General features: G+C 40.8%; 1 protein-coding gene across 4 annotated transcripts; it reads right to left on the bottom strand.

Annotated features, from left to right (window-relative positions):
- Nucleotides 1-14,967: 14,967 nt before the first annotated feature.
- Nucleotides 14,968-111,629, bottom strand: KANK1 (KN motif and ankyrin repeat domains 1). Of its 4 annotated transcripts, XM_068176776.1 has the most exons (12): nucleotides 111,530-111,629; nucleotides 65,485-65,601; nucleotides 39,875-42,526; nucleotides 29,267-29,485; nucleotides 28,372-28,480; nucleotides 27,148-27,357; nucleotides 25,235-25,322; nucleotides 22,307-22,526; nucleotides 19,661-19,803; nucleotides 18,900-19,100; nucleotides 16,580-16,678; nucleotides 14,968-15,958 (listed from the first exon to the last, which is right to left on the bottom strand). In XM_068176776.1, exons 2-12 carry the CDS (start codon nucleotides 65,519-65,521, stop codon nucleotides 15,896-15,898), a joined length of 4,041 nt encoding a protein of 1,346 aa, XP_068032877.1. In that variant the 5' UTR covers nucleotides 65,522-65,601; nucleotides 111,530-111,629; the 3' UTR covers nucleotides 14,968-15,895. The 4 variants fall into 4 exon arrangements, with proteins under 4 accessions (XP_068032877.1, XP_068032876.1, XP_068032878.1 ...); XM_068176775.1 differs by lacking the exons at nucleotides 65,485-65,601; nucleotides 111,530-111,629 and adding an exon at nucleotides 43,492-43,648; XM_068176777.1 differs by lacking the exons at nucleotides 27,148-27,357; nucleotides 65,485-65,601; nucleotides 111,530-111,629 and adding an exon at nucleotides 43,492-43,648.
- Between the last annotated feature and the right edge of the window lie 6,920 nt (nucleotides 111,630-118,549).

Genomic DNA, 118,549 nt, shown 5'->3' with positions numbered 1-118,549 from the left:
GAACTGCTTTAGTTTTGCTAGCTCAAGTCAAACTTTGAGTATGGTTTAGAGTGTAATGTTTTTCTCTAATTTTTTTAATGGGTGTAGGGTGAAGTTGACAGCACACTGCTGGATTTGTCATCTGTAGAGTAATGAAGCAATAGGACATGGTCATAAACTGCCATTAGTCCTAAGACGAATCACAATAACCTCACTGCAAGTCTTTAGAAAATTTTGTCATTCATTTAATGTATGTCTGGGCATCTCTGGTTCAAGTCTGTCTAGTGATGATGTCAGTGACTTAAGATTACTGCAGTTTGCCATCACCTTTGCAAATAAGTGTAATTAATATTTCTGATGACAAAAATAAGATTCAAGAACCTGCATTTTTGCTTTTCTTTTTTTTTCTTTTGTCTTAATAGATATCAGAGAGTTGTCCTTTAGCTTTATCTTTTTCTTTAAAGTCCCTAATGTCATCTGTTAGTGATGTTCCATCCTTTTCATGCCTTTGGCTTATCCTTTGAACCTGGCAAAAATATTTTATTTGCTAACAAGATTATCATTTTGAGGAACAGATGTGAGTAAGACCTGATCCTACCAGCACATTTGGTATGACTCAGCAAGCCAGGGGCGAATTGACAAATTAAAAAGTGTTTAATTCTAACACTGTTGCCTGAAAAGTAAGACCTTCAGTTTCTCAGATGTCAGTGGAGTTGAGTGCATTTAATTTTAGAAATCTGCTAGACCTGATTCTGTTTAATTTTTGTTTTGTGGTTTTTTTTTTTTTTTTTTTTTTAATTTCCTGTCAGTGGGTCAAATCAGAGAGTTTTTGAGCTATTTTTGACTCTGACAGATCATTTTATAGACTATTCCCCAGGGCTGGTTGTGGATTCCCCAAATAGCCTCAGCTACAGGAGTGCTGAGGGATAGAAGAGAAAGCATGCACACTGCCAATCTGCATTGTCTGAAAACATGGACATATCCATAAACACACTCTGGACATTTTGAACAAAATATCAAAGACAGCCAGAGGTAGTCAAGCAAAGGAGGGAAACCATGCCAGCATATTCCCTGAGGCACTGATAGGAGCTGGGAAGCTCCTCCGTGTTGAACTTTAGTGCTTCCCTGCAGCTTTGGGTGTCTGAGCTGCCCTAGAGCCATCAGCTTAGCAGAGTAAACAGGTGTAGAGCTACCCTCCTCTCTACTCCTCCAGCTATGTCAGTCTGCACATGCATTTACTTGCGTGAGTCATCAGGTGGATTTCAGCTTGTTTACTTGTGTGAATAGTCTCCCATGCAAACATATTTGCTGGAGTGATGGACATCATCATAACTAAAACACTTGAAAAGATACTTCAAGAAAAATCCAGTAGGTGGCATAAATAAGCCGTGCTTTTTTTTCCTTTCTTTCATTTGTACATGTGTGCCGTTCTCTTTCATTCATTCTTTATTTTAATCCTCCTTTAACTTACAGAGAAGCTGAAGTTTTGTCACTTGGTTCTTAAAGCACAATCCCCCAGACTAAGTTTTGTATTCGAAGCAGAGGATTTTTTTGATGCTTTCTGGCAGCATTTTTGTGTAGCGTTTCTGTATAGGTTTTTGTGTTGTTTTTTCCTCCCACTTCTATATTTATGTTTCTAACTCTTTCTATTTTCAGGTTATGCTACCTGTAGGTCTCAAACTGCCAGTGCCACAACAAAAGGAAAGGTTTTCTTATTGAACATATATCTGAACCCAAACCTTGCCTTGAAATGCTCAGTATTTAGAAGATTTTAAAGTTGGCCTTCCAGCTGCTCTCTCAGATACTTCTCTGATGATATATGGAGTATTGACACAGGAACATTACTCCAGATCAGTGAAATCTGATGGCTTTTGCTAAAAGTAATTTCAATCAAGCTGAATCTTGTTGGGGAATAGCTGCAGGCGCAGGGCCATGGGTTGATGGAACAATTGTTCCAGCAATCCCCTGTTTAAGACCCCAGAACCAAGCACTGTGCCTGGCCTGGGAACAGCACACATCACATGTACAGATAGCAAAAGACAGCATATCCTTGAGATATGAGTTGTGCAAGAACAGGATGTGAAACAAGATGTACCTAGCGAAATGAGATGTACCGAGCTGGAAGATGAAGAACTTGGCTACAGCTGCAACCGCAAGTAGAAGAAACATGTAACAATGACCCTTTATGAAATAACCAATGAGAGCTTGTTGCTGACTTTGCTTGTAGAAAACTATATAAACTGACAGGATCTTTGAATAAACCAAAGCTTGCTTATCAATCATATTGATTATCAATCATATCATTGTGTGCTTGTCTTGCCTTACTGCCCGCGGCAGAATCTTTCATATCTTTCATTCAGACTTAAGATTTTATGTGCTTCAGTCTTCCTTGCTCCAAAAATATTTCTCTGGCATGGGCATTTAGGGATCTGGAGTTTCAGTGTGCTGCTTTGCTCTCTTTTCCTCAAAGTCCTTTTTCCTGCAGGTTTTTTTTTTGCCTGGTTGTTTGGTTTTTTGTTTTGTTTTGGTTTGGTTTTGTTGTTGTTGTGGGTTTTTTTTGTTTGGTTTGGGTTTTTTGTTTTGGGTTTTTTTGGGGTTTTTTTTTTTTCATTTTTTTGTTTTTTTCTCCCTCTGGTGCCCAGGGCTCCACTCTCAATGAGTGAGCAAGTAATGCAATTTATAGTACTGCTGGCATTTGGCTATTTGCTGCCTTTTCTCAGTGAGAGTAAAGAGAGTACTTAGGGTGGCGGTCCACAGTGAAAAAGCCAACAGTGAAAAAGCTGCTGTGCCCAAATCTGCTTACAAAGACCACTGATTGTTAGCAAGGCAGGACAAATTGTGTACACTCTTCAGCACCCTCACTTCACATTCATTTCTCTTAGAACAAATCTGTAATCACTGGGAAGATAAGGTGTCAGGGGGCCCTTCTACAAAGAGTGCAAGAAGGAATGTTGGCAAGGGGCAGGGAACAGCATCACGTGTATCCCTAGGTGGAGAACAGGCCTGCCATAGCAAGTGACATGCCTTAATGGCCTCTGAAGCAGCGTGTTTATTCATATTCTCCTTATTGGTATTCTCCCAGTAAGCATAGGGAAAGAGAACCTTTTCTCATCAATAACTTCAGATGAGCCACAACTGAGAAGAGCCACCAGGACTGGGTGCCTAAGCAGAAACATATGTTTGTAAGGTACAGACTAATCAGAATCTAGAGTTTGATGGTCCAAATGTTAAGGCTATGGTAAAAATTACTTACATAAAAATAAAGAAAACCCTGCCTGTTACAACAAATGGCTGTTCCCCTTCATAGCTAGGAGCCCAGCCAATGAGATTGGCCCACACTGCTCAATAAAAATAGGATTTGCTGGAAGCAAAATTAATGTTGTTACATTATGCCAAATATAATACAAAACCAAAGCAGTTTTCAAGTTCAGTGAAGCAAATAGAATGGAGATATTTAAAAAATATATATGTTTGTCTTGTTGCCCCTCTGACTAGTTTTACTAATAATATGCATAAAGAAGGGGAAAAAAATTACTGTTTTTTACACTAACACCTACATTCTTCCTTTCCTCATTTGTTCATGCAAATTGGAATAATTTCTTTGCAGATGTAAAGGCTGAAGAAAAAACACTGTCAGCTCCTTGGAAATTTCAATCATTGTTAATAATTGACTTAGATAGCTATTTGAAAGCATTATTAGGTGCAACGTATAAAATAGAAGTTAAAAAGTGAGTGTGAAGAAAACCACTGAATACTTCTCAGTATTCATTGTTCATTTTAGGCACACTTGAAAATTAATGGGATCCAGTGACTTAGAACATTGAACACTGTTGCATGACTCATTAAGCTGACATTTCTAACATTCCTAATTCACAGAGCAAGAATGATAGAGTCGCATAAGCCATCTATACATTTGAGCTCCTTCATCAGGGTAGGACTACTGAAGAGAATGCCCTTACTTCTGAATATCATCATCAATTCAGCTCTAAGACATCTGTAATGGAGCTGAGTTTGATAGACTGCCAGAATATGAAAAACTAAGCTCCATCGTCTTAAAAATAGGCAACGCAATTAATTGCTATTTTTAAATTTATGGCCTTCAATGTTTTAATGGATACAGTTAAATTTTCTCTTCACTGAGCAAACTAATTGGTATGTAAAGGAAGAAATAGATCATTGCAAATTATAAAGAACTTGCTTTATTATCTTCTCTAAATGGTCCAAGTTTTTATTATTTTACATTCTTGATCTTCAGAAACCTAAAACTGTTGAAACTGTAATTCTGAAGGATGGTTACAGCTGAGGTAAGGGAACAGGTAGGTTTTGTTATGTCAATTTACTATCTATCCGGTTTTTTATTTGTTGCTTCTAATTCTGATGCTCAGTAGAAGCAAAGTTATTGTTACAATATCTCCTTTTGATTTATTTTCATCCTTTTTCCTTAAGCCTAAATAAATATATTTTTCACATCATATACTGCTCTCAGGGGAGCATTCTGTGAAACTTCCCATTAAAATCAGTGAGTGTAGCACACATGCTTGAGAGCAAAGTATTGTGCTGCTTTTCCCCCATTTCTTGCTGTTTCCTGTAGGAAGCCTTTCAGATCTACAGAGTGGGGCAGGAGTGTAAGAATTGCCTCCAGAAACAGCTGGGCTCTTCCAAATATTTTAATCAAAGTCAAATGACTGTTATTTAATCAGCCATGCTGTGAAATGATTTGATGTGAGCTGCTGATCTTTTGTGTCTCCTAGCATGGGAAAGAGGCTTTCTTCTTTGCTGTCAGCCACCTCTCTTCCCCTAGAGCCTCTCCCATTCCAGTCTCCATGCCCCAGAGCCCCAAGAGTAATTGGGCAGTTCAGAGGTGGTCCCCAAATGCTACAGACAGTGCATTAGGTCTTTCCCCCTTCAAGGGTTTGCTAGAAATCCAGTTCAGAGAAAGGACCTGGGAGATCCGGATCCCAGGAAACATATGCCTATCAAGTAAAGCTTTACTTAGTGCTATCAAGATACAGATAATCAGAACACTTAGTTGGCTTCCTTAGGAAACAGTTTTCTTCTATCACTTGTGTTGGTCATCAGTGTCGGGGTTGATGATCTCTGTACATCATATATGCACATTTGGTAATTAAGAGTAATTGAGTTCCTCATACTATTGATGAGAAGCTGGTAAGAAAGATGGCACACTGTTACAAATTATTTCAACTGTCAAGCTTACAAGTTTTTTTTTTATTATTAAAATAATTTTATTATTTTAATTTAATTTGTCTTGGCACTGAGATACCTTGAAAGGTGAAGGAAACATTGCATAAAAACTAATTAGACACCTTAATTTTTTGTCATTCATATGCAAACCATTCGAAGATGCCAGAATAAAGGTGTTCTGATCCCAGCTCAGTCATTCCAGCCAAGTGCATGAAAATATTCACATGGTCTGAGTAAAATATTGTTAAATATCCCCAGAGTTTGAAATTGTAACAGATAGCACATGATGCGGCTGAGAACAAAGAGTATCTTCTCTGCATGATTGTTTAAGTCATTATTTTCTCTTACCTGTTTTCAAGAAACCAAGGTATGGAGATTGCCTTTTCACTGGAAGGCAGTTTCTGTGAATTCACAATAATGACATCTAAGAATTTTGTTCATTAGTCACCGTAAGTGAGGTACACCTCTAGTATTGCCTGAGTCTCTATTATAAACATAATAGGCCATAATTCCTCTCTACAGGACTCACTGTGTTCTACTGTCTGAATGATACATACCTTAAATACCTGCCTGGATACTCACTTTGCTTTATGGCCCATCAGCTTGCTGATATTTTTTACCTCTGGGTGAAGAACACAGGCCAATTTTGAGTAGCTGTTTATTCTTATGTACTGCAGTGAGATGCCTCCTATCTTTTTTCAAAACAAATTTGATGAATAGAGTGAAAATTACACATACAGACACACATATACTTTTTTTTTTTTTAAGGAATACTCGGTTACAATAATGATATTGTTAAAGTAGGAGCTGTTATCAAGGGTGGCAATGTTATTAACAAAGAGTATCTTGTACTTATCTTTTATTCCTACTCAAAAAGATACCTAAAAGAATTGTTATTATCAATATTAACTTCTAGGGGGCACCGATAATCTTCCTAAAATGGTCAAAATAACTGATGTCCCAAACCAAGTCATGTGAGATTGCACTGTTAATCATACTTTAGAAGTGGACTAGTGATGGTGGTAAAGAGCAACAGCAGAACACTGAAATTCAGGAGTGGACTTAAAATACTGGTTAATACAAGCCTTTTCTTAGCAGGAGACAGAAGGAGTGACTTCTGCACATTTAGTTCTGTTTGGATGCTATTGAAGTAGTAGGAAACACAACCTCATTATTATGTGAGACTCATTAGTTTTATTACTTCAGGTACTTTCAGGCAGTCTGTATTATATTTCAGGATTAATTGTTTGGAATAGCTAGTTCCTCAGTTCAAGTATTTATGTGTTGAAGAAGTGTACCCGGCTCAGCTTGTTTTCATGTTTCTCAGTAACACTGCATGCCAGCAGCAGACCATTGGAAGCCCTGTTCAGGTCTATAGTAGATGATAGCCTGTTTTATAGGTTTGTTTCTGCCTTTGAAGAACCTATTTTCTTGCAGGCTTGAGGAGAATAATACACAAACCTTTCTGCAGTTGGAACAGAGTTTCGGCCATCATCTTCACTACTGTAAGTTAGGGCAAGTGCCCTTTTTGATCTGCCCTCCGGTAATGGTGGGGGTAGGGGATGACCTGTTTGTGTGAAATATGTCTCCTGCACTAGAAAATCATCCTGTAATTTGAAGAGAACTTTAATTTCTAGAGCAGAGATAGATCTCAGAGCCTGCATAGCTATCCTATACCTCTTGGGTAGACTAGTTCCATACAACAGAAACCCAAGATTTCTCAGAAGCTAAATTCAGGCTCCTGAACTTCTTCCATGTTGACTTGGGAGAAGACCTGTAGAAGTCTTGTGGTTTAGTACAGGGTTGTATGGCAAGGTTTCTTTCTCTGTCTGTGGAGCTTACATTTCTGTTAGCAGTTGTTTTACAATGCTCATTCCTCCTTCCAAAGGTAGTTCTGGGCTACAGGGCACAGCATTTTTCCATCTCCTGACACCAGATCTTAGGAGAATACTACTTGATCTCTTTGCACAAAATTTGGGTAGAAAGCAGTGGGCTACGACTTCAGTGTTAAATTAGAAAATAGTTGAGACCAAGATTTGCATATGTCAGGTCATATATGCAGCCCTGGTATGTCAGCAGTTGAAAGGGGATTTTTAAAAGAGAAAGAATGAATGAAATAATACCAGAATACTAAAACAAGCAAACAAAACCTCAACTCAACCAATCAGAAAACCCCAACCCAACCCCAAAAAGAAAAACATAAACAAAACCCCAAACCCCAACAAACCTCTGTAACTAACTGCTCTGTCAGAGAATCTAGTTGTCTCCTTCTACACCCTGCAGCAATGTTGGATTTATCCTGTCTGCAGAGGTCTCCCTACTCCACAGAAACGTTTCGGGGGAGGCTGTGGGGAGGGGGAACAGCCAGCATCTTATGGGTTGCAGCTGGGCTCTCCTTCAGATATACAGAGCACTGTAGTGCACTGGATTTTGTTCACCCAGCTTAAAGGAGGCATTCACAGTCATGTCTATAGCATGTTTTCAGAAACTCACGCACACACCCGTTTTCATATGAATATGTCTCTTTGTTTTCAATTGTTGACCATATTCTGACTGAATATGTGTGAGAAGGCCAGATGAGGCAGTTACTATATGAGACAAAAGTGGAAACAAACTCAATATTCATTTAAAAACTCACCCAAATTTCCCAAGAACTAAAACCTGTTTTTGCAGAACTAATCCAGAGAACTTTCGGTATCTCTTTGCCTGTCTCTTTGCAAACCATCCACATGGCTCATTATTTCAGCACTCATATAATGTGAGATGTTCTAAATTCCTTATTTATAGGATTTATCTCTTATCAAAACAGAACTACTGTTACAAACTTCTTCCTTTTATTTTTTTTCAGCTTCCAGCCTTTTAGCAGCTGTTGTTTGTTCTGTTGAGGGTGGCAGACTTTGGATCTGTCTGCTGGAACACTGTGACTGTAAATGGTGTCAAGTTGCATTATATCTTCCAGTGTCAGGCGCCTCTGCTCCATCTGAAATGGACAAAAAATGCACAGACCATTTTTTTCTTCTCATCACACTGCCAGTTCTTGTTTAAGCAATTCTCTGGCAAGTTCTCTTTCAGCATTACAGATTTCCAACTTTCTGTCGTGCCCACAAATTCATAATCTTTTTCCTCAGTTGCTTCAATCTGGTTTTGCTAAAATGAGCCTCATTTTGTAATACTGTGTTTCTAATCTCTTCCAATCTCTTTGTACAGCTGTTCTGCTCACAAATCTCCCAAATCAGCTTCCACTGCAGAAGGCATTAACATGCTTCTTGCTCCTCCTGCTAGGCTGGTGATGCAGATTAAGCCACCACAATAAAGGGCCTCTGAACAGATGTATCTGGTTGGACTGGAAAATTCTCATTATAAATTTACAAGAATGAGTGCATTGTGGTGGAGTGGGGCAAGCCATTTCCAGGGCCAGCCCCTGCCTGCACAGTACCAAGGGATTGTTAACTGTCTGACTCCAAATCTCTCTCATGCTTGGAACAGAAGAAAAGTTGCCTTTCCAGCCCCAGAAAATGCCCAAGAGCAATGCACAGGTGCTGCAGGGTGACTGCCAGACACAGCAGGTGGCTTTTCATGCCTCAAAAAAAGGCATGATATAGCATAGTCAGGAAGTGGAGGAGGGTCTTTTCCTAGTCTACCTGTTCCGCCATGACAAGTGAAATCTCTTGCAAATGAAATTTCATGTCTTCATCTTGGTGAAGATAATGTGGCTCAGTGACGAAGGACAGCATTACTGGGGGAACATGAGCTAGCCTTGCAGCTCTGCAGCTAGATGAAACTCTAGAGAACACAGCAGGGGCTGTTTCTGCAGCAGTACTAAAACCATTAAGTGGAAGACTGAAAAAAAATTTACCAGTACATTTCTTAGAAATGCCTCTTTGCTACTGACATTCCGATCAGCTTGGCTTTGAAAAAAAATGTTACACCTCATGTTATCTAAATAATAATACTGCAAATGAGTGAAATGTTCTTTGGAGTACATGGACATTGAGGTTTGTCATTCATAGCTGAATGTATTTACTCATACTCTGCTTAATTATAGGGAGGCCCTTATTTAAAGGTCTCTGCATAGAAGTCCTTGAAGGGCAGTTTTGTATTGCAAGAAATATTTTTAAAAGGCAGTTTATTTTTTCTGGTGTTGGCTAAGTGAATGTGCAAAGATATGGTTCTCAAGAGGAATGGCTACCACTCACGCAGTGGCATAGGGTGAAGCAGCAAAGCACCATGTATAAAATGATAAAGAAAGGTGAATCAAGCTTGCCTGCAGTGCCCCATTTGCTTTAAGGCCCCAGGTGAAGTGCTCACAGCAGGTACCAACTGCCTAATGACCCTCTCATTTCTGAGATCTCTTCAGGGATGATGCATAGGGTGGGGGTTTTGGTGGGTGGAAACATACTTTTTTTTTCAACAGGAAGAACTTAAAATAGTTAAGGAAATAGAATACTTACAATAGAAGTTTTGAGAATTCATTAATCACCTATAGTAAGGAACCATCTGATATATTGGCAAAGGTTTGTTGTACAGGGTTTATATGGCCAGGTTTTGGTAGCAGGGATGCTAGCAGGGTGCTTCTGTGAGAAGATGCCAGACTCTTCCCCTGCGTCAGCCTCCAGCCTGTGCACGACCCCATGGCAGAGCAGGTGGATACATGGTGGAAACTGTGGACCCTTTTGGAAGCCCAGTATAGAGCAGTTTCTTGGCAGGACCTGTGTATCATAGAGAGAAGAGCCCATGCTGGAGCAGGTTTGTTAGCAGAACTTGTGACCCTGTGGGAAACCCACACTGGAGAGAAGAACTGCAGCCTACTGGAAGGACTAATGGTGGAGAATTTGTGGAGGACTGTTTCCCATGGGACAGATCCCATGCTGGAGCAAGGTAAGCAGAAGGATAAGCAGCGGAAGCAAGTTAATGGACTAACCCTCATTCCAGTCCTTCTGTGCCACTGGCAGGAAGGAGGCAGAGAATTCAGTAGTAAACTTTGGCCTGGGAAGAAGGGAGGGGAGAGGGAAGGTGTTTAAAGATTTGGGGCTTATTTCCTTGTTATTCTACTCTCATTTGATTGGCAGTAAATTAAACTAATCTCTCTGAGTCTGCTTTGCCTGTGACAGTAACTTGTGAGTGATCTCTCCCTGTCCTTATCATAACCCACCAGACTTTTCTCTCTCTCCCTGACCATTAGAGGAGGGGAGTGACTAAGTTGTTTTGGTGGGCATCTGGTGTTTGGCCAGGACCAACCCACTGCACATTTATACAGCTGTAAGACAATACTACTTTGAGCATAACTTACTTATGTGCCTTGTTTTTGTTGCCTAACAACCTGTCAGGAAAACATATGTACTCTTTTACAAACAACTTTAAGAAGTTGTTAGAATCATCTTTGAAAAACAAAAAACCACCAACAAAATCTTAGCATTTCCTGATTAGTATCATAGAGAGAGGTTCCCAAATATTTGTGCAGGTAGCATGCAATTCTTCAGCTCCTTCAACAGCACTTTACTGTCCAGTGATACTCAAGGTACAGGTACACTGGATTGTGTTACAGGAACTAAAACCAATGAGGTGGCTCAGCTTTAACCAGGCACTTCTGTTCAGTGTATGTGTACACAAAGATACTACAGCCAAAGTGAAGTAAGACAGGAATATTAAAATTTACTTCCCTAGGCATTGCATTAAGCTGTGAGTAGTAATGGCTAATACTTCCACAATTCCAAACTGAAATACAAAACAAACCTTTAACTGGGTAGCCCTTTCTTCTAATCCTACTGTGGCCATTTCTAAAACCACTTAATGCAAAATCCTCCTTGCAGGTCTTCCAACACTGCTCCTTGGTCCCTTACTTCTGTCCTTTGTCCCAAATCAGGCCTTCAGAGACAGGCCCAAGTATCACCATATGAACTGAACAACTGAAAGCATCTCTTTTTAGTCAGGAAATGTTTGTAGTTAACACACCTGGATGCCCACAGAAGAGCAGGAAGGGATGAAGTTTTACAGGCCTGCATGCAGGCACAGAGTCCACTGAGGAGAGTTGTCTGCAGCTGCAGTAAGAGCATGAATGCTGTTTTGGCCAGCTTTGCTAGTGCCTTTCAAAGGCAGGAAGATGCCTGTAATGTTTGGCTGCTTCCCTTCCAGGAAACAGCTAGTCCTGCGTGTCAGGGATTGACGCCAAGGCTTGCATTAATTCACACCATGGTTGAACTGGACTTCTAACAGACAGACGTCTCAGCCAAAAGCATGAGACACCAGGAGAAATGGACTAAAAAGCTATTTCTAGAATAACTTAAGTTCTTCCAGCCATATCAAGAAGATAAAAACCTCTGAAAGTATGTCTTGCAAAAATGTTTTCCTCAGTTGTTGATTTTAGATGACTATTTTGTTGGCTAATTTCCATAATGTAAAACTCCATACCAGTAACTCTCACCTTTCAAGTGTCAGACTCAATGTATGACAATGTAACTGGAAAAAGACAGTGACATATTTTAGAATCTTGGAAAAAGTGCCAATCTCTTATATATTCACTGATAGTCAGAGTTCAAAGGTAATGACAACATCACACTTGGATATACTGAGTCAATCATCATCTAACCTGAAAAACAAATGCCAGTGAGAGTGTGTAGAGGGAGCTCAGGTCAGAGCTGATATGAATGGTAAACCCCTTAATCCCAGAACTGGTGATAAATACCATCCAGCATTAGTAGGTGGAATTAAACTTGGCTTGCAGAGGGCATCAGTGGATACAAACACTTTTGGGAACCTCTTAACTGTTTCCTGAGGAAGGGCCCAACCTCCACAGTATGAACTGCTTCACGTGTCACCTCTTGGAGCTGGCAGAACCATTTAAGAGAACAAAATTTGAAAGAAAGTTATTATTCTTATTTTGTACTTTTTTTTTAAAGTGCTTAATTCATTAAGTCTACCTTAATAGGATTTTAAGCCAGAAATGACCATCACTGACTTCAATAAAATAGTCAAGTTAATTTTGTACTTTTCATCTATAGTCACTAACACGTCCAAAATTTTGGTTCCTTTTGGCAATCTTTCTGATATGGCATACCACAATAGCCTACTTCACCATACAACTAAAACCGGGGTCACTTTTCTTTAACAAGGCATTGTAGCCCAGGAAAATGAGGTTTTGGGTGAAACTGAACATTGCACAGAAATGCAGAGCCCACAGCTTCATCTAATATTTTCTGAAGATTTAGGCAGTTAGTTTCTTTTGCTTACCAGGAAAATGGCACCTAAATAAATCCAGGCACTCCAAGTTACACAGTTTGACACTTGTATGGTGCTATGGTGGTCAGATACCTCCACAGATTTCTGTCAATTAGAAAATGTTTTCATTTCTGATATACCATTTGTATTCAGGATTGGGGGAAGAAAACAGAAGAAAAAAAGGAACAGAAGTCCATGTGGGAGTCTGTCTTTTTTCCCCTAGGAGGACTAACTCTATGGCAGGTAGTTACTGCTGTTGCCAGGGCAGAGGGCTTGGAAATTGACTAAGCTGAGAGAGTTTGTGGGATGCTACAGTAATGTTTATTCCACATTACTCTCCTTATCTTTTTGTTGCAGGTAAAAAAAAAAAAAAAGTATTTAAGTACATTTAGTGATTCTCCCTGTATCATTAGTCACCTAAACTGGACTAATTGTTTTAAACCCTTCTATGATAGCTGCACATCCAGGAATTCCATCATGCCCAGGACTCCCATTGATTTGTGGAGGGAGAGACAGAAATCTGTTCCAACATGGAAAATAGCAGTCATGGCCCTCTGCTCTGGAAAGCCATTATTCATGGGCATTTCACATTGGTTTTTTTTTTTTGCTCCATTATGTACAAAGAAGGGGTTAGGCTACAGTATGTACAAATATCATGTGCAAATGAAGCTCAGTAGCACAGCAACAGAGATCATAGTTTAAAAACGATTTTTGGGGCAAAGACCTATTAGACATGTTACTAATTAACCTATTTCCTACGGCAATACAGAGGCACTACTGAAGAGGACATTATCGGGTGCCTCAGCATACTCTTCATCGAAGTCAGACTTTGGAGCATAATCTACATGCTTTAAAACTGCCATCACAGTGTCACAGAATCACAGCATATCTCAAGTTAGAACAGACACATAAGGTCCAACTCCCTGCTCCTCTAAAGATTACCTAAAACTACTGTCATGAGATAAAAGCCAGAGTTAAATGTATGATCACTAACTCCCTTAAAAAAGCACAAGTAGTCTAGTTTTGGTCAGCCCAGTGCTAAAAAAAAAAAAATGTATTCTTGGTAAAACTGAAATTAGAAAGCTCTTTGTTCTCCAAATTCTGTCCCGGCAGCATGTCTTTCTGCTGGGCAAGAATTTAATCCTTGAGATATAGGCAAGCATGTATTAACTAAGTGAACTGGATTTTCTGTAAAATTAGATTAAGTTCTGGAGAAACATTAAAGTAGTCATCCATTTTATTAACTTCTTCAGCTTGATTTGTTTATCTCTATCCCCGTATGTATTTTAAACTCATGAAGACAAGAACAGATTATCTTGACTTTGCTTTCCAGACAGTTGTTCTTGGGCAGGAGATGTCAGTTCAACAGATCTGAAAAAGACTCAAAAGCAACTCTTGCCATGCCCAAGCCAGGGAGATCCAACTTGCACTAATTCTGTTTAATGATAAAATTACCCAGATCCTAAGTGAATGAGGAATTCATTAGAAAGCTTGCACTACTGTTGTGTACTATGTGTGACACAACCTCAGGTTATTGGGTGGATCCCTATGTACAGCACCCTGCTAAGCACAGGATAGCCTGCACCCACTGACTCTTGACAGATGGCAAAGTGAGGGGTATTTTTCTGGTGGTATGGCTTTGTTTTGTTTTGTTTGTTATTTTTGGCAGCTGCTGGTGCTCTTTGCTGTCAGTCTTGTGTCAGAGGGAAAACCTTATTTTCACAGTAATTTGGCTTGCTGGCTGACGTGCCTCTATACCTAGCATGTGGGATCCAGGTGAGAGAGCATCCACACATTAACAGATGCAAAGTGAAGAGTGGGAAGAAAAGTTGGCCAGAGAGGTGCAAGAGTAAAAACTGACTGACATCAAGGGCACTGGGGTACTAGTCTGGCACTGGTTATCACACCATACCTGCTGTGCTGGGCCAAACCACGTCCAGCCCACAAAGACTTCTTGGCATGCCAAGTCACCAAGTCAATGTAGGACAAGTGAGAATGGCTTCAGTGGGTCTCTATTTCAAAGGGCCTGTGTTAGAAAAGTTGTTTGATAAGGACATAGGGAGAGAAGGACGAAGGACAAGAGAGTAACGGAACTGTTCAGATCCCTTGAAGGGAGGCACTGAGGTGTATTTCTGTCTAATCAGGTAGGTCAGAACTGACAAGGATACACAGGCACTAGCTTTGGACTTGGTTCCATGCCATCTAAAAAGCATTCCCTTCTCCAAGTTGCCACAGGGCTGCTTGTAAGATAAAGCTCAAAGGCTTTTATTTCAGTTAACTACTTTTCAGTTCAAGTGAACTGCTTGAACACAGTCTGTCAACACCTCCCCAGGATGCTTCACGTGGCTGAGAGAGGTCACTTCTTAACCAAACAGCAAAGGCTGCAGCCTGTGCAAGACAAGCAAAAGCAGATCATCTTGGGCAAAGTTCTTCCAATCAGCAGGAAAACCTCATGTGAGCACTGTCCAGTCCTCCCTGCCTTGATTTACCAATTTAGCTTGTTTTCCCGCTGCAGTTGTAATGTGCAGTCTTTCTGGATGATGACAAATCACAAGTTAAACAGGAGAGGAGTAAAACAGTATACCGAAATTTTATTCTGAAAATATGGCAAGAATCTAAGGCACTTCAAACATTTCAATACACTTGACTAAAGTGAATGTGACAAGGTAATAGCATTCCATAAATATGCACCAAGATGTACACTCAATTACACTCAAGGGGAATATACAGCTGGTACCTCTAATTTTATTTTCCAATAAACATGTATGGAGTTATAGACTGAAACAGTTAATAAAAATATGGTAACAGGATATCTAATTCTTCATGTAGGTTTTCATTATTACAGAATATAAAATGTTGAAAATACTGTGTGAGTTAATTTTATAGATACTAGTATCTTTTATATAAAAAGTTATAATTATCCCCAATTAGCAACAACTTATTTAGTGAACTTCAGACCTGACAAGAGGCTCTATCCCCAATACCTACCCAGTCACCCACCAGCTCAAGATCCACGGAACTGACTACATAAGCAACTGCAACTTCCGAATTTCAAAGTAATTAAAAACATGAAAATCAAGTTGGAATGAAATTTATGAAAAGTTTACTGTGATGAAGTCTAGGCATAGTAAATATATATTAGAATTACTAAAAATAAGCCACTGGGACACCCTTGCATGGATAGCTTTAGAAGTCTAAGTTTGCACATAACATAAGGAAGGACAATCTACAACAAAGAAAAACAGGATTTATGCCAGTGTACAGAAAGATGAGTATGTGAGCATAAGAACAGCTCTGGCTAAGTTTCTCCACTGAGCGCTACTTAACTTTATGCTTGATTCAGGTTTACAGTTTTCTACCTTTAGCACTAGATCTCTGCTTTCACTTTGCTGGTGAGTTCAGGCACAAGACAATTACATTCAGTATCTGTCTCAGTAAAACAGTAACATTTAGCAGCTTAAAGATAGCATAGAGATTTTTTACAGATATTTATACACTACTACTCAAATGTGGCTCTGTGGGTGGGACCAGGAGATGTCCTTCTGCTAAGCCTAGGAGTGCCCTAAAAGAGAATAAAGAACAGTTAATTAAAGAGAAATTAATCCAGCCAGTGGATAGAAAACACAACACTCAGAATTATTCTGTTCAATTCTTTAACTTTAATTGTACAGATAACTTTTTCTTTTTTAATTTTTGGAAGAAAAGTTCCAGCAATCAAACAGACTACTAGCTGCAAGTGCATATTGTTTAGACAGTGAGATGTTTAGCAGCAGTTTATCAGGAGAATAAGTCAGGGCTAGAAGAGAGGTGGATAGTTGCCAAAAGACCTAGAACAGCTATGTTTCAGTTTCCAGGTCAATAATTACCATTAAAATAATACAATAGCACCTCTGCACACTAGCCAGAATCAGTGAGTCTTGATAGTGAGCTATCTGTACCCCTTGGTAATTAGGAGGAGAAGCATGAACTATTGCTCAGCCAGGCTTCAACCTTCTGCAGCCAACATGTATTTTAAAAAGCACATTCCACGTAGCAGCACAGAAATTGTCTCGTGAATAAAACTCAAAATTTCATGTGCTGTACTGCTGTACAGCTGTCAGGGAGTAAATTTCTTGTTTACATTTCACTATTATGTTCAACAGCAGCAAGTTAAAACATAAACTACAGGAGGTTGTGTACTAACCGGTGACTGGGTTTTGGAAAAGTTGACGTGGGCATACAGGAGAACTGCTATGTCCTTATGTCCAGCTTCCAGGGCTATTGAAAGTGCTGTGCTGCCATCCTGAGAGAAGAAAGGAAGAAACAAGAAAATTAGTGCTTGTATGCTTTATCAGATCTCTTAAAAGACCTATCAGCCCACAGAGAAGTGGAGTTATTATGTGGAGGCCCTACTGCTCATACAGACAGGTAAATTTAGAGTCTTGTCAAATTTCTTTTGTTTTAAGCCTTGCACTGCTGTTTTATGAGGCAGTCCAATTGTCAAAGCCTCATAATTTCTCTAAATGAGGAGTCTCGATTATTGCTGTGGAAGAATGAACACACTATTATCACAGTAATGTTACAAATAGTGCTGTGCAAGACCAGAAGATTGGGCTGTCTCAGAGAAACTACAATGTCAGTAACAAGTAGAAGAGATAATAAGGGAGGGAAAAATGCTGGTCAGATATAATGATAACTGCTGTGTTAAAAGGATAATTGTTGTAGTATAGCTCCCATCAACACTAAGAGAAATTGCACTCATAATTCCAAATGGTCTTTGATGGAAGTCTAAATACAAACAAATGGGCTTTTCTAGTCAAATGCTGCCACCTTAGTTTCTCAGAAGATACCATTGCTTTCAAAAATAACAGCTGTTGAGGGTTCTAGAAGTAAAAAGTGCTATAGCTGAAAGAGTATTTTACTAACCTGCTTTCACTTACTAATAAGAGTATTTTACTGATTTTCCTTTGGACCATGTTTGGTCAAGGAAAACATAGATGTTAGGCAACCTGTGATATGAACTTGGTGCTTGGCTCACTGCCTGGCTTTTGGCTCTTGCACACAGAAATCTCTACAATAATGCCAGTATTTGAAATGTCTCACAGGGATGGAGCATGCATTCCAGCCACTGCTGAAGTACTGTTATTGGAATGGTTTGCGCCAGTTTTTAAATAGTAAACCCTTTTTCCAGCATGGGACACGATGGATGGCATCTACATGGAAAGTCTTCTTATGAGACTAAAGGGAGCAATTACACATAAATCTAATTGTCCTGAACAGACAGGGAGCTAGAAGAACTGTCTACTACAGTGCAATATAATGCATAACAAATGCACAGTTAACACTCTCCAGTCAAAGTCAACACAGGTTCTTAAAGAGAGGTGCTGAATCACTATGGCACACATTAATGGGATGATAGCTTACTACTGATCATGCATACTGGAAAAGCATCACGGTGACACTGACAATAGCTAGGGGAATGCTAAAAATCTCAATCCCACAGCACAGATCTGTGAATAAGCAGCAAACTCTGCTTGGGCAACGATCAAACTGGCCACAGGAATAGTTAAGTATCATGTCCCCATAAAGACTGTAATTATCGATTTAGTATCTGATAGTGCTAACAGCATCCAAGCAGCAATAATCTAGACTGCTCCTGAAAGTGTTTGTCAGACTGAGGTCTTCTTACATTTTTCTCTCTGGCCCGAAGTTCCACACCACTAGCACTACAAGGAACTGAGCTGCCTCCTGCAGCAGTTGGGTGAATGAAGTGAAATTACCTCCTTGCCTTTCTGCAACAGCTTCAACAAATAACCACCCACTGCCCTTCCAAATCCAAACCCAGGCTCCATTTCAGTGTTCAGTGGGTAAAGCAATAGGAAGAAAGGAAAAGTACGCAAAAAATGTTGTTAACAAGAACACAGCAAGAAAAAAGCTAAGTCACAATGTTTTCAAGCTTGAGAAATCTACAGAACAAATTGTCTACTGACAGTGTAGGCTGCAATGGTCCCTGTAGACAAGAAATATGCAGGTGTCACACTTGGCACTAAAGTCACAGTCTGTATCCATTTATTGTCAGGACAGTGTAGCTTCATGACTAAGACTGAACCTATAGTCTCAAAAGTCATGGTGTAGGAACAGTGGGAATATAATTTCAAGGGAATTGTAGGGCTGATGTTTGCCATAGGCACAGAAAAGCAACACAGTGAGGCCCTAAGTCACCAGATAAGGTCCTAACTGAAAACTAGGAAACTCCTTTGAAAGGGGGAAGGAATGTGAGAGGGAAAGGTGTTGAGCTAACTATGAGCTAACAGATGTTTTTTTTTTCTTTTCTGGCCACTAAACACCTACAGCTAACCACAGAAATTGCTACCAGGTATGTCTGTGAGAAAAGTAAAAATACTAGCCAAATAATCATAGCACTTGCTACCAATTAAGCAGAAGATTCATTGTGGCTGGTACTCTGGCACTCTGAGTCAGACATTCACCCAAGCAGATTTCAGAAGCATTGAAAGGCAACTCACATTGTCCTCCAGAGTGCTGTTACACCATGGCTGAGCGAGCAGAAGCTTAACAATCTCCACATGTCCATGCTCACTAGCGCACATCAGAGCTGTAGAGCCCTCATCATCCTGGATATTGACATCTGCACCACATGCCAGTAAAGCTTTAACCATGTCTATTCGGCCATGACTCACAGCTAGCATCAGTGCAGTCTGACCAGCCTGCATGGAGAGAAGAGGAAAACCCAAATAACTACAGAAACAATCAGTGACAAAGCATGAACACTTTTTTTTTTTTGAGACACTGTTGTTTCTTCTGGGGGAAAAAAATGTTATTTTAAACAGTACTTTCAAGGCTTTGATTGTCATTATTTAAATACCTCATGTATCATATATCTCTTATGTAACATATATCCCACATTCACACAGCTATTTACTGAATTAATGAAAGATATCCAACCTATTTTCAGACATCTGTAGTTTATTCAAAGGAGCGAAATGCTGCAGAATATGTAAATGTTGCCCAAAATTCAGTAATAGTTCTTTCATACGATGATCAACCTTCATTTTTAGAAGAGGTCCAGACCTGAGGCTCAACTGTTCTTCCACAGCTCCATTTTGTATATAGCAATAAAAAACATACATTAAAAACCCACAAATTATGAAAACAAATGAGAGCAACATTTGAATTGATAAGAGCAGGGATGGAAGCATGGAAGGAACAATAAAAAGGCACAAGAGTACAGCAGTAAGAACTGTGCCTTGTGAACTGTTTGACTGACCTGGCTGGCTTTAGCATTCACATCCCCACAGCTGAACAGTTCCTCCACTATCCTCATGTCCTTCTCCGCTTCCACAGCTGCAAGTGCAGCAAGCATGATGGGGGTATAACCAGCCTTGTTCTGATGATTTACATTACAGACATCTGCAGAGGGATGACATAATTTCTTCAGAAAGCAAGAACCCAAAATGCAGTAATTGTGCTAATCAACTGAATAAACTGTCAGTAGAGCAGCCTATAAAAAGAAAAAGTAGCAACTGCTTTCATAATGGATGTAATTCAAGGGAAGGTGGAGAAGAAAAAAATTAACAGAGGAGCTCTTGAGCCAGACAAAGAAAAGAATTCTTTTGTACTATGTGTACAACACAAGAGAGAACACAAAGACATTTTATATGTTATCATTTAGGGCTTTATTTGTGCATTATTTTTCCTTTTGCAAAAGTGGTCTGAAATTTAGCATGATATTCAGAAACACTGTCAGGATAGTTCTTAAGCTCTCCTCCCAAAGGCATGCATACTGCAGAATAAAAGTGGTCCAATAACATGGTCAATGGAAAAGATATTTCTCTTCAGCACAATTTTCCTGCAATTGGTGGTTACTTTAAAAATTTGCAAGTGTACTTCAACATGTTTTGGAGCTGCCAAAAAAATCAACCCTTTAAATTAAAGACTGCTGCCAGTTCCACAGTGTATTTGACCATGAACAAAACTGCTCTGGGAACAAATACAGGCAAGTAAGTGCCTGCAACTTCACCAGTGCCAGCAACCGACAAGAGCTCTCCTTTTTGTTCAAAACTTGCCTCCAGTTTGTCTCTGTTCCTAAAATTCTGCAGAAATTCAGCAGTAATTATTGGTTTACTGGGCAGCAGGGTGCTCATCTTATTGGAAAGCAGGGACTCAGATTTACATGAACATTATCTGCAGACTAGAGGTTAAATTGCACCACATATATCTTAACAAGCAAAAATGGTTCAGGAAATTCTTCAGACTTATGGGCAAAGGATTTTTTTTCAGTCAAAAGAACATTTCAGAAGCAATTCGAATGCAGATGTAAGATATTGCAAATTTTTTTAATGTTAAATAGATGTTGGTGATGACACCTTATAATCAGTAGACCAATACTTCTTTCAGACATCACTTCTGTGAAGCCACTGAAGCCAGAGAACACAACACTCTGCTAAATGCATTACATCCTGAGTAATGAAAAACTTTCAGAAGTGGTGTGCTCCTACTCTGACTACACTACTTTAGCAGTGTGTTTTCTGAGGTCACATTTAGCTGCTTTTCCATATGGCTGAAGGAAACTGTTCTATTTGTCCTCTTGGTGACTCTGCTTCATGCTTCATGCTACGGAGGATTCTCTCATCTCATCTTGTCCACTCTTCTCACCAAATACAGACACAGAGTTCTTGGTCTAATAATCTACCTGTGATATTACCGCACTGCAAAGCTGACCACATCTCTTGATTTCCAGCAAGAGATGAGCATGTTCCTGCTCCTCTGAGACACCTAGGGAGGCAGAGGGGCAGCTTCCTCCTACCACACTGTGCTGCAGACCCAGCCTGCCCCTTTTCACCACACTCCTGACATTTCCTGCATTCCCCTGCTGTGACTCACTCTTCCCAAACACACACTGCCTTCAAAAGGACCAGAGATTTCAAAGTGCTCGCTTTCCTCCTGAAGAAGTCTCTGCATGTGTGACACATGTGCTAGGTCATCAAAGCTGAGATTTGTATAATTCATATCCTTGTTTATCTGATGCTACCCTTCTGGATTTATGAATATTGCTTGGCTCACACTCCAGATGTGTCATTGGCCTAGTTAAGCTTTCACAATCAACTGTGACAGGTTTTTCAACTAGTTTAGAGAAACAAACTTCACTCAGAGAGCAAAACTAGAATTAAACAGATTAAACATCTGCCTGGGACCAATTCCAGTGTGTGATACCTTCTGCTGGATGCCATCTGGCACAGAGGCAGATACTCCAGAGGAACAGATACTCCAGAGGAGTAGATACTCCAGAGTCTCTCCTTTGCCACTACTCTTTCTGCACGTGTGTTGCAAGAAGATCAAGAAAATGAAGCAACAAAAGCAACCACATGAAGCAGCATCAGATTGCTTATGGACTAAGAAAATGGTCTCTGACAGAATGCCAGATTGCTCCAGTTTCTCAGGAAAGTAGCATAGATGAGTCAATGTGGTAGCCAGAAAAAACTTCTGCACCGCTCTAGACAATGCCAGACTAGCTTGTGTGTTTAAGATGGTATATATACCTCAATGCATCTTCCTCCATCAACACCCTACAGAGTGCTGAGCAGCAAGTGTGCTGCCTCCAGAGAAAACTGCTGGAGACTGGTGCTGCTGAACTTGGGACTACAGTGCAACAGTCAGGAATCTAACTATCTCAAATCTGTATACAATTTACTTAAGTGTTTTTTTAACTTCTTCAAGAAGCACCACCTCCAAAGCTAGTACTAGAAACAAAGACTCTAGACTACCTAAGAAAGCCACCATGTAACTGTTAAGAGTTAAAACACCTGCTGGAAGAAGACCAAACTTGGCCTCTAGTCCATCAAGAATTTCACCCATGAGAACTGCAAAACCAAGAGTAATTAAAAAAAAAAAACAAACCATAAAGCAAACTTACTTGCATCCAGAAGAAGCTTTACAATTTCAAAGTTAGAATGTGAGACACTGTAATGCAGAGCTGTGTTTCCATTTCCATCTGCCATGTTGATGATATGTCTGAGGACAGCAGGAGAAATCTCTTCAAAAGCAGTTATGTAGTCTCCAACCATTTCGGGGAGAGCTGACTTCTGACTTGAGACATGAAACCACTCATGCTGGATGGTATTTAAACAAAACCTCTGCCGAAACCAAGACAGAAAAATTTACATATGGACAATCTATTTTAAAGATTTTCCATCCCAAAAGTCAGCAATGCAGATCATACATTTTTAGTCCAATGTGGGAAGAAGTATTCAGCTCACAAATAAGACATACAGACTGAAGTGTCCCCTCTGACTAAACTCCACTTTAAAACACCGTTTACTTCCTCTCACCTCACCTGACTTTCACCTCTGACAGCACAGAATTTCAGGATGAGAATACTCCCAGAATTAACAGTTATCAACTACTGGTGAACGGAAAAAAAAAAAAAGAAAAGTTGCGCAACGATTTCCATCAAATACTTAACTACGTTTATAAATCACCGATAAACTCAAGACTTTCTCACTGGACTTAAAACTAAGTCAGATAGGCCCAGTTCTGAGGCACAAATTATCAAATGCACGAAGTATATGAGAACTGTCTGGACAGCAGTTCTGAAGAAGAAGAACTGATCATTAGAGACAATTACAAACTGAACCCAACATCACATCATAATGTAACAGGTAAATACTGTTTTGGGGTGAATAAGATTTATAGTTTGCATGGCATGTGATGAAGTCCCTTCTTTCTGCCTAGTACTGTGAAGACAACACCTGGACTACTTTGTCTGGTCTGATCACTGAATGACACAAAATATTTGGTTGAAACAGTTTCAAAGATAAGCAGCAAGAATGAACAGAAGTCAAGGAAATCTGACTTACTGGACAGACAGGAAGGACTGGAGATGCACTGCTGAAAAGAACCGCTGGGGAAAGAAACTGTGTAACTTTTGTTGCAGAAAAGAGCAAAAAAAGGAAGAACCTGTTTTTCACCTGAAAGCTGTCTGGCTTTAGTAATAAGAGATTTTAGTTGCAGTGAGAAGATGCAGGCTACACATTCAGGATAAACTTTCCCATGGGTATGGACTTTCCCATGGGTATGTGAGTGGGGGAGTAGGAGCCTCTTAGGCCAGGTGACTTGTCTGTTGTGACAAGGTAGGTAGAGCAGATCTCACTGTGAGCCAAGAAGGCTTCCACATTCACCAGCTCTGACTTTGAGACACTTTCTCTAACCTGGAAGGACCACTGTATCTTTCTCATAAATCCTCACCTGCAAGGCGGCCAGTAAATTCAAGGGCAATTTTGCAGAGAAGACATTCAGAAAGTTTATCTAGCCTCTAGTGAAAACACACCAGTAGCTCCAGAGGTGGTCTGTGTCTGGTAAAGAGAAAATATTCTACCCACACCAGTGCTACCTATGTATCTGTACTACATAAACACATTAACAGAGTATTTTACATCAGTGCTACTACAATGTGATATATGTATTCTGTGAACATAGAGAGTTGAAATGCAAAGGTGGCCATAAATTGACACAATAGAATTTTAAAATTTATTTCAGGAACTACTGAGTGCAAAATACCACTAAGAAACTATTTTTAGTCACAGTATCACACACATTATTAAATAAACAACACACTTTTAAAATTCAATTAATCCATCACATTCAAAAAGATGCAGTCCACAACTCTTTCTGGTGTAAACAGCAGCTACAAGAGCTGAATATACTGGAAGAGGCTGGGACAACTCATACAGATCCTTAGCTATACTGACATTTAAGCTGTTTGGACAAAACTTCTTTATCAGCAGACAAAGGACAAGAGCTGATTAGTCTGCAGCTTCCACCTACAAAGCACTACTTGTGCTGGAAAACACTTTAGGTACAAGAAAGAAAAATGTAAATTCAAATTACCCTTCTAAGGCAGTGATCATAATCTGGTTTTGCCATTTTTGACACTTTCAAATCCAAGAGGGCCTAAAGCATTTGTTGTTTGAATGCCTAAACTATTCCTGAAGGACAAACACAGAATTAAAAACTATGTGTCACAATTGTATGAAACAATTTTTCAAAACATTCACCGGAGCACAGATGTCAGAACTGGACACAGACAGTATTACTGTGTCATAGAGACAACATTACTGTCTTTTAAGAAGCTGCAGATGCTCTATAGTAGAAGAGAATGACTATGTTGTTGCCTTTTATATCACTGCACAAGTGTAACAAATTCAAAATTCAATTTCATACTATTGAGCAGTGTTTCTTTGCTTTCAGATTGTCCTCACAGAGTAGCGTAGGCAATCCCTATCTGAGGCATTTCCATTAAGGCAAATGCTATTTTATGTCTTGAGACTTGAGTAGTACTTAAGTATTAACAATAAATCCTCCTTACTCTCTGCATCATTGATAAAAACCGCCAGTGTAGTAAACAAGACAAACAGCATCCCTGTGCTTAGAGGAAGACAGATCACCTAGTATTTCAGAACAGACTCTGAGGTCTTTTCATAGGATGCAACAGAGTCTTCACCCACTGCAGTCTCCTAATGTGAGGCCTGAGACCTGCCCACACCAGTGCTAAACCAACAAACCCACAGGAATAACACAGGAATGCACAGGTATGTTGAAACCGTACTTTCATGTTACTGTTTTTATGTGTGAGCCTTGGGACAACAATACTGAAGCACACAAAGCACAAGTATATTCTCTGGATGGAAGTGCCGTGGTAGAAAGAGCTTTGTGACTCTTGCAGGAAAGACGAAATCCTCTTCTGCCTAGCCACTGCAGTGCTGGTCCTGTAAAACCAGAAGATACCTCTCCCTGAAGGTTTTCTATTGCATCTCAAGAGAAAATTTTCACCTGTATTGCTTACCACATCTTTGTTGTTTAATGCCTTGGGGTCATCAATGTTGTTTCTCAGCAGGTTACAGGCAGAAAGCATCTTTTCACTCAGCTCGTACCTGAGGGAGACAGCAGAATACATGGCATGTTTCAATTTTTATCTTAGCATTTTGGTATAGTAATATTTGTTTTTCTGAAACTTCTCTGGGAATTAAAGTTTCCAGGCAAGCCATCTGCTCCTACCACGCAGAATTTTCGTGCTGTAAGACTTGGCAACACTTCTAGTGGAAATTCTCATCTACTGCTGTGTGACTGAAGAACACACTTTATATGCTATGTGCTTTGATTACTTGATTGACAAGGAGAAATGCCAATAGCTGTGATGGAAACAGAATTAAGCAGTAGGAAACAGCTCAAGAGGTACCTCCTTGCCAGCTCCCATTCACTGGAACTAGCCCTTCTCATTCCACCTACACTGGAAATCTACTCTTTTTCTCCAACGCTCTTTAATTTTTACTCTCTCATCATTACAAATTTCAAAAAAAAGGTCGAGAAGGCCTGTGCCACATGTCATACCAGGCTGTGGCCAGCCATCTTTGCCTAAAATCTGCACAGAGGATAATGGCAGTTTTCCCAGAAAATTATCCCAAAAACCAGAGAAGGTAACACACTCATGTGTGTAAGATGGGCATTTCAGCCCCCGTGTATTACAAGCCAGTTGCTAGTGCTAACAGAGCAATGAAATTCTCCACCATTGCATGGACCATGGCCATACATGGCCACGTGCCCTGACTCTTCCCCTCAGAGGGCATCACCAGGGCAGTCAACTTGCAAGGAATGTGCTCCTTAAGTACAATGGCTATCTAAGCTGTTCTGATGCTCTTCTTCCCAATCAGGCCTTGCTACTGTAAATACAAATTAGAGAGCTCTTTTCAGAGGCTGCCCATCTTTTTATGCGACCTGTAAAACAACAGGCTATCCTACAGTACTGTATAAAGTAAGCTCAGGGCTCTTCAAATAACACACAGCTCCAGGGCCTCCAAACTCTGAATTATTAATTTCTGCATCTCTTTTATTTAACAGCTGACAATTACAGATAACTTGATGCTAAGCTACATCTCCAGTGAAACATGACATTAATTTTGTTTTAGCTCTTTTACTGTTATTATTCTACCTACATAATTTTCCAAATTAGCACACTGGCAAATCCATTATCTGTAGGATATCCTTTCACTGCCATGGTTCATACTTCTTTTTGCTGTTTGCTAACAAAGAATCAGTAAAAACTCACCACTTTATTTTTTCCATATGCCAAAAAAGCACAGCCTTGTCTGTCAAATTCTACCTTACACAGCAATTTGAAAAGTACCCTAAGACATGAGATGTTGAACAAGTGTGTGATGGCAGCCTTGAAAGTGTATTACAGTATACAATCTCATATCATATGAAGCACATGATCTCAGTGTCCTCAGTGTTGTACCCCATCATCTTACTGTGCCATGCCCAAGATGCTGTGGAAGGTGCAAATGCAAGATGCACTCCCAGCAGCCAGCTGACCTGGTGTGCATGGCTCAAGATTAACTCGTTTGCTTACAGACCAGGACATTAACAAGGCACTGCCTGCTCCCAAGCAAGTGCCAGTTGTGACCTGGGACAGCCTCTGCTAGGGGAGGCACCAGGGTCTTGCTGCTAATGAATCATTTATAGTCAATAGGGTCAGCCGCTAGAAAGGATACCCTCTGACACCTTCTTCCTGCTCACACACAGTAATTTTGCCATGAAACTGCTTTTGGCTACCCACTTGAGGAGGAGGGAAGTGGGCAGCAGTCAGCCAGTGTTGGGGCTGATGCTTTCTCCACAAGCACAGTCTGCACAGCTTGCCCCTTGGCACAAGGCAGAGGTGACCTCCTCAGAGGCACACTCTGGAGAGGGTGGGCAGCCTACCTTTCTCTGATTTCCACCTCCTCGGCCTCACACTCTGGGAGGGGACTGTCTTTCTCTGCCCCCATGGCACAGACCTCCGCAGCATGGGGGATGGGCTGCTTTTCTTCTGTGTGCTGGTCGCAGGGGTACTCGTGGCTCTCACACTCCTCCTCTGAATCGGAGGAGGAGCTCTCCTCAGAGCTGGAGTCATCGCTGGATGTGGTCTCATACCTACAGGGAGAAGGGGCAGGGGCAGAGGTGACTGCTCAGTGCCATTCTGCAGCAAGTCAGTACCTGCTTGCACATGCACAAGTGGAAAAACGTCCTGCAAAAGCTTTGTCCTGTTTTTTCCTCGGAGACCTCTTCTACTCACTGAACTCAGTGTTACTGGCAAATGACACTGTCAGTATTCTGTATATAGTGTGTAATGAAAGAAGAACAATCTCTTTTAAATGTAAGTCTTCACGTTTTGTCAGACCTTGCCTTATCCCCAAACTGAAATTACTTTGTTCAGAGTAAATTGTATTGCCTTGCTAGGCAGATATAAGCAGGGAAGCTAACAAACCTATGACAAATTTCCCTCACTATATGTAATGATACTTTTAGCTAATATGTAAGAAATTAGGTAAGTGAGATATTTAGGCTATATACCGCACAAAGCATTTGTAGTAAAGAAAAACTAATCTGAGGAAAGGGCTAGAAAAGCTATATAAAAACAATTGGATGAAACCATTTTAAAGGTCTTTTTAACATTCTGCGAGAGCAAGTAATATTCTAAAAGAAGACAATTTTCCATACTGTCTTCTGTATTTGTATAGGAAGTCTCTGTATATATTTAACACAAAGCCAGAAAAATTAATACTAGGGCAATGGCATCTCTTGCTGTATTGTTTAATAGTATAATGCTGTGCTTGTCAGCTACCAGAGATATATACAAGTTTTCCTTACTACAGCATTGCCTGAGAAATGTCCTCATGGCTGTCTGAGATTGTTTCACTTTCCTGTGGTAAATCTGGCAGCAATCTAATGTACAGGTATTTGAGATTGATGCCATATATGACTTGCAAGCACAAGAGGATTAAGAGGAGCTCAGCTGCTCCATTCTTCCTTCTTATGCTTACACTCAGCAGTTGCACCTCAGCCTGAAGGACAGGCCAAACCTATGCATGTGTTCTGGGGCTCTTTCTCTTCTTCCCACTGTGAAAAGTGCTACAATAACAGATGTTTTGGAGACAGGTCTCTTACCCGCCATTAATGCCAACAAACTGCAGGTTCTTCTTGGTGTTGCTCAAATCTTTCTTCCCGTCTCTTTTCTTCATGATAGATTTGAGTGTGTTCTCATTATTAGTACATACTGTTAGAAAGGGAGATAAAGCATACATATCAGTATAAACCCGTAGCCAGCTTTGAATGCAGCAGCATTATGGCTGATTTTTCACAACAACTCTGTATTTTTCAACAGCTCTCTTGGTAATTTACCATCTGAAGCTGGGTTTTCTAATATACATACAGTCATGGCTTGACATGCACATTGGAAATAGAGAAGGACAGCTTCAACATCAGCTTTGGAAACTAGTTAAGCCTAACTTTTCCATCTTACAACATGCTGCTAATCTTCATGATGCTTTAGAAAACTTAAAGAAAAGACATGAGCTTTTTGTTTTTCTTTGCTATTAGTGAAAAACTTTTAACACTGAAATCAGTTATTCTGTTAACAAAATCTTAATTCTTAGTGTCAAAGAGCAGCAGTTCCTTGCCAAAAGGAACACATTAATACAGACAGCATGTTTAACAAACTATTCAACAGGTAGGTTCAATCAAAGATGGTCTTTTAGATTTAGTATTAATTAAAAAAAAACTTTTAAACCAATCTCTATACCAAGGACAGGTGCATAAAAATTTATTTTAAAAATTATTAACCCTTTAGCTTTCAGAAGATTTTTCTTAGGAAGACACTAAATTGCATTTCACTGATGTGCTACAATCTGCCATTTAAAACCTAACCACTATCTGCAGACACATGCTGTCACACTGTGAATTTCCCCTCAGCTTCATCTTTGAGAATATTGAAAACCTTTAATTGTATTTCATATTCAGACTCCACCAGCATGATGAAAGGTGAATGTGAGCCAGTAATTACCATAGAGACCTGAGGCAAGCTGATCATCCGTCAGGTTAATTGGAGTGACAGTTTTATCCTGAGAAGAAAAACACTTCATTCCCCGAACAGCTTCCACAAGGGGAGTCTTCCTCTCCTCCTGAGTGGGCACAGTGTCCTGCTCCAATTTCAGCGTTCGCAAATTTGACGTTAAGTGTGTGTTTGCAAGCTGACCATGAGGGATATACTCCAAAGTAGCACCTGCCAAAGAAGACAGTAGGTGTCATGGACGAGTCAAATGATAATATTTCCATCAATACTGTGATCAATAGGAAAAAAAAAAACAAACTAGAAAAAAAAAAGCTTGTCCTTTAAAATACTCTTTTCTGAGGACCTAATCGGAAAAAGACTGTGATAATTAAAAAAAAAAAAAAAAAAACAAACACAAAAAATGGCTATGCTTTTTTCTTTTGATAAAGACATACAATACAAGGACAAGCTATGAAGATATTGGCTTTAAAATGCATGAAAGGAACAGTCCTTTTTTTTCCTTCTCTTTCAGTAAGAGAGTGACCTCAGCTTCTGGCACCCTGGTCAGGGTGGGCTAACTGAGCTGCTCCTTGATGACATGCCTGAAGAACACAGCATATTCATGGGCTCTGAAGGTTTTTTCTGCAAGAACTGTAACTTTTTCATTGTACTTGTTTTTTAAGAAATGTCATTTTCCATGAAAGCAGAAATTTTTCAGGAAATTTTCCCCCTTTTTTTCCAGTACTTAAACTAATTCTGAAAGCTATGTGCTTTGCCCAGTTACTGAGACAATTTTTTGGTTTTTTAAGAAATGTCATTTTCCATGAAAGCAGAAATTTTTCAGGAAATTTTCCCCCTTTTTTTCCAGTACTTAAACTAATTCTGAAAGCTATGTGCTTTGCCCAGTTACTGAGACAATTTTTTGGTTTTTTTTTTTGGTCAGGATTGTACTGAGCTAGTAGTTGTATTTAAACCAAATTCAAAATCTTTGGGCTACACTTTTTTCCCCTCACTGATTTGCTAGCATTCACTCACTTTTGCCCATTGTGTATTCAAAAAGCAGTGCTAATTAGACACAGACTTTTACAGATTCCCCTGGAGTTACTCCAGCTGTGCTATTACAACTTCTCTACAAATCTGCACAAATGCCTTTGTTTGTGAAACATACTGAGTGTTTTTTTACACACATATGCCTCCCTAGTGATCTTGTTAGCATTCAAGGAAAAAAAAGCTGAAGTTTAACTTGCTTTAAACACTACCACTTTTTCCCCCCCACTCTCTTCTTGCTTCCAATGATGTGTGCCTCTATATTACTTTTTGCCTTTGTATTCATCAAGAACTAAGGCACAGCCTTCTCACTCAAATATGAGCGGCACTGCACAGGGTGCTAACACAATGTAGTAAGGTGAATTCCAAACATCAATTTTTAGACACACAGCTACATCTCTGTCTAGCAAGCTGTTCTTGTTAGACTGCCTTTCCCCCTTGTTAATTCACCTCAGTGAATTTTTCCTACAACAGGACATAACGAAGCTGATTTTTCCAAACACTGTCACTTCCCAGCACCACTGCCTCCTTTTTGCTCCCATTCCCACCCAAGTCTCTGAACTTACAATCGAGTCTCACCCTGTATGCATTTCCCAAATCACCCTTCTCCAGCAGTGAGGCCTATTGCCCAGTCCCACCACAGCTTACAGCTTCTCCAACATACAGGGGAAGCTGTCTGCAGGAAAAGGCATGCAGCAGGGTATTGACAGTCATGTCACTACAAGCACAGCAAAAAAGCTTTTTCTTAAGAGTAAAATGTGTGTGTTTGTGTGTGTGTGTGTGTGTGTGTGTAAGGAGGCAGCAGCTTCCCAGGGCGTCCTGGGTAGGAATAACCCTTCTAGAGACATGTCTGAACACCTGGACACTCATGAAAAGCAAGAGGGAAGTCCTGCACTTGCTCTCCCACCATTCCCCACTTTTCAGCACAGACTGACTTTGGTCAGGTCTCTTCCCAACAGCAAGCATCATCCCTCATCCAACAGCTGAGGAGAAGAGGGCTGCCAAGATGATAAAACACCAAGCCAAAACCCATGATTTTTAAACTCCCTTAGCAGAAAAACAAGGGAACTGTCTCTTTGCTTGCCTGGAGCTGTGATAGGTACAATTAGAGTATCAAGCACAGTAACTACTTCCAGCTGCAGCTGATGGTGGCTGCTAGGGCTGGTTTTACCAGGTCACCCCTTCTGCTCCAGACTGGCCTCTGAGGACATGGGAAGGAGTGAAGGAAACCTGCTCTGAAGCACGCAGGGACATGCAAAGTTCCAAAGATGCCCAGGTTTGCTTTCAGCAGAACTGTCTGCATAGTCTGCCAGACAACACAGTTCTCCTACTAAAGCAGCTGTGAAAACCATGGTGTGTCTGGAGGCACAGGTGGGCTTGCGCATGCCAGAGCTGAGGGCAGGATTCTGGCAAGGCAAAGTGGGGCTCCAGCCTGAAGTGAACCAACAGCAGCACCTGGTGGACCCTTGTCATGCCCCCAAAGCCTGAGCCTAAATTTTCTTAGGTGTCTCCCTCCTGCCTTGGGACAGGCAGGGGAGGGAGCTGTAGGCTAGGACAGGCAGAAACGAGGACAGAGCAGACCTCTCTCCCCTGACTCATAGCCTCCCCTGAACCTGCCACCAATGCAACATGATTTCAATACGTTCCCTCTTCTGGTACATGCATCATTGGCTGAGAGGCACAACACTGAATTCAGGATACAGGGCATGATGTCCATGCCTTCCAATGAAGAAGAAAAGGGTTCTTCTGCTAATCTGGCCCCTGGCACCTGACAAAAGAGGTGACATCAGCACTTGAGGGCAAGGAGACAATATATGTGCATTAGGCAAATCAGTCAGTGCACTCATTCTCCCTGCAAAGCTCTTAGAAGTCTACACTTATTGCATGAATAGTACCCAATGATGAGGGAAAGACAGCTTTGGGTCCAACTCAGTATTAATGCTGCAAGCTGTTAATTATAATTTAATATCAGCTCCCAGGCCTTCCCCTTTTCAAGACAGCAAACATGAAGACACTTGATAGCACTGAATCCAATCACTGAGAAAAAGAGACAAAGGAAGGAGCTGTTCCATCCAACATTATGGTCCATGATTTAATAGATTAATCTATTGCTGTGCAAACCAAAAAACCAAATGAACAGAGTTCCTTCTTTCTACAACAAAACTGCAGGGCTACTCTTATGGCTGGAGGTAGCGCACACCTCTCCAGTGTGGAAATGAAACCCTGGCTGAAGATCACCACCGGTCTACACAGATCTTAAAATAGACTGGTCCTCTCACTTCAGAGAGATCTCAAGTATGCTTGAGCAGAATCCTTCTCCAGGTTGCAGTGCACAGCAATGACAGCATATCTGCCAAGAGGTCAATACTCAGTCAGGCACTACCTCCAGACAGAGACCCCTGGGACCCTCAGAGACTCTCCAGACAGAGACCTGCCTTGACGATATTCCTTAACTTACTGTTCCAGGCAAATACTACAGACCTGACATAAGTTTCTAAGTATTGACATAGAATAGCAAACTATGGCAGGGACTTGTCAAGAACTTCTAATGCATTTTTCAACACAGTAGAGGATTTTGGAAAACTTCAGGAGTAATTTAGAGGCAAAAGTATGACGCAGCAAAACAAAAAAAAACACTTGCTAACTTCATCTGTACATAAACACTTAGGCAGAAAGCTGCTCTCATCAGTTTCAGAGGGAAACTGTGGGGTTGGGTTGGTAAGATATTAACAGTGTGAAAGTCTTTTTTCTTTAGCTTGGTAGCTAAAGAAAAGGTTTGCAAGGTGTGAAGTTGTGTTTTCAAGGTTGTTTATTTCTTCTTATTTAAAATATTTTCTTTTTGACTTGTTGAGGTCTACTTAGTACAGAAGCTATGGCCATCTGCTCTGAGCCCTGGGCATCTCCTACATTATATACTCAAAATTACGTGTATTATGTTTACAGTTCCTGTACCAATACTTAAAATCTATGCTGGACAGTGTGTCCCTATCCTAGACCAATAGAAAAGTGTCACTATCACACTGAGACATGGAGGACAAGAAGAAGGAAGAAAAGGTTAGGGTACGCCCTGATTCCTCTATATTGTATCTTTGAATTACATTCTAAAAAACTCTAAAATTACACTTTTTAACCTTGTGTCAGTTCCCTTATTACACTACTTGAACCCTTTTGGCTTATAATTTTTCATATAAGGTTGGCAGTCTCTCCCATGGGCTAAAATCGAAGCCACAGGTGTTTCTGACTTGTTGCCAAGGTCCCTGAGCCCCCTGCCAGGGTCCCAAGACACCCACAGCAGCCAAAGGGAAGTTCTGGACTCCGACAGGTAACAAGAGATTGGAGCATCTTCAGGGGTTTAGCTCCAGTGGTTTGAAGGAATGAGAACACCTATTTTTAATTTTTTAGAAGGAATCGTATCTCATAAATCACTCGTGCTTCTTTTGAAAATCTCACCACTTTAAACCAGGGTGACAGCAAAGCTGCTACAGAGAAGTAACAGATTACCCATGCCATTTCTGGCACCTTTAATATCTGTCTACTGTTATTAGGATACAATTTTCCTTCCTAATTGCATATCTTCCCTTCCATTAATGACAGCACAAGTAGTCATGCTGTTAGCTGGTTCAGGGAACTCAACAGACTTTTCTGAATTTGTGATGAACTCATGCAAACAGAAGTCTGGCCTTCGCCTGCTTTTGAAATCTTCCATTTAGTTTGACAGAAGCAAACCTAAGTGTTATCATAAAAACAATTTAGCTTGACAATACTTTATCCCACTGCAAATCAAGAGAAGTGTAAGCAAGTCTGGGGGATTAAATACCATCAGGATGAGAACCTAGATCTCTGGCTGGAACATCATAGCCTTCTAGTTTAAAAAAGTGCACAAGCTTTTTATTATGTGGTAGCTGCAACAAGATTTTATTTTTAACCTTTTGGTCAGTGCCAGCATATATATGCACAATATGTTTAAAATGGTCAGTGATACAAGCTATACATTCCTCACTAAAGACAGTGCACAAATACTGTCTGGAGTATATATAGCAAGGAAATACTTCTCTTTCACACTGTATGGTTTCTTTACAGTAACAATAAGCTAATTACAAAATGATTTTAACTGAAATACTCTCCTCCAGTGTTTTTAAATTGTCATGCCTAAAAAGTGTTTTTTAAAAATAGAAATTACTTTAATGCACTTTCAATTTGGTCTATGTATCAGAACTGTTAAAGAATAAAACCCATTCTACTAAGGTACATAAAAAGGCAGTAATGAGCAAACATATTATGTTTAAACATTTACAACTACTGATAGTAACCCATCCAACTGATGAATGCAGTACCTTCACAAGACTAGAGAGTAGTTTCATTGTAAAAGGTACTTTTGAGCCATTCCACGTTAAATGCCAGTGAATTTAAATTTCAAACCAAAAAAATTGCCACACATGAGCTTTTTATACAATAAACTGACAGAAGGCAGATTCTCTTGGAGCCCAAGCATAGGCAGATGTTCAACTACCATTTAGCTCCAGGGAAAACACTCCTCCTAATAGGATAAAGGTTCTAGTAAAAGCTGAACTGCAAGAACAATCTCATTTTCACTCTCACTTTAACCATTTTCTCTGTGCTGAGAAGTTGTTTTTTAACCCCAAATTAGATTGTGAATCCAGCTTGTTGAAACTGGAAGTTAAAACCAATTATTTTCATTAAACATGACTGACCACAAAGATCACACATCTTTGAAGCAGGTAATCATCTTATTTATAAAATGCTCTATTTTCCAAGACAATTGTGCGTGAAGCTTGGTGAAAGCCATCCTTCATCTCTCTGAGGAGTGGTGGATCAAAGCATTTCATGATGCTGGGCACAGCAGGAAGGTCAGCTTGGAGTACTTCTTTCTTTCTCATTCATGTGGATTTGATTTTATCAGCTGACACTTTATTGTTGCTGAAATATGACAACACTTCTTTGGAAAAATGGGAATCTCTTGCTATTAAATATTCATAGTTGTGCCTGTTACCATGGGAGTGGAACTCCAAACAGAACTCAGTGCCTGAACATTACATCCCTTTGCCACACCATAGGGAGAGAACTGGGGCTCTATCTAACAGACAGCTTAGGAGGCTGCAGATTGCCACTCTATAAGCAGCAATAAAAAGGGAAAAATAATCTATACTGTGGCAAATTATGCTGTCTGCTAACTGAAGCAGAAGCCAGGAGATACAGCAGTTTTTAGATTCAAACACTACATGTAGTGCTACCATTAAGCCAAACCAGCAAATATTACAACGCTAATAATGACAACAGTAATGAGCTTGTGTTAACATATGACCAGGGAAGGTACATCAAACCTCTTAAAAGAGGTTTATGGAGGCTGGTGCCATTTTTGAACAGCATTTCAATTTGAGCTTCCCATGTTGTCACAACTAGCAGAAACCACCTGCCACAGTAAACATGCAGAAGAGGCACTGTATTCTCTGAGACACAAGCCAGACGTGTAAATAAACAGTACTCATGTAGCTCTTAGGTGGGACCATCTGCGTGGCTGTTTTGCATCATGCATGACCTTCCAGAGAACATGGAAAATGCTCCACATCTTCCCAGCAGACTGATGGATGTATCCTGTTTGTAACAGAAGCAAGAACATCTATACAGAAACTTGACCTGGTGATTTAGGCATGCATCTATGGCAGCTGGAGATGCCTTCCTTCACCTGCCTAGACACAAGCACAACCACTGTGATTTGTAGCAACCCACAGATTTACAGGATCACCACCATACCTGTGCCATATCAGTACAGGCTTCTGATCCTCAAGCAAGCCCTGAGTCTTCAGCTGCAATAGTTTGTGCTGCCAGGAGAGAAGTTACGAACCTGTCAACACAATCTTCAAGAGAAAGGTGTCTCAAACAGAAGAGCTGCGAAGAAAAACAGCTTTCTCCAACTGCCTGCATTACAACTGACAGCACAGAAGACGACGACTATGTTTACACTGTCTCAGTAGTCCGACACACCAATTTTGGAGAACCAGAGCCTTCCCACATCACCGTTATTCTTTTGGTCTTTCCATTGTCCCTCAGCCTGCTTCCCCAGCTCTGGTTAAAACTTAAAAGCGGAAAACCTTGGAAGATTTTTTACCAGATGGCACATCAAGATTTCCAAACCCTCTAGACACTCTGACATGACATGCTTCCTATTTTCTTTCACTCCCTGAAGTTTTAACTCAAGAAGCTGCCTCCTTCCTCATGATGACTAAGTAGCGTAATGCTCCTACTGGGACACTCAGTCAGGATTATTATAAAATGTGACAATAAAACTGATATCTGAAGATCACTGAGGCTAAATAGCAATGCATTTTCAGGTAATTTTTCAGGGCAATGGCAGATCAGTTGTTCTTAAATACCATTCTTGAAAACTCTCTGCCAGTGAAAGACAGTCGCCTAGACTTGTGAAGACTTGTGAAAAGTCCATGTAATTAGAACCTGTACAAATGACATTAGGCTTCTGGCTGGTATCTTGCAAAACATATCATATGAGCATTAAAATATAACATCCTGAAAATTCTTTAAAAATCTAGTGCAACAAACAGAGGTGATTAATGTGCTCGCCTCCCTTCAGGCTTCCTATATACTGTCTAGTCTAAGAATATGGATCAGTTAGCACCTAGGTTTGTGACCCACATCCATATGAATAAGCTGGACACACAGGTTGCAAAGTCCAGCTAACATGACTTTGCAGAGTGGAAATGTGCTCATCTGGCCAGCGGGTTTGAATTCCCTAAGGTCACTAGAGCTTCTGAAAGACAGTACATATGTAAATAGCATTTGCCAAGTTACAGAAGGGAAGGTGATTATTTTGCAACAAGTAAAATACTAATTGCTAATAGACTTGGCTCAGAGATCATCTCAGTGGTCTAAGGTGTCTGGAGATGAAAACTGCCAGCCTGTGTCCTGTTCAGCAGGCTCCAGCTTTCCTGCCTATGTCTCCATCACCTGCAACAAGCTATGTCAGGGAAGGTGAGATGGCAGAGGTCCCTGCAGCACACCCAGTCTCCCCAGCAATTACAGGGAGATAAATCTGTAAAGCTGAGAACTCAACTGATGTGCTACCTCAGAAGCAGCACAGACCACTGATCCATTAGTATGGCATTCTGGTACCCAAATCATATGCCTCAAAGTTAGCTCAGGTATTTTGTGCCCTTAAAGAAACTGGCCTCTAAGACACACTTCCTAAGGATGCTCTTTGAATAAAGCATTAAATATAATGTTACTGATTCTAATTGGAAATTGACACTTCAGCCTGTTTTTCTAAAAAAATGAGGTATGTGCAGTCACACTTCTCTCAATAGCTTCAACTCAGTTGCTTATTTGAACTAAAGTGGAATAGAGACTCAGTGGTCTGAAGGCTTTTTGTGTTTATACAAGCTTTACAGAAATCAGTCTGAGATGCCAGGCCTGGAGAAAAGGGCACTGGCTGAGGTCACACACACACCTGATATGCTAAAACCAAGAGATCTAAATGAGGAAAAAAACTTATTAAGGGCTCACAAGCTATCATGAAATACTGGTGCACGGAAAAAGAAAGGCTTTATTAGTTCCAATGATTACAGAATTATTCAAGTTAGTGTTTCATTCAGCAAAAAATCCCTCTACAGAAATATATAACACATGATCAGTAAAAGTATAGGAAAGGGCAGCAGGACCAGCAGATAAATGTATTAAGGGCAATATTTTCAAAATTAATAGAAAGAGATAGGGTAACATTTCAGGCTTAAGATCTCTTTTCCACTCCAATTCTCCATGGGTCTAAACTGTTACAGACCATAGCTTAATTTATGTATGCTGTCCAGGCATCCCTCACCAGAGACTAAAAATAAAGAAATTTTACACCTATCATCCACAGCTAAAGATAATGGCATTACAAGTGAAAATAAAATTATTCCAAAATAATTTTATCAGGAATGTGAAATCTGAATCCACATATTAACATTTTTAGTAAATATGATCTGTTGCTCCACCTGTGTCTAAATGCTTTCGAACCTCTTGACTACACATTTGATATTGTGCAGTAAAAGCTAGAAAAGGAATTAAAGATTTACAGCTATTGATAACTCTGGTTCACTGTTTTACAGACACTTTTGATATCTGCTAGATACCCTTATTATTATTATTCTATCACTACTTGTATGAAGACTGGAATATAAAATGCATACCAGAAAAATAATAATATTGCTTATACAGAATCATATTGCATGTATGCAGACAGAATATAATATGTTTTCCTTACTGCTACATAAATGTTGCTTATTCCTTCACTATGAGAACCTAAACCTTTTAAGTTTTTTAATTTAGCTTATTTTATTATGTGGATGGTTCTATTTAGCACATCAACAGATATGCAAAAAAAAACAGATTTACCAAGCTGCATTTTAACAAAAATAGGTAAATTTTAAGACACTAAGCAAGCTGCAAGAGCTTTATATAACTATTTGAATTAGCCAATAACATAATGCTGACATTAAATAGTACATACTCAGGGTTTTTTTTTCCCTATTCAGCATCTACAGGACATGCATTTGTGCCAGTCTTTGCCACCTCCTTAACCCCATTTCAGTCACTGTATGGCAGGAGCAATAATAAAGTAGCTAACAGTCACCACCAGGCACCAGTAATGTGGTTGTATTCACCAATGTTTAAAAAAATGGCTAAGTTTTAAACTGGACTATCAGACACATTAAAAAAAAATTAAAAGTACTCAACTCTAACTCAGGGAATAAAAAAATCCCTCAAAATAATTGTCTATATTTTTACGTTAATAAATAAAAGGCAAGGAGTGTTTAAATTAAAATTCTTGCCTTTACTGAATGTCACCAAAACCTCCAGTAGCAGTTATGCCTTTCAAACACAAGGTTGTAACTAGGGATTATGACAAACAGTTACTGGAACAGAGAAAGCCCAAGATGTGACTTCTGTGAAGTGCTCTGGAGTTGCCTATTATAAAGCAATCAGCCTGTTGGAATAGGGAAAGCACACCACACCTCTCTCTCTGAGCAGCACAAAGAACAAAGGCAATGTGCCTTTGGAAGAAACACTACAAAATCTAGGCAAATGTCAGTGGAAACAAGTCAGTTTGATATCAACACTGTAAGTGACTTTCAGCTCTGTCAAATCTGACACTGTTGTTTTTAAAAACCTGCATGTCAAGTTTAAAATTCCAAACCCATAAGAATTAACCTGATATACTCCTGAAGTTATAACATTAAATCAGCGCATTGCACAGTGGTTAAACCTTTCAAAATTTTAGACACCTCTCTTGTGTGGTCAGAGACATGGCAACATCATCAACAGAACCTTCAGAGCCTGCTGGAATGAGAGAGATAAAACTGCTTCTGCTTTTTCAGCTACCAGCAATGGCTTGGACGGAATACCCAATGGGCATTCAACAACAATGTTATGCTCTGTGCTTCTTTGGGAAGGGCTACGCAGTGGCTTCCAGACTAATAGAGAGCCTCGTAGGCAAGTGATCTGCAGCCCTGGGAAAGAGCCAAACAATACACCAGATGTGTGCCTCAACGCTGGGCTTACCTGATGAGGTGCTTCTCTCCATGCACTGCTTCTGAAGGTCCAGGCTACGCAGCTCCTCTGTACTGGCGTATTTCATGACAGAGTTGATGGAGGTGAGGGTGCTGATGAGTTGTGAATTGAGAGATCCAATCTGGGAGTGGGGCTCCCCAAAGGCTTCTGCCAATTCACTGTAATTTTCAGCAAGCAGCATCTGCTGTTCCTGCAGCAGCTTCTGCACACGTTCAATGTAGTGATCCAAGCCTGTTCTCAGTTCAGATGGAGGCAGAGGGCTCTCTGACTGACTACCGACTGGGTCGCACACAGATTCTCCCCCAACACCTATGCTCCTGGTGCCAGTTGGGATAACTGGCAACGGAGGGGGTCCACAAGCAATGCTCCTCATTTTAAGACCAACCAGGTAGTTCTCATAAACACTTATCTGTCCAATGCCACAGTCTTTGGTTTTTATTGCAGAAGGCTTTTCAAAGCCAGGGTGGCTAGAGAGCACAGTGCCCACTCCAACCGAACGCATCTTAGCAGACTTGTGTATGTCCTTCACCCGGCCATCCCCTACTGCCACACTCCGCAACTCCACACCATCAGTGCTGGTCTGTTTATCACAGCTGCTCAGAGTGGTGTTAGTCCCACAGTCTGTCAGGCAGGCCACCTCCGTGCCGGTGCACTGGCTCACCATCTCCAAAGCAGTGCTGGTTTGCTGGCTAGCTGTGGAAGGCACAGCCATCACCATTGCCTCTGCCCTTGGTACAGCCTCTGTGGCTGTTTCACGGGACACGTGTTCCTTGGGCACACAAACCACCGTGTTCACTGAGCAGTCCCCACAGCCCACAGACCTCACTGCTCCAACCGCCTGTGCCATCTGGCAAGGGCTCGGCACCTCTGATGGCTCCTCTGTGTTGACGCCTGTCTCACAGACGCTGGTCTCTGTGCCCACGGACTTATCATGCAGCTCCATGGACCTCCCTGTACCCTGATCTTGCACTTCTACCCTCTCCCTCACCAGCCATCGGCTCATCAGCAGCTCGGGGCCCACAGCTGTGCTCCGTGTGGAAGGTCTGCAGAAGGTGCCGATGCTGCTTGTTTGTAGATGGTTTCCCACTGATGAATCAGCAACATCCACGTGGTCTCCCACCATTTGGTCTCTTGTTTGTATGACAGCCTCCACCATCCTACTGACAACATGGGGTTGAGCCATCACGGCTTTATCCAACTTCTTTCTAGACCCAGCTGCCTGCAACTCCTGTTTTAATTTTGTCATTTCCCTGTCATGGGTGGTTTCCTTTAACTGAACCTCTAGTCTATAAATCTTCTCCTTAAGGGCTTCAATGGTCTGCTGCTGAAGCTCTATCTCCTTCTCAACCTCTGTAGACAATCCAAGCATGGCCTCTGTCACCCCAACTCCACACTCCCTCACTGCTTGCTCTGTTCCCACAGCCACTTCTTTGTGTTGCCTTGCAGATCTGTGGTATATAACAACATCGTTCATGTTCTCATCAGCACCCACAGCAACAGATCGGGCTTCTTTTGTCAGGCTTTCTCTGTTCACTCGAAGGTTTGCTGGACTTTCGTAGTTGCTATCTTGGATTTTTTTCTCCAGGGCTTGCATCTCAGCAGTCAGCTGCCTGAACTCCTCTATCCTCTGAGAGCTCTGCTCCACACTCTCCATCTCTTCCTCACAATCTATATACAGTTCTCCACCTCTTCTCACCTGAGACATGTGTTCCCACTGCTCTGCATTTCCTGCACTATAGGATCGCTTTCTGAAACAGCATGTGTCATTTTGAGTGGCTTTCCTGTGGTTTTTCAGTTCAGCCATCATGTGCCTCTTCTCCTCCTGCAACACTGAAATTTTGACCTGCAGCACAGGAATAGTCTTGACTTGCTCCTCAAGCTCCTTGAGACGCTTGAGGGCAACCGCCATTTGCTCCCTGATGTGCTGCAGATGCATCGGGCTCACGTTGGTGACCGGTGTGGATATTCCCGAGCTCATGGGGCTGTGACGAATGGAGCTGCCCAACGAGGAGCTGAAACAGGCACCATAGTCGCTGTTCCCCTGATACCCATTTTGCAGGTGCTGACACACTTGACTGTACCCACTGGATCCCACAAAAGAGGGGAGGGAGCTTGTGGAGCCCATGCCTCCAAAGCTGGAAAGTCGAGGCCTGCGGACATCTCCAGGCGTGACCTGCATCATCCTCTCTTGCTCCAGTCGCCTCCGTGTTTCCATGAGGGTTTTTGTTACAAGAAGGTTGTGCCGAGGAGGCCGGGGAGAGGGAGGAGGAAGCTGTTTATTCTCTGGGACAGTTAAGTAGGTGGGAGATACTTCAAAGGAAACTGAGGGTTTGGCAGGTACAGGCAAGGTTACTTGACACCTCGTTGCCAAAGACTGCTTGTTCTCATCACTATTCGATGAAGAGAGAGACTCTGTGGAGGTCCAGTCACTGCACTGGCCACCAGAGTTCTTAGTACCCACAGAGGCTGGTACAGCTTTCCTCCTCTTCCTCGTATTTAGTTTCTTAATGATATTTCCCTTTTGTATATCATCCACGTACTTCAGAAAATCCAAGTCTAGCTGGTAGCCATAAGGTGTTTCCACAAAATAGGGGTCTTTCCGTTCTTTTTCATCTTCTCCATTTATAGTAACTTCCTCTTTTTCTGGAAAAGAAGAAAGGGAATCAGAATTCAGTAAACCACATACTCACACACAAGCGTGGAAAGATGGGTGTTCACTGCATGCCTGAGGCTGAAACTGCTGCTGCAGCTCAGCAAACAGACCAACTTTCCGCTGACTGACCCTTAACACTAAATCCCGATTAACTTTTTAAAAGTTAATCAGTGGGTTTTCACATGCTGTGAAGTGCATACATAAATGTGAACACATGCATACACAGAGATAGTGTCTGTTAATGAAGGGGCGCAACCAGTATCTCAATCCTTCCAACCCTTCCTCAAATCTTTCCAGTCTTCCTATGCCTCACCAAGCTTTCACACATGCTATGTTATCATGTAAAGACCACAGGATTACAATGCACCACACGAATCATTTGCAGACCAACTTCTCTAGAGGGTGCATTCAAGCAGGCGATGGGAACTCTGACCCCGCTCCTTATGCAACTGATGCCACTGGACTTTACACAGCTCTGCAGCGCTGTTTCATGGCTCTGGGAAGTGCTGCTGCAACAGCAGCACCACCAATTTGCTCTCACCTCTGCTCATATTACTTCCACCAGCACTTCTGCCTCTTTCATTTTAAACTCCGTGAAGCTCCCACCACCACGACATGCAGCAAGATCCCCTTCCAGTAGGGTCCCGAACCCCACTGCTCAGGGACAAGTGCTATACAAGAGGTGCACCCACCTGCCCTCCAGCCGCAGGACTCATCTGTTCCTGAAGCAATCTAAATAAAAAGTTCAATACATCTGCTGGGTTTTCTCAGGCTGCGTCTTTATATGCAGCACTGCCATACAACCTCCTCCCCCGGCCTCATATTTGCAGGAGGAAAAATACAAATAAAGGAAAAAAAAACAAAAAAAACCAAAAAAACAAAACAACAAAAAACGGAAAAACAACTATTGCAAGTTATGCGCTGGAGGAATAATAAAAGCCAGCTTTCCGGTTACCTGACTTAGCCACATGTCTCTGCCCCCACACTGCAAATTTTCCAGCCACGCATGGCCGTCCTAGCTTCATGTGTCACACGCCGGAGCCCTGCCTCCCTCCGGCGCGCTCCTGCTTCACCCCATAAGGAAGAGCTGTCCTCCCCCGCGCTCCGCCCGCCGCGCTGCCCCCTCCGCCGGCTGCTACCGCGCCCCCTTTCGCTTCTCAAAGGAGGGGTCCGGGAGCCGCGTCTTCTTAAAGGAATACAAGCTTCAGGGAAGGAGGAGGCAGGGGGCAGAGAGGAGGGGAAAAAAGGAGCTCTAGACTTACTGCAACTACAGGAAGTGACTTAATGTTGTACTGAAAAGGTTTTCGGCGGGGGGGTGTGGTGGCGGGGGAAGCTCCTGTTTTTCCAATCTCCTTGGCATACTTAAAAGCTTTTCCTGCAAACAGTGTAACTGCTTTCACTGCGACCCATCATGCTTTTGACTACCACAGGACATCCTGAGCTATGGCTGGGAGGAGGACGCTGCTCAGAAGAAACCACGGTTCGGGAAAAGAATAGCATAGAGGCACAGACACAGGCACGCACATGTCAGACCCACAGCAGTGGGGCCGACCAAGTCACCTTAGTACCTCGGTTCTGCAGTGCAGACAGACACAAGCACTCCCCGCAGACCACATGCTTCTGCTGAAAGACCGGAGTGTCACTATGGTGTGGTTTTTACTTACAGATACACCCAAAATAGCTACCTAAATACCACTGGAAGCAAAAATACATGCATACAAAAACACTTCAGACACATAAGGACACACAGCTCAATGCTGTCCAGTAGGACTGCCTCAAATGTCAGGCAGGAGAACAATCTCCAGGACTCCCACTGCCACGGAGAGAATGAGAGCATATTCTCTAAATTACTCCTCTTCCTCCCTGAAGTCAGTCAGTATTCTGTTCCCAGATTCTCATGCTGGCTCCATTCCCTGCGGACAAACAACTCTCTTTTCCACACCCCACAGCTCCACAGCCAAGACTGGTCCTGCCTGCACCTTAGGTTTGTGCCCACTCTCTCCTTGACCCCCATTCCATGTACCCTTCTGGATTCTTTTTGCCTTCTCCTCATACTTCGTATTTCTCAACCATTTTCTCCCTGTATTTCTTAGATCCATTTGTTTGAACCACCAATTATAGACCAAAACCTGGTTATACTCTCACCCCTCATCTCAGGTTTAGTTCTAGTCACTTTACCCAGCCCATGTAAATTCAAGCTCTATCGGTTTTACCTGTTGTCCCGCTTTCCCCAGTTCCTTTGCTTTGCTTGTCTTGGTCCTTGTCTTCCTACCCAGCAACATCTCTGATTTTCCCATCACTACACCAGTGAAGTCAAACAGTTTCTCTGAACTGTCCTTGGGCACAATGTGTAAGTGTTGGATGGGGGAAGGAAGAACAGACTCTTCCTATGTGAAGGGCCTAGGACTCAAGAATTAATGCATCTTTGGAAAAATATTCATAAAACCTCTAAAAAGACATGCAAATCCCATGTTCAGTCATTGGAGTCAAACTGGGATCTCTTATGTATTTTGTTCTTCATGGAATTAAGATTGCTCAACAGAAACCTATAAAAAATAAATAGTAAGAAAGAAACAATCACACTGACACTGAATCCCTCACTAAACTTCTCTGCAACACATGCAGACAGCTCAGTGTCTTCACAGTGGAATCTCTCTGGTCCTCAGCTTAATCTGGCAGCATTGCCAGAACGCAGTTTGTTTGTGGTACAAGCACAAGATGTGCCTGGAGCTGAGTGCCTGCTGCCTCTCCTTAATACAGTGAGCATTCCACCCATGCGATCCCAGTATTGTCAGCTGAGCCCTGGATAGCTTCTTGATACGTTAAGACAAAAGAGGATCAGGCATGCAATCCACTACCACCGACACTGATGCAGCATACAGGAGCTTTGCCAAGGCTTTGTGCATTTTGTTGTCTCAAAGAAAAGGCCAAAATGGGCGTGCCTGCTAAACATAAAACAAAACAAAATGGATGGCTGTTTTTAAGCAATAAAAATGGTTTTGTTGGCTCCAAAAGGGGGAAAAATCTAATAAAAACGAAATTAATAAACACCTGGTAAAGGTGCAGCCTTTCCAGCCCTTAGGTCGTGGATAAACCATGGATACACTTAGTTCCTAGTTGTAGTGGCTGCGTACCAAATGTTACACCAGCAGGTATCCCAGATTAACCTCAGAGGAAGCACTGTCCCTTCATGTCCAAAGACCTCAAGTGAACTAAAGATTTCTATGCCCACACACATAGAAGTATTGCAGCAAATACCACACAGTACAAACATTCTTGTTAGGATCCTTGTCTCATTTTTGGCCAGTTGATTGTGGATACTGGTGAAGTTAGAGCTATTCCCTAGCCTATGTAGTATATCAGGCAAGTATTAATCACATGTGCAGATGCACAAACACATACACTTTTGTCTGTATAAATGCTGCAGACACTCTTCTTTTCATAGAAAAGGAAGGTTGGAAAAGACCTTTAAGATCATCATGTCCAAATGCAATGAGACACAAACACATCATGTTTTAAAGCTAGTACCAGCAAAGCAGAACACACTGTGAAGCACAGAGACTTCGTTGTGGTACTGTCATTATTAATGCATTTCTCCAGAAGTACACAAAGACTTAATTTCCCTCTCCCTGCTACAGGACAACCATGGGCAGGACACAAGTAGCATTTAAAAAATGTACTCCTCGCTTTGTACTGCTGGGACTGGCTCTGTCCAAACATTCCAGTCTTGCCAATTTCTATTAAATTATATCCTATCCAGTGCGCTACAAAAGAACATCAGTATATTAAAATATTGAGTCAGCTTTACTGGAGTCCACACTAATCATGGCAGCTTTCAGGCCAGGAGAACTGGAAAAAGAATAGAATATTTAGTTTCTGTGCTACAAGACTTCTCAGGAAGACAAAAGCATGGGAAATGTGGGTACAACATTGAATTTTGGTTCTGCATGCTAGAAAACCTTTATTGTGGAGCTGCCTTGGAGCTTCCAAGAAGAGCAAAGAGAAGCAACTGAAGATGTGTTTCCAACACTGCAAGTCTGAGGTGCCTTGAAAAATACAGATATCATATGTTGAGCCTGTTGTCCCCATCTGGTTATTATATCTGCTCTAATGCATTTTTATAATGGATCTGACTACTACTAAACAGTATTTTTCATTGAAATATTGTTGTCAATGACAGTCTCCTTCCAGAGTTATGGTGTAAGACTATTCATAAAGAATGTTGCAAAGGAAGAAATGCAGAAGTAATAGTTGGCATAAATGGAGTCAATTTGTATTTTTGTATGCTCAACTTCAAATTGAAAGCTTATCTGGGGCTAGAAAAGGAATTAAAAAATAAAAGTTCTGACTTTTTGATTCCTTACTAAAACAGAGAATAAACTGGTGAATTTCCCCCTTCTCCCCCAACCTCCAAAATATTACTTTCATTCTCTTCTTTTTCTTCACTTAACTATATATAAATATCAGTTTCACCTTCTGAAAAGATCCAAAACTCATGAGGCCAAGCACTTAAAAAAAAAAAAAAAAAAACCCTGAATATTTTACCATTTTTCTTTCATTTTCAAGTGTTGGGATTTGAATATAAGTTAAACAAAACAATCACAATAAATAAAACCTCTTGAAAAATTGACTTTAACCTTTCACACTTATTTTATCAGTTTTCTCTTGGCTAGCAATATACAGGAGATGCCATTAAACTACTTCCTCCCCAGTGATTCAATCTAGGTCTCTATTATTTTCAAAAGTGCTGGTGGGGAAAAGTCCAAAAACTGAAGTTGACCTAAAAGATTTTTTTTTAATTCCAAGAACCTAGAGAGAAAAACTTACAGAAACAGCAAGTAATTTCTGTAATTTTCCAGACACAGCAGGAGCATCAAGTGTTTTATTTTTCTCTTTGCAGTTAAAGCACAAAGTGGTAATGTGAAGCATACCACAGGTGTAGAGTACACATTGCCCCAGCTGGCTGGTCATCTTCTGCAAGGAGGAAAGACATGACAGCACAGCAGTCAAGCCAGCAAGCTGGTCATGACCATACCCTGGTGCTGGCCTCAGCCACCCTTCCTGCAGCGCTAGGCTGTGGTGTTGGGATGGCCCAGCTGTGCTCGTACAAGAACACTGCACAACTGCACAATTGCCCAGAATGCTACACTGTACTGTGGATATGGCTGATAACACCTTCATCTCTTTTTCTGCCACGGAAATCCAACCAATAAATACTGCCTTGTAAGGAACGCAATCTGTTTTGCTCATACTCAGCTACAGTCATGCTCCAAGCAAATGTGATTTAACTCCTGATGCACCTGATACTGTTGGGTATGGTGTACTACAGTCCAAACCAGAACTCTCCAACCAGAACAGACCCTGCTAACAAACCCACACTTACAGGGATGGAGGGTTCTCCTGTTAGAGAGAAGCATTTACTGCACATTTTACCAAACAAATAAATCTCTAGTGAAAATGTTTGCTGCAAATTTAGTCTGAAAAAAAAATAAGGAGCAGAAAACTGGGAAAGCACTTATATATGGTTTTTAGATTACTTTTCAAAATTTATGTGTCAATACCCCAGCTGGAGAGCTGACTTTTAAATCTGAATATCTAAATATTCAGTGCTTAGGGTGGGGTTTGTAATCAGAAAATGGGGGATAGCAACTTCCCTGATAATAACAGAGAAGGGATGAAGCTACACCACTGTATAGTAAACAGGGTTTTATTTCACGTTATAGATGCTCCAGCTCAGGTATTTGCAGTGGTTAAGCTACAGAGATGTGAATTAAGGACAGTACCTTAAGTCAATGAACAAAAGGAGCATCCTTTGAAGAGAGGTGCTTAAGATGGCTGCTGTGTTTTGCTTGCTCTGGGAACACAAACACCAGGGCACTGGGCTAAGATGGCTCATTTACCATGCAACATTGGTAAAAGAAGGAATTTAAAGAATTGATCTGCTCTTTTAATATAATGCTGTTTCTAGAAATAGGATGAGTACAGCAATAAGAGAAAAAACAATCACAGCCACAATGCAAATAACATTAAAAGCATCACTACATGCCCTCACAGAAAGTGCCTCTCCAGCTTTCTTGCATACCGTGTCGTATGTCCTAAGAATGTTGCTGGAAGGTCCCCCTGGAGGCTTCGCTTCTCCAGGCTGAACAACTCACACTGTCTCAGCCTGTCTTCATAGGAGAGATGCTCCAGCCCTCTGATCATCTTAATGACCCTCCTCTGAACTCACTCCAGGAGGTCCTCTTCCCTCTTATGCTGCGGGATCCAGATTTGGACACAGTATTCCAGGGGGGGTCTCACAAGAGTGGAGAAGAGGTGGAGAATTACCTCCGTTGACCCGTTGGTCACACTTCTATGGATGCAGCCCAAGATGCATTTGGCTTTCTGGGCTGCAAATACACATTGCTGGGTTATTTAAAGCTTCTTGCCAAACAACATCCTCAAGTCCTTCTCCCCCAGGCTGCTCTCAGTCCATTCTCTGCTCAGCCTGTATTTGTGCTCAGGATCGCCCCGATCCACAACCTTACACTTGGCCTTGTTGTACTTGAGGACACAGGCCCACCTCTCAAGCCTGTCAGTCCTTCTGGATGGCATCCCTGCTCCCTGGAGTGTTGACCAAACCACATGGCATGGAATCCCTGGCAAATGTGCTGAGGGTGCTACCACTGATCACATCACCAATAAAGCCATTAAACAGTGCCAGTCCCAATACTGACCCTGGCAGGGGATGTCACTGATCACTGGTTTGGACATTGAGTTGTTGAGCCCAATTCTTTGAGGGAACACATCCAGTCTATTCTTTATACATCCATCAAATCCATGAGTCTCTGGTTTAGAGACAAGGATGTCATGTGAGACAGTGTCAAACACTTTGCACAAGTCCAGCTAGATGATACTGGATCTTTGATCTTCCCTCATCCCACCATCCACTGTAACCCCACCATGGAAGGCCTGCACATTTGTCGGGCATGGTGTGCCCTTAGTAAAGCCATGTTGGCTGTCAGCAACCACCTCATTTTTCATGTACATAATTTTCAGGAGGATCTCCTCCATGATCTCACCTGGCACTGAAGTGAGACTGAGTGGCCAGCTCTTGCTTTGGTACTGGTGATAAGATGGGTGCACTAGTCTGGATGTCCCACCGTCACCTCCTCTTCAGGAGTCAATTCCTCAACCACAGAACTATTTATGAACCTTGTAGAGGTTAAGAAGAGACTCTAGCTTTTATTCTTCTCCTTGGTACATGTTTGCCAGTTATGACAGAGCATTTTGCATTTTGGTATCACAAGTAGAAAATGTTCCGAATGCTTACCAGGCAGCTAATCAAAGGAGCATATATGTAGTGAATGGTGTTAGAATGGGGTCTTTGGTGTTAGAATGGGGTCTTTCAAGGTCACATTACCCATTTTTACACCATTAAGTGTTTTCTTTCACATGGTACAAAAAGACTTACCTACAGCACTAATATCTGAACTTCATATACGCACAGCTAAAAGTTATTTCTGTGAGCTAAAAGTAAAAACTACCTTCCAAAAACACACCTCTTAAGCCTCTCTAGACTTTTCATGTCTAAAACTTTTACTTCTAGAATCTGTACTTGCAGCTCAAACAGAAGTTCATTTAAACCAGAAAATACATACTATAAGAAAGTTGTGCAAATTAATTAATCTTAAATAAAGAAATAATATTTTTGAAGAGAAATATGTTCTTGGGGAAGTAAAAAGCACAATCATTTTAAGAATTACTGCAAAATGCCCCCCTACCAAAATTCACAAAATCTACTTTATATTATTGACAACTCCCTTATTTGAGGCTGATAATAAATCTTATTTTTAACATACTTGGAATAACTCAGTATCTGGCAGTTCTGTGTGGGCAGTTTTGTGCTGGGACATCTTGTGTGTGCACCACCTCAAGGCCATTAACCACAAAAACTAAGAGGCTAGGCTGTTTTGCCTCCATCCCACTTTCTGACTCAGAGGTCCCAGGGGCAGTGAGTGGCAGGAGGCAGGGCATGAGTGGGAAGGGATATAGTCATTAGCTAAGTGCCCCACCAGCAGCAAGGAAGAGCAGAGCAGAAACCATGGTGGTGACTGCTCCTATTACCAACAGCACTGCCACCTCTGGACAGAAACAACTGAAAATGGCAAATTGCTGTCACAAGTCCACCTGTGGGGTGTCCTGTGGCTTTGAGCATGATCAGCAGGTCCACTGTCAGCCAAATCAGTAACAGCCTTACTTGCATTTCATTTATGTGCTTCCCATATCATCCTCCACCAATGCCCCATTAATGCCCATGTCAAGCAATGTAGCTGAGAAAAATAAACACTGAAAGCAAATGATGAACACGAGGTTGACTCCCAGTGTTGGTGAAGCACCTTGCTATCCTCTGTGACACAGAAGAAACCCCACAGCTTCCCTACCTCCCTTGCCAACCCTTGAAAAGGTGGCACACCTGCCCCACTCTTCCAGCAGTACATCATCTGCTGTTGTTTCATTATCACAATAATAGTGACAAAGGAAAAAAATAGTTACAAAGTCCAGGCAGGAATCCACATAGTAGGATGGGCTACACAATGCCGAGGTAAAAGGCTGGTAAAGCAAAAGAGGAGCAAACTCCTAAATTCTTCTCTTCCTTTCTTACTTATCCAAATCATCTCCCCAAAGAAGTCATGGATGCAAGCAGGGAGTTTGCTTGAAAATGTCTTTTAACACAAAGATGCATCAGTCTTACCTGCTGAAGCACAAGCAAAGAAGGATGTATTTGCTTTCTATCCAAGAACTGAATCACAAAACCAAAATATTTAGATTTATAATGTCATTACCCTTCTGTGCTTATAAATCTCTAAAGAGGTGAGAAGAAGAGAACAGATACATAGAGCTATTGTAACAGGAATAACCATCAGGAAAGAACCTGGACTCCTGGGATATAAACCTGCCATGGAGTATTAAAACTGATTTACAGTTTCAGTTTTGTCTTACAGCTGTGCAGAGTGGAAAAAAAATGAAGAATTGTCTTCTGCAAGAATGGTTCAACAAATATTTGTTTTTATGAATCCTGGAAGGACATTATTTTGTCACATGCTTGCCTCCATAAGAAATATGGTTTATGCTGCATAATCAGTATGATATTTCAAATACTGGGAACTGTTCCCTCCTCCCCTTCTTTATATTAATCTAGTACTGATTCCTTCTATGAGATGTGTATTGCTTTCCCAACTTCAAAAGCCTATATGATTTGCATTTGCCAAAAAAATTGAAAGCTTTTCCTCTTCATTTAAAATAGTTCAGAACAAAAAACTGATTTTCTGAAAAAAGTTTTAAAATAACTAAAACCAATGTTTTGTAATTGAAAGTATATGAAAAATACTCAAAATTACCAACTTTGAGGGAAACAGCTGCCTTTCTGCTTTTGAAGTGATGCTTTGCAGCAAATAGGTACACAGCCCCACTTCCTTCTCTAGAGCTTTCACAACACTGATCTTCCATGAGAAAACCTGGACTTGTTGAAGGAAACAAAATACCGTGTGTATAAGGAGGAAAACAAAGAGGCTACCAGAGGTGCCTGAAACCCCAAGTGCAAACTCCCTTAAGATGGCAGCACTTGTGAGACAACCCAGGTAACTCAGCACCATTAAAAACATGAAAAAACCCCTCTACCCATCCAAACTTAATATCCTGTCAGAACATCAAGGGCTGGTTTTGGCAGAGCCAGCCCCTCACCCAGGCCCATTCGAGGGTCTCACTCACCAATCCATGAGAAGCAAACCCTGGATGTTACCGTGTTCAGTTTTTCAGCAAATTAAGGCTGAAGCACACTTTCCTTTGCCTTAAAGGGACTGCACAGTCCTGACACATCAGCAGGCAGGGAGCCCAGTGGTTGCTACAGAGCATTTATTTATATTCATTTGGAATTTCCTGAGACAGTTCCAGCCCGGCAGCCAGCCCAGCCCAGCGCCAGCGGTTTCCTTCACAACACTTCACATGCTGTGCAATGCCTCTGGTTCCTCAAGGGTTAAAATACATTAAATCGGTAGCAGGACAAAAGGAACTGTACCAAGTGACACACTAAAATGATGCTGGGTTTCTGCAGGGTTTTGCTTGTTTGGTTTTTTTTTGTTTTTTTTTTTTTTTTTCTTTTGGTGTTTTTTTTTTTTTGTTTTTTTTTTGTTTTTTTTTTGGGGGGGGGAGGTTTTTGGTTTTTTTTTTTGAAGAAGACAGATGTAATTCTCAAAAGGGAATTTTCAGTTCAGGTCACTTCTCTTCCACCCTGTGCTCTCCCTTCCTCCCGAAGCCTTTCACCCCCACCCACCTCTCATTTCTCACTCCCACATGTGGACTGAGAGCACAGAAAGGTTCATTGATATAATTTGGGCAGAACAATTACCCCTGTTGTAACCACCACTGCTTGCAATTTTGTCTGTGTTACAGTCAATCTTGTTTTATTTATGCTTCTCATATGCAGGTTATAATTTAAGGGATAAAAATAAAACTTTTAGTATATGTTTTCTTTTTTTTCTTGAAACATATCCAAAATATATAAGATATCCTTCATGTTAGTAAAAGCACTTTGAAAACAATGCACAATTTTTCCATATTCCATTTTCTTGTTTCTATGTAACACCAAGTATTAACTCAAGTAAGTATAACTGGGATTCTAGATACAAGAAGACCCACTTCTCAGCCTCATAAAAATATCCTCAAAGCCCTCAGCTCCATCTCTCTTCACCTCTACTTACAACAGTTGCTTTTAAAAGACAGACTCATTTAACAAGGGCAAAGGTCCTAAGACATCACAGGACTAAATGAAAATAACTTTATTTTCATGTTTTCCATGCAGATTATCAAGAACAGTTTAAAAAAAAGTGGGAGGGGAACATGAATTCTCAAAACAATTTCCAAGTTCATTGCACACTGGAAGAGCTGTGCTTCAAACAGAAGTAGGATCTTTTGTTGAACTGGCAGGAGCAAGGTCCAAGTCCTCTGCAATACCTTCAGCTAAAATTGCAGACTTCTAACAGAAGTGTTTCCTGAATGTCTTTATAGTTTCAGTGGTATTTAATATGAAGCAAAGTAATATACAATACTTCCAGGCATCAGCTTTTGGACTCTAAAGTAGGTTCTGCTCTCTAGGTAATTTTAAATTATTTCCTTGAATTACAAGTCATTGATGTATTCAGTATAAACCATGAGCTCACAAAATAAGTCTGAAGAACCCAGCTTGTTTCATCTATAGACCACAAAGGTATTGAATTTTAAATGAACTTGGTTTGGTCTGTGCTCTAGCAACCCCATGCAAGACGAAAAGCAGCTCTCCACAAAATATTATTTGGGAACAGTTCCTAACCATGGTTTGAAGCTTCTGCTAGAAGACAGAAAAACTCTAGGGCAGCTGACACTCAACCCATGTTTTCAATTCAGGAAAAAAAAGCAAAATTTCAGCCCTTGAAATTTCAGCCCTGCCTGGCCTGCAGCCACCACTTTGTGCTTGCTGCTTTTTAAGCCCTATCTTTCAACAAGCCAGGTGAGAATAAGCAGTGCAAAGCAGGACTGTGTGTTAGTGGTGGGCATCTCTAGCTCCATCAGCAGGGGAGATCACTAAAATAGCCATGTAGTTTTCTGTTGTGAAAACAAACATGACACTTGGAATATGGAAGCAAAGAGAAGAGAATGGCCAGAACATTCTTCTCAAGAGTTAGAATTCTGCTCAGAGAAAAAAAAAAAAAATCTTAACATTATATGGCTTCGTTTTTCTAAAAAAAGACAGCATGATATCCTGTTTAGACAAGAACAGATTATAGCAGCTGTCTACACATGCTCATCTGTTTATCATTACTCCGCGGTTTTGAGGGCTCGACATTTAAACAGGCTCTTCATCAAGTCATGCACCTTGAGTGGACTGTCTTCAAAACTCTGTTAACTCAGCAGGCTGAAAAAGACCTCATGAGTGCATATACCCATAGAGTGTATCAGCACATCAGCCTTTGTCCAGCAGTTCAAATATGGAGGCAAATGTCTGGGTTAGCACCAGTAAAACCTAAAGGCAAAGAACATATACATATTTATTTTCTTGGTCTTTGAGACCATCAAAATGTCAAATAAACTCATTCTACTGTTTGCAGTAGAAACAAAACTGAGGTCAGAACACAGCTCCCCAGCGACCAGAAAACCTGACTTGGTCTGAAGCAGAGAGAATGTAGGGTTTGGTGCATGGGCAGCCATCCAGCTGACAAATTCTTATCTAAAAAGCAGGTTATTTCACACCCCTTTTGAAAACAAAAGGCAGAGAGAGCACAATGGATCTGTGAAAGGCAATGGATGAAACACAGCTCTTTAAAACACATGCTTCCAGCAGACCATTTCCTCAGCAATGGTGTGGCTCTGCTTGGAAAGAATGAAATAATCTGCCTGATTACAGAGATCCAGTTCAGGGGAACACAGACCTTGGCCATACCCACTACTGTCAGGTTTATGTTCCTATCCCTAAAAACAACTGCTGCATTTTGATGTAGATTGGATATGGGGTCTCCTAGATTTTAATTTATGAGAGAGTGAGACCATGCTATTTTGGTTTTTTTTTTTTTTCTTTACAGTCTTCCAGAATTTGGCAGCTGGTTTCCACAGAAGGATTTAAAACCTGCTTGCCATGGTCAGACATGAAACTGATCTGCCCAGCCATCTCCTCTCTAGCAGATGCCCCTGGAAGGGCATAAGAAGCAAGCAAACATACTTCTTCCCTTGGTGCACAGAAACCTGCAACTCAGAGACTTCCCAAGCTGGGGTGGTCCAGGATGTGTTTTAAGTCACAGTGTCAAATATATGTTTTCAGGTGCAACTGATAAATGCCCCCCATATTATTGTTAATTGTCCATCAAGTTTGGCATCACACAGAATGAACTTCAACTACTTGGTATTTTGTGTGTCCTTGGGTAAGTAACACCAATGTGATTGCTTGGGAAAGCTTATGCTAAGAAGTTTTGCTGTGGGAGCAAGTGGACAATTCAAGCCTTCATATCTGGTGAAATATTTTTTTTTCTTAGAATCATAGAACCACAGAATTTTTTAGGTTGGAAGAGACCTTTAAGATCATCAACTATTAACTCAAAACTTCTATGTTCACCACTAGTACATTGGTCTGCTCCCAAGCACCGCATGTACACATCTTTTAAAAACTCCACCACTTCCCTGAAAAGCCTGTCCAAGCTTGGCAACCATTTTGGTGAAGAAATTTTTCCTATGCAACCTTTCCTGGCACAACTTGAGGCTCTCATCCTGTCACTTGTTCCCTGGGAGAAGAGGCTGACTCCCACTTAGTTACACACTCCCTTCTGACAGTTGTAGGGAGTGATAAGGTCCCCCTGAGCCTCCTTTTCTCCAGGCTAAACAACCCCAGCTCCATCAGCTGCTCCTTAAACAACTTGTGTTCCAGACCCTTCTCCAGTTCCATTGGCGTTCTCTGGTCTCCCTCCAGCACTGCAAGGTCCTTCTTGGAGTGAGTGGCCCAGAATTGAGCACAGGATTTGAGGTGTATCCTCACCAGCACTGAGTACAGAGGAACAATCCCTGCCCTGCTCCTGCTGGCCACACTATTGCTAGTACAGGCCAGGATGCCATTAGCCTTCTTGGTCACCAGGGCACTGCTGGTTCATGTTCAGGTACCTGAAAACATATATTTGACACTGTGACTTAAAACACATCCTGGACCACCCCAGCTTGGGAAGTCTCTGAGTTGCAGGTTTCTGTGCACCAAGGGAAGAAGTATGTTTGCTTGCTTCTTATGCCCTTCCAGGGGCATCTGCTAGAGAGGAGATGGCTGGGCAGATCAGTTTCATGTCTGACCTCAATCACCAGCACCCCCAATTCCTTTTCCTGTGGACAGCTTTGCAGCCACTCTGCCCCAGCCTGTGGCACTGCCTGAAGTTGTTGTGAGACAAGTGCAGGACCTGGACTTTGTGTTGATGAACCTCACACCACTGGCCTCGGCCTGTTGATCCAGGCTGTCCAGATCTCTCTGCAGAGCCTTCCTGCCCTCCAACAGATCAACAGTTCTGCTGGAGTTGGTGTTGTCTCTAAACTGTGTGAGAGTGCCCTTGATATGCCCTCATCCGTATAATCCATAAAGACCTTAAACAGAACTGGCCCCAGTACTGAGCCCTAGGGAGCACCACTGGTGACGGGCCACTAGCTGGATGTAACTCCATCCATCAGCATCCTCCAACTTGAGGCCTGGCCATCCAGATGGTTTTTTACCCAGTGAGCAATGGGTAAAGCCACTGAGCCATGAACAGCCTCTTTCTCCAGGAGAATTCTGTGGGAAACAGTGTCAAAAGCCTTACTTAGTCCAGGCAGAAACATCCACAACCTTTCCCTCATCCACTAAACAAGTCACTTTGACAGAGAATGAGATCAGGTCAGTTTACCAGGATCTGCCTGATGGGATCCATGGGCAAGAATCCATGTCCTGTTAATGTGCCATGTGACCAATAAACTGATAAACAGTGCATGCAGTACATCACACAGTAGCAGCATTGGCAATGGACAGTAAAGCTGGACTGGATGAGATGTGACACACAGTTTCATAGAGAGATGTCTCTCCTGCTGCTGTGGTGTTTGCAGAGTTGTAGTCTTACAGTTTTTCTCTGTAAATGGACAGATAAGTAATTTTCTCAAAATTGTCAACATTGCATTTTCCACAGCACTGAAAATGGGTTGTGAGGAATCAGAGGCAGAGGAAGGTTGGGTATCAGTCTACACTCTTCAGGGTACAAATTTGGATTAGTTCCTTTGCATCCCTGGGGAGAACTGGGGTGAAACTAAGCACTGGGAAAAGGCACTGAGTATTAGGGAGCAAAAATGGAAGGACAAGCATCCTGGATGGCAGACACTATGTCTGAGAGAGAGGAAGGGAACAGGACTGTAACTAATGATGACAAGGGAGAATGCTGAAAGTGCAAAGGGCGATGCAGTGGATGCACAGCCATGTAAGCACACTTGGGTCTTGACAATCTTAAAAGCTATGTAACAGCCATCTGTCTCCACATACAAAAAACAGAGAACAGGAGCAGAAGAGAAGAGACTGATTCCAGACAGGAATACATTTTTTTAACTTTATACTTAAGATATGGAAAAAGATGTCTAAAATTAAAGAATCACAGTTCTGCTGGAGGGAGGTGAGAAGAGGGAGGGGGGAGAAAGGACTTAGCCATGGACTTACTGAAGTAAAAAACCCCTGGTGATATTTGTAAGTCCTTGAAACCAGACTGCCCTGATCTTGCCTACATGTTTGTATCATATGCAAATTTTAGTCCACTTTTTTCAACCATGGCCATGTGCTTCACTTTATTTTCTTGCAATGCACTGTTTTTTTTGAAAGCTGCACATTTTAGATTTACAAAGCAGTGTATGTGAAGTGTTAAAAATTGACCTATTTGCTCATATTAGACCTGAAATTCCAGTAACAGCAGCAGAGTTGCACAAGTGTTTCCTTTCTATTACTTGATTTGCAAACTATATGACAGTGCTCCAGGCAGAGAGGTTTGTTGTGTGAAGCAAGGGTAGGGAAGGGGCTAGGAGTACACCAACATGCCCCTCAGCAGTAAGAGATTACTCCAGACAAGGGATGTCTGGATTATATACGGAGTACAGTCTGCTCCCAATTATCAGGTTATTTGATCCTCATCCTAATCTGACCAAACCTTCAAACCCAGATATTAAAAAGTCAGTGTCCCGTGTTTTCCCCCTTGCCCCCCTTAACTCTCAAACAAATACAGAAGGGCAAAAATATCACAGACAGGCCCTTATATGTTGAAGGAAATCAACATACTGTTATAAAGGAAAAAGATACAGGAATACATTAATTTTAAAAAGAGGAAACAGTTACATAAAACATTAATGACAGTGCAAGGTAACTAGGGAGGAGACATTGGGCAAAATAAAGGGATGGACTGTGAGAAGGGATAAGGGTCACATCACCCACTTCTACAGGCAAGAAGGTTTTGCAAAGGTAGAGAAGGACAGACAGAAAACATGAAAGAGTGACTAGACTGCACACCCACCTACCTCTCCAAGCGTCTGAGCATTTAGTTTTGTCAAAGTCTGTGTGAAGAGTCAGAAGAAGAAAATTCTCAAGAGACTGAGAATATGCTCTAAATAGTTTTAGAAAGATAGAGATCAGGAGAGCCCTTTTTGGACCTGGTTGATCTGCTGATTCCCCCCAGACACCCCAACCTATATCCCACAGCAGAGGTCAACCGCTGCTTTCTGCCAATGTAGTAAGTGTAATTTCTGGATGAAATCAGAGAAGAGAATGGCAGAAATAAAAAGAGGAGGATGGACACAAGCATGCTGCTGTCCCAAAGCTCAGAGGTGGTTACACTGGGACATCCTGGCAGGAACAGTACTCTGCTACCAAGGGGAGTCATGTTACCAGAGGAAGGAAATGGAGATACAGCAGCAATGCCAACGTGGGAAGTCAGCCCCTAAAAGTGCACTGAGAACATGATACAGGAAGGGCTGCTCTTCTGTCATCTCTAATTAAAAGCCTTACAAATGGCTCAAAAGAGGGGGAGGAGAGAGGTGGCCACTACAAGAAGCTTCTCAAGGACTTCTGCTCCAGTAGTAACCCTTTTGTAAGGAACATGTCTAAATGCAGGCACTCATGTGTTGACAAACAGAAGGACAAGCAACTGTCATCAGGCCATTTCCATCCGAGTAATTTTCCTGAGGAACCATATTCTTTTAAAGGGAACAAAATATCTTCCCTTCCCACAGGGAGGAGGCTCATATGCATTATTCATTAACTGCTTTCTGCAGAAGAATCTGGGAAGTGAGGAATACTGTAGAATAGTTTGGGAGAAAATTTACTGAGTTGAGTGTCTTGTAAGTAGGGAAAGGCAGACAATGAAGAGAGAATAATTTTTCAAGTCTGGAAAAAGTTTATTCTTGGTGTTTTTCCTGTGACATGTGCCTGTCCTGTTTCTGGTGCTTGCTCCTTACCCTCACCCCAGCTGCCACCAGACAGTGCAAAGCAGTGACTTCCACCACGAGAACTTGAGGGTTTTATCACTGTTGATCTCCAGTTCAGTAAGGCTGCAGCAGTAGGCCACATGAGAACGTCCAGGTGCTACCACACAACTGCATCGCAACAGCCCAGAGAAGGAAAGCCTGCATTGCTCCATGAGCAAGCTTTTGTCAGAGAGAATGAACACAGTCCTCTGCCTAGGTGAGATGTAAGAATCTGGGCAGCTGCAGAAGGTAATCCAGAACAAGACACAGCTGCAGTAATCTCTGACAAAAAGACAGATCAATTAAATGTTTTCTTTTTTTCAAGGCAACTTTGTCCTCCTGTAGAGCATCAGCACCTGCATATCAATGTTTTGTATCTTGGACCATCTCTTTCCCACCACATGCAATTTCCATTTCTATGGACTGGGCTATCCAGAGCAGACTCCTATGTCACTGAACTTGCAATGACGCTGTATTTAACTTATTCTTTCTAACTTCTTCCTGATCCCTGCCTTTCCACTAGCAACCAAAATCAGGCCTGTAGCACATTCTTTGGACAACAAGTCCTGAGTAAAAGATGTGTCATCCCTGGCCCTCTGCAGTCTCATAAAGGCCTTTAAGTTGGGCAAATGTAAGTCAGTGAATTTTTAAGCATTCAGCTGCAGAGGCAAATGCACCCTTGGATTACAGTCATCAACTAGCAGTTGCAGAAGCAATTATTAATTCAAGTAAAAAGATGGCATTCACTGTGAGATCACGTGCTTCAGCTCCAGCTATCTGTCCTTTAAGGCAGATCTGGCATCAGTGAATGTACTACAGCATACTGATGAAAATTTTGATATGACTTGTGATAGAGATTACATGAAATCACTGGAGCCTCACTCACCCTTCTTCCCATAGATTTCAGGGTCCCACCCTAGCTTGTTTTTAAATACTGGGCACCACCAGAGTGACTCACAGGATCACTTGTGGGTGAGGCAGGAGCTAGATCCCAGTGACAGCTACCTGCCCATCCCAAAAGCTCAAGATTGCAGGCCAATGGAGCAGGCTCTCTTGATGGCAAAAGCCTTTCACCAGCTACTAAAACACACAATTGGGCATACACCCATCTCCATTAATTCTGAAAATTATTGGAAACAGGTTTGGAGCAGGGAGCATGGTAGGGCAGGAACAGGTTTAAATAGTCTGTCATCACACAGTCCTGACTCAAACAAATTGTCCTTGCATGACTGATTAGGTAAAAAGACAAACTCTCCTGAATCCTGGTCATTTGCATCTGCTAAATGAAGTGAACTCAGAGGCTGCTGATGCAGAGCTTGGTGTGTCAGTAGCACTGCAGCCATGCTGCAGTGACAGCCACCATGCAGGAAGCAGTGAGAGTGACTGGCAGCTGGGCTCCCGGGCCAGGCACCTGCACTACTCAGGAGCAAAGGCTCCAGCAGATGGATTACTACCTAGCAATCAAACAGTTTCAACTGCTAACTCATTTAGGTCTTTAAGTTCCCAGATGGATGGTCTGTAATGAAGAATGGTGGATATTCTACTAAAGTTAGTAACAGTGGTAATGTTCTGGTGTACACTTTCTGCCTAGACTATATTTACATAATGAGGCTAGAAATAATGCAAAATTCTGTGCATATTAGCTAAAATGAATGAGGAAAATGGAATCAAATGAGAGACTGTAAGTCAAATAATACAGTAACTGAAAGAAAAGTGTCTCTACAAATCTTTGGTAAGAATTGTTACAAATTAATGCAGAGGGTATGTGTGATAAAAACATCTGCTCTAAGTAAATGTTCTATTTACTGGCCTCAATAAAAGGGTTAATAAGTTAACTGGGGTTTTCATAATACTTTTCAACAGTTGCTTAAGCATTTATATACCAGCAGATGGAAAACTCATTTATTAAACATTTGGTCTTTGAGTCATGCTGACGTTAGTATCTCAAACAACATTAATTCAGGCAGCAGCTTTTTGTAATGGCCTCATTCTCTGACTAACTAGTATATAGTTATAACTTCATGTAGGAGTTAAGAAAACTGCTCAGATACAAAGAAAATCTGACCAGAAGCCCACAGGGTGCTCCAGTGTAACTGCGCACATATAAAATAACTAGAGGAGGCCAGGCTGCTGCAGAGGAAACAGCTGTCCAGATATGATTTGTATCTATCTCATCAAACCACCTGTGGTCCCACAGCCCTGGCTTGCTGCAAGGAATGGAGGTGGATGCCCAGATCAGCTGCGAGTGAAAAGAGTACACTGGGAGCAAAGACACTCAACAACTGCAGACTGGCTATCACAGCAGCAGTTCCTTGCTTTTCAGGTGCAAGGAGACTAACAGTAAAAATAATGTTCAGGTGCTACAATGCCACTGCTTTAAGAATTGTGCAGGAATCTAAAGTATAGAGCAGAGTTAAACATGCAGGTAAACACTTAAAATGAAAGTGTGCAGGGTGCTGTGCTTCTTTATATACAGAAGCATATTAAAAATGGAGTCGGAAGGCACAGAAACAAATCCATACACTAGACTGAGGAGAAGGCAGAGACAAAAGGAAGGAAACAGAAACAAGCAGGAAAATCTCTGACCCTACGTACAGAAAATAATATGCATTTGCTTTACAGCAAAAGTAAAGAAAGGGTTTGTGCAACAGCCTTGCTATACTGACCCCTGCAGCTCATCCTGCTCAAGAAAACTGGAAATGCTTTTTTATGTCTGTTAAGGAACGACTAACAATTCTCCAGTCTCTGGATATAGAGAATGAGGTGCTTAGGGAAGCATGTTTTTTATTATGGGTAGTGACAAAACCAGTTTTTAATCCTTTATCTTTTCTAAATCAGTCTCCTATGTTTGTTTTGCTGCTTCCTTGTTTTCCACATCAGAATAAACAGAATTAGACTGGAATTTATTACATGCAGTGCCTTCCAGAACATGTGTTTTGAAAAGAAAGTTTTCACAAAGAGGTTGTTAGTGAATGGAATGAAAATCCATCCAGAGCTATTTCCAAACTGCCCTGTAAGTTTTCTGCTCGTGCATTGTGCTTTTCGTAGCTGACTGGAAGGCATTTCTACACATATCACTACAGAAATATTAGCAGAGCCTCATTAAATAGATGAATTATGCATTAGTCCTAGCAAGCACAGAAGCTAACAATTACTGGAAGTTTCACCCAGCAGTTAATGGAGACACTAATACTATTTAGAGAAACAATCACCTCATTTATTTTTTCTTGTACTATGAAAAGAGAAATTAATTTGTATCATGTACCAAACCAACTGCAGACTCCCAATATCTCCCCACAGACTGAGGGTATTTCCTCATAAAATATAGCAAATTTTTCTGCAAGCACCAATTTATTCAGCACTTTTCTGAGCAGACAGCACAGCTTTGACAGCCTAGTCCAAAATCAGTAAGAAGTCAAAAAAACTCCCAAATTGGATAATAAAGAATAAATAAGCTTGCAGCCCAACGAAATACAGTTCACTGCAAGACCTCTGTGCAATGAAACTGTGAACAGAGTGATAAAATTTTGAAGTCAGCAGCAAACAAAACTATTTACAAACAGTACTGAAGCATAAATCACAGACTATCATTTATTCACAACATTTAAGGTTAATGAGATAGGCAAGAGACAGAGAAACTTATGATAGGTACTTTCACGATAAAGTCATCACTTGCTTTGTAGTTTATCACCTATACACAGTCACTAAAGTATTTACAGCAAATCTACTTCCCATAAATATCCCTTTAAAAAAAATCTCTATACAAATGCAAAATAGCTAGATCCTTTCCTGGAAGCAAGTTCCAAATTCAAGCTTTCCTCTACAGATTTCATCTGCAGCAGCAGTAGTCCATATAGGCTTGTACACTGAAAAAAAATTACCGGAATGGCACATAGGCATAATTATTTGATAGTGCAAGTACTCACATTCTCGAGTTAACCAAAGCAAACCACTGCCTGCTTCTTAGTCACTTCATACTTGAATGAAGCTGAACATGTAGTCAGACTTGCCAAAATATTCAAGTAACATAAATGCAGCTTAGTAGTCCCTAACAAGTCTTTCTAGTTCTTTTTCCGGCTGCTGATTGATTCAGAGGGCGCAGGAAACACCACCCCTGAAGTTTGTCTTTCCACTCGTAGCGCTCCATGCAATTAAGAAACTTGCTTCAATTCCTCCAACGCCCAGATCAGTTCCTGTTCATCCAAAGGCAATCTCTCCCAGGCAGCACAGCAGCACAACAAATCACAGGTATTTGCCACCCAATATTTTGTCTATTATGAACTGCTGTGGATTTGGAGAAACAGGCATACATAGCTACATGTTAGAACACCAGCCTCAAGGGTTTGCAAAGCCAACAAGTCCTGACAGTATCTGCAAAATGTTGTCCAATTTAGTTCTGAATTAAATACTTGTAATTTATTACAGCATCTTTCTATGAATAAGGGAACAAACAGCTTTACCCTGCAAAAAGGGAACAAACAGCTTTATCCTGCAAGAAGCCTTGTTTGTTTGCATAACAATCCTGAAACTAAAACTTCATCTTGCAATAACAGTACCAGCATTCATCTTCTTTTATACTTACACATCAGCCCACCAACTTTTTCAATAGACAATTCTACTGCAGGGAGAAAAAAGATTAGTACAGCAATCAGTAACACTCCATGCACAATTTTTCTTTCTTTGTAAGCAGAGGAAATTTTTCTGCATGACTTAAGTTAAATGCATATTACAAATAAAAGTCAAGTTACATGGGGGGTTTAGGCAGCAAACAGGTACAGTTAAGCCACACACCAGAGGTTTTGCAGTCCACCTTCTCAAAAGGATTACTGAAGGTTACAAAAAGATATGCTTTCTATGTTAAAGATATACTTCTAATTATATAAAAAGGGGGTGGGAGAAGGGAATAGAAATATCTTATTTCAGCAGTCTCAAGATTTTACAACATTGGTAAATTTAACCTTAAATCATCAACAGATAACAGAAATTCCAAAGACTTAATTCAACTTTCAGTAGCCTTTAAAAAAGACTTATTGTTTTGCATAAACTGCACATAGTGGCACTCCATATTTCTAATATCCTGCACAAAAAAATGTTTTAATCCCATGCTCTAATTAGAATAATTCTACAGTGAGCACAGTGAGTAACTCACAAGCTCCTGCCATGCACTTGACATTTTCCGTATAATCCTACTGTAACAGCCTCAGCTTTAGTGGGCTAAAACTATGTTTGTGCAGTGATCAGAAGAGGAAAATATTGACATAACCGCAGGAGGAACACTGCTGCTGTGCTGTTATCAGTTGTTCTGCAATTTCTGCCCCCTCCTGACCTGCCAGCCCTCCTCAGCAACCTTTGAACATGCCAAGCAATCCATATCACAGAGTATCACATAACCAAAACAGATAGTTCAGGAACTCCTTAAAAATAACAAAAAAGTGAACACCTCTTCAGGATATTCCTTGAGAAATGTTTTTAAGCTTTGCATAGAAGCAAGCAACAAAAATTAGACTGACCAGTAAGGGTAACCAGGAAGGGCTGGGGATTTGATGCATTAAGAGCTAGTTAATCTCACAAATTATTACAGACTCAGTGTAATAGCCACATGATTCTGAGAAAAGCCCTAGGCCTCCCAGAGTCTAGAGTAAGTCCCTGTAGGTCCATGAGAGCAGAGGACACTGCATGCTGAATGATGGAGTGCCAGCCCTTAAGTCTTCCCAAACTACTTTGCACACTATAAACATATAAAAAATTATTGGGGTAGGGAAGGGGTTGGGGGGGTGGGGGATGGAGGTGGGGGGGTGGGGGGAGCACAGAACAGATGGTCTCTGATCTACCAGGAAACTGTTTTTCAGTATTTAAACTGCCATTACTTCCTTTTCCTGCTCGCACAATGTAAGAATTCTTTTAATTAATAATCCAAAGGGGGAAAGCGTTCCTGTTCAGTTACCTGTAGCACTGCCATTAGTATTTGCTGGGTAGGCCATGTTTGCTCAGTGACACATCCACAGCTAGGCTGTTTGGTGTCATGCAAATGTCATGCATCAAGTCCAACCAGACATGCAACCTGGAACAAACAAGTAAAAAGCAGTTAAAAACATGTCGTTTTAAGAAGTTAAGTACATTAAGCAGTAGGCATTTCTGACTATTTAAAGTCTCATCTTCAATACAAACTTCAGCCCAGCACTAGCATGCTCCTCTCAAATCAGCATCCTAGCTATTACAAACCCCAAGGATGTCTAAGTGACTGAAGCTGAACCATGGTTCTCTGACAACCTCTGGATCTGTCACCAGTGAAGATGCAACTAGCTGAATCTGCAACTGGCCTTGGTTTTTCTGGCCTGTCCTCAACTTTTTTGCAGCTGGTCTCTAAACTCCTCTGTACCAACCGCAGATTCCTCATTTGCAGGCACGTGTATAAAGTTTTAGATTACCCAACATCTTACGAAGGCAGGGTTAGAGGATTTTTTAGGTGAAGAACACCTACAGAAGCACTGTACCAGCGAGCAATTTCTGAGCTCAGATGTCTCCCTGGGGAGGTGAGGGTAGAACCCTCAGATACAGCCAGAGCAGGCATCTCTGTATGTATGGAAACCACCAGGGTGGCATGGACAGTGTCAGGAGTGGTGCTCATCTGACTACAAGTCCTCTCCACTGCAAGTTCCAGCAGCAACGGGTTCTCCAGGTGTTGTGTTTTCTTCCAACCCACACATGGGAGATTGAACCAATAAGCAGCATTTGCCTAAAGCTCAGGCTGCAGGTACAGAAAAAGGGCACTGTCCTTTTGGGTGGGTGGCTGCTGAGATGAAGCCAAATGAGAGGCAGATGCCAAACCAGCAGCAGTTCTGTGGTTTGCTGGCTGGCTCGGCAAAGCCAGAATTGTTTGCTCTGCAGTAGGGCTCGGTTCCTTCTTCCCTGCCCACCTTCAGTGCAGGGGGGGCAGCCTGATCACAACTCTCATCTTCAGGGCAGAAGATCTGACTCATCTGGGGCTGCAGAAATGCCTCTTCCTGAGTCTGCTTTGAGTTTTCTACCGTCCAACCAGCATTTTATTTTGTTGACTCAGATAGGTGAAGCTTAGGCATATGAAGAATATGCTGCTTTGCTGACCCCCATCTGACTTGGGCTGACAACTCCTCAAGAAACTAGTCACATTTTTCCAATTATATTTGATTTAGCTTTGACACTATGTGCAGGAGAGTATTTAAAAGCTAAGCAGATTAGCAACGTAGAGAAAATCAAGAAATTAATGAGGGCAGGCACCACGTGAATTTGTCAGAGATACACTGACTGATAGAGAAGCTTGCTGTCTTTAAAAATCTGACAGAGCTTGATCATACAAGCTAATACAGCTTTGCTTTCTCCTTCAAGAACACAAATACCTTCATTTTTAGTACAATCCTGATATAAATTTTCCAAGAATGCAGAAAGAGCAGCATTGCAATTTCTCCTCCCTAGCTCTGCCTTATACACTGATGTTTACCATCTCTTTTTCAGTGGAGGGCAGAGCATGAAGCTGCTATAAAGATTGTATAAGTGAAAGGATATGAACAGCAATATAAGGCAGGAATCCAACACAGGCCATGATGCATAGAGGCCCATCACAAGATTCCAGGCCTAATGATAATTATAAAATTTCTGAAACAATGAAACATGGCAAAAACAAAAACAAAAACAAAAACAAAAACAAAAAAAAAAAAAAACCAAAACAAAAAAAAAAACACCAACCCAAAAAAAAAAAAAAAACCCAAAAAAAACCCAAAAAACATGTTGCTGTCAGAGTTTGCAGAAGTTTTAAATCTGTGAGCTTTTAGGAAAATATTAACTACTTCCTTTCAAACAGAGATATTTTAAAGCATCATTCCCATCTCTGCTTGCTATAAGGATATAAAGTTATGCTTTAAACTGAAGACAGGCAATTTTTACTGATTCCCAGTGAATGCTTACTGAAAAATTATTGTCAGTCTCCATGTGAAGTTCAGGATATGTCCTGAAGCTCACTTAGCAAGGTGTCTATCTCTATCATTGTAACCTAGGGTAAAGAAAACTTAATTTATTCACCCACTTCTAATCTGTTTAGCATAGCTCTGTGCTGTCTCGGTAGCACTGTAACAACAGGTTTGCTTCCCTGCTTTCATTATATATATTGTACAAGGGGAGACCTGAGAGCATAGCATGCACCCAGGGATGGGTAGGGACAGATGGGTGGGAGGGGATCCTGGGGGGAGGACACATCTCTTTTAGGTGCAATGCAGTCCCAAATATGAGTGAGTCAACCACAAAAATGAGGCCCAACTGTTGCGTGCCTCATCATGGGTTTAAAAGTAAAATCTGTTATAGTCACCATTCACAGGCACAAATGAGGAGAGCTTCCTCATAGCAAGAAACAAATGTAATTGAGGTGAGAATTGACAAAAAGTTAATAAAAATAGTGCTGAAAATCTAAACAAGGCCTGAGATCTGGATTTGTTGTGGCTTGAAGAGATGAAATTGACCTGGTACAAACTGCCTTGTGAGTATGCTTCTGCCAATTTCAAAGCTATGCAGGCTCAAGTACCTCAAGCAAACTCGCTGCTTCTGAGCTTAAGTGAGGATTAATAAAATAATTCAGGAAGCAAATTCAGTCCAACAGATAGAAGAAAATTTAAAAAATAAAGGAAAACATAGGATCTAATAATTTGTTAGCTAAGTGAAATAATTGATTCCTGTATTTTTTGGTATGGTAGTGTCCTGGGTTAACTATATGATGCTTTTATCCCCAATAGTCTGTTCTGTTTATATTGAATAATAAGTTTTGCACCTTTAAGACTTGTTCCAAGAGTGAAGTGGGGGGAGAAGAAGCACAGAGTTTGTTTCCAGAAACTGCACTCACTCCTCCACGTTCCTCTCCTGGACTGTGTTGTCTGTGGACGGACAGACAGCGAGACAGAGCTCTCCTTTGCTTTTTAGTTAGTTTTAGCTAGCTGAGGCAAAGAGGTTCCCTGGACTGTGTTTTTTTTCCTTTTCTTTGGACCTGCTCAAACCTGCTCTGGCCTGAACACAAGAAGAGCACCGTCAGCTCGCACCTGTGGTCCAGCGGGCTGGGCCTGGGCCGCGGCATTTCCAGCGCTGGAGGGACTGAAAGGGACTGAGCGAGCTGAGCTCCAACCCGTGGACGGGACTTCCTGAGCTTTTCTCTCTTTTGGAGCAGCAAGAGGTTTTATTGTTTAATATTGTTTAGGTTTTCTTTTTAAATAAACATTTTTTCCACTTTTCTCCAAGGAGGTATTTTTCCCAAACCAGCTGGGGGAGAAGCCGATTGAATCTGCTTCCTAGAGGAACCCCTTGGGGGTTCTCTCCCAAATTGGCCCTCAACCAGGACAGGTAGGGTGGTTTAGGTTTTTTTGTTTTGTTTTGTTTTTTGTTTGTTTTATATTAAATGTAGCAGGAATTGAAAACCTGCCTATTAAACAGCCCTTCAAGTACAGAAAAAATCTGCTCTAGCTCAGCAAACTCATGGAAGAAGGGAATTTTGTTAAAATGTGCTTTGAGCCCCACATCAGGAACTGAATTCCTGAAATTGCATCAACACATACATGGATCATTTTTAGAATGGTGCCACATGTGATTCCCCAGTTGCACACCCCCCAGAAGCTGCATTTGGACACAAGTCTCTCATGTGGGCAAGGCGCAGCAAAATACCAGAGACCAGCTAGAACACAGAGAAAAAAACTTAATCTCCTCTACAGCAAAGCATATTCTCCAGCAGAGATATCTTACACAAGAAAATTAGTAGAGGAGCTTGTATATTCCATTCCCAAGTCTTCAACTCTTTGCCTATGTGTTTTTACATGCTCAACCCATGCTTGCCTGTGAATACTGTGATTTACAGATCCTAGGGCAAATACAAAACAAGTAGAGACTAGCTGTATGAAGAGTTATTGCTCAATGAAGCAGTTGTTAAAAGTGTTTTGCATTAGATATTCAAACTCTCTTCTGCCCTGAGGTTCAATAGCAGAAACCTTAAACACACATGATCCTCAGTTTCTACAAACATTCATGACACCTCAGCTTTTACAGGATTTTCCAGAATGGTGATTTTTTTAGGCAGAACACAAAGCCTATGTCCTAATCCTGTCCTAGTCACAAGGGAAAAGAACCTTGCTCCTCTTTTGTGCTGTGTCTTGCTAGGTCACTGACACCTATTCTGGTGTTTCAGCACCAGAAGTACCTGAGTACGTACAGATCAGTTCTGGCATCCATACAGCAGAACTGCAGAAATGCAGAAGCCTCTAGAGGCACAGACCTTGCAGAAGATCCAGACTCCCACTTCAGTCTGATGTTTGCAGGAGACATTTAAGATAGAAAACAGTTGAGGTTTGGTCTAAGAGCAGCTGTAGAACAGCATGTCGGTAACACAGTAATTAGAAGAGAAATGTAACTCGGCTCTTAACCCAGAAAAACAATCATGAAAGTCCTCCTGTCCAGGGCTGAGGTCACATGTGGGAATAGTGATGGGCAAACACTGGTTTGCGGGATTCAAGGAAACAGATTCTGGCTTCCCAGGCAAGGAGGCTTTAGGCTAAATAGATGCATATGTAACTTCTTTTTTCTCATGGCACACACAGACTCTTAAGAGCAAACAGTCACATCAACCACTCCAAAAAAGCTCCAGATCAGCACCATATTTTGAACCACTCATAGGGTGAATGTGGTTCAGACAATACAATTCTGTTTAAGATCTGGATTAAAAGTGGGAGTTCTGTAGGTCAGAACTGTGAAGGATTCAAAGGTACAGATTCCCAGTTGTTCAGATGGATGTAGTCAGAGAATGGTTTCAGGAGTAAAACCAGATCTGCAATGCTATCCAGCAAGTGCAAAGTGGTGATTAAATAGGTCTAGAGTAGAAGGGTTTGACAGAGCAAGTTGACCCATGAGATGCAATACTCAAGAAGAACTGGTACTGCTCCATTCCTGCTATACATCAGTGGAACAAGACTTCTGCCTGAGACTTTGCTCTCACATGGGTGGGAGGTGAGACCCACCCACAGGTGGGTCGTCCTGGCAGTAAACTTTCCCAGTTTCATTCTGCAAGACACTGATATCATTTACAAACAAGAGACAAGATATATGCAAAACCCATCTGAAAACACAGATGGTAATTTCTCTAGCTGCAAGAAGATATTGGCAGTGGGAATCCCTCCTGCTCAGCTAGAGTGGCAAGCACTTTTCAAACTTGTGCTTTTCTACAGGAAACAGGAATGTCTGCAACCTATGTGTACTAAGTATGCCAGGTGCAATTTAAATGAAGCAAGATCTGAAACCAACAACAGCAAAAGAGAAAGTATGTAGGGAGTTGCTCTGTGGTTGGTATCTATCCTGGGATAATGACTGCATCTCAGTGATACTTTCTTTTGAATCTTACCCCTACCTTGTGGTTGTGTTCTTCTTATCTTTATGTTAATCAAAATGAGTGGCCAATAAACTGAAAGGCAACATTTGTAAGGGAGAAATATATTTTTTTAAATAAATGCTACTTTAGAATTAAAAGCAAAAACCAAGTAAGAATGCAAGCGTATAAGGATTTTTTTTTCAGGTCAGACATGGAGTGATCAACGTTGAGATAAGGGTAAACTGTGAATGATTTTAAATTTCACTTAATTATTTATTCATTATTTAATTCACCGATTCATATAGTTTCTAGAGCAAATGTCTTTCTAATGTTGCATTCAAATCACAAGCAAAATAATGCAAGTTGCTGTTCAAGTCTCACTAACTGAACAAAATAAATCAGTAGCTAGGCCACCCTAAAATGCAGAAGTAAAAATCCCTGGGACCAGTGTTTCTTGCACCATCTCTCAGGCAGCAGTCAGTTGTGGTTCAGTCTCTCCATCACAAGACAGAAACTATTCTTACTATATGCAGTGTGACAGGTAATTTATTTTGGACAATATTTAATTAGTGAATCAAAAGAAGTCACCTCTCATTATGTGTTTTTTTTTGCTTGTTTGTGTTGTGGTTTTTTTTGTTGTTTTTTTTTTTTTTGTTTTTTTTTTTGTGCAGAATCTGCAGTATGATGAGAGCAAAAGAAGTCTTGTAAATCCTTTCAACAAGCAAGTTAATTAAAAAGATATGGCTACAGTCAGCATGAATTTACCTGCCTGCCTTCCTCACTCCCTCCACTTATGGCAGTGGTCTGTAAAAAGGTCTTTCTTTACAGAAGAGCTCCAGGCAAAAGCTGAGCTAAGCTCTGTTAAGAAGAGAGTGATGGCTCAGAAACTCTGGGACCTGAGTCAGCAAGCTGAAGAAAAGAACAGTCAGAGTCCTCCTACCCAGGGCAAATGTTTCCCTTTTGACAAAAACAACAACAAAATATCAGACCCAACTCTAAGCTCTGCTGCTTTTGAACCCCAAAGTCTGAGCTAATACCATGCCAGGCTCCAGTTCTCAAGCTGTGTTGGAAATAAAGATAAATCAGTTTCATGGGGATTCCTTCAATTGTCTTCTCTCCAAGCTCCTGCCTTAAGCAGACTTGCATTAACTTATCTGCCTACCTTGTTATTGCTGCAAGCAGAGAATAAATGTACAACCTTCAGTAATGTAGGGGCCTGAGGGGTTTTCTTCTACATACTTGAAAATGGTCTTCTCATCTCCTGAGCTGAGCTTCTACAAAGCCTCTGCTTCTCTCTCCCAAGCCACCTACCCACTGTACAGGAACAGGACTTTACTGCACAGCTTTCAGTATAGAAAATGCCTCAGAAAATGGATATATGTGAAAATATTTCAGAGATACTGGGTCCTTCCGGCTATTTGAAATATCCCACAAATTTTCTGAATTTCTGCAAGTATTGCTTTGTCACATTTGCTAGCAGTAGCAGAAATGGTCTACCATCAGCTGCTGGGTTTTAGTTTCCCTTCCACATGGAGTTACCCAGTTGTGTCTGGAGGATTCAGAAGAGAAATCAGCCATTCTACACAAGCCACTCAGTGACTTGCTGGGAAAGGAAAAAGAAACAGCTAAAGTGTAGGAAATGGATTTGTACATCTCTATGGAAACACTAAGATAAGGTGTGTTAATTTAAGAAGGTTATAGAATAGAGATACCCTATCTCTATAAAAACTAAAAAAAAAAAAAAAAAAACAACACAAAAAGATTTCAAAATAGTACCCAGCAGAAACAAACATAACCAGCATTCTGTAGTGTCAGATAAATGATTCATCCAGACTATATTGTTTTCAATAGTAGCAACAGCATTTATTATTTAAGGAGTATTCAAGTGCCTTATGATGAATCCATGCTTCTATATTCTCTGAGCATCAACAGTTATTGGATTGGGAATATTTAAAGGTATGTCCTTAGTATGTAATTTTAATATTCACATAAATTGCCTGTGAATTTAACTAGCATCTTTCTGACCCTGCTGATGCCACCTGCTTCTGCTGCCTTGTTAGGCAGGAAGTCCCAGGCTGTCAGTACCTAACCACAAATGTTTTTCTTATTTTAAACTGATGTTTCACGAATTTTACTGCCACCAAATTCTTGCATTGCAGGACTTGGTCAAAATCAGTGCAGATTCAGCTTTTTCAGATTCAGATTCAAACCACACCCTTTGTGATTTTATGAATTATAATCTTGTCTCCCAGCTCATAGGCAATACAGTCCCCAGCTCATTTTACTTTGCCATTTTTTTACCCTTTCATGTATAGTCACCATGTGGAAGATCCTGGTCATTAACAGCATCTTACTAAAAAGTTGTTTGCAAGAACAATCTTACATAATGGGTTTAAGATACATTCTTTTTTTTTTTTTTTTTTAGTATAACCAAGCTTGGCTCTAACAACTACCTAATTTGTAGGAAGGTAAACCTCAGTTCTAGTAATTCTTGTCAAGCAGTTAAGACAAAACAGAACTTACCTGCAAGCACAAGCAGCTTTCTCTAGCACAGGCCAGAAGTTGGACTCAGCCCTCCAAAGTATCCCAAAAGACATCAGGTCAGCCTAGTGGACTTTTGGTAACCATACCTGTTCTCAGATGTCCAGCAGACTCACTGCCAGCCAGAAGTGGCAGCTCTAATGGCAGTGGCAGCCCTGTGTTCTTACTATCAGGATCACCACTCATTAGTGAAAGGAAATCTTTGTATGGATTCTGTGAACCATAGTTGGGATGCTTTTGCCACTTGTAATAAGGAGGACATCCCATCCATACAGAACTGGGCTACAGTCTGATGACTTGGGTGGCCCTTGTCTAATGTGCAAGAGCATGCTCTTTGCTCATTATGTGAGCCTAAACACAGACAGGTATGTTTGGATGACACCCATCACACAGTGCTGCAAGGCCCCCCATACCCTGCAAACATTCTGAGACTACCCATCTCTTCTGGAAATCATTCCTGACAACATCATTGTCATAGTGTTACATTGCAGAAGGGAAAAAAGCCACCTTTAGAAGACTGAATGGTGCTGCAATTCAGAAACTCATTTCTGTTTAGATTAGAGAAAAAAAGATCAACTAGAAAAAGAAAAGCAGTCCATGGTAGAAAAAAACAACTTTTTTTTTTATACCTGAAATTCCTAATGGGTGATGCAGAAGACACTCCCTTTTATTTATGCCAGTGAATAATGAGTCACATAATAGTACATGAATTCAAACCAGTATGGCATTGCTATGGGTTTTAATGCTTGCTGTGACAGGGAGTCCAAAGAATGAAACTGGGCTATCCATATTTTTCTTGTGGAAAAGCAGGAGGGATGAAACTTCCATGGCTTGAAGTAGTTCAGTCTCCAAGAGGGATATTAAATGTGTGCTGAGCAGCATTTTCATCTGCTCTGACAAAGACTGAAATCCAGCATGAATAACAAATGACAAGGCTTAAAAATGTTGGGAGAGGAAAGAATGCATCTTGGGGATGATGCATGCATCCCAGCTGTAGTATACCTGTGGCCTCCCAGAGCTGACAACCCTGGAATTGCTCTGCCTGGGACGAGAAGCAGTTCTACCTTTCTCTCCACAGCATGTGTATAAACTGTCCATTACATCTGTTCACTCAATGGGGCAGTACAAAACACTGCATGCATCCTTTCCACTCTATATTTAAACACTGAAAGTTGAACAACAGTTGGAAAAACACATATGCAGATCCCAATAATTTAAAAGTAATTCACTTATTCAAAGAAAATTTACAGGTAGGTAAACTTGAATGCTGAGATGAACAAACCAATCAAAGATGTTTACAAACAGTCTAGGAAATGGACTATGAACTTGTTTAGATTTTGTATCTAGGACAAACTGCAAGGATTTTAAGGCACAAACTCTGATAAATAGACAAGTCTAACTCTTCTACAAAGTACCCAAGTATTTAGTCTTCAGTGACGTTGCATATATAATGGAACAAGCATGAAACATATTTAGAGGCAGTCAAATATCAAGTCTGTCTCTTCCCCTGATTTTAGGTCTGAGATGCTATACATAACCAGACCAACCATAAAGCTGATATGACAAAAGGGCAATGATATGGGACAGTTGGCAAGTTCAAGGACAAATACTTTTGTCTAGCAGCATTTGCTCATGTAACTGTGACCTCAGCTGAGGGTGTATCTTTACCTGAGAAAGCTCCAGCAGATCAGCTTTGTCCCCATATAGCCCTAAATGCTGCTTTACCCCTGCAATAATGCCCAAATCCTGCTATCTCTTCCCTTTTTTAACTACCAATATGGTTGGGACTGTGGTATCAACCTTACATGAACAGAGAAATTATAGGCTTTTTCCACAATGAAAGTGGAAAACTGTAGGGGCAAGGAGACAATATTGCAAGGACCAGGCTCTTGCTTTTCATCTACCACAGTTTACAAGAGAGGACTTAAAGTGTCAGTCTCCATTAGACTCTGTCTACAGCCCACACTGCCAACATCTATCTGCAAGTGTTAGACTGTGTCTACAACCTCAATACTAACATGGGCCCATCTCTCCTCAAGCTGTTGAAGGGACCCTTCAGCAATACAAGGGAGCCCTACTTACCACAACTTTTCTAAGGAGACCAGAACCCCACAGCTTCAGCATGGCCAGGGAACACATTCCAGACATGCTCCAGGCTGCTGTCCCTTTCCACTCCATCACAGCATCCCTCAGAAACAGCCAGCACATGTGCACTATTATTTCTACCTCCTCGCTAAACCACAAACCATCTCTTGTGAGGCTTTCAACATTCATTCTAGGGGTGAGGATGTTTATTTGGTCCTGCCTCCAAAGCCACCATATGTCCACACCACAGCCTATGAACTGCAAGTCTGCACACACTGGCAGGAGGGAGGCATGATATCACAGCAGCAAAAACCTGCCAGTCACCCCACCACATACCATATGGGCTCCCATTACTGAGCATGCAGAATCACCAAACCATGCTAACCCTGTGATTTGGAGCTGGCATGAACCAGCTGGAGACCATGGAGACCATCTGGCAACAGCTGCAGCAGAGCCTGATGGAGCCAGTCCTAGCTGGGTACCTCCATAGTCTTCCTGCTCAACAGCTCATAGAGAAAGACTCATCAGCTTGTCAGGCAAGTGTCACTCAGCCTCTGCATTGCATGCACCCAAAACCATTTTGCTACATGTGGATACCTGCCCACCCAAAGGGAACTTACCCACCCAAAGGAGAGGGCCACAATATGGGGCAATGCACTTGTCCCTCACAGGGCATGTTCCTCTCTGCAGCCTAGTCAAATCAACATTAAAACAACCTGTTCCTAATGCTCTGGGACTTTGTAATTTAATCAGAGTAATTGAAATCAGCATAGAGTTCATATAACCTGTCTTCCTCCTTCTCAGCGAGAGAGTGAACTAACACTTGCATTAATTATTCACAGCATCTTCTCATGCTCATACTCCTCATCTTTTTTAAACAGATGCACAATGGCAGGAGAGTCCAGTGCAGACAAAAGTGTAATGATCAACTTACTGCACAAGAACTTTTCACCTTAAGAAGCCAGGACTCACACTATGTCTCTCCCCTGGAAATTCTAATAGACAGCCCTGCATGTGGCAACTGGCATGAGGCACATCACTGTGGTGCCACAGGGTGCCAGGAAGCAGAGGTGCTGAGAAGCTCCTGGGATGTGTATGGTATGACTGCCATGTGCAGCATCGAGGCTGGCAGTGCTGACTCATTTCTGCCTGTCACATCCAAATAAACTCAGTCTTCATTCACACTGTCTGTCAGCCAAAACTGTATCTCAGCGCTGACATGAGCTGAAGCAATAACAAACAAGGGGCCATCTGCATCTTATACCACGTGTCAAGTTAGAATCAAATCTGTAATTCCCCAAATGGTGTATGGATCTGAAACACTCACCCTGTTATAACCCCAAGACAGTGGAGTCCACCATAATCTGCAAAAACCATACCTTTCTATGGGGATCCATAAATATGTTACCTTTAGTCTTTTTAGTTGATCTCTTATTAGATAGCAGAATGTTAAAAAAGAAATAGCAAAATAAGGTATGTTTTTCTGAGACCCCATATGAGCAAAGAGACAAATAGATGGCAGTGCATCTTGTACAACAAACCAAAATCTGATAAAAAAAGCAATGCAAGAAGCTTTAAGCTTCTGAAGAGCAACACAGCAGGACTGTCATTGAAACAATGCATCTTCAATGTGATTCATGTGTTTCTCTACAGAAGGCAAGTCCTAAGCAGGAAATTATTGTGGTGCAAATAAAACTAAACCTAATTCAGATGTTCTTAATAACAAAAGAATGGCTTTCATATTCACTTGTATTATTGAGAGCAGAATAAGCTCAATTATCAACACCCTCCTGAAACCATACCATAAAGGTCCTAGCAGAGAGGTTCAGGTTATTCCCATCCACATGGCACTTCCCCAGAAAGCTAAACCATACTTTGAGCTCTCCTCAACCCCAGTACCCACAAATTTCTGATAAACACACAGCCACAGTGAACAAGTCAATAGAGAGCTTAAAAGCACATTCATCTATCTTCTTGCAAGAACTGCAGAACAGAAAATACACAATTTATTTATACCTGTCGCCGTTCTCCCTCATTCCATGCATAATCCAGAAGACAGCAGCTGAATTTGAACAAGGGCAGTCCCAGTCGGATAAAAAGGATTTTTTTTTTAAGATTTAGGTTCTGTTTTTTTCAATCTGAGCAGAACTTAAGGGTGCCTTCTGCAGCCACTCTAATTTCCTTACAAAGTCTAAAAATAACCATTTTTAGCAATACATTTAATCTTTTACTGATTTAAAATCTTGAGAAAAGTTCTTATAGGAGAGGACTCTTAAAGAGATGTTCTCTCCCTAGCTTTTTTCTTAAAATATGCTGAATTTCCTTTTTCCCACTTACTTATTTGGAGGAGCTGCTTATTTTTACTGTTTTGCCACCAAGGATCTCTCACCAAGCTTCATTTGAGGCTAATCTTATCTGCTTCCATTCCTTGGAGCACATAATTTTATCTGCTCCCATTTCTTGGAGCAACAGGTCCACTACCTAAGCAATAGAATTGTTATATTTCTGTGTATTTTTGCTGCAAGGGAAGACAAGAGACAAACAAAACCATTACAAAGCAGCACCACATGATAGGATTAAAGACCTTTGCAAGTCCTCCTCTTCCTTTTAATTTCTTAAGTTTCTAAAGCTACTTAATCACCATATGAGGAAATACTAGCATTTACTTTTTACTATTCTCTGCTGTACTGAATGACCTCTTCTTTCCCTCTCTCCTCAAAACAATAGCAAAAGTAAGCAGAGAGGTTACAAATGAATGACTGGGGACATATGAATTGCTAATTATTAATCCATGTTTTGCCCTTTGTTTCTAATAATGTACATCCAGTATCAAAATGTTGCCAAGAAAATGAACAGAATGAAGGCTGTGTGCTGATGTCATCCTGCAGTGAAATTTCAAAAACTGAAAACATGTAAGCAGGCAAAATTTTCCTTAGGTAAACAGTTATTTTTCCATTCCCTAAATCTAAATGCCATCACATATCTTGTATATACGTGCTTACTCAAAGGGCATCTTCCTCTGATATTAAGCAATAGGGTAAATAATAGATTTAAGATATTAGATTGCCCAGTATTTGGAAATATCCTGTATTTCCCTATTCGTAAAAGCATTTCCTCTTTCAGGGAGTAAAGCTGCCATCAAGGTGGGAAGCTCTCTGCAATCATTTAAGCTGGGGAAACACCTTGTTAAGAAGAATGTGACCTGATTTTACACAAGTACAGGCACAAAAACTGCTTCAGTTTACCAGAACAGAATTGACAGTACAAAATACTTGCTTGTAAACTGGACAACAGTATTTCCAACACAATACATCTGCTTCACCAGAAAAATGTAAAGTTAGAAGAAATAGGTAAATGATGCTAAGCTTGCAGAAGACAAGCCTTAGGAAGTTAAATAAACAGTATGTGAATTATTGTTTCAAAAATATGACTTAAGAAGCAGACTATATTTATGTATTCAATGAAGTATTACAATTCAAATGCATAATTTTTGCTATATATTGATTATTTTATAGCACATTCATAATTGGGGGAAGAAATACAAACCCAAATGAAAATTATTTTGAGTTATCTGAGGACACTGGCATGCTTCTTACCTGCTGCCATCACACTGAAAAACAATTGCTATGAAATAGGAACTTTCAAAGAAAGAAAATACTGGATAGGTCACACATCAAAATGAAGTTCTTAAAGGGTGAAAACTAGCATTAGTTTCCTTATAAATGTAGCTAAATTCATCATATGATTACTCAGGCACATAAGCCTTTGAGGGCACATAGACAAGCACTATTTTCATCATCAATTGTCAAGTAAGGCATGTTCTCTAAGAGCCACTTTAAGAAAGTTAAATGGCACTTAAACAACAAAACTCCTATGGAAATGTACTCAATTTTACATTGTCTCCACTCCCACCAAAATTAGAAAGCAAATGTTAAACATGGACATGTCTAAAATTTGGTCAAGCTTTCCTGGGCAACATGCACCTCACTAATTGATATGCCAAGTCACACCAACTTTTACACTTTGAACCATGCTTGCAGCTCAGAGTCAATAAAGAAGTGGATGGTTGCAAATTTTATCCTTAATTGAAGTCTTGTAGCTGCAGCATAAAACTTCAAACCTTTGCATGTATCTCTCTGTTTGCTTAACTAGAACCAACTCTCAGCTGATTTTTGTTTTTTCTTTGTTTTCTGGTGCATAAATCACACATCACACATCAACAGTTGCTCTAGAATAATAACTAGGTAGCTAGGATTGCTGCCAAAATTTGTAGTGAGCGGCTTTGTTGTTTTAAATAAATACATGGGAGCTTAACATACTGTGAAATAACATAACATAAAATCAAGATTATTTTATTGTATTATAACTCAGATACCAGAATACATTCTTGAAAAAGTGTGATAGAAATAGGAAGGGTTAACATAGTGGCAGATACTGCAGCACAAAAAGTAGACTGCAGATTTTCAGCAGTATTCATCCTTCATTTTCCTTAGGGAGCTCATTGCAGGACTTGCAGAAGCCAAAAAGGACTTTCAAAGCTTCCTTGGAAAACTGCTGATAATCAGATTACAGCATGGACTACCAGAGCTGCAAGATATGTGAACATCCCTCTCTGTGATCTAGTCTGCTCCCAGTTGCAGGGAAAGGAGTAGCATAAAAAACACTTGAAACAAATTTCTTAGCATCACTGTTTAACAGCAAGATTTCTTGGTCCATAACTAATGAGATTTTTGTCTCAAGTAGGAGTTGGCCTCACACAAGAGCTATAGAGATGAATCAAGGTTTTCAAGGTGCCTCCCACCATCATCTCCCTATCAGCTCAGTGACACCCACAAATGCACTGCTTTCATGGTGTTTAGCTCTCTGCTGAGAGCTTGAGGCAGCTGGCACTGTTGCAGGACAGGCGCATAAACCCTGACTCCATCCATAAGGTGACCTACAGCTGTTATGGTAGTGCTCCCTTTATGGCTGTGCATTTTGGAGCTGGGCAGTTTTTAGCTCATATGGAAATAAACACAGCTGTGTGTGTGAACACCATTCCATCTCCTCCCCTCCTGAAAGATTTTACAGGCGGCTGCTACGCTCCAAAAAAAGCTGCAGAAACAAACACTGCCAAAAGTGCCAATTAGCAAAGCGATGTGGGACGGCAAAACCTGAGCAGGTATAATGTCTGGCATCAGCAGCTCTTTGCTCAGAAACCAACAAGTATTAAAGGTTAAAAAAAGAAGAAAAAAAGGACAGCTTTACAAAATTCCACTTTTGTTTTATTGACTTGGCAGTAGTGAACAGTGGCAGAAGGAATGCAACTGTGGAGAGAACATTTTGTTCATTCTCAGCAGCACACAGGTTTTTGAAGCAAGGTGGGACAGAACAGCAGAAATTACTCCCTACACTCTCTAGACCTGTGAAGACACCAGCCAGCCCCTCCCATGAGATTAGTGTGTATTTACCTTGCTGCAATAACAAAATAGCATTCAAAGCAACAGTGATGATGACACACTTTAAAAAAAACCTTTAGGAATCACTGCTACTCTATGCATATGGATATTTCTGTAAATATAAATTTCATCTTAGTAAATGTGTTGCTAAATACTGCACGATAAAGTTGACTCATGAGGGAGACAACTGCTGTCTAAAAAAGCAATTAATTTCTACCTGTGAATATCTTTAAAGGCATTAGTTCCAGAAAAATAACTATTCCAGGCTGAGCTTTGTAGTTAGAAATCTGACATTATTCCATTTGCCTGTTCCTGAAGGGAGGACAGAGTAAAATCAGATACAATAAGCTCGAAGATACTTGGACAGTCCTTCAGAAACATTATTAGTTTCATCCATTCATCACGCAGAGCAAAGTACTGTAGGAAAGCATGTTCACCGAGCCACTGTACTCATACACATTATCACTCATGATGAGCATGACAGATTCTTGAACTCTTTTCTCTGCAGCACTGACAAGCACTGGTCTTGCCAGTTCCAACTGCTGATACTGAACAGAGCTCACCTTAACAAAATCCAGTTGGGCTACTGAATACCATCCTCTCTCCAAAAATGGGACACACCACAATGCAACTGCAATCCTGCGTGGTGTCACTGAGTGGCAGCTGCACAGCTTTATTCTGTGCATAAAAGAACTTGGAAAAACCTGACCCCAAGGAAAAACAGCACCTCAGAGTCAGATTTCAGAATACCACAACAGATTATTTCAGAATAAAATATGGTTTCCACAAGAACAGAAGTTATTCCAATGTACCCCAATGGTGATCACATTTTCAACAAAAATTAGCTTTTTTGTTTTTAAACAAAGTTTCACAGTTCCAGAAAATGACTTCATTAAAAAGCTAACCATGTCTCCCTCTTCAGCATCCAAACAGTGACTAATGACAGTAACAATTCACTTCTAACATTCAAACCACAACACTTAAAACCTATTTGTGGGACACTATAAAGCAATTACTTTTTTTTATTTTCAGCTTTGGTATCAAGGCATGTGGTTTCTGCTCCCAATCAGCTGGAACCTACACAGTTCATTCCCAAATTTGCCAAAATCATCAGTGGGCATAGCAGTGCATACCTCTACAGAACAACCACTAAATGGAGTAGTGGGGGAAAATAAACATCATGCTTCTTACCATCCCTCAGGGCCAGCTGTGTTTTGCACCAGCTCATAGTTACAGCATGGGTGAAAATTTGCATTAGAGAAACGTAGGAGGAATAAGTAACAGGAATAAAATATAAACAAATCTCCCAGTGAATGTGTTTTAATTATTTCCTGCCAACTCTCTCACACCAACCTCTAATCCCAGATGAGATTATTATTAATTTTATTTATTTATTGTCTGTTCTTTATGTCCTAATCAGTCCTGTTCTTGATCTTGCCAATATGTTGATTAAATGACTGTTACTTATGTATATTACAAAATCAAAATGCATCACAATGACCTGTTGGCATCCTAGCACTAGCTTTTAGCAAACTTTTGTCAGAAAATTTCTGAGTCTCTATATAGGTGTAAACAGGGAAAAACTGCTGCTCTCAGAAGAACTGTAGCTCCTGCCCCCATAGTGCAGGTGCTGAAGCACACTGCCTAATATTCCCAACCAACACAATTCAAAGGAAAACAGGATAGGGAGATATGCTGCAAGCCAAGAAGTATGCTGTTTTTACTAGGAACATTTTCTATATGAATATGGAGACTAGTCAGCTAACAGCAAGATTTAATGGAATAGCGAGGACCCCATTTGATTTTCAAAAGGCAGGAATCCACTAAAGCAGCTAGGCTAGTAATGCACTAGGTGAGCCTGCTACACTTTAACACTCCTAAAAGACTCTGAATTTCGATCCAAATACCAAGATCTGTAAGCCTCACAAGATGCAGGGAACAAGTTTCATAGGCAATGGTTGCTGCTCCCACACAGCTTGTGGCCTGCACCGCTACTGGTTTGCAGTGCCTGCCTTGCCTCCTGCAAGATGGTTAAGATCTCACCACAGGGCCATTCAGAGAGTGAAAACAGCAGCAAAAACATCCACGAGGAGACACTGCCAATTTAGTAATTGAGCAATTTATTTCCTAGACCAGCCTGCAGCACTGGAACCTGCTAAAAGCAGCGTGCATATGCCTCAAACCAAAGCCTGGGCTGCTCCATCCTGCCCTCCAGCCCAGTCATTTCCTTTAGATTTATTCCAGGGGATATGGGGAGCTGATAAACTGAAAACTAACTGCAAGCACAAGGGATTATTATTCCCCCCTATTTTGCAGAATGTCAGAGGGAGTATTTACAATAGGCAAGCACAGGATGCACAAACACCCAACTTTCCCAGGCATCAGCAGTAAAAATGTGAAAGCAGTGACCCATGCCAACTGATAAGCAGCTGTTTCAGTAAATTCACAGCAGAGTTGAGCCCAGGTTCAGAGCAGTTGATATGAGCTCCCATGAGAGCACTGTGGCTGACCTCATGCATATGGGTCTGCCTCTTGGGCTGTAACCCACTCTGAAAATGGTTTAATTTCCAAAAAATTGACTGAATGATTGAACTTCATTAAGTGAAACCAGAATTTTCAGAAAATTTCCCCCAGATAGGGAAGGCAAAGTTGTAAACTCTAACTTTGCTACTGTCTTCCTAAGCTTGGTCACCCTCTCTGGCCAAAGCATTTGAAGTAATGACCCACCCTTCCAGCAGCAGATGGCCCTAGCATTTTGCAAGGTGTGACCATTTTCCATAAAGTAGTCCAAGTCTCAATACATAAAATAAGAAGGTATATCTACTTTTTTGCTCTACCTGGAAAATACATGTTTTTCAGCACAACTTAAACTATGGAGAGCAGAGCTTGCTAAGGCCAGTGTAAAACCTGGCAGTAATATCAATCTTATTTACTGACAAATGGTGACTAATCAACAGATAAAAGGACTACAAATCTCATTTCCTAGCATTATGTCTACTTCTTCAGGAAACTATATATTCCTCTCAGTTCAAACTAATTCAACCAGTATGTAACCAAGACAATTTTCTAAAAAACTGTGCTGAGAGTACTGGGCAGAGTTTTCTTTGCAATAACCCAATCTTTTCCTACCGAAGCTTTACTTCTGTAGGAGATGTTCTATCAGTGAGACGTAGCTGCAAAAATCAAGCTTCCTACTGCCTCTAGTGAAGGCACAGACATTTAACAATTGTTCCTGTCAACAAATTCCTCTTCTCTTACTCACAGAAATATACTTGACTTCAAGCAGATTCAGCCCAGTGGTTACAGTATAATATAAACCAGTTATTACTCAATTTTCTGTAACTTCTGTATTATAGGATGTCTGCATTTCCATTTATCTTTGGTAGACCACAGTCTTTTCACTGGCACTGCTAGCTCACTTTTAAGGTCATTTGTAACTCCCAGCTGGAAGGAGGGGTTGAGTTTTCTATTTGTTTGCTTGTTTAATACCACGGTGTGAAATAAAAAGCAGTAATTCTTAATAAGCACGCTTGGGGAAATGGTCATCCAGAAATATTCCCCTATACTGCATACAGTGACAATAATGTCCTGGTAGAAGAGATTGTGAAAGAGAAACAAAACAGTATGTGTATTTTTATTTATTTATTTTTGCTAAAAAAAAGGAGAGGAGAAAAATTAATACACGCTAGTTTTGTTATCCTTTTCAAATACAAGACAGAGAACACAGATGGTTTCTGTGAGGTGAAAATTGAAGCATCTTTTCTCCATATTTATTTTTTTAAACTTGGACATGTTGTGCAGTTCATGTATCAAACCGGCTGCCTTCTCTTACCCAGAATATCTTTCCTGACTTTTGCTCTGAAACTTGTCATTGCTTGTTCATTTCAGAAGGACAGCTGGACACTTAGATATATGTACACTAAGCTGACACAGTGTCTTCTCATGATGACAGCTGAATGAACTGTGCCCTTGTTTAAATCACAACATTAATTATTTTAACAGTTAAGCAAAAAATGACATTGAAATGTCTGGAAGTCCAATTTTATTAGTAGAATGAAGGATGGCAACTTTCAGCATGTCTGTGAATTGTGGCAGAGCCACTTTTAAAAGGGGAGCTAAGGCAGGTGTGAGAAATCAAGCAGGCACCAGCAGAACCACAGACTAGTACCAAGTCTCTGCCCAGCAGCCTGCAGAACCATCAGAAAGGTTAGCTGAGGCTGCAGTCACAAGCTCTGCTTAGATGAGATGTGCTTCTTCAGCAAGAGCCTAATCTTTCTCTATGCTTTCTGTTACTTTGTACTTAGAAGAGGGCCCTTTTACAACCACAAATATTCCCTGAAGCAGCAAGATAAGAGTTTCATGTCCAAGAAGTAATTGTTTTACACAGTCCTCTACCTTTGCTACTCAGGGAAAGCAAACAATTGCAGAAGAAATTCCTTGGCTCCTTCTTTGCCTGCCATGTCTCCCCACAGATACATTTTAAATCACTGTCTAGGAGGACACAGCTGTGACAGAGCACTAGCATTCTCCAAATTTTCATTCAAGGCATTGAAATGCAGACCAATCCTCAGCAGTGTCCCTTACAATCATTTAGAGAGGACAAGTACATGTCACTCAATTTGTTGTCTCTGCTTGAAAGAAATGTAATCTGCATCTGAGTATCCAACTGCCTATACCACAGAGCAATTTCTGCCTAAGAAACTTTATATTACGAAGTGTAATATACAATAGGCAAAGAGCAATGAACAATAGGGAATAATTATTCTAATAGCATACATGTGTGGACAAATACTGAGTTGTATTCATATTAAGGAATAATGCAGTATGTTAACTAGCAGACATCTGAACAAGACAAGGAAAGAATATGGATCCTGCAAATACAAAAATTAAGTTTGTTAAGTGCAGCATTCTGACCATTTTATTTCTAGTTAACTGACATTAAGGTTAAAACACTTTTTTATCAAATATATTTTAAATATTTAAACCAATAAAATGTACTTTATATTTAATACATTAAGAACATCAATTAAATAATTTTATTCTGCCCAAACCTGCTTGCTCTCTTCTCAGTGTTTTTACAAAAACAAGGTGCATTTTTATTTGAAAGGCTTTGTTATATAGACACATATAACATTACATGTGTACAAGCCAAGATTTGTTCCTACTGTTGATTGTCTGGGTTTTTTTAATGGTCATTATTTTATCTTTTATACTTTTTATGTCATACAGATAGCATAAGCCATGGAAAGATGCTGGCACTTTAGTGTAAAAGCATCTGGGTACTGGATACCTATTTGCAATTAAAAGTTTCATAGTTCTCTCCCCAACCACATAATCAGCTTTACCTTAAAACCTTTCTGATAATCGGTCTCAAATCACTAATCTTAATTTCTTATTTGCATTATGTATGAGAGCTAAAGGATATGCCACAAAACACTTGGTGAAAATACATTGTTACACATCTAAGACAAATTTCTGCAGAGGTGCCTGCATAGTACTTTTTCTAATTATACCTAAGGGCTAAGTTGAGTAGATAGCAGATAGCAGCTTTTTTACCTAACTCAAAATAAATGCAAGTGGATTTGCCAGTTATTATCTAGACTTTCTTTCCAGATGAAACCCCTTCTCTCTTCTGATAAACTTGCTGAAGGTCTTGCTAAAGGGAAAATGTGAGACCACAACCCCCACCATCTCAAAGACCTATACCTTGGCATAAGTGGCCCAGAATAGGCACCATTATTTTTTCCAGCATACAACAGGTTCATGACCATCTAGTCAGAGAAGAATTTCAAACACCATGTCTCAGTTCAGATCTGCCCTTCAGTTTCTTTCAATGAAAAATAGCACTGCTGAATTTCAATAAAAGATTGCTGATGTTCACCAGGATTTTACCCTCACACTGGCACTCAGGTATGGGACAAGCATCCTCACTTAAGTTTATCTACTGTGTTTAATATTTCATATATATAGAAGGATGCTGTATTTTTCTTAATTATAGCTTTATTTTGATAATTTGATAAAGTTTCTTCAAGATACGTGCAACTTGATACACCTATTCATTCACTGCTAACCCTTGACCAACAATGTGTAATTACACCCAGTCATTTTAGCATACTTCTCAATATTTAGTAATTGCCACTCTTCATTCAGCAGAACTGTCCCCAGGCTTGTGTCTGAGGGACAGCAACAACACGTCTTCAGAAGTGTGTAGATGAACATTCAGCCCAGGAGGACCTTAGCTCTTCTGAGATGTAAGAGGAGAAATGAGAAGGAGAATAATGCAATAATTTGCAACTCTGAAAACTGCCACCTCTTACACAAGTTTTTCAGACCTGGAATACACATTTTTCCCCAGCACAAATGTGTGATGGACAAGCAATGAAAAGTGATTTTGGCATCACTAGAAAGTGATTTTTTTTTAATGTTGAATATTTTCTATCATCAATCTAATGATTTTTCTAAATAAAACAAGTTTCCCAATGAACTATCCACACTGCCATCTAGTGCAAGAAGCTGGGCTGTTTTTTTTTTTTTAAAGAAGAAACTGCTAGTTTTAAGGGAGCATATTTTCAGCATGTTTCTGCCATACAAAGCAGCAAAAAAAGAAAAAAATTGCAAAACACTCCTGTATTTTCAATGGCCAACAAAAATATCTTCTACTTTCGTAACTGCAAACCATGATAGCCAAAGTTGTGAGATAGCATTGCAAAAAAAGATTTGTTCACAGACCTAAATGAGAGTTTATTATTAAATCAGGAATTGGGAACAGAAGAGGTTTTTCTCTTCCCTTTTTAATAAGTACATCAATTATACAGACACACCAGGGTGTGTCTGGGAACCAAATGAAATCCATCCAGCAACTGTCAGCCCACGGGTAAAACACACAGCCTCACCCTGAGAGGATGGCAGATGTTACAACAAAATTATTATTTGCGTGTTACACTAATCATTACACTACATCTGAAGCCAAAGCTCTGCTGGCTGTCACAGCTGTCAAAAGCAAATTGCACAGGACAAGGGTTACACAGCTCTCTGCTTCCTGCAATGGCTTGTGTGCCGTTGCTGCCGAGGGCACAGAGGGACAGGAACGAGCAGGATAAGTCAACAAGTGGCACCTTGGGTCAGCTTCTGCCCATCTACCTGCTGAGAGCAAGGCAGGGATGTGGGACACGGCCCTGGTCACTTGATGCTTTACACCCTGCCAGAGCTGGTCATCATGGGATACTGAAGGGTCCACACTTAGTGACCTTTCTGGCCAGCAAGATGAGTAAGGAAATAATATTGCCAACTAGTCATAGAGTCTGGCTGTTTTAGGCACCACTGTCTAGCATCCAAAAAAGATGCATAGTGTTAAGTATGGGTTGGTTCCTCCGAAAACAAGGAGTTTTCATATCTTTAACGTTTAGCTCCCCCTTTAATATTGTGAGGGCCTTCTTCTGTCCAGGAGGGGAAGAGATGGAGCTCCTCCCAAGAGCTGGGGTCAAAACTTAGTGAATGCTCCAAGTTACCCACTGCAGGAGCCTGCTGGCTTCCTCCACTAACTCATAAAGCAGATGAGGAAAATGATGAAACCTGCCTCTTGGATGATATGTCCAAGTTACGTGGCATTTATAATCCATGATGCTTGCATTTCACTTGGGGTAAGTGATGCCTTTACAGGACTCTGAATGCATCTAGCTTTTAGTATTTTGAGTTTTTCTATATGAAAAGCAGGACTGTTTGTGCACAAATTAATGCTCTCCTCTTTATGGCATCAGAAAAAAAACTACCTGTAATAGTGAGAAAAAGTCCTTACATCAGCAGCCTGCTCACTTGTAATTTTTACTATGTGCTGAATTAGTCACCAAAAAATTATACCAGAAGATCTGGTGTCTAAATAAGCCTCCCTATGCATAGCTTTCAAGCAGGACAATAACACAGTTACATTGCTCAGTAACCCTGCAAGATTAGAGTGCTTTCCTTGCTATGAAAGAATAGCACTCCTTAGAGCAAGCCTTCTGCATGAGATTACTTCCCACCTTAGGATTGAAGACATTGAGAGCAGTGACCCAGTGATGCTCACTCTTGCAACAGCATCCCAGGAAACAATGGAAAGTTCTTTCAATTTTGTTACAAAGAAAGAAGTTCCACCAGTTTATAAAAATCACAAAGGTGTGGAGTCTAAAGCTTCTTAAGAAGAACAGCAGAAGTGTAGATAGAAGTGACTGGTGCCTTGTCCACACACAGAAAATTCTTTGCGAACTTGCAGTCTCAAGGAGACCCTGTACTTCTATCAGATATTAGAGGGTTTCTCTGTTTCTTAAAAATCATTGGAGAGGATCCCATGGAGCACATAAGCATTTGTATACCATGGAAAGAGGCTGCTTTCTGTGCCACTTAGCTCACTTGCATGGCTGAACAGCTCAGAGAGGTAAGATCAGCAGTCAGTGGACATAACCCAGTCTGTCACTTTACTTTCAAGTGAAATTAAAATGTTTTTTTTCTTGGTAATAGGACAGAGTTTACACCCAGGGACGTGGATTGCGCTGCAAAGAAAAGTAAGCTAGTCCATGGCACTGAGAGCTGCCTGGTAAATCCTGTCATTTTTGTGACCAAAAGACTACAACTTGCTGTGTGTGGACAAGGCACCAGTCATTTCTATCCACCCTTCTGCTGTCCTTCAGCAACAGAAAAGCTTTGTTTAAAACTGCACAGATCCATTAACTACAGTTGAGCCTTTATCCAAAAATAACTTTAAAAAACCCAACCCTCACCTTTGTGAACTTAGTAAAAAGTATCTTAATGATACCATGGTAACTAAGATGACAGCAGTAGTTGCCCTGAAGGCAGTCAGCACTAGTTGTGCCCAGCGGCAGAGGCCATGGTGGTTATCTGTTACAGTCTCTCTCAAAGTCACAGTGATCAGCTGGTACAATGAATTTAGGAGACTTTACCTGCATCTCTGTACCTGGGTCCCACCTAGCCACAGCCCATCAGGCTCCAGGCTATGTGGCCACCAGGTCACAACCTGGAGGGACAGTACCTAGCTCACCTAGCACCAAGCAGACTCCTCAGAGACATTTTATCCTGTGAACAAATCCTACTGAAAAACTGATCAGTCATAAAGCTGGTGGGAAGGGAAACAGTCTTTTGGTTTGGGAGGGAGGAGGATTTGGCAACTCCTTGGCCAGTTTACCAGATTGGCAACTCAGGTCTCACCATCTGCAGGCAGAGCTGATGAGTGGTGATGCTGCTGATGATATGGCAATTAAGAAATCAAACCTGAGCTGCAAGGAAGGAGAGGAATTTCACTGTCATACAGTTTCCTTCTCTCTCACACTAAAACAATGACTACCAAATGCTATGAAAAAATAAGCAAGTCTTTGTTAAATATGTAAAATCCCTAATCTCTGCTATTGTATGCACAAGCAGAACAGGATCTCCTAGATTCCTGCCCCCCCTCCTCCTTATTCAATGCTAGAAATACTAAAAATATTTCAAAATGGAAGACAAAATAAATATATCTAGAAGCTACACAATCATATTTTTACAGTTTAGCAAGAAGCCTTCAACAGCAGCAAGGAAAAACAAGTATTTTTCCTAGTATTGAGCCATCAAAACAAGACTGGGCAGGAAGGAGAAATAACGTATATTACTAATATACTCCCCTACACCACATTTTAAGTATTCTCTAATTTCCATTTCAGGAATTTTTAAAAATTATGATCTGAGATACAACAATGCTGCTTGCCACTGTAGGGAGAAAATTTGTGTGGCCAAAGCTCAATTGGAGTTGAAGCTGGCCAGTACTGTGGGGGATAATAAAAAGTTTTTTAAAATACATTAATAACAAAAGGTAGTGCAGAAGTAACATTGGCCTGTTACAGTATGAGTATGATCACAGAGACATGAATTTCTGTAAGATCTGCTGCTCCAGCTGGACCACTGTAAAGCTATGGGGCCTAATGGGATTCTGGGAGTATTTAAAGAGCTGCCTGATGTCAACTACAAGGCCTCTTTCAATGATTTTTGAATCATTGAAGGTCCCGATTGACTGGAAGCTGCTAAAATTGTCCTGGTTTCCAAGCAGGGCAAGAAGGATGGATGAGCCTGGAAACTACAGGCCTATCACAGTCTCATTTCAGTGACTGACAAAATTTTGGGGATTACTCTGTGAGGTATTGAAAAACATCTGAAGGATAATGCAGTCATTGGTCACAGCTAAAACATGTTCATAAGGGAAAAATCCTTCTTGTCAAACTTAGTTTTATTTTATGACAGGGTAATCCACACAGCTGATCAAGAGAAGATGAGTGATATTTGGAATTCAATAAAGTTTTTGATGCCGTCTCTCACAGGATCCTTCTGGATATGTCATGTGATGGGTGAACAGCTGGCTTAGTGGCCGACCACAAAGGGTTGCAGTGAATGGGGTGGCATCAGGCTGGTGACCTGTCACCAGTGGGGTTCCACAGGGCTCCTCCTTAGGGTCAGTGCTCTTCAACCTCTTAATAAATGACTTGAGTAGAGAACTCAAAGGGATACTAAGCAAGTTTGTTGACAATTGGGAAGTGCTGTTGAAAGCAGAAAGGCCCAGCAGAGAGACCTAGGCAGATTGCAGGACTGGGCAATCACCAGTGACATGAAGTTTATAATAAAGACAAGTGCCACACCTAGCACCTGGGACAGGGCAAGCCTGGATGTATTGACAGAATAGGACACAAAAGGCTGGGAGAGACCCTTGGAAATGCACCATTGGGCCCTGGTTGATGCCAAGTTGAACATGGTCAGCAGTGCCCTGGCAGCCAGGAGGGCCACCCATGTCCTGGGGATATCAGGCACAGCATGGCCATCCAGGCAAGGGAGGGGATTGTCCTGCTGTGCTGCGCTCTGAGGCAGCCTCGCCTCGAGTGCTGGGGCTTTTCTGGGTGCCACAATAGCCTAATGTAAGGCTAGAGAGTGTCCAAAAGAGGGCCATGAGGATGGTGAAGGGACTTGAGGGAACCCCTTATGGATGAGGGGCTGAGGTCACCTGGTCTGTTCATCCTGGAGAAAAGGAGGCTGAGGGGAGATCTCATTGCAGTTACAACTTCCTCATGAGGGGAAGAGGAGGGGCAGGCACCACTCTTCTTTGTGGTGACCAATGACAGGACCTGACGGAATGGACTGAAGTTGTGTTGGGGAGGTTTAGGTTGGATATCAGGAAAAGGTTCTTCACACAGATGGTGGTTGGGCACTGGAACAGGCTCCCCAGGGAAGTGGTCACAGCACCAAGCCTGACAAGAGTCCAAGAGGCCTTTGGACAACACTCTCAGGCGACTAGTCACATGGCATGATTATTGAGGTGTCCTGTGCATGACCAGGAGCTGGACTTGATGATCCTTGTGGGTACCTCCCAACTCAGGATATTCTATGAACTTTTACTGATGTGAGAGAAAATAAAAAAATTCCCTAATTAAAAAGACATTAAATATGTGGTTTAAAAACTGTGAACAGATTTACAGGAAGAAAATGTTTCTCAAGTTTGCAAAAACTAGGGGATGTCAAGCAGGATAAAAAGAAAAACTAAAACTGAGGTGCATTCACAAAACACAAGTAGTTAATGAAACTCCTTGCCACAGGATGTTATTGACTGTGTTAAAAGTCACCCATACTTAAAAACTGCGGATGGTTTTTAAATACAATGTATTTGTCCACCAAAGGCTATTGAAACAAACAAATACCTTCTTGTGGTTTAAGACAGTGCTGGACTACAAATTGCTAGTGATTAGTGGTATATTCTAACAATGTACTATGTGCCTACCCTGTTCTTATGTTATATTCCCTAGGCACTTTTCTCTGGTCACTGTCAGGGAACAGACTGAGCCCTGTGGACCTTAACCTCATCCAGTAGAGACAAAACAGTATAAACAAAACAGAATAAAATGACAGAGGGAAAGCGCCATTTCAGATCATTTCTTCCACTAGTGGCAGTCTTAACAGAAGGGGTTTGAACTGACTGTGTAATTTTGAAGTATTCAACCTCATCCTTTTATGGACAAATCCATGCTAAATGCTGCAACTCTAGAAAGAGTCCAAGGATAATGTAGCATACCTGCACTTCTGTGAAAGCTTTCCAGACAGCTGGCTTCCTGGTTTCCCTTTTTTTTTTTTTTTTGAATCAACACTTAGCATTTTTAAACAATTTGGAACAACATTTCAAAGAAGGCACAAGCTCTGCATCCCATCTCCAGACACATGCCAAAACTTATCCATAATTGCTAACTAAATTTCAAAGGCATGGAAATATTTTACTAGCTCTCCATCAGGTTGTGCAAGTGTCCAGAGACAGACGTTGTTTGTGGGGGTGTTGTTCATCTACCAATACGGCATTTTGCTAAGGAATGCCTAACCTAAACTACATATTTGAGAGAAACCTGGCAAATCTACAGGTTGTCACAGACTAGGAAATAAAGGATCTTTTCACTCCCATGGCAAACTGTGCTGAAAATTTGTTTTTCTGAGATGGAGAGGAAAATCTGCACACCTTTCTAATTATAATGATTTATTTATATACACACTGTGTTATGAAAAACAGTGTTTGCAAAGGAGGTCATCCTGTTGAACAGAGACTGAGAACATCCTTCAGGGCATACACATGCAGATTTACACTGATATTACCTGATAGCTGAGTACTAAAGCAGCCTGGCTCTTGAGAAAAACAGAGGTGCCTGCTGCCAAAAAACTGCTAAGGCTGCTCACCCTCCTCACGATTGTTACATAGACTCCTGGGAACTTCTGAAGGTTTCTTTGTTTATTCTTGGCTTTCTTCACTCTAAGTTTCGTATCTTGCTGATTATTTCATGCAGCACCTTCTACTCTGCTGAGCTACATACTGTATGGCATCAGGATTTTCAGCAAGGGAAGGAAAGAGCCCTTAAGGAAAGCCAAGCCTCTGGATCAGTTTTCTGCCCAGAATATACTAACATTAAAAACTAAAGTCTTCGACGTATTTTTTTTTAAAAACTGTTCACACAGGTTTACCATGAACGTGCATGAATCCCAAACTGCATCACCTGCCATCTGCAGGCAGAGGGGCAGCAGTCTTGTACACACAGAGTGCACAGTTCTCACTCAGGCATCAGCTGTGTCCTCACCACAAATGCCATGGATGAATCTCTGGATTTCAGTTAACTGCACTTGCTGTACAGACCTATGAATTCCATCTCCGCTCACCTTTCTGCCCAGCTCACCCCTTGTGTTTTCTGTACTAGGAGACAAGGAGGCTAGCAGGAGACTAATTAATGAGTCATCCAAACACTTAAACTAATACACTTGCATATGATATTGAAGCCAATGTAGAATGATTTGTATAATATTAACCCTTTTTTTTTTTTAATGCAGACTAGATTAAAAACTCTCCTATTTTCACACTCATCAAAACTGTCAGTCTTGCAAGGCATCTGACAGCTAATAGACCAACTGACATACAGTATCTTTCTAGGGGATCTGAAGTGGAAAGACTGACCAAGGACACTCCATCCTATAGAACAGACACAGCCGCGAGTTGCGGAAAACCTTAAAGAGACAGAAGGAAGCACATGGGCAACACATAGAGACGTGTAGATAAACATAGAGATGCTTATGCTGTTGCACTCAGCAGCATCAAAGTCCCACTGCAGCCAAAGAAGGCCAGCAGGCCTTTGGCTGGAGCAGGAACTGCTGCATTCAGAAAAACGTGGCAAGTACTGCACAGTGATAAAAACTCATCAGGCCTCCAGACCTGTTCTGCAGACAAGCATAGAAGGGGACTCTAGGATGATACAAGATTCCAAGTGCCCACCAAGGAACAGCTGCCGCACTCACTGGGGACATTCCTTTGCTCAAAGTCCAGAAGGCACCGGGAATTAGGAGAGGAATTGAAGTGCCATGAAGGCAGCTCTGCTGCCACACAGGTGTGCCAGGGAGGGCTTTGTCTAACTCCCGGGATGGGATCCAGGCTGCTCAGGTGCTCCTGGACTGAGGGCAAATACTACAGCATACCTCTGATTTCCTTACAGTTCAAGGCTGTAAGTCTCAGTAGTCCATAAATAATGCCATGGTCCACCCACTCCCCTCTTCCCTCTAGCAAGAACATTTTTGGCAGCTTGGATATGGATCACTTAGAATCCCCTGGGAACTGTCTCAGTATATATCACTGCCTTTAATGCTTTCATTATGAAGTGAACCATGCTTCGGAAACCTTAAAGCCAAGTTTCAAAACTTGTGATTATTTTGGAAGCAAGTTGTGCTTTTATGCATAAATACCAGGAGACAATAGAAAGACTGACAGAATTCATCAAGAAGCCAATATACACACATGGAATTGTTTAAATGCAACTTTTAACCTTCTCATTACTCAAAACTTGGACATGCAAATACATATGCAAAAATCTAATAGAATTTTAAAACTCCCAGCAAACCAACATGGAGAGTTCTCTCATAGCTGTTGTTGCTGTCATCTAAAAACTGCAACAGCTCTGCCAAAATAATTCTTTTTATTAAGGACAGAGTCTGTAGAAAACACAGAAGAAACCAGGAGTTTCTTCTGCAAACCCAAGCACATTAGAGCCGCCAAACTGTCTTTCCTGTTTAGACAGTTTAGACTAATTTTCCCATGATCCATGTGTGCCTAAAGTCTGTGGTTTCCTTCCTTCCATACATCTGGTGACAGTCTTGTAATGGAGATTTATGAAAATGCTTTCAAGCATGAAGTACCACACTGTTGGGATTAATACAAAATTCTCTTAACAAAAGAACATTCCACCAGTGGAAGAGTTGTTGATTACTAACCTGCAATGACTAAAGTTGTACAGCAAACTCTACTCTACTCCCATATATGCTATGTAGAGCATCAAATAAAGACAGAGTACCCAAGCAGTCTTGCAGAAATTAAACCATTTCGACAGAGCTCCCAAGCGCAGTTCCAGGCCTTGAAATCATCTTTGTAGAGCACACACAGGCTAGCACTCTGCTCCTACAGAGCTGTTACTGGGTTCATGACTTTGGGAACTGTAACACCTCAAAATCTCCTGAATTCCACAACAATGTACCATTTTGAAAAACAGACTCACACAGATTAAGTGACAAAAGCACACAAATAGTTTCCTTTGAATAAGTTGATTTTCTTCCTAAACACACATATTTTTCATGAAATATGTTAGACTCAAGAAAAAAAATCTCTTGCTTCCCAAAAGAAGAGGGAAAGCAATCAGAATGTGGATATAGTCATGGCTGTCAGTATCTAACATAGAGATGCCTGAAAAGCCTGTGCAGGTATTCTAAATTTTCCTGATCACACAGGAGCAAAGAAGATCACAGGTGCCCAAGACTATCCATAGTCTGATGAATAACAGCTTTTATTGGTTACAGTAAATGAACAAGAAATTGTACCCATGATCTTTGACATGCCTGAAGGTCATTTCTCTAAGAGATTATTTTTATCGGCCAAAGCATTAACAGCTACTGTCTCCTGAAATAAAACTGAGTAATTTTGCATTTCACTTTTCATTGCTTAAGAATCAAATGGACTTTTGCAACTGCCCACTGAAACCCAGCACTCTTGAATTCCTCTGTGTGAAGGAAAAAAAAACCTAACAGTGGGCATCAAAACAGAAAACAAGGTAAATTAGCATTGTCATGATGTTCTGTCCAATTCATTACCCATGTTCTCCCTCCAAGTCTTACTCAATTGATTCACTAACATAGTAGAAATCTTTGTTTTGTCAGGTTAGTTTTCTGAGCAGAATGCTGAATTAGCATTGCTCACTTTCCAAACTGTGCATTTATCTTGCTCTCCCTGTCTTTCCATGGCAGAACTGTTCTACCTTGCTCAAACTAGGAAATCTCTTCAGCTAAAGAACCTGCTGGAGGACAGTCTTCAGTATGCAGAATTCAAACACATACTTTATTTTTTCATTTTCACTAAAGAAAAATATTGTCCTAGTATTCCTGTCTTCCTGTGACATCTGTCCAGCCCAATCTGTGCCTTCCAAAACCACAGCACAATACAAACATGTACTTCCTGCACTCAGTAAGACTGATATCTACTCAGTCCAAAAATATGGCTCTAAAACGTATTCTAAATATTTGCAGGGGGAAGCAAGGACACTTATTATAAGTCCAGTGCTAAAGAAAGGTGTACATTTTATAACCTCAGTAACTATGAGGTTGTCAGTAGGGTAGGATATACAACTGCTAGATCTCATTGATAAGCTGAAGAACACAAACAGATTTGCAAGAACTGTGACCACTGACCTTCTGCTGAGGTACTGCCCCCTGAGGTCACTCACCCCCCCTACTCAACAAAAAGCTCACAATCAAGGCTGTTCTCCAAGATCAGTGCTGCCATGTCTCTGCAGCACACAGGGCTGAGGAAGCTCAATAGACCTCAGCATGATGATGCGGAGGGACAACTCCACACATTACCGATTTTGGGGAAAATCTACTAAATGCCAGAAGATTGCCTAAAGTCTGCATCTCTTCCCTTCCTCCATGTGTTTTATGGTACAGTATACTAAGAGGGAGAGAATATTCATACAGGTCGTGAAGTGGCAGCTCCCTTAAGTCAGTTCCCTTGACTTACTTAATCCACTTCATGCCACTGTTTCTCAATGGGAACACTGGCAAAATAATGTGCTGCAGCCATGCTAATGATAAAGTACAGTTATTGAATCAGAATGATGTTTTAAAACACTCAGTGGAGAAAAAATGAGGAAGATATGTTCTAGAATGTACAGGGAAAACAGAAGAAAAATATTACAGAACACTAAAAAATTCTTTTACTTTCCCTTTTCTCTCATGATGGAGGACCCATATGCAGCAACACAACAAATAAAATATTCTGCAAAGTTCTTGTGTTCTTATTGAAGCTTGTTTTGCTTTTCCAGTTATTCCTTCCTCTAGTGCCACCATAGTATTTATTGAGGTTTACAAACAAAAACAGCTTTAGGCTGTACAGATTAACTGAAATCAACACATTTCCAACTATAAACTAGTTGTAGCCATATCATTACTACACAGAAACTCTCACAACTTACATTTGGTATTGACAAACTACTGACAAATAGAACAGCTTTCATAATTTTAAACACTTTAATTTTTTTTTTATATTCTTCCCTGTCCTCATGAGAGACAGTTGTTCCTTGTTTCAGTAGAAGTCTTAGTCACTGCTAAAAATTCATACAAAGGTCAGCATCACCTCTGTTCTGATATACTTTACTTGTTCTTAAAAAACCCGAAAACTTACAATGTACTTCATCTACCTCAGCAGAATATCAAGGGTTTGTCTGAAAATTGTTCCACACAGTAAAAGGCAGGAAAAAACCCATTATATGAATCTTTATCAAAAATTAGAAGGAAGGCTAGAAGTCACTTCTGAGACACAGAATGATACTGTATCTCTGAGAACTACTTCTGACTTTGGTTTTTCAGCATTAAAAAAAAAACAACCAGTAGAATGGGAGATAAGCATGTGACAGGAAATACATGTGCTAATGTCTTTACAAACAATTTGATGGGTAAGTGCCTTCAGAAGGAATGGGCAGTAATATCTTCGACATGGGTCTTAATGTCTCTACCAACCTCAAGCTGCAAGTTTGTTACAGAACCTAGACAGTTTGGCTCCTGAACTTCAGCATAACAGACAAATGGGACCACACAAAGTCTACTCCAGGACACAGACAGCCTGAACTTCTGAACTTTGGGGTAAAATAACAGGCTTAAGGGGGCATATGGGGTAGGCAATTTGGGAAGGCTGTACCTTCCTAGGACCTCAGCCAATGGGGAAATGAAGAGGGAAACGTGCGGCCGGGAGTTTAGCATAAAAGGAGGCTGCGCTCTCGGAAATCCCGAGAGAGAAATCCCCGTGGGCATGTGCCCCAGAAGACTCCCCCTTTATTCAAATAAAGTTGCAGGACTCCTCTGTCTTCTTCATGGGCACTGGCTTTTCATAGTATGGTTTTCTGCACACATGAAATAGGTCATAATCTGTTAATTTGGATTTAAATGCTATGAAGAATATTAAATTTCGGATCCTCCATCTCTTTCTTCTTGACCTTCTTACAGACTAGTTCTGAGATATTTTGTGTGTTCAGTCTTCTGTATCAAGTAATGTAAATATCCTTAAGTTTCCCAGAAGACTGGTTTTCCACTATGATCCATACACCATTACACTGCATCAAAAAACTTCACAAGTGGAACTGTATTTGGGCTTGTGGTCCTCTCTTAAGTCCTATTATCTCCTACACATCCTTCCTATCCTCTTCTTCCAGACTCTGACATTCCTGTGCTTCTGCCTGTATTATTGATTTCTTCTGTGAGAAGGACACATGCATTTGGAGACCAAAGCTCAGACTAGAGTTCTCTGGATAACAACTGCTGTGGTCAGCTCATATCTGACTTAAATGCAATCTGCCCATTGCTCTCGGAGAGCCTTTTCAGTAGTGCCCTACCCAAAACCAGAAGATTTTGTAGTACTACATTAGGTAACTCTTAATTACCTACACAAGAGGAAGCATGCAAGTCAAACTCTGAAGCTCTTTACAGATGAAATAATTGCTTTCAAAATCTGGGATTAAAACTTTTGTTGCTCAATGCATTAGCAATGTAGAAATTAAAAATATCCAAAATAACAACTGCCCATCTCTAAAGCACATGCAGAAATCTTTACATAATTTACATCAAAAAATACTGTAAAGGCATGTTAGCACCACAGCTAATGCTGAGCTAGGATGAGCTAAAGTAAATTACTTTTATGAGGAGCAAACCTGATACAGAATAGGTGGCCATAGCTGCAGAGTGAATCATCTTCTCTCTCAACTCCTTCAGACCAGTTCACTGCCAGTGTATATCCTTAAGTTCTCCTGTGTTTATAAGTCACCTTTGCCTTCAAAATTCCTTGAACTTCTGATCTGTTTTTTTCACCAGGTGTCTTGGTTTGCAAAAGGACAGGTGTCTTTTTTTTAAGGGAGGCAGGAGCCTTCCTTAAAATGGAAAATGTAACCCCTCTTGCTCAGAATTATTATAATTTTGAAATTAAGGTGCTCTCAGGCAAAGATATGGGAACAGGAATAACAGTTCTTTACTAGGAAAATTAAAATACAAATGCAGCAGTACAAAAAAAAACCCTACTGACCGCGTCAGAATACGACCTGACACCCTGTGGGTCGGGGTGCTGGTAGCAGTCCCATTAAATGGTGACTGCAGTCCTCCTGGAGTGACAGATGTGGTTCTGTTGAAGCAGTGATCCTGTGGAAGGGTGCAGTTTTCCTCTGAAGGTCCAGTGGTGGTGTTGATGGGCCTGGTCTTCCTCTGGGAATTCAGCAGAAAAGAAAGCTGCGCCTCTGGGAATCCAGTGGGAAAAGGCTGCTCTGTTGTTCCAAAACTCAGATTATATCTAGGTAGGAATGCTTGGCTCCTCCCCGTGGGTGGAGCATCACACAATGGGATGCTGTAACTTTTATCAGTCATGCAGTGAGACTCAATGGCCCGTTAACAGAAGATATTTCCCAGAGGGAGGATTGGTTGTGGAAGAGATAAAGAAAACTGCCCCACCTGGTTTTAACAGGTGGCCCAATTAACAGAAGATAACTGTCCCACCTCTAACAGATGGGAATAAAACACACACCCCCGGCCACATCTTTTAACCCAAGACACTAGATATCTACAAGAAAACCTATTTCTAAAACAGTTCAAACAATTACTCATTGACCACTGACATATCATAAATTGTTTCAGATACCTAGCAAAGGACACAATGCCCTAGTAGCCACCCTTCTTTTTAACATAAAGAATTGTTTTGTGTTTCACAAAAGAGATTTCCATTTTAAATACATTACTTATTCTTACTTCTATGCATTTTCAATTAAAAGAGAAGCCCAGCTAACAATCCTCAAAGACACATTGTTGTGCATTTAAACCTGTGATTACCTGCTTAGTTTGCTCTCAGTCACAACTAAAAGGAATGTTACAGGTAAAACACACAGCCAAAAGTTAAGTAAATACAGACACATAAAATAATGAGATGCATATTTCTGCTGTAAAGTTACATTAACCAAGCCAAACTCCTCCCTGAATTGAAATGCCATCAATTACCGACTTTGAGAGGCAGTCACCCCGATTCTCCATCTGTCTTTAAAACACTGTGAATCTTTCTGAAATGCCATTTATTATTATTATTTTTAAAGCAGAGGGAGCTAGAATTTGAAGCAAGATGAAAGGAGCCATTAACCTGAAGTGATATGATAGAGAGACAAGTTTAGGGTAATAGCATTTCTCACAAATGAAGGGTAACCTGGCAAAAATTCCTTTCCTCTTTCCTACAGTTTCTAATTTGTTCAGAACAAACCATAATCCATCCTTCTCAGAAGACAGACTTAAAATAACATCTCTTGCTACTCCGTTGAATTTGGCACAGGAAGTCTTTTACCCTTTGGGAATCATGGACACATTCCAGCAATGGAATGGAAAACATATTTTTAACCAACCTTTTTAAACTTATTCTGAAGTTTAAAAATTGGTTCAGAAAAATCAACAATGCAACATTACAGGTTTACTTATTGGGGAATTAACTTTAAAGCTTTTGATGAATATGTCAACATTGTAACTATTAGTCTTTAAAAAAACTCAAGGACAAATTTTCGTTTTACACCCGAAAGACTGCCAACTACATTCAGCCAAAATAACTCCTGAGTGCCTGTGCCCAGATTTGTCTTGCATGTTGATGACATTGTTAGCAACTGAAACTTCATTTTGATCTTTGGGAAGCAACAGTGTGCATCTTTATTTTGCACCCTTCTTTATCATGGAAGACAATTCATAGTTGCTGTTGCACCTCTACTGAGGCTGCTGTGGAAGAAAGGCAACAAAAGATGCCAGAACATTCAAGGCCAAAGCAAAGAAAACAGAAAAAGCTGGAATAAAACCTGAAATCTCTTGTGATTTCACTCCAAAGTAAACCGCAGGCTCCTTAAAGTGGTATGCACCTCTAAACTTTTGAGGGCAAAATTCCTTGGGTATAATACACATTAAGCCCAGTCATTCATAGTGTACCTTTAATAGTGAATTCTTCAGCCTATTCTGCATCTTGAAACCTCACATGTCAGCAGTGCCTTTGCTATAGGCAGCCTACAGAAAGTTTTCGGGAATGCAATTTGTCTAGCACAAAACAAATAAAACAACAGAAACAAAACTGCATTTTTATAGCCCAGTTTTCCAGGTACACAAGAATATCTCAGGTCCAACCAGGAGGAGGAAGGGAACCTTGAAGAACAGCTGAGGATCATGCAGGATCCAAACTTTATTTACTCAATTTTCTATTTCATAGCAAATTTCAGCACTAAAAAAAAAACAGATCATGTTTCAGATAGTTAAAGCTTGCAGTGAGGCAACACATAACCGCTCATTCAATTATTTTGTAATTAGCCAGAGGTGCAATCATTTTCCCAAACAACATAACTCAATTTTTCCCTACCTAGCAATTCTTCTGCCATATCTAGTAATGTTTTGCTTTTACTGTATCCAGCTTAGATGTGTTTGCTTTGATGTATACTGGGAAAATCTATGCTGCCATCCCCTAGCACCTCATTAAGTGCAGCACAAAAGGGAGGAGGAAAAGGGGAACAGAAATAAAATATGCGAGCAACCTACAGCTCTGTGTTCTGTACACATAGTAGAGGAGTAACATGCCTTGACCACCACATTGCATGGAAACTGCATGAACATTGCCAGCCAAAATGGTTGTTGGGAGAAGGGTTAAAAAGTGTTCTGCTTTTTGCAAAGAGGGTCTCATCAAGTTCACTGTGGAAAGATCATTAATAGAGTCTTCTAGAAGGACAAAATGTTATTAGTTTTTGGCGTTACAGACATTACATAAGGGCATAGCTCTACTTAAAGCATATTTTGCAGAGAATTTATTACTTTTACAGCTGAAAGTTCATGGCAAATTCAGTAAGAATCAGTTTCTGCCAGTGCAGAGCCTCTCAGAGCAGATACTGCTACACTGTTGACACAGTAATTTGAGAGAATCAGGGTAATTCAGTGCACTCCCCATCTCTTTCAAATTAGTGGAGGACAATATAGTGTAACAGCAAAAAGGAGAAAAGAGATTTTGTCCACAATGATGACTGTTTTGTGATTCACAGAACAAGTGTGTACTGCAGCCTGGCTGGTTGGAGTAATGGAAGCACAACGCACCTGTGTTAGAACCAACACAGGTTTTGTACTATTAATCAAAGCTGGAAGAGGCCTCTGAAGTTTATTGCACTCAAACAAGCTTAATACTTTTTTTTTTTTTTTTGCACCAAGACAGGGGAAAGCAGTTTTATTTCCCTTATAGTAGGGCATACTGCAACTTGTCAGAGACAAAGCATTTGGCGTTACTCCTGGGTGGGGACAGATGCAGCAACACATGTTTTACTCTCCTACCCTATGCTTTTAAAAAGAAAATATTTTAGGGTGAAGGATTCCACCTTGCCTCCGTTAATTCCTATACTGGAAAGAAAACAAATTTAACATCCTCTTTCAATGCATTTGAAAAGGAATGGGAAATACCACACCAAAAGTAACAGAAGGTTTTCAGGTAACTTCTCTTCACAAGTCACCAGTCTCACTCTTCCCCTACCACTTTCTTGTTTATACTGACTGCTAGGAAAAGTCTCTGGTTTTCCTTTAATAAAACTAAGCTTTTGATATTTTATTTACTTGTTTTTAAAACTAATTTCACATCCTTTTGCATCATGCCATTCCTGCAACATATGTAGCTGTCCCTGTTTTTTGAGCATAGCCTGCAGCAATCAGCCATGTGAAGCTGATTTCTTACCGCCTCATCCATCCCACCTTCCTCCACAATGACCCTCCCAAGGGACAAGGATTTTGGATGGTAGCAAGCAACACTCAGGTCACTTGCACAGTATATTTCTAATCTAGTTAGCTTTCCAAAAGTCACTCAACCTTGCTGGACCAAGGCATATTTTGTTAGTATGAACAAAATAAATGTCAAATTACATTAAAGCTCCTTTGTGTTTGTCAGACTACTGATTGACTTCCAGGGGGGTAAATCAAGAGGTCTGAATAACACCTGAAGTAAGTGCAGAGATGTGGAGGAGAATCCAATGCCATTGTACTCTGGAGTGTTTCCTTATCTTACCGTTTTTTCATTACTGTGGCTTCTAAGAATGCCAGTGAAAGATGCTCTTTTAAACAAACAACAGGAACAAAGGATTTTCAAATTTGCATTTCACTACCAAGTATACTTGTTTCCAGAAGAAATTACACACACACTCATACTCCCAAACTGTCTAAACAGAATTGTAGTGACATGGCTGAAGCCTGCCCTTCTCTAAAAAAATACAGGTCTACAGTTGCTCCAAAACCAAAATCACAGGCAAGTCGATAGCCACTGTTTGTATTTTCTGTAGGATTAAACCAAAAGTATCCTCTTCAACCAGCAGAGAATTTTTAGATTACTCTGTAACATCTGAATTGCGTAAGTATTTAAACTTTGCTACTTTGATTTATCAAGTGAATTGCCACAGATCTACCAGATGACCTATGGAAAAAATCTCCTGTGCCTCTTCCATGACAGCTTTCTATGCAAGCCACATAATTAATGATGTTGAATATCAAAATAACCTTCTTCAAGTGTTGAAGCTTTCATTTAAATATTCACAGCTTCAAGACTGCTTTAAGATAAATGATCTAATATGAACAAAGGAGTCATATTTACAAAGTCAGTAAGAATTCATAAGTTTTGCATTTTAATCACTCATAGCCACTGTATTTGATTTACTACACAATTTCCATCAGAAAATGAAAAAGTTTTGAAAAATGAGTCATTCTCAATATAAATGTCTAGCAAGCCTCTGTCAGTCATGTTAGTCCTTTTACCAATGATTTTTCCTGCCTTCTGACTGCAACAACACAACCAGTTTAATTACTTCATTACTTAATTACTTCTAACCTTAAAAGACTGCAAATATATGGAAAGTTAAACTAATACACATCAATTCCCCATGGAATAAATGAAACCATTATAAACATGAGTATAACTTGTGAAATCCCTATCCAGACACTTTAACAAAGGCAAAAAAAAAGACAGCAAAAATCTATAGGGGTCTGGAATGCTTCTACCAAAGCATATCTATCTACAAACATGAAAGAGGGAAATAAAATTCCATAATTCTAATACAATATTTCCTTGGCACAAATTATGCATTCTCTTGGCTGTATTACAATAACAACCTCTGGGAAGCTACTCTTCTAAAAATTATAGCTTAAAAAGAAGTTTCAGTGCTGGACATCTGTTGGGAAGACTAAGCTCCTTGCAGTTTTTTGCTGGCAACTTTTTTTTTAACTTACATATTTATTAATTTCCAGTTTTCACCAGTTCATTGTACCTTCATTCAACCAGAGGGAAAGAACTGTTTAGTTTACAGCACAATTTTATATGCAAATTATATTCAGTAGAGTCTCTATTTGTCATAAGTGTCAACAGGAGAAAAGGCATGACAGATTTGAGGCCTGAAATTTTTTCATAAACTTTGAAGGAACACTGAAATTACAAAGCACACTGAGCTCACTGTAAAGCATTTTCTCTAAGCATGTGCCAAATGAGATATATTAAAGCATTTTTTCTTCTAAACGCACTGGGAGACTTTATGATCCATTTTCTATTTCTAAATATTTGAGATAATTAGGAAAGTCCTGTCTTCAGCATGGAGTCAAACTTACTGTTTGCTTAGCCTGTCTGCTTAGCCTGTTTGCTTAGCAAACTTAAGTTCACCTGAACTTAAGTTTGTTTCTACTCTGTGAGAATACTTCCATTACATTTAGTAACACTGGAGACAAAGCAAGTTTTCAACCCCAAACAAATCAAAATTCAGAAAACTCAGAGTTCAAAATGTAGAGATATTTTACTGCCAATAGGAGGGGGAAAGTCTTAACAAATCAGCCAGCTGTTGTACTAACAACATCAAATAAAGAAATTGTAGAGCTTATTCTACCCTTTATCAATAATGCATGGCTGCACACAGACAATTTATAGCTGTTTTCCATCACTGGGTATTGTGCAGTACTAAATTAAGTTGACAAAATTCAAGGACAGTCCACCCACACAGCTACTGTGAGCGAGCCAGGCCACTTTGAATAAACATTTTAAAGGCATAAAGTGAGTTTTATGAGCATGCTGAGACACAGTTCCTAGTGGACAAAGCATCTCCTTTAAAAAAGTAGAAACACCTTTAGCAGAAAGAAAGATTAGTTACTTTTGTGCCTTACATGTAGAGAAACAGCAAAAGGGGAAATAAAAAAATATATAGCTAACAGCTCAAAACCCTGAACTCATTAAGATTAAAACATGAAACAAGAGAATTTACTTTCTATATTCTCAGAAAATCCTGAGAGATGCTGAATTGGTGTCAGATTCTGACAGCAAAAGCACTAAAACCCAAAGATGTTTTGCTGGGATTTTTTTTATGTTTCGGTTGCTCCAAAGATTAGTAGACTTATTTTTTTAAACCTTCACAAGTCTCATAAATCAGAAAAGCACACAAGCTTTTCATCAATATAAAGAACTAGTTACTGTTCTGAAATAGCTCAGCAGCATTTATTGTGCCAGTAAAAAAATGAGGAGTGCGGTCCCTTCTACAGACCAAATTCACAAAAATATGATATGACACAAGTTGGTTGCTCTTGGTCAGTAGCACCACTTTCAACCACAGTGGTCCCAGCACCTGAATGCCTGAAATGGAAGAAAGCATCAAGGAACCTGGAGCACATGTGCTGGCCACCAGCAGCATAGGATGCAGACAAAAGATTTGCACATCCAACAGTTTCACCTGGACTCTGCTCTGGCAGTGACCAATACGCAGGTGGGGCCTCCACCTGAGCCCTCCTCAGCCTGGTTTCAGACATGGAGTCAGGTGCAACCAGCCATCAGATGGATGGCAGCACCACCAGGAGGCCAGTTTGGCTCACACTTAAGACTCCTACTGCTGTTTCTTTTACAGTGAGGCTGCACAGCTGGCTTCCCTCTAGAAATTGGCAAAGCACTAGGTGACACTGTGACAACCTTTTCATACCCAGAGCACCACTCCCGGTGGGACCCTCCAGGTCTCTCTGGCAACTGGCATGACAAGATGACACCGAAAAAATCCTTCTGTATAATGTGAGAAGGTGGAAGCTGTAACACAGAATGGCTGGGCAGCTTGATGGCCTTATGGCATATTTAAGCACAACCACAAGTAAGGGGAGGAAGGATGAAAGAGCCAGAGCTTAAGCCACAACTGTTTTAAGTTAGTCAAGTGGAAATACCTGGTCAAATAAAAAGAGTGACTGCATTTAATTGTGCAGGTGTTGAGAGAAGAAAATCAACTCTCTTCAGTGGCATTTGGATTTGAGCAAAGCTTAACTGCACTTACAATACACATATTTTCTCAAAAATCAGATCTCCCTTGCACATTAAGATGTATCAGGGACCTCTGAAGCCAGTGTGTAAAACTCCAATTTAACTGGTCCAGCAAGCACAGAAAACTCAGAAAGACCAGATAAAAAGAATAAGATAAACAGAAGATAACCAGAAGTGTTAAAAACCTACAGCTTAAGGATCAGCTAAGCAAGGTGATTGCTGAGCATTTGTATTTCAACCAGTCTGTATTTTAATCTGTCAGAAGTGAAGGACTTTCTTCGTAACATTAGTTGCTGTTGTGAATTGTTTCCCTCTTAAATAGGCAGAGTTTCTGCTGTGAAAAGTGAAAATGCTGTTTTCACTCTGATGATATTGCAGTAAATACATTCTTTTTACTAAAATCAAAGCTAAATTAAGGCTACAGGACACAGCTTTGAGAAACCCTAGGCAATCCCAATGAAGCAAACATGGTTTTGTAAGTGGAAATTAATTTTAGTAAGTCTGTTGCTCATCTCACATTGCCAAAGTCTGTGATCCAATTAGAAGTGCAGTGCTTTAATCATCTGAACAGGGATCACATTTCACTGAAGTTCAGAAACAGACAAAATGCTCTTGGGCTCCTCTCCATGGAGTATGTAACACCAGTGAGATGCTGGCTTTGTAACACACAGGCAAAAAGCACTGAGGTGTTCACATTAGTATTTCAAGGTATCAGTATCGGTAAAAATGCAAAATGCCTTGAGCACAATGAAATGTTGTGTTACATGCTATCATACCATACCCAGTTTCCAAATACTATGCTTTGCAGAGAGAAATTAAGCCCACTTCTTCCAAGACTTGCTAAATTAGTAACCCTACCTTGTGTGCTGACATTTAATTGGTAGCACATCTTTATGCTGATGGCTACTGCCAGTAATGCCTGCACTGCCCTGCCCTCTCTAAGTGCCCAGAGCTACTGATGCATCAGGACAGCTCACCATGCCACTCTGTGTAGAGACAAGCAAAGATACATACAAATGTATGTGTAACTTGGAGGGTACCTAAATTCAGAGCACCTCAAATGGAAATATCTTCACCCTGCTCCTCTCCATAGCCACAGCCTTGTGACAAGAGCTGACACTGTCTACTTCTCAGTGACTGTACCTGGTGGTCCTGTGCTTTCTGAGGCAGTCAGCAATTGTCCCTATTGTCAGCTCCCTGAGAGTCCATACAAGTCTGCTCTGTATTTTCCAGCTTTTATGCAATCATACTCTTCCTCTCTCTCTGCATGGGCTTCCTTACAGCACCCTCCCCTCAATTCCCACCCTGTACCTCGCAGGGCCATGCACTGAACCCCGCTGGACACAGAGGCTGTGACTGCACTACATTACTGGCACCTGCTGCAGTGCATTGGCAGGGCTGGGGATCTGCAAAGGCAACCTGAGAGCCCCTCTGGGCATATATGCACAGATTTCCTTCACTTAGAAACCCATGCTTGGCTGAGGGTGTCCACTTCTAAAGACAGGACGTAGGTGCAGCACACAGCCACACAGGAACTGCAACCAGCCTAGTCATAGCATGTGGATATTCTCAGTTCAGTCAGAGAGAAAAAGAGAAGGTTTTCTAACCAGACGAGAGCCAGGGAGACAGTTGGGAAAGAATGTAAATAACTCTCTAATCTCTCTTGTTGTTCACATTGTTTATAGATAGGTTCTGCCACTGTGCGTCATTCTCTGCACACCAACAGTGTGAGATGTTTTTACTCTAAGACCAATGAAATTAATCTGTACTATGTTCCCTATAAATAGAGTGGTGCATTTGAAATAAATCATTTATTTTCTTGCCTTCGACTTGGAGTAATTTCGTTCCCGTCCTGCTCTACGGCGACAATAGCAACAGTAAGTTTCCTTATTTTGCCTGTTCTAAGCATTTCTCCTTCTGTATCAAAACACTTTTTTGTCACCAGAAAAGATAAAGTCCGTGTACAAATGCTTTTCCGGGTAAAAGAATAATCTCAGAAGAGCAAGAGCCCAGATACACCCAAGGGAAGAACAGCATCCTCCAAGGAGGAACAGACACTGCCCTATGAGCAAGAGCCCAGGGCCAATCCAAAATGTGCTGGTATGAGGCCTGCAGAGGAAGAGCACACAGGCTTCCCAATCATGTCAGCTTGTCTATTGCAGAACCCTCTGTCCCCTTTCTGAAGTGCTTTTACACAACAGAGCCAGAGAGAGTCAGTGGAGCCAGTGGAGTCTGGGTGTTTCCAGCTACACACACAAACATCTCAAACATCTAAATGCCAAGTTCATGGAGTAATGAAAAACGGCAGGAGATCTGCTTTTCCACACTTACTGAGTTTCAAAATTTGAGGAAAACCAACTGGTGTCCTCATGTCTTTGGAATCACTAGATTCAGGAGCCCTTTATCTGCCACGTAAGCTGGCAGCAATTCAAGTCCACATCAGTAAGCACCAGACTTACTCCACAGTCAAAACCGAAACAAGCTCTCCACACTCAAAAGCCAAACAAGCTGTCTCTACTGCTTGTATACGCTCTGATTAAAGCTGCAAAAGCAGCAGAAGAAAAGCAGTTAGCCATCCCAGGTAATCACAGCTGACAAGCTTCCTCTTCAAAACAGAAATTCAGTTTTAGGTGTGTCTTACCTCTCATCCAACTCTGCAGCGCATTGCAGTGCATGTAATAAAGTGGGCAGGCAGTGACACTAAGTGTAAATAAAACCAGGATTCAGCTGCCACTTCAAACAGCAGCTGTCAAACCTGAGGCAATTCAGGAGTCCGTAGCAAAGAGCCTTTACACAGCCTTTACTTATCTGGGTTTCCCGTCTTAGAGATTTCATTCAGGCCATCCCTTTGGTGCTGCTCTTAACCTGATCTTTGCACAGAAAAGAGAGAAAAAAAAAATCTATATAGCCCTTTCCTGCTGGGGTACTTACACGCAGTCAGTGGTCACCATAACAACTCTGCAGCAGTAAGAGGCCATGCTGCTCACTGGGCACAGCATAACCATGGTACTGACTGACTCGCTGTCAGTCTGGTCTGTGGCTGCTCTGCCATGCTGCTGAGAAAATGCAGCAGCATTACAGTGGTGACAATGCAGCCATGATTCCAAAGCATGCACAGAAAACGTAGGTAATTAATGAAAGATCGCAGCAGCAACTCTAGCCAAAGCAGAATGGTCACTTTTCTAGCTACAGTCATGTTTAGCTCCATAGCCTTATTTTTCCTGGTGGTGAATTGATCTCAGCATGCCATTCTATAGCGACTAAAGACCACTACTACTAAATCATTCTAATACACAGAGAGAAGAACTAAGGTGTGCGAATGGAAAGATATACAAGCACTTAAGAGTGCAGAATTAGTGATTTAGGAAAAGAAAATAAATTGTTTCTTTATGGATATTTCTTGAAATTGCATGGATTTTGTCTTACTGATGTCAGTGAATTTGCTTATAACCAACAAATACCAACAGTTGGGTCCAATACAAGACCTTAGGTTCATGTAGTTTTGTGCTGATTTTGACTAGGGTGGAGTTCATTTTCCTCACAAAAGCTGATAAAAAGCTATGCTTTATGTTTTTGCTGGTAACAGGATTGATAACACGTGGACATTTTAAGTTATTGCTGAGTGTTATGCACAGTGACAAGGCCTTTTTTGCTCCTTATACCATGCCACCAGCATGGAGGCTGGGGGTGCACAAGGAATTGCGAGGGAACACAGCAAGGACAAATGACCTCAGATTACCAAAGGGATATTCCAGACCTTATGGCATCAAGCTCAGCATATGAAGAGGGAAGAAGTAAGAGGGAACATTTGGAGTGATGATGCTTGTCTTCCGAAGTCACCTTTATGTGTGATGGGGCCTGGCTTTCCTGGGATGGCTGAACACCTGCCAGCACATGGGAAGTGGTGAATTAATTCCTTGTTTTGCTTTGCTTCCGTGCATGGGTCTTGCTTTCCATATTAAACTGTCTTTGTCTCAATGCACAAGTTTTTCACTTTTACTCTTCTGATTCTCTCCCCCATCCCACTGGTGAGTGAGCAAGTAGCTGCATTGGACTAAACCACAATAGGTTGATTAGAAACCAAGAGTGGGGCTAGGACAGTTTGTGGAATCACATCTGTCTTCTTCCCTCTGCCCTGACAAAAGAAATAACATCTTACCTTAAAAGACTGTAACAGAAGTGCCAGTCTCTTTCCTTTAAGCCTTTTCAAACATAAGAAACAATGCAGCAGATCCACCTAATACAATATGTCAGCATTTACACCACATTCAGGAACCTGAGACTCATCCTACAAGAAGAGAAATTAAAAGCACCAATTAGTTCATATGTTCTGCAATATATCTTGTGCTTAAAACTACTGATGCCCGGTAGAGCATGCTGCTGAACAATGAAGAAATTACCACAGAAGTGAAAGGCTAAGTTATTTTTTGTTTCCAAGATGAAATGCTCAAGCACATTTTGGCTACCACACTGTGAGGAGAAAGCATGCATCTTGCAATAGCTGTGTCACCCTGCCCTGCCTTCTCAATTTAAATCTTTGTTCAAACAAGAGTCCATGTGAATGCACAGAAGCAAAGCTCCAGGCATGTCAGGATACACCAGTCACACCAGTTACAGAAACACAGCACTAGATGTTAGTAATCTGGATTAGTTTGAACTGGGAAATGCATCAGAAGCGCATGTGAGCTAAGTATGGGTACATTATAAATTAGGATCTTGATGTATGTAGAAGACACATGGAGATACTACTATATAAAACACAGGAAAAGGAGAAACATTTACAGAGGGACTTGGTTCATTCCCCTAGATTGGCTTTTCACAGAATTCTCATCCTGCAAGCACTCAACCTACACTGAGTGAAGCTGCAGCAGAGTTAATGCCTGCACCACTGCAGCACATAAGACAGCTCTCTTCCTCCACAATTCAGCAAGGATATTCCACCACTAAGGTTTAGATACTTGTTTTTCAGCTCCAACCCATTTGGTGTGTTTAATCCTCCAAATGAGCAACTTACCAAAACTAGAGGCACATCCAGACACACAGGACAGGGCTGGACAGGGCTCCTTGCACTGAGATATCCTGCCTCAGGGCCACTCACAAGTACCTGTTTACAAATCCTTTAAAAAGCCTCGAAGGGGTTAATTATCTTCATAAATTTAAATAAAAAGTAGCATTTGAAGGGAAACTGCAAGGGTCCATATCTTTAGGAGGAGTGGAAGGGGAAAAATAAATTAGACACCTACATTTGTTAAAAAACCCAGAAATCCAAAAGCCCTAAGCAATTTCTTCCCCCCTCCTCTTTCTAACACTTTCTCAATAAGATTACTTTTAGTTTTCGCTATTTGTATAAAATATGAATGTTTTATACAGCAAGTTACCTATTCATGATACCTTAAAAATGCCTTTCTTATAATGGGGGTATAGTCTAAAATGATTACAAACATCTCCATTTACATAATAATAAAGACTGCAATTGCATGCAGAAACTTGAGATTATAGGAAACAAATCATATCCTTGGAGCTCTATATTCACTTCTATAGGAAGTACCACAATCACTGCTTCTTTCTATAACCTCCTCCACTATACTTCTGTATAAAGCAGAACAGCACTTTCCAGATGTTCAGTCTGGAAAGTCATAGTTATACACAGTCATACATCCTGGGCCACTATTCAAGGACACAAAAACCTGACTTTCAAACCCCTGCTGCCATGTGTCCCTACACCATGAAGTCAAGATCATTCAGGTGTTTCTGAATGAGTTATTTTTTTTACAGCAGATGTCACATTCTGCTCATCGTCCCACAGCTAGCATAAACTCCTCACCAGATACTCTGTGTAATTTAGCTGAAGAGAGTTTATGCCCATACCTGTTCCAAATCAGCCTAAAAACACGTAACTGTTCAACTCCAAAGGCTAGAACCAGGACATGGCTTGAGCCCCAAGATGAACTAGTAACAATGTCGGGGGAATTTTTCCTTTTTGTCAAAGAGGGCTGATCGAAAGTCTGAAATCCTTTGGAATCTAAGACTTATCATGTACCTGAGTGTTTTCCACACCAGAAGAAAGAATGCTTCTGTTTCACTTTTTACCCCAAACAAATCACAGCATGCATGTGTACACAATCATCTGACTCCTACACATCCAAGCATGACCAAAACGAAGAACAGCACACTGTATACCCATTTTTTCCCTTAAGGGAAGAACAGACCACACCTAACAGGTATTAATAAAAACACCAAACATCAGAAAACATTCTGTTACAATGGGTATTTAAAATAATGTATGTAACACTAAGCAAAATTTTAATCTGTACAAAATGGATGTAGGTATCTCACATAAAGTAACTGTTCTTCTAAACTGCCTCACAAATGGCAATCTCATTTTATTTCCAGCCAGAAAATTTACTCAGTGATTAGCATAACTAAGTATTAAGCACAAGGAAAGAAAAGTAGAAATGAAAACAATCATGGTCAAACAGTTAAGCAGAGATATTGAATATACAATGGGAGTGCATTTACCGATAAAGCTGTAATTTTTACATAAAGTTTTAACCTTCATAATATTTTAGATTTAAGCTAAACTTGCTATGCAACAGATAGTCCTTAAAGTCCCAAAGACATGGTGTCAATTTTTAACAAAAGATGCATGTTTCACAGTGTACTTCACTAGCGTGACAAGTCACCAGATGGTTAATACATGTATTCCATCTTCTCTCCTTTTCCATTCTAGCACTGTTGAACACCTCCGCCTACATGCTCCTCCAACGCACACACTTCCCTCCAGCAGCCAGCAGCCTGATTCACTTATCTAAAGAGAACTTTATGCTGGCCTGAAAAAACACCAGCCCCCTCAACTGCAAGGACATGCCTAGATTGCTTATTGAGATATGCCTCAGATGTTGTGTCCAACAAGCAATGTGAAGTGCTCCAGAGATGTCCTGTGTAGCACCAGAAGGGTAGTCACATTCTTGGTGTGAAGGAGACTTTTTTCAAAAATAAATTTGAATCTAACATTTTCAATGGTGAAGGCACTATTTCCTGGTGAACATGTTCTACATTTTGGGACAGGAAAGCCTTAAAGTAGTCAAAAGCACTATTCAGCCTTGGTATATTTCACTGACATAAGTTCTCATAATTACTGAAGGAAATAACTAAGGCTGTGTCTGAGTGGCACAGATATGCTAATTACCGCTTCAGAGACACTAATTAAGCCGGGCAGGGCACCACAGTAACATGACTGCTCTGCCCTGGGAATCTCCCAGTGTTGATGTATTGCCATTTGGATACCTGCCTCCCACCCCAAGCAGTCTTTTTCACATGAAAGACTCTTACACCAAAGAGGAGCCCTCCATAGAGGGGTGTTTCCTTTCAGAAGCTGTGTGTTTTACTGAAATCTATCACCTTCAGCACAGAATACTGAGCTCTACACTGCACCAATTCTTGAAAAACAGTAAAATAATCGACAAGCAATTACTGAGCATGCTCGGCTGCTAGGAGGAGGAATGTGAGAGGGTATGCCTACAGACAGTATCCTGGGCTCCAGAAGAAAAGGTTCAGGTCAGCATCTCAGAGGAGCTATGTGTAATGATAATGGTGATTGTCTGACAATCAGCTGCGGCAATTCACACCACTTTTTAATAGACACATTTAAAACAGAACAAGGAGAAGCTCTCTAGCACTAGTGTAAATGTTCTCCATTTAGTATGCTCCAAGTAGTGGTAATAGTGTGGCTGTTAGCAGGGTGGAAGTTAAATTGTTGCTAAAGCGACTTTGTTTTCAACTTTCTGGTGATAAAACAAGTTCTGGGCTAAAGCCAGAACATTTTATCTACTGTACCTGATGCTACCTCTTGGTACCAGGACATGCTCTTCACATACTTCAAATGGACTTGGATCTTCTTTTGAATTGTTAAAACACATACAATAAGGAATAATGTACCCAGCAGTAGCTTGAAGCACCTGTCCCAATAGGAACTGTTTTTTGAACAACCAGAGAGCAACAGGGAGGGGGAACACCTGATACACAATACAACCTGCAGCAGAACACAGCCTCATACCTGTCCGCAATAAAGACTGAAAGACATTGAAGGGTCATTCCCTGTCGCACAAACAAACCATAGTCAGAGAAGTGCTTTACTGCCATGCAGAACAGAATTTCAGATACTGAAGATCCCCATCCAGTCCCTTCTTCCTTCTCCCCACAAATATATATTTTAAAATGAGTAATTGTCAAGACAATCCTGTTCTTATGACCTCTCTCAACAGACACAGACCTTCTGCAGAACACGAATTCAGGATTTACTTAAGTGAGATGGCTTGTGTTGCAGGTAAATGGTATATACCAGCTCACCTAGAAGCTGGCAGGCAAGGCTGGCTTCTCACGTGTCTGTCAGTTCTGCAGAGGTCACAGCACAAGGAAAGACAGCTTCACCTTGGGTTTGTACCATAGTGCTCAGAAGTTGGTGACTGGTTTCAGCACATAGGCTGTTTATTGTAGCAAAAGCACAGGGACAACTGCCTAACAGAGTGCATTGCCTTGAAACACAGAGAAATCTCATAGATTAAATAGTATCAAGAGTTCTTGAGATTTTCATGGTCTCAGCAGAGAGGACAAATACTCAAATAACTCTGCACAGATGAATAAAACACTATAAAAAGCATAACAATTCACTTATGAGTACTTAAATTGCATTTGATTTAAATAGGTGTTAAAGTAAGAGTTTTCACACTTACAAATACTTCAGCTCATGAAAAAATAGAAAGGTGCCACAGAAGACACATTTGCTACCCAACCCTTTAAAAATTATTCACAAATGTCGTCAAAAAATAGTGTACATCTGACTTTAACACTGCCTAATAAAAGGCTCTCTCCTTCAAAATATTTTTTTTAACCCACAGGCTATTGTGAATTGTACACAGTAAAAGTGGCAAAAGTCTCCAAACTACAACTACTAGTCAAGGTGGTGACAAAACCCAGCAAGCCATACAAACGTGTGCTGAATCTTAATAGCTTTAGCTGCCACATCAGGTGAAGTTAACTCAGCATTCAGTGGACATTCAGAGGTCAGACACATGTCCCACTCCCTCCTACAGAACCTTCCCTACAGAAACTGTGGAGCTCACGCTGGGCTTTGCGAGAGGAGACCTTTGCTTGGTAGGACAAACAATACCATGACACAACCACCACTGCAATGGAGAACTTCAGCTGGCAGACAGAGATCTGAGTCTTAACTAGAAATGTGCAAATAAACAGGACGAACAACCACTCCAACAACCAAGGCTGCTGCCAGAGATGAAGCTTCACTGACAGTGCTAGAATTCACTCAGGACTTCTTCTCCCATCTGCAGGGAGACTGCTACTCTTGGACTTCACCTATACAGGGATTCACACCCAGTGACTGAGGACAAAGTCATTAACACACCCAAGTTTTGTTTGTGAGGATTTTTTTTCCACACATGCCTATGAGCATGCAAATGTAATTCTTTGCTCTCTGACTGCAAAACTAAACTACTCAATCTTAGCCCAGATTTAAAAACATAGTGAATTTTCTATGGCTCCTAAGTAGGATGTGTTTTACAAGGCCAGTTTAGATGGGATACTTGACATTAGGCAGGGAATGGAGGGAGAAGAAGGTGTCACAACAGAAGCACTGGTGTGAAGTTACCTAAAAAAGTGGTTCAAGAAAGAAGGACAACTGGAAAGACCTTCAGCTACCTATGTTCTCCTTTTAACTTTCCTTCATACACCAATTATATCCTGTACTGCATCTCTTACCGAGTTACATCCTTTGCTTGTTTACATCACTGTATAACAAATTACTGCTGATAAGCAACATGATGAATCTGTGCTTGCTTCCTTAAGGCAAGCAGAGATTAGGAAAGGGCATGAAAGTATTTATTTTGTTTTGCAATGAAAAGGAACTGCAAAGGCAGGAATCAAACTGAAAAGGATCATAAAACACTATCTTGCTTGCCTTGTTACCAGGTGAGATACATGATGCTCCTGAGGAGAGCCACTTGCTTGCTCTTCTGATCCCATCTCAGCTGGACAAGGAGAGGAAGGGAGGGAAAGGGGCCTGGAAACTTTTAAAAGGCAGAAGATATTTCACTAGATATCTTACCCTTTAAAATTCAGTTAAAGATCTAGAATATTATCTCCAGGAGCAGCAGATCTGAAACACTAATAATCTTTATGACTCCCAGAAATGTTTAGTTGCTAGATTTCAAGTGACAAAAGCAAATATCTGTAAAAATTCCTCGTTGTGCTCTTTTCTCATCTTCACATTCCCCAAATGTCAGTCATCACTACATATGTTCCTGGGTGTAACACAGCTACAGCTAAAAATAGGCAGCTGGTCATGCCAGCTAGAAACATGCCAAGAACCTGCATCTTAGGGAATTCCTGTCCCACAAATACCAATCTCCATATCTAAGCCTAAAGGCTGAAGCTCCCCTTACTTAGGGATAGGCAACATCCTGAGACTTTGAGTCAGAAAGAAAATCAACAATAGAGCTCACGTATTCCTCTGGCACCAAGTCAAACCCTGGACCAGGTCACTTCTTTGTAGCTTGGGCTTTCCATATGCATGCTACCTAGCTGCCTTTAGGGGTTTTCAAGTGGATCTTATGACCATCTTCCTAGTGATATTCTAAAGTTTATATTCCTAAAGGATGGGAATTTTGGAAGGGCTGTGGTGGACTAGTGTTCAAAACCCAGCACTGTTTGGGAAAGATCCTCAACGCTCTCCACACACTCCTGTTAATAGCTCTATGGAAGTTATGACACTGAGCCAAGATGAGAAAGAAAACCTCCATCATATTTTCAGCCTAAAGTTCTGAAAACACAATGAATTTAAGAACCCCAGGCTGCACAGTGCTATTGGGTGGCACACTCCTCACTGCAGCAGACTGCAATGAAAAGCGTCCTCAAACGTCACATATCACTCAGGGCCATTGTCATGGCAATACTGTTTCCCTTGTACAAAAAGAAAAAAAAAGCAGATACGACAGCTGTCTCATCAGATGTTCTGAATCAATTGCTTGAAGAACAGCTAAAAATAAGGTCATCATTCTGAATTTACCTCCTGTAAAGCAAACTAATCCAGAATAACTACTATATGTTCCTATGCCTTCAAGAGCACTGTGTTCTAGACAAAGGAATAAACCAGACATTTTAGATG

This window comes from Anomalospiza imberbis, chromosome Z (genome assembly GCF_031753505.1).
Source record: "Anomalospiza imberbis isolate Cuckoo-Finch-1a 21T00152 chromosome Z, ASM3175350v1, whole genome shotgun sequence".
Classification (NCBI taxonomy): domain Eukaryota; kingdom Metazoa; phylum Chordata; class Aves; order Passeriformes; family Viduidae; genus Anomalospiza; species Anomalospiza imberbis.
Note: the sequence above shows the minus strand (reverse complement) of the source record. Positions and strands in the feature narration are given on the sequence as shown.

Excerpts from the sequence above, each read along its gene's own strand:
- KANK1 (XM_068176775.1), bottom strand. The coding sequence starts at position 43,561 with ATGAAGCTAGGACGGCCATGCGTGGCTGGAAAATTTGCAGTGTGGGGG. Across the intron at positions 29,486-39,874 it reads GGAGAGAAGCACCTCATCAG|GTGCTACTTTGGAGTATATC; the intron begins GTAAGCCCAGCG and ends CTTCTTTGGCAG. Across the intron at positions 28,481-29,266 it reads GCTTGCCTCAGGTCTCTATG|TATGTACTAATAATGAGAAC; the intron begins GTAATTACTGGC and ends CCTTTCTAACAG.